This window comes from Strix aluco, chromosome 21, assembly GCF_031877795.1.
Source record: "Strix aluco isolate bStrAlu1 chromosome 21, bStrAlu1.hap1, whole genome shotgun sequence".
NCBI lineage: Eukaryota > Metazoa > Chordata > Aves > Strigiformes > Strigidae > Strix > Strix aluco.
In genome coordinates this window covers 12,108,786-12,212,633 of record NC_133951.1, presented here as the reverse complement: position 1 = coordinate 12,212,633, position 103,848 = coordinate 12,108,786, and the positions used below count along the sequence as shown (strand labels likewise).

The following is a 103,848-nucleotide window of genomic DNA, read 5'->3' as shown; positions in this document are numbered from 1 at the left end:
TTTTTTAATTATTTTTCTCCCTAAACTGCTGCGGAAGGTGTCCCTGCCTGCGCCTCTGTCCGGTGGCTGCTGGATGGCCTCCTGTTACCGGGTGCGGGGGCAATCACAGAATGATTTGGATCGGAAGGGACCTTAAAGATCATCTAGTCCCAACCCCCTCCCACGGGCAGGGACACCTTCCACTAGCCCAGGTTGCCCAAAGCCCCGTCCAACCTGGCCTTGAACCCTGCCAGGGAGGGGGCAGCCACAGCTTCTCTGGGCAACCTGTGCCAGGGCCTCCCCACCCTCACAGGGAAGAATTTCTTCCTTAGATCTGATCTAAATCTCCCCTCTGTCAGTTTAAAACCATTACCCCTTGTCCTATCCCTACACCCCCTGATCAAGAGTCCCTCCCACCTTTCCTGTAGCCCCTTTCAGTCCTGGGAGGCCGCTCTAAGGTCTCCCCGCAGCCTTCTCTTCTCCAGCTGAACCCCAACTCCCTCAGCCTGTACTCACAGGGGGGTGCTCCAGCCCCCCGAGCATCTTCGTGGCACCCACCCAACGCAGCCACTTCCCCGGTGAGATCCTGCAGCTCCCTGGGGACCAGAAAAAGGCTCCAGGTCTCGGGGCACCGCTGGGTGTGAACGTGGTGGGATGGCCGCGTGCGGGGCAGCGCCGGAGCGTTGCCCACGGGGGTCTTCACGGGGTCAGCCCTGTCGCTCCCTTGGGCAGAGCCTCTACCGCCGGTCACCCCGCACCGGGCGTGGGGAAGCCCATCGGGGCGTGCTGGTGCACCACAGTGAAAGCGAGAGCAAGCGGGGTGGAAAAATACAGTGGGAAGAGGAAAAAAGACACGGTCTGTTTTGTCTCTGTTGGTTGTAGATTTTAAGGATCCGTTGGAGAGGAACCTCTCGCCTTTGTGCTCATGCGATGCCGGGGGCATTACACATTCTGCATAGCACGGTGGTGCCCTGGCTTAACCACGGCTCTTAGTCACTTTATATAACATTAGCAGTTTCTTAATCTTTTTTTTTTTTTTTTTTTCACCCTCTCAGGCAGATCAGATGAAGCGAGTTTATCCCAGGTCTGACACGGAGTGTTTTCCGAGGTGGTCAGCTCGGTCCCTGCGGGCTCAGGGAGGTTTCCCATGGGAAGAGCCGGTGGCGTTGATGCGGTGATGTCCCAGTGAGATGGGGACGCTGTCCAGATCAGAAACCCGGCGGTAGACTGGGGGGTGATAGGTGGGTACCCCCTTCTGTACGTAAGAGCCCCGCCTTGGGAAAAGCCCCTAAAAAAAAGACAAGATAGGCCTTCCTAAAGCAGCGCTTTACATTAAGTATATGTTTCATTATAGAAACACTGGAAGAATTAAAAAAAAACAAAATAACTGAGCGCTCAGAAACATGCACTTTAAAAACATTCGCAGCTAAATTAGTGCCAAGGATGTTGGTTTACACCCCAGTGAAATATTGATGACAAAGGTATAAAATCCAGTGACAAGACTGCATGGAGAGCACATCCGGGATCGTCAGCAGCGCTGCCGCTTCTAGAGTCCTTTTTCCTTGGGCTGGAAAATGTGTCTTGTAGCTGATTTTGATCCCGCGCCCTCGTGCCGCTCCGTGTCCTGGCCAGCCCCATGCAGCTGAGCTCGCACTAGGCTGGTGTTGCTCAGGATTTTGCCATTTTTAGCTGCGAGGGCCAAAGTCTGAAGGAGGCTGCAACCCTCAATTAGGGATCTGTTTGTGTAGCTTTCTAATGTTCGCAGTGATTGTTTGGGGTGAGGGAAATGTGCTGCTGTACGTGGTCCTTCCTGCCAAACTTGCAGCTAGAACAAATCCTTATAGCCAAGCAATAAATCCCCAAAATGAAAGGTTTGCTATGGAAATGCTGACAAACCCTTAACTAACACGTTACAAATGGCAACGTTAAAATTCAGTAGCTATAAGCTAAATCAGCAGCGGCGCAGGCAGCCTTCGAGGATTGCAACAACGAGCCAGCCACGGCCCAGAGGCCTTGTCTGGATAAAGATGTGCAGCGGGGCTCTGGCTTTTACTTTGCTTTTAGTGTTTCTAACAAAACTTTTGTTGGTCTAACTTGCATGCAGGTGCAAAATGAGGGTTTGGTTTTTCGTGAAATTTTTGGATGGCCGCTGGAATACTATCCATCAGGTGAGAACAAGAGCCCGGTTGTTTTAAGGCATTTTTTTTCCAGTAGAGGATGGAGTCCTTGTTCTGGGCAGTTTCCTGGAGCGCTGGCCATGTCCCTTGCTGTGTCCCAAGTGCCATCGGGTGCTCTGGGATGTCCCCGTCACATGCACGAGCTGGGACAGCCCAGCAAAACCCGTGCCTCACTGCTGGCACCCAGCAAACAGCACAATGTCCATTTTAATTGTTTTTTGATGTTTTCCCTATTCCCCCTCCCCAAAGGGTTGCAGGGATCTGGGATCCCGCTGCAGCGCTGCTTTCCTCAGAATCAGGGCCCCCTCGAACAGCGCCCTGCTAACGCCGAGGGAAATTTTCTCCCGGCTTTAATGGGTTTAGGCTGAGCCTGGGACCTGCAGAGGCTTGTCCGTCTGTCATGTGCTGCGCAGCGGCTCGTGTGCGTAGGGTTGGAGGGTGTGTGAAGTTCAGCCGGCGGGCGAGTCTCGGCAGGCCTGGGGAGGCCGGGGGGAGCGGCAGCGCTGTCCCCGGGCCGGGGGGCTGCCCTGGGGGTGAGGGCTGCAGCCTTGGCCAGGCCCTGGGGGATGCCCCGGAGCCGAGGGGGGATGTCGGTGGGCGACCCGATGGAAGTATGGCTGGACTTGTTTCACTTCCCCGGACAGCGCATCATGGTGCCGTGTCCTGGTTGTCATCAGCTTTGAGTCAAGTGGTACCAAAACACTTTATTATCTTTATTGTTCACGATTGGGTTGTGTTCAAGGCCGGGTTGGACGGGGCTTTGGGCAACCTGAGCTAGCAGAAGGTGTCCCTGCCCATGGCAGGGGGTTGGAACTAGATGGTCTTCAAGGTCCCTTCCAACACAAACCATTCTATGACAGGATTCTGTGATTGCTCCAGCACAGTGCCCAACCTTTAAGTGTGGTGTTTAGTTTCCCCTTGCCAGATTTTTTTATTTTTAAAGCCTAAATTCTGCAGACAACGTGACCAGATCTCCTTTGCCCTTGGTAGAATTCACCCTCCTCCTGTCCAGTAACAGGCTCAGGTCCCCACCTCTGCTGTTCAGATTGTCAGCAGCGCTTCCAAGCTGCGGAAAAGGCCATTTGTCTTCTGAGGACTCGTTAAGTAATTTTTTAAACATGAGTTGCTGGTTTTGTTTACAGTAAAACACTTTGATTTGCTGTGCAGCAATTAGTTCATGCGAGCAGACGCTGAAGCAGAACAGAAAAACCTCTTCTTGAATGGTTACGTGCCTAAAGGCTGCGGGGCAATGCCCAGGAACCAGCGAGGTGCCTTATGTGAGCCTGTGTCTCCCAATGCACATAAATAAATTCTCTAGGAATGTTGTTTTAATCATCCTGTGTCAATAAGTAGTGCCATGCCGTGTGCATCCCTGTGCAATGACTGTTTAGGAACTAAATAATCGAGTTGTGTGTGGCTGTGAAGTACAGCAGTCCTGCAAAGTGCCTGGGGAGAGGGAGTTACTGCTGGGGGAATCCTAGGGCTGAACGAAGAGGTCTGTTTTCTACATCTGGGTCTGGCTGTAACTTTTTCTCTAGTACTTTCTGTATATAGTCATTTAAATTTTATACATCTTACGGTTTGTTTATTCCTCCTTCCAGCTTGCCCCTTCATTGCTAAGAAACAAATTTGCTGCAGAGAAATCGGACAAATATGCTGCGGTTTCAGGGCACTACTGAAAAATCTCCTCTCTGCATTTGTAAACAGGAGGTTTGTGCTGAAATATGTATTTGTTTTAGACACGACTTCGTTTCCAGAGTTCGCTTTGATCGGGGCGCTTGGAAGGCAAGCCGTGTCATGCGGCGGGTTTGTCCAGTAAAAATACAATTAGAGGCTTCGGTTTCAGTGTTTGCGCGAACGATCGCTTGTGGATGATCGACGGGCCAAAAATTAATCCCAGAGCTCTGTCCACAAACAACGGCGAGCTCGAGGGGTGCAGCTTCTCAAAGTCATTCTGCTTCACTCTTGCAAGGCCATTGTCAGAGTTTATATATTTCAATTTCTTACATCTGGGTAGGGAGGGATATGTTTTCCCCTGGTTCATATCCCTTCACTAAGAATTGTTTGGAAAATTCCAGTGCTGGTCATGTGTGGTTTATAACTGCTCTAAGCATAGATGGTGCAAAACAGAAGCAAAACTGGTGTCCAAAACACCTCTGGTACCTCCGTGTACATGCTTGAACGCTAAGACCAGGTTTTTAGGTTCAAATCACGGTTTTCCCAGCGTGTCACACGGTGTGAAGGTGCCGTAGCTATTGCTCTGAAGCTGTTGTGTATTTTGGATGACAACCCTGTGCAGGGACAGACAGAAGTCACGATGCCTGGGAAGTGGGATCTTCCAAAAACAATACGCTTTGCAAATGAATAAATCGAGCAGAACAGAGGAGCTTGGTCCGCCAGCTTCCATGGAGCAGGAGATGGGATGGGCTCCAGCAGGACCTCTGCAGAAGGACCCAGTGGCTATTTTGGTTTCCTTTGGTTCCAGTTTGTGTTTTTGTTGGATTCTGCTGCTTCCAGCCATGCCCCCCCTTCATGGGAATGGGAGCTGTGGAGGAGGAAGGAAATTGTGGGGCAAGCGTAGCGAGGGTTTGGCTTGGTCTGTCCTGTGAGAGAGTGTAACGATGACTTCAGGAGACAACAGGCAAAACAATTATATTTTCAAGTGTGATCCCATCCCCTGGACAGTATCCTGTGAAATTCCCCATCATTTCTTAGCTGAGGTAGTGGTCAGCCCCCATAGAGAAGCAGAGCTGATTGCATGTGGGCAGGCGAATGCCAGCCATTTCCCTAATGCTCCCGAGGCACAGTGGCCTCACACTGCCAAGCTGAAAATAAAAAATAGTGGGAATAAGCACACCAAAGGCTCTGCCTGCTAGGAGCAGGCAGATAAGACAGGGGTCTTTGCTAGAGAAGATGAAGAAACTGTAGGAAGTTCTCTAAGACAAGAGGGACCAGCTGGAAAAAGGGATGCCCCTGAGGGGATGTCTGGGGAAGGAGCTTGAAGAAAAGCCAAAGCAAACTGTGGGTGCAGATGCTGGGGAGGAGAATACAGCTTGATGAGAGAGGAGGTGAGAAACAATGAGCCATCCTGAGCACGAGCCACTTATGGGAGCAGAGACCATCTGCTCTTCACCGGCCTGAATGGTGCCGAGCGATATCCTGCATTCCTTTGTTCCCCGGTTTAAAGGGAATTGCAGGCTGTGAGCATTCTGAAAGCCAAACACAGTTCCTGAGAGTTCAGCCACGTCTTACCTTTTGTCTGAGTTTCCTCCGTCTTCTTCTTCTCAAGTGCTTTCTCTTGCAGCCGTTAGTTCATAGCACATTCTTCCACCTCGGACCTTGAGTAGGTGGATGAAAAGCCCAGGAGGACGTTGCAGTTAGCAGAAGTTAAACAAACTGTGCTGCCCCGGTGCACACAGGGTGGGATAGTTGGTAAAATCTCTCTTTGTGGCTTTAGCCAGATAGCTGGAGAATTCAGAGAGGATAAAATGACCCAAGAAGTACATGCAGCTCATAAAAGTGGCAGACACCAATAAATAAAAACTACTTTCAACTTAGTAACCTAAGTAATAATAGGGTCTTAAAGCCATAAATCTGACTAGATAATAATAATAATAATAATGGGTTGAGCATGCTTTTCCAGGAGGGGCGAGGGTGATGCTAGAGTCTGTTAACCTAAAGAAGAGGGACAGGCATGGAGGTGGGAGAGTCAGCCAGATAGGATTTTTAAAATTAAAAAAAAAAAAAAAAAAAAAAAAAAAGAGCTTAACGCACAGATGAACTAAAGCAGCCTCATACCCCTGGAAATCATTTACTGAGGGTCTGGAGGAAGAGGTGTTTTTCTATGGCATATCTTACATTGCATATCCCTCCTTCTGAGACTTGCAGTCGTGCACTTGGTGATGTTTTTGTCTCATGTAAAAAAGCCTGAAATTTCACCGGATACATTTTATGTGGTCACCTTTGTGCTGTGTTGCTGTACAGAGATGTCCACGCTCGAGACGTGCCCTGCATGCCGAAAGCCCTCATCAGAGGTCCCATCCCTCCCATCCCTCTGTCACACACGTTAGGCTTGGCTTGGTAGAGGCAGAGCTAAGTGTTGTGGCTGCTTCTTCCTTGGCTGCTGGTGTGGGTTTTAATGCTGAAAATATTGCTTGGATTTTCTTACTGTTTGGATTTCCTCCTATCTATACTCCATGCATATATATATGTATATAATAGGTTCTCTGTTTACTCTGGTGAAATAATGGACCAAAATGCATCCTTCAGGCATCTCAGGAGCACTTAGTTCAGCCTTCAGTCCCAGCCCTTTTGTGCTTTGCTGGATTCATGGTGCTGGCTCTGGGTCCTTTCCCCCGTGCACGTCCCCAGCCTGACGCCGTGCCGCAGGCTCTGTGTTCGTGGCCCTGCAGCTGCTCAGCTCTGCCGGGGGGCGGTGGATTGTTAAATATCTTTTAGGGTCATATCCATCACCTTTAGTCTCCGTGGTGGTGAGATTTGCAGGTCGCTCACCAGGCATTGTTTGGATACCTGGTGGCTTCAGTCCAAAGACGGGAGTTATAAAGCAAATTCAGACTTTTCTCTGTTCTGCCCAGCCGTTGATATCCAAGCCCTTTCATAAGGCTGAGTAAAGCACCACGTGCGCTGCACCGAGAGCGTTTAAAGTGACTCCTTCAAGGTTCCTCTAAAATCAAGGCACCTTTAAGCTGCATTAAGTAAACGCCAGCCAGCTAGGCTCTGTCTGGGGAGGGATTCTCCCTCCTGCCCAGGCAGGCAGAGGTGGGGACAGGACCATGAGGAGCCCACTGCTTGGTGACACTCTTGGGTTGCTGTTGGCCGGGTGTAGATGTAGGTACAACCTTTGGCCCAGCGGATGGCAGTCCCTGCAAGTCACCTGCCCACATCCCTCACTCCCAGGCTCAGGTAGGCATTTAGCCTTTGGTTTTTTTCTCACCTTGTGGCACCGCTCTGTACTTTGGACTTTGTTTCTCCCTGTTTTTCCCCGACTCCTTCATTCCGCCGATTTTTTTCGCAGCAGAATGAGTTGCAGGCTCATTCAAACAACACAATTAGGGGTTCAACCGTAAACATCTCGTTGCTGTGGATTCCCACTGGATGCAGCCCCGTGCCTGCACACGCTCCTGCACAGCTCCTGCCCTGCGCGGGGGCTGAGCATCGGTGGGGGTCTGAGAGCTTCCCGCAGGCAGGCTCCTCGCTGCCAGACTAGAGCTGCCTGTAATCTCTCCAGGGTAGGGATGGTCTTTATCTCAGTGTGTACAACCACCACCACGTGAGTGTTTTTGTCGAGGTGGTTTATTAAACCTTTATTATATTTATGTAGCTCCCAGGGTAATATGATCTGCAGTTAATTACTGGAGCTGGTTTTCTTTGTGAATACATCTAAAGATTTTGACAAAAGCCTGCGGTAGTCTTTTGCGTTCCTGTTTAACGTGATACAAATTTGGATGGCTCAGGGTAAGTGTCGACATCGGGGGGGCTTGGACACGGAAGGTAAAGGCAGCTGGGAGCCCCATGTTGCTTTGTGGGGGCTTTGCCTCTGCACGGCAGCTCTGTCAGCAAAAGCCCTGCCTTGGATGTGGGGGCCTGATGATTTTTTGGGTATGGATGGAATGCTACACGGTGTCCTGACCAGCCTGGGATTTCGTGGGAGACCACGTGGAAAGTCCTGGTATGGAGGGTGCAAGGCAAGGAGAAACCCAAATATTCAGGGCTAGAAGCTGATGCCTCACCAGCAGCCAGGGAGAGGAAGGAGGAGGAGGAATCCACTGCAACAATGTTCTCGTACACGGTTGAAAGAGGTTGAGCAGCTCCAAAAGTGAGATTCTGAGAAAAGCAGTGCTAAATAAGGACGGGTAGTGGCCTCTGTCTGAAGGGATATTTTTATTGGGCCAGCAGCAGGAGGCATAATTTTCTTTAAATGACATGTATATCTAGAGTATGCTGTAATACAGAGTCAGCCAGTGCGGCGCTTTTTAAAACGGGAAATTATATTTCACAATCCATACAGCAAAATTCACCGGGAAGGGAACGCAGCTGGTGGCGGGCAAGTGTTTGACGGCCGCTGGATCGGGGATGCTGCCCCGCGCGACGGCGGTGCTGATGAAAAATACCTGTTCCCTGCCACATCCCCATCAGCGATGGGGCACATTTGCCCCCTTTGAACTGTGCTGATTTAAAAGAGGCGTTTTGGTCCTTTTTTCTACAAACATGAGGTATCATTCATGGCCAGAATGAATATATGTTTGTACTGATGTGGCTGTAATTACAGTATTCTATACGCATTGCATACAACATATATATTATTTTTGTACCCCTGGCACTGCTGTTGTTCAGAGTCTGTTGATGTTTCAGTTAGAAAACTTGTTTTTTCCAGAGGTTTCTAACTTCCCATAAAAGTCTATTCTGGGCTGAAACTCTCTGTGCCAAGTCTTAGGCCAAGATTGAAATTTCTTTCATGAAATTTTATTTTAAGCCAGTTTGAATGTTGTTATAGAAGGCGGATAAGGGCACAGAGTAAAATTTGTGTCTTGCATGCTATGAGCAAATCTGACTCCTAAAGAACTTGCATTCTGCACAACCATTTATAGAGAACAATGCTGCCATTCTCAACAGGGTTTTAACCCCTTTTCTTTAGACACAGGTATAAGTTGCTACTGGTATTGGCCTCTACTTGATAACCATGCCCTGCTGCTGAATACTGGGGGAGTTTTTGGTGGCAAAGAGCTCGTGGCTTTGGCACCCTTCTCAGCTGGGTGCAGCTGCAGACTTTGAGCAGTGAATGCTGAGGGAAGTTGGGTTCTGCACACTTTATTTTAGTCTCCTTCTAGCTCACAGGAGGCAGCCCTCTAAATCAGGTGCTCTGAATTACTGCTGAAGGGCTTCCCTGGCAGAGAATCTGGGCTCTAGAGTTAGATGATGCAAGTGCATCATCCTTGTGCTTATATACAGGTTTATTGATGCAAACACATCATTTCCAGTCAATATGGAGTATAGCTCCTCTTTAAAGCCTATTCTGTCTTCCTGTAAGCCATTTTCTTTGCTCTGGAGGGTGGAATATTGCTTACAGACAAAGCTACCTGATTTCTGACAATGAGTTTAACTGTTGGTGGCAACTTGTCTGATTAAGTAAGCTTAAAAAAATTCCGGACAACCTGCTTTTTGAACAGCTTTATTTTGTTTCAGTCTGGATGAAACCACAGCAGGTGAAGCGAGCTGGGAGGCAGCAGCGGTTCCTGCTTGGTCTGTGCTACACCAGGCACCCCTGATGCCCCTAATGACGGGCCATGCCGCACGCTGCCTCGCAGCCGAAAAAACTCACCGTAATGAAAAAAGGCACAAGCACATTACTGTGGTTTTGTTCTCCCCGCCTGGGCTCTGCTGAAGTGCTGGGCACTCGGGAAATGCTGTCTCCAAATAGAAGCAGGACACAATGGGGAACTTATTTTTTCACCTGTAATTTGGTTCTGCCCTGCGCCGTCTCTAATAACGATCCCTTGAAGAAAGCAAAGAGCAGTTCTTCAATGCAGACCCTCAGCAGCGAGAAGGCAGGCTGCTGGCATGAGGCAGAAAACCTGGTGCTCGGCTTGAAGAGAATCATGACCTCGGAGGATTTGCAGCCGCCGGTTTGGATGCAGGAGGAGCCCTGAGAACATCTGTGCCCTCTGACTGCGTGCCGAGAACATCTATGATTTACAGTATAAAGGCGGTTTCTTTTTTTATTTCTGCTTTCTGGAAAGCAAAGGTGCTCTTAGATGCAGAAGGAAGAGCGTGCCAAGGACTCGCAGCGTAAGTAGCCCTTCGGCGTGGTCGCTCGGTCTCCCCTGCGACAGCGACGTGCCCGAGGTCAGGAGAGCATCTGCAGCAGAGAAAAGGCACAGCCAGTGCCTGAGCATGCTGTTTGCATGAGAAAAATGGATCTAAACAGCAACAAGAAATGGGCCAGAAGCGGGACTCAAGTCAGTTAATAAGCACTTGGTAAATCTAAAGGAAAATGTAAAATAATTTGGTTTTATCTGTATTTGAATCTGAGTGATTAGCGTGGCGGGCCTCCCGTTCTTAAAGGACTCTGCAAAGCTTTGATAAAAAGAGAAACGGTGAAAGAGCAGCTGCTTAGCTGAAGCTTCTGCATCGCTGGACAAAATCATTTCAGTATTCCTGGGCGTTTTGCAATCTCTCTGGTAATGGGAAGAGCAATCAGAGCAGGCGCACTCTTACCAGCTGCAACATAAAAGCCATAGGGGATAGAAGGGCCACATCCACCAAGCTGAAATTCAAGAAAAATGTTCCAGCTTTGGCCGTTTATTTGCTAGTCTGATACTGAACTGGTTCTCCCCTCTCAACCCAGCACAAGAAAGAACAGGCAGAACCTCCCATCTTTGAAATAGAGCCTGCTCTGACGTAGGCATCTCCCTCGTGCTCTGTTGCACGTCCAGGTGTAGCAGGTTTTGCACAGCCCTTTCACCAGCAGGATGAGCAGGGATGCTACCGAAGAATTTGGAAAATGGTCCTTTGTGATTTTAATGCTTGCTTTTTTTTTTTTTACTTTTTTTTTTTTCTTTTCACTTTTGAAAGGCTGAGTCACTACTTAAAGAAAGGAAATTCAGTTAATCATGTTTCCTTTCTGAAACTCCATGGATTACTGCGTTACAACTGCAGTGCCTTGAACTGTGCTTCCGTAATACCCTGTTCACTGAATTCCTTAGGCGAGCGCCTGCGCACAACTTTCTTTTTCAAAGAAATACTTCTGTAAGGAGATCCATTAAAAAGAAAGTGGAAGAAATGGCTGTCCGCAGTCTGGCAGGGAAGTGGTGCCATTCTGCACATGCCCCTGTGGCTTCAGCGCTCCCGACACGCCGCAGAGAGTCCATCGGCCCAGAGTGATAAGAACTGGAAAAAATTCCCACTGCTTCGGCATGAGCTGTCAGTCATTTGGGTACAGAAAACAAAGCGGAGACTTACTGGTATAAACACCGGCAAAATACAGAGTTCACATATTCAAGTTTTCTTTAAAGTTTTGAATTTTAGTCCAAGCTCGAGCTCTGCTTCCTTACAGGTGCAGAGCAGAAAGAGCATCCCCAGAACCCAAAGCCCGACGACCCACAGGCGCAGAGACGCGATGGGGGGCTGCCCCGCAGCTGGAGGAGAACTTCTGCCGTCTGGTGTGGAAGTGCCCAGCCCGTATCACCAGCAGCCGCTCGGGGTTCGTTGGACCGGGACTGTCACATCACCCCGCTGATCTCCAGACATCCCCTCATTAATGTTACTAAAACAGTTACTTTTCCTGAACGCTTTGTTATTTTACCTTTTGTTGTCAAACTCTCACGATTTGTTTAAGCAACAATTCTTTCAACTACGGCGTGTTTACAGGGAACTCCTGAGCAGCGGGAAGAAACATCCTAAGCTTGCAAATCAATGTGTAAAGGTTACAGCCCGCTCCCTGTGCTGTTTTGCTGGGTGCTGGGTTGGTTTGTTACGGGCTCGATGCTGATGGCGAGACCCCGCTGCAGGAGTGGAAGCCTCCCCGCTGTAAGTAGAAACCCGTTTCCAGAAAGAAAATCAGACCGTCTGTACCTACCAAACCTTTGTGCCGCCGCTCACGCAGCTTTGTTTCATTTGGTGCCACTACCTGGGTGTTGCTGCTTAGATCTTTATTCCAGTTAAAGAGATGAAATTGCTTTGTCTTTCAAGTTTTTTTGCTCAGAAGTGTAAGTTGGACGGGTTTCTGGTGCCCGCTGCCCACAACAAGCAGTCCCCATCCCCACCTCAGATGCAGACTCCTTTTGGCCTTGAACAAATTACATCACCCTCGGCTTTTTGTATCTATAAACGGAGTTTATGTTTAAGGCACCTGAGCATACAGGACTGTTGTAAAAATTAATTAGGTAGTGGTTTTAATGTACTTTGAAGATGAAAAGCATTGCAGTACTTTAGCTGATAATTAATCTCCGGAGGCTGTCTCCCCATTGTGCGGGTTGGTTTTGACTCTCTCACACTGATGTTACTGTGTGTGTGCTGTCTGACAGTAAAATGTGTTTTATGTCCATATGTCATAGCCCGATGTTTTGGAGCACCCACACGTGAAATCAGTCCCGTGCTTCGTGCAGACCATTCGCTTTTCCTTGCTGTGAACTGTGCCGCGGCGGGTCATTGCTGTAGACCCTGAGCTCTGAGCTCTTCTCTGGAAGGACGAGGCTTGAGGTGAGCAGAGGTGTGAACCCATTAAGGAGGGGTTGTTGTGCTAAAATACCCTAAACTCCAAGGAGTTCCAAACTTTGCAGGTAGAACATGAATACCAGTAGCTAAAACTTTTTAAGTATAAACAGAGACCACAACAAACATCAAAGTGACCAGAAGAATTCAGCCCCAGACGGGCTTCTGTTTTATTTAATGCGAGATGGATGAAGATAAGAAGTTTTGGGTTTTTTTAATTGAAGCTCAAGTTATGCCATTGTATTTACTCAGTATTCATTAAGCTAAAACTAAACTATTATTTAATTAGAGTACTTTAATACTCTTTTTTAAGGTGGAAACTAATGAAAAAAATAAAATTTCCAGTTAAAGAAAGCTTTTCTGATGCCTTTTTTTTTTTTCCTAAAGGAAGTGCTAGCATAAAGATGGGGTGGGAATTGATCATTTTCTCTACGTGAGGAATCTGAAGAAGCCTGGACCTACCCCTGCTGGGCCGCACCGCTCTCGGGGGGCACCTGGTGGAAGCAGCCTCCTCCCCAAAACCTCTGCCCTGAAACCTCCTCCCCAAAACCTCTGCCCTGAAACCTCCTCCCCAAAACCTCTGCCCTGAAACCTCCTCCTCAAACCTCTGCCCTGAAACCTCTCCAAAACCTCCCCCAAAACCTCTGCCCTGAAACCTCCCCAAAACCTCCCCCAAAACCTCTGCCTTGAAACCTCCCCAAAACCTCCTCCCCAAAAACTCCCCCACAAAACCTCCCCACAAAACCTCTCCAATACCTCTTCCCCAAAATCTCCCACCATGAACCCCCCCCCCCAACCCTCCCCAAAACCTCCTGCCAGGAAAGGGCCTGTGGGGTTCCTGCTGCTTGGGGCGGGGGCTGCAGCACAGGGGGGGGCTGTGCCTGAGGAGGGCCCTGGGACCAGCGCTGGCACTCCAGTCCTCGCTGTGTCCCACATCGCCATCGGTGGAGGTGTGAACGCGACGGCTCCTGCGCGGCCGCGCTACCCACGCGTGTAAACCCCGCTCTGCGCCTCGGACTGCGCTTTGAGACCCTTTCCTTCTGTCCGGATGAGGACACAGTCTCCCCATCTCAGTTTTCCACAGAAAAACGTTGAGTCCACGCTGTCGTTGCGGAGCCGCGCGATGCTCCTGCAGCCCCTCAGGTGCACAAAACCGACTCGGACAAGGAATTTCTAATGTTATTCCACCCCCCCGCCGCGCTCCTCGCACGGCCAGCCCTCGGCGGAGCACGAGGAGCCTCGGTTTCTGCCCCAGAACCGACGCAGCATCTCTGCTGCAGGGCTCCGGGTGCTCAGCGACGCTTCTGGGTTGCGTGTTCAGCTCGAGCCTTTCCCAGCAACTCGCGGGAGGCGTTTAGAGAAAACAAGCACGTCCGATTGCGCTCGCAGCGATGGGAGCGGGATGATGAAGATCTTGGGGGGGTTTTGGTCACATCCTGCTCATCAGCAAAAGGCGACGGGGCCTGGCCGGAGGGTGACGGGAGCACTGGCTGGAGAGGGAAGAACTCGGTGGGAAACATCACGCGCCGGCAGCCACCGAGGTGAGGAACCAACACGTCGATGACGGGAATTCAGCGTTTGTATTCAGGGCAGGATTTTCAACGCTTTAATGGTATTTTGGGCAACGCAATAACATCCTGGCGACCTCCTGGCTGCAGGTGGAAGCCCGCAACGCTGGGGGTACCGGGGTGGCTCCCACCCCCCGCAAATCTCCGGGTTCCCGGAGCAGATTTCCAACCTTTTTTCCTTCTCTCCGTGGCAAGGCCGTGCTGGGAGGGGAGGGGGGGGGGGGGTGTCCCCGGGAGGTGCCCACGGGAGGGGGGGGGGTGTTCCCAGAGCGGAGTCCCCCGGGGGGGGGGAGGGGTGGGGAGTGTTCCCAGGGGGGCGGGGTGTGACCCCGGTGGGGTCCCCGGGAGCGGGGGTGGTCCCGGAGGGGGGGGGGGGGCGGGGACGCGGCCCCGCCCGGGTACCACGGGGATGGGCGGGGGGGCGGAGGGCGGCCCCGCTCCGCCCCGGGGCGGTGATAGCGGCGGTGCGGGCCGGCCCCTCGCCCTGCGCCGGGGGGGGCGAGGGGAGGGGGGGGGCAGCGCTGCGTCCCCCGCTGCTGCGGAGCGGAGCGGAACGGGGCCGGTGAGTGCCGGGGGTGGAGCGGGGGGGTCTCGGCTCTCCCGGCCGCCCCCCCGCTGCGGAGGGATGCGGGGATTGGGGGGGCTGCTGGGCAGGGGGGAACGGCCCCCCCCGAGGTGTCTAAAACGGGAAGGGGAAGAAAAGGAGAGGAAGAGGAGGAGTTTTGCTGTACCTGGCGGTGCGCGTCGTTACTCTGGAGTGGATGCTGGGGGTTGTTTATTTAGGTATTTAATTAAGGTTTTGTGGCTGGGCGAAAAAGGGTGAGGAACTGACATTTGAAGGGGTTTGGGGGGGGGGGGGATAGGGATGGAAACCCGGAGGGGTGTCACCCCCCTCCCCGCGCCTGCAGTGAGCGACCGGGGGGTCCCCGGGGGGGGGGGGACGAGCCCGGCCTGGCCGTGGGGGCGCTCGGGGGGGTCCCGGTCCCGTTATCCCGCCGTGAAATCCCGCGGGGTCCGTCAGCCCGAGCCGGGGCTGGGTCCCTGCGGGTTCGGGTACGGGAGGAAATTCGGCCCCTTTTTAAAAATGCATAAATAAAGCATTTAGCTGAAGTAATTTGAGACCAGTAAAGAGCACTTCAGAGTTTCTCTTGAGTGTCATTTCGGCTATTGTCTCCTTGCAGCAAGATCAATAATCTGATTTTCCTATCTTTCTGCAGGTATTGTTCACTGATAAATTGGTTTATTTTCCTCAAGCCACAGCTCATTTAGCTGAGGCTCACCCCCTCCCACCCCGTTTTTATTACTGTTTTGGGTTTATTTTAGCTTAAAAACCAAGGAAAACGTGATATGGAGTATTAAATTGCATAAACTGACCCTTAAAGACCATTGTTTTAGGATTTCTTAACTATCATCCGATCATTATTTCCCCCCCATAAGAAGCACTAGCACCTCCTGTGTGGAATTAAAGCCCAAACCCAGTAATTTCCTTGAGATTGCTTTGGTTGAGATGCCCACAAGTAGCTGTGTTTCAGTCACTTCTGGCAGTACAAGATCATAAGGAAGTGGCTACATTTTTGGGGACTTTTGCAGGTTAAGAGTGTTTTCATTTTCTCCAGTATTATTCAAACAAATGTCTTGGCAGCTTCTTTTTCTGTTCAGCCTATGTGTTCATTCTCCTCAGCTGGAGTTTCTAGGAGGGTTTGGGGTTTTTTTGCCCAGATACAATTTTTCACCATTCAAGTGCTAATTCTTCAGTCATCCTAGTTGTGTGTGATGCGCCTTCGTTAGCTTACGTGGAGATGGCAGGTGTAATACCAAGAAATTAATCAATGTTCTTAAAACGACCTTTCCTCCAGCCTAGGTGATGTATATCAAAGCATAGAAGTGTTCCGGTGAAGATGTGGAAGCATTACTGGTTTGGTTTTTTATAACTGGATACAAAATAATTAAACAAACAGTAACTGGAGTTAGTGATTGAATCGGATTAAGTCAGCTTTGCCAGTTTTTTAGATTTAATTAAAATGCAGGGAAGGGGTTGCCGCTTTAATGCGGTTGTGCAGCGTTGAGCAAGGACCTCGGTGGAGCTTCTCCTCTTGTCAGTGCTCCTGAAAGCAAACAGTGGAAGTCCAGGCATTAACAGGGCATGCTGTGAGCAGAGGGGGAAAGCATGTTACTTTTTATGACCTGTAAGCAATAGCTGCTGCTCTTGATTATTTTTAAAACGCTCTGCTGTCATTTTGAAGCATTTCTTGCTGGAAAATATCCAATGGAGTTATACGCATTTTTCTTGCAATAATTAGTTATTAGCATAGGTTGATGTTTAAGCATTTTGTGTGGGGTTTTTTTTAATCAAAAGAATTTTTTAATTTTTTGTTTTTCCATTTTTGAAGTAGATTCTGTGGGACGTTACCAGAAGCGCTCCAGGCTCTAGGCGGGATCCCTTCCCAAGGTTTTGCTTCCAGTGACGTGCAGCCGTGTCCCACGCAGGTCCCTGTGCTGCGTGTGTCTGCCGGGGGTCACTGCCTGTGGAGGACCCCGACACCCACCAAAGAAGCCGGGAGCAGCGAGCTCAGCTGCTTGCAGACGCCTTCTCCCTCCTCTCCTCCCTCCTACGCTCAGAGCAATGCAGGCTCTGATAGAGCCGTCTCTCTGGGAGCAGTTTGTGTGTTTGAAGTTCTTCGAGCTCAGCTCACAGCAGCAGTGCTGACATCTGAGCAACCTCATGTGTTTCTTTAGTTAGACGATGTCTGTACTCCAAAAATAGATTTCCATGTTAAAACACAGCTGGGGAAGGAAGCTTGAGCCATGTGTTGTCTAACAGATAACAGAGAAACCGGGCCCTGCTGCAGAGCTGCTCTGAATATGCAGTCACCAAAAACATCAGTCCGCTTTTTGAATAAGTGTTGGGAGCTGTAAAATCTGGAATATGGATAAATTCTTGAAATCTGTGCTGTGTTTTGGCTGAAATCTGTGGCATGTAGGTGTTGCTGCAGGTGGGACTGACGGCCAGAGCAGTCGGGGAGCTGGAAGGATGCTGGCGTGCAGACCTGCGTTGGTTCTTGTGCTGTCTCTGCGGAGCAGCTCACAATTATATTTCAACTTCACAGGTGAGGAAATGGAGAGAGACGGAGATTGACCGGTGACTCCAAACCTCGGAGAGCAAGGTGGTGGCAAAACTAGGGATAAAAACCTGGTGGTTCCCCAGCCTTCCATCCCTCACCAGGTATGTCCCAGTGGAACAGGATGCTGTCTCCTGGAAGAGCGTTTTCAATTTTATTTTAATTTTTTTTTCCCCAAAGATTATCTTCAGTGCTACTGTGCTGTGCAGCTGGCATAATGAAAAGGTAAAAACTAATGAAAAGGAAAATAAGTAGTGTTGGATCTGCTCCAGACTGAAAAGAGGTTACTTACGGTAAATTGAACAGTTTGCCTGGGGTAAGATGGCTCTTGGTTTTGGATACATCAGTCTGGCTGGCTGCCCTGAGCTCATGTGATGGAACCTGGAATTGTGCTTTGAGATAAATACTTCAGTTTGTAATTTATATGTAGCAAAATGAAAATAAACCCAGGTTAGCTCGAGTCTTGTGAGCTTGCATAGAGCTGATCCTGCCCTTGGGTGGAGAATCGCTCAGATGGCATCCCGAGGCCTCTCCCAGCCAGTTTCCCCAGCTCTCTCATTGCAATTGAATAATAACAGTTTCTTCATGTAGCTGGCATCCAGCGTATATATTGGAAGGCATTAAAAATATAAAAAATTGAAAATGAAAAATTTGTGTGAAAATATAAAATATGAGATACCGAATGCTGTAACTGCCTGGCTTTTGCTTTTTCAATTGTCGTTTCATCTGGATTTGATTTTGTGGGTTTTTTTCTTAAACTAGTCTTGAAAAATGGCACCAGCCACTCCAAGAGGAGCAGGAGTGTGGAGACAAACCAGAGCTCTCTTATTCAAGAACTGTCTTATAAAGTGTAGGACTAAGAAAAGCAGTGTTCAGGTGAGTGCGGTGCTTGTTCACTGCTGCCTTCCATCTGCAGTTGTTCTGCCTTTAAGTGGCTCCTGAGTCAGAGGCAAATGCTCGGTTTTATTACAATGTTTCTGAAGCTTCAAGGTCTGCTCTGAATTTGGGGTTGAAATGGGCTCTTTCAGAAGATATTTTGTGATTCTTTGGTTGAAAATGTGTCCTAATGTGTAAGGCATTTTCCAGAAAATATCCTTGAATTAATACTGCAATCTTAGTGCATTTTTTAAAGATTCGCACCCGTAACTGAGCAGTGTAGTGGGATTAGACCTCTCCAAAAGATTTTTATCTTTTCTAACAGCCCTGCGTGTAGGTGACGGGTATGATACTTTAAGATGAATTTTGAGGTAAAGAAGAGACAGTACCATGCTTGGCTAGACTTGTTTAATGCTTCATGGTTTGTGTTTTGCAGCTTTCCAAATAGCGGAAGTTTGCTGATATTTAAAGCAAGTAGAATTATCCATTTGCACCTTAAAATGGCTTCTTAGGTTGCTGATGCATGCGATTAAAATCCTGCTTCAGTGCCACAGAAGGATTTGGCATTAAAATTACTGTTGCATTGGAAACACGCAGGGAACTTTACAGTCAAGTGATGAGACACACGGTCCCTCCTTTAAGCTTTGTGTAACTAAGATAAACTTCTGGAAATTTTTATTTCTACGACCGCTCTTTGAAGTTTTCATGCTCTTTCTTTGTGCAGGAGGTCCTTTTCCCACTCTTTTTCTTGTTTTGGCTAATTCTGATGAGCATGATGCACCCGCACAGGAAGTACAGCGAGGCCGCCAACACCAACCTCGGCACGCTGGATACCTCCATGCTGGTGAATTTTGTCATCGGATACACACCGCCGACCCGGGTGGCACGAGAAATCATGAAGAAAGTGTCTTCCGATAACTTCGAAGATGGTATTCAGAACCTAAGCATTTTATTTTTCTCAGTATATCTCATGCCGTGGCTTGTGTTTGAAGAGGGAGCTCGCTGTTGCTGCTGCTGATAGAAAAAAGCTTTTCTTTTCCATTGCAGATAGAGAACAGACTGTGAAGGTGTTTTTTTTTTTTTTTTTTTCTCGGTTGGCAAATGTTCTGGCACTGCCATCTCGAAGTGGTTCCCATTCTCCTGCTGCAGCCAACAAGTGTTATGTGGCTGCAGGAAAGGTTTTGGGAGGACCTAAATTCTAAGTACAAAAAGCCCCTGAACAGCTGTAGAGCTAATTAATACTTGTCCTGTGACATCCTGGGGCAAATTCGGGAGATGATGCTGTCCTGCAGATATTTTAGGTTGTGTTTTCTATCCTGTTGTTACTATCAAAGCAACGTTTTAAATCTTTAAGTGCTGATTCCCATTAACACTGTGTCACCTCTTCTTTTGAAAGTGATATTTTTTTTTTTTCTTCCTTTTTTAAAGTGCTTTGCCTACACAGCTTACACATCTAGCAGGAACTTATCTCTCCAAAACCACTCTGATGTATTTTTAGTTTGGTATCTTTGATTTTCTTCTTGTGGTATGCATGCTTCAAAGGTACCGTGGAGAAACAACCCGACATCTGCATTTTTCTTATGGGTGCCCTCAGCTGCGTTTAGCAAAGTGTTACGCTTTCTGCCTTTGCAGCCCATCTTCCTCCCGTCCTCTGCTGAAGTCAGTGACAAAATACCATGTTTTCATATATTTAGCTCTCTGCACCAGTTAATCTGCCCTTCTTGCAAAGTGCTGGTGCTGGAGAATAAACTTGGGTAGCCAGCAGAGGATTGGGGCACAGAAGCTGTTGGAACAACAAAAACGGGGGGAAAAAGGGGAAGGCGTGGGGGTAAATTTGAATTACCCACCCTGCTACTGAGCAACACTCCTACGGGTTTCTGTTCAGAAGAATACTTCCTTTGCTAGGACAAAAATATAACCCTGTGTATATATATTTGTATATCTATATCTGTGTATATCTCCAAAACCAAGTAAGTCATTAATGATTAACATGATGCTTCTTTAAAACTGTTGCACAGTTTTTCTTCCTGCTGTGCTATCAGCATGATAATTTCTTCTATCTCACAGGCATCATCACAGAGGAGTATTTAAGCGAAGAGGAGCTGCAAGAGGCTAGTGCTTTTAAACCCTCAAACTTTGTGGGGGTAGTGTTCAACGATGCCATGTCCTACCAGCTGAGGTTTCCCGATTCCGTTGCTATGTCTTCCATTTATATGGAATCAAGAGGTAAATGTGCACGGTCTTACGTGTATTCTGTAAGGGGATAAACTGAAAAATCATTCCCTCTTTTTCTTTTTTTTGGCCTGATGTTGCATATATTGGTTTATGGGAGTCGTTTCCATCATTTATAAGGGATGGCCTCAAGCTGCACCGTCTTTAAGTGGGGAGTAGGACAGCTGTAACTCTGGCTTTCTGCATTTTAAAATGCCCTGCTTTATTCTGCAGCCAGTTGCTCCAACCTGCGGAAAGGATGCGAATCGGTAACATACTGGAGCTCGGGATTTACAGCTCTGCAAGCTTGCATCGATGCTGCAATTATACAGGTACATCTGAAAAAATAACCTAATAAAACCAAGGAGGTTCAAATCCACGGACTGCCTTGGCTCTGACTTCTTTTGTGATGTTCTCTATTAATTGTGTAAAATGCCAGATCAAAAATTAGCTTGAATCCGATGAGCAGGCAGAATATTTCATGTGTGTTTGCCATATTTTGTACAGAAGTTTTCTTCAAAAATTAGCTTGAATCCGATGAGCAGGCAGAATATTTCATGTGTGTTTGCCATATTTTGTACAGAAGTTTTCTTGTCTGGTTGAATAATGCCAATAATTTGTGTCCAGATGAGCCTGAGTCATGAAAATGCGAAGGCTTGACAGTGCTCACCCCAAAATACTATTTAAGATGCTGTACCAAAAGGAATTTGCCTTACTACTTTATTGTCAGTATTTGTCAGCAATGCCTTTTTCCCTGTTTCTCTCCCGTCATGCCACTTGCGGTGAGAGCAAGTCTCATCTTTTTAGGTGATAGGGATTGCAAAATTGTTAATTTTATCTCCAGGTGTTCGGATGTTCTCCAATTTCTGTGCTTTCAGACTGGGATTTGGGGAGAGTGAGGTTTGGGGGCCTCCAGATCTCTCCCTGTCAGCGGGGATGGGGACGGGCTGAGCACGGTGCTGGCTCGTGGGGGCTGCGCCGGGGTCGCTGCCGCTGCATGGGACGGGGCTGTAAACTCGGGAGTGATGCAGAAATAACTTTTCCTTCTTTTCCTTTTAGCTGAAGACCAATCAGTCGGTTTGGGAACAACTTGAATTGACGAGAGCAATGGTCATGGGAGAGGCTGCAGTGGTAGAAATAGATAATTTTCCTCGTGCGATCATTTTGATTTACCTAGTGATCGCTTTCTCACCGTTTGGGTATTATTTGGCAATTCATATTGTGGCAGAAAAGGAGAGGAAGTTGAAGGAATTCTTAAAAATATTGGGACTTCATGACACTGCCTTTTGGTATGTGAGTGTTTGGTATAACCTGTTCTTTATAAAAGAAATATAAAGCCTATAAAGAAATATAAAATGAATAACACTTTCTAGGAAAACTGCTCTATCCCATCCTCCAGTTTTTACATTGTTTTCAGTCTGATGAACTGAAAACAGCATAGAAGTGAGATACTTTGTAAAATCTAACATAGAGATACTTGGCAGTATCATGAAAACCAGAATATTTTAATATTCTGATTTATTTTCATATTTATTTGTAAATACCAGAGTAATAGTGTTGCACTTATGCATGTATAGTTACGCCAGACTTAGAGGGATTGAATGAGATGATCTGTGAGATTTTTATGTAGTTTGTTTTTTATTGTTTATAAATATTTTTGGCTCAGTACCTCCTTTTCTGGAGACACAACAGGTAACCTGCAGTCTCTCTTCAGAGCTTAGCAGTGGTTTCCCCGACTCATAATTAAATGAATCTAACTCTGTAATTTTAACATGACAGAGCAGTCTAAGCAACAGGTTTTAATTTGTTTCCTTACCGTGATAGAAATTGTCTTACGCAGTATAATGTGGGTTTTTTTCCCCAGTGAGAGGATGTACTCACTTGAAATCATTGGTAGTTGCAGAGATAAAAATGGGTTTAGCTTTGCCCTTCGCTGCAGCAGCCGACAGCATTTTAGCATCTTCCGCTGCTCCTCTGTAACAGCCAGCTGGGGCTGTCTGGGTTCTATTTTTCCTGTTTGCTTTTGTTTTATTTCTGCACCCAAGCTCTCTTCTCGCGGCTTGTTTGCGGTACGTCCTTGGTGACAAATTTAATTGAGTTGAGTCCTTCACCCGCAGCGTTAGTCCACTGTCCCCACTCGCCCCTCGCGCATCAGCGTTGAGCATCTCTGGTCTGGAGAAAATAATTCTATTTGCAAAGGCACGCTGGTAATGCAGCTTTGATTGACCACTGAATATAACTCAGAAACTTGCTTTTGAGGAAGATGTGTTGTTTTTTACTATCTGTACACAAACCGCCCTTGTTTCCTGAAGTCAGAATTGCTCACAGGCTTGCAGCTCTGTTTTTTAAAAAGAAAAGGATTTTATTACCATGCTCAGCTACTGGAATGACTAGTGTATTAAATTTTAAATAGAATTTCTTTAATTATTGAAGCCTACTACTCAGTTACTCTCTTTTGGTTATACCAGGGAATTAATTATGCAAGTTTAAAAAAAAAAAAAATCATGAATCATCTAATTGTGTATCTTTTTGATGCCATGGGTATTGATGTGTGCTCTAATGCCTAGAACATTTACAGGGATGTTTACAAGAGCTCTTTTTATTTGGGGGCTCTTGTTTTGTTGCAGGCTTGTCCTTTGGTGCAGCTGTCTGGAATATTAAAGAATGGTAGTTTTAGCTCTTTTTATGTGTGAATAATTCAGGCTGGGAAATCATTGACTGGTTTCTGTGCTTTTTTTCCCCCCTCTTTTGCTCCTAGGCTTTCTTGGGTGCTGCTCTACATGAGCCTGATTTTTGTCATGTCCATTCTTATGGCAGTGATTGCGACAGCCTCTTCCCTCTTTCCCCAGAGCAGTGCCTTTGTGATATTTCTCCTTTTTTTCCTGTATGGAATCTCTTCAGTAAGTATTCCTGGTCTCATTGAATTTGGCCATCCCACCCCTCTCTTTTTTTTTTTTTTTTTTTTTTTTCCCCCCCTTCCCATCTGATCTTGTTCTTGCTACTAAAGCATGTGGGACAAATGTAGCTTCTGTAGGACCAAATGGTGGAGGGGATCTTACCTGTCCCCATCCCCTGCCCTGGGTCCGCTCTAGTTTGGGATGTTGTACAGGTCTTGACCGTCACTATGAGAAATATCTTTCCTTGTTGAAATACCTGAATTTCTAATCATCTGTCTTTGAACTGAAAACACTGTCTGCACAGCACCGTTTTGAAGTCCAAAACCATGCCCTCTTCTAAACATTTGCTGTTACTATATAGCTAATGTTAAAACCCTAATTAAAGGTCATAAAATTTATTAATACAGCAAATTGCTTGTTTGAGTTCGTAACCAACCAGTGCAGAAGTAGTTATTTGTTTACTGTCTGTCATTTACAGAAGGTGTACTAACCAGGGGGAATATGCATGCTCAGCCGTATGGCTCCTTGTTTTTATTCTGTAATTTTTTTTTTTTTTCTGTGCTCTGTCACTTGGCATCTTTGGGAAATCTGTCCCTCCTGGTGATCTGTTTGTAAGGGAAGTGTGGGATGTGGGTGAATGCTGTAGTGATTACACCAGGAAAATGATATGATTATCAGAGGCAAAACTGAGGCTGTGGTCTTTTTAGTTTAGTTTTTCTATACCCTGTATAATTGGTTTTTTTAAATATAGCACCTTATCTTTTTATAATCTGTCCTTAGGTTTTCTTTGCACTTATGCTGACACCTCTATTTAAAAAGTCAAAGCACGTGGGGATAGTGGAGTTCTTGGCGACGCTGGCATTTGGGTTTGTGGGCCTTAATATTGTCCTGGTGGAAGATTTCCCCAAGTCTTTCGTGTGGATCCTCAGCCCCTTGTGTCAATGCAGCTTCTTGATCGGTGTCGCGCAGGTAAATAACCTTCTGCTCCTCAGATCACGCTTATTTATCTTGCTTCATTTTCAAATAGGTCTTGATGCAGATACTAAATATTTTCTTTTTTTTTTTTTTAATAAACTGATGATGGTGGGGAAAAATGCCTATTTTAATAGCTTCCCATGGCAAGTTAATATCGAGTAGAATACAGTGCACCATCAGGCAGCTCTTACTCTTTGTGTTCGTTGCTCTGATCTCACTTTTCATTAATTTTCTTTTTTTCTGTTGCTAAGATTTGCACCGTGCTGTCGTGTCTTCCCAGGCTGGTACAGTGCTGGTGTGTAACATCTCCCTCTGTCCGTGTTTGTTGGCAGGTCATGCATCTAGAAGATTACGAAGATGGTGCAACATTTTCAAATCTAAACAATGGTCCTTACCCACTCTGTATCTCTCTTATTTTATTGGTGCTGGATAGCATATTTTATCTGCTTGTAGCTGTCTACCTTGATCAGGTTATCCCAGGTATGTTCATGAGAAAAACTGAACTGAACTGTGCTAGCATCACCAATTCCTGAAGTCCTGAGCCCCTCAGGTTGACACGGCTGGTGGAGCTGGGTGGCATTTCTGACTTAATTTCAGCTGTGGAGAAAGGAGATGGTGCTGTTTACAAATATATTTTGTGAAATAATTTATATTCTATTAAAACTGAGATGTGAGGAGGGATATTAGCATGTTTGGAATTGATGGCCCTTAGGTATGCCAGCTAAACTTTGCCCTCTTTCTAAACGAAGAGCTTTCTTACTGGGTTAACTCGTGCCTCAGCCTTTGCAATTTGCTCTTACAGGGTTGAAAATTAGAAACTACTCTTCCTGTGCCAGACCTTTCCCTTTGACGGCTGTAGGTTAACACGAAACACAGAGTAAAGTTGTTAATCTTGCGACTAATGCCTGGTTAAGCCCTCCAGCTCCTCTTGCCTCTCATCTCTCTGGTTTTATATTGCCTGTGTTTAAGTCACCGTTCTTTCAGCACTGGGGATTTCTCTTGCACAGAAAGAGATTTGCACAGACACTTAAATACTTAGCAAAACTGGAGCTTGCTAGCAGTGTTGATGGGAACCGTGGCTTAAATGCAGATAATGTAAACTCGGCTGATGAAATCCCTCCAGAATGGGAGTGCAGGCTGGCTCCTAAACCTTTAGCAGGATAGCTCATGGATTTTACAGCTAAAACCCAAAAGCTGAGGAATATCTGCGGTTACTGTTATGAAGTTGTCTTTTTTCCCTTTACGGTCCAGGGGAGTTTGGACTACGCCGCACGCCATTTTTCTTTATGAAGCCCTCGTTTTGGTCAAAGCGCAGAAAAAATTATAAGGAGTTGTACGAGAGCAGCATCAATGGCAGTTTAAGTTTCAGTGAGATAGTCGAGCCTGTGCCTTCCGAATTTCAGGGGAAAGAAGCCATCAGGTACGATTCCTGCCCTGCCCCACGTGCAGATTAGCAGATAACCTGGGTCCCTGACATTTTAGGGTGTACTTTGAAAATCACTCGTTTCTCTAGTCGTTGGATTCAAATAGCATATGGTATGCATTGCAGAGTCCTCCACACACACGCAGCACGGCTAGTTTCCATTTTCAATGAAGCCCCATCATCAACGACATGGATGCTCTCCAAGGATAAATCACCGGGCTTAAAGAAAGGGTTTGTTTGTGGATTGTATTCCTTCAGTTGGAGTCCTCTCAAAACCGGCCAGTTTTCCATTCCCTCAGTTTCACTGAGGCCACGAGAGGCGTAAGCGGTTGCAGATGTTGAAACGCCCACTCTTCTGGGAGGGTTTAGTTTCTGGTAACACGCATTTGAGGAGAAAAAGCTGAATTCTAGGTTTGTGTGAAGGCTGTTGTGTTCTCCGTAGACCAGAGGAGAACTTTGGTGGTGGTTTTACCCAGCTGCCATATCTAAGATGGTAAAAGAAAACTGAAAAATAGATGTCCACGCTCTCATCTTTCACATTGCGTTTTGTGTCACCTGTTGTCTGGCATCTGGACTGTCACATATTTTTAGTGTGTCTCATTATTTTCCTTATCTTCCTTTTAGCCCTTGTTACCACCATTTTCCAATGGCATAGCCTGATGTGAGTTGGGGAACTCTGTGTCTTCCCTCCTCCTGGTTGACTCCACCAGTCTCAAATAAATATTTGAGCTTAGCGACCGGAACAAGTCTTGTGTTGTCCGTGCTATCCGTGTCTCTTTGGGCATCTCCCATAGGTTGAAGGGTCCAGTTTTAATCCTGATGTTCACGTGAGAACATCGTGGCTATTTTTGCATTACTCATCCATGCTGGACTCTTTCTATAGCATCCCTCCACTGGCTCTCCATCATTTTCGCACTGTCTTGTCATCTTTACATGCACAGGTTTTGTTTCCTTTCGTACCCAGTTCTCCTCCCTGCTATTCACACCTGTAACCCACTCCCCCTCCTCATTTTCAGGGTGGCCAGGCTTCCAAACCCATCCTTCACATGGTGCCTTCAGATAAACTGCTTGGTTTTTTTTTTTTTTCATTTTGCAAAACAGTGGGTCTGGAAGGGAAGGTTTTTGCCTTTCTTGAAGAGAAAGATACCTGCTTTCTTTTGCCTAATTTTGATGAAGAGCTGTCAGTAATCACATCTTTGGAGTCTGTTCTACTAACACCTCTTTTCCATATCGTGTCTGTTGAGTCTTCTGTTGTATTGTGAAATTCCTGGGGAGTAGCCGTTCCCTCTTCTAGCTTGGGAAACCTCTAGTGCATTGTTCTACCATGTGAAAGAAACAGATTTGAAATAATTCAGTTTGTCATCATAGGAAATATCTTAGAAGGTGACCAGAAAAAGCTTTCTGGTACCAGGGTGGAGATGGACTAAGTTCTGTAACAAGATGCCCCGACTCTTGACTTGCCTCTATGCGTTTTTAACGTGTCTAGTGCCACTTTAGTGTGGTCATCTTGTTGTGAGTGTTGCTGAGTGTTGATCATTCAAAATGAAATATAAAGATCCTAAAATAGCTTATAAAATGACATGTCTTCTTTCAGAATCAGCTGTGTTCAGAAAACATTCAGAAAAAAGGGGGAAACTGTGGAGGCTCTCAGAAGTAAGAACATTTTAGCTTTTTAGCTGCTTATCAGATACAGAGGAGCAATAGCTGAATTGTTGAGTGATCTTTTGTGTGTGTTTGGGCTTTTTGGATTCTTTTAGTGGGGTGGGACCTTGGAGCATGAATGCCAGCAGTGATTGTGTGTCTTCTCTCACCGCATTGGGAGTAATCTTGTTTAGAATGGTATCCCAAAAAGAGGAGCCCTTCCATCACTAAAGAAATCCTGCTGACATCATCCCTGTTACTCCTCCTGTGCCCGTGCCATTAGTGATACGATCCTCCCTGCCCCATCTCCCTGATCTTTTCATCTCATTTCCCTACGTGGCTTTTAAACGCGGCCACCCCACAGCCAGAGCAGGGACTGTCCCAGCCCCAGGGGTCCCGTGCCGTGCTGGGGTGTGGAGGTAAGGCGTCCCTCCGAGCAGAGAGATAAATGCATACCCCATATGTCAGTATTTGAATTTACCTCTGCAGTAGGAGCCAGCTCCGCGTGCCACGAGCACGTCGCTAACGTCTCCTCTTTCTCTCACGCCTGCCTCGGGGACCAGATTTATCCTTTGACATCTATGAAGGTCAGATCACGGCTCTGCTCGGGCACAGCGGGACCGGGAAGACGACGCTGATGAACATCCTTTGTGGGCTGTGTCCACCGACGGACGGTGAGCTTCTCCATGTTGGGGGATTCTGAGCACCTGCTTTTGAAAACCAAAGCTGTTCACCTTTAGGGTTATTTTGGGGTGCATCAGATTTTTCTCTAGATAATGTCTGAACAAGTCCACTTTAGATTCATGTCCATGTTAACCTGCTCTCTGGCTGTAAAAAACCTCTCAATTGGTTGCTCCTGGCTTCTCTTTTTTTTTTTTTTTGTAGGGTTCGTCTCTGTTTATGGGCACAAAGTCTCCGAAATCGATGAAATGCTTGAAGTGCGACAAATAACGGGGGTGTGCCCTCAGTCCGACATACACTTTGATATATTAACAGTGGAGGAGAATCTCTCCATATTTGCTGCAATTAAGGGAATACCTCAGAATGATTTGATACAAGAGGTAAGACACCTGGGCACAGATATTGTCTTGTATGTTCATTTTTAACCTGTAGGGTAAAATACACTTACATTGCACAGAAATTTCCTTAAGTTTGCAGGGAGAAAGTACTTCACAGGACAATAGACAAAGAGGTACAGACAGGTATTTTTACAAAGATAAACTGTTAATTTTTGCTAGGAAACTAAAATGCTGATGAAACATTTTAAATCCTAGCAGTTGTGTTCAAGCATAGGCACCTTTGAACTTCTTCAGGTCTGCTGGATTTTAAGAGCCTGCTCTGGATGTACAGGTTTCTTAGCAGGGGCTGCAGTTCAGGTGCAGAATACACTGAATTAGGAACAGTTAATTGCATTAATCGTTAATAATCTGGTTAAAAAAACAATTTATAGCTGTTTTTTGTTAACAGTGAATGTGTTTCTTATGTTTTAAAGGTGCAGAAGGTGTTACTGGATTTGGATATGCAGCCCATCAGAGACAATCAAGCTAAAAAATTAAGCGGGGGGCAGAAAAGGCGGCTGTCGGTGGGAGTTGCTGTTCTCGGGAACCCAAAGGTGAGTGGGATGGAGGCGTTCCCAGATTGGTGTCACTAATACCCTCGGGGTTGATGTGTCTTGTCAAAACTGACTAATGCATATAATAATATTCAAGATGAAGGAATTGTTACTTTGAAGATCTGTCGCCCTTTTTTTTCTTCATTTATGGTTTAAACAATTGAAATCACTTCAATAACTCAACCTTTATGCTTGAGAATGTTAATGGCTTAGATAATGGCTGTAGCTCTGGATTTGATCTTTGTGAAATAAATAGTGTGACAGGCTTTACGTCATTTCTGGCAGGTAACATTTATCCCCCAACAGTGAAACTGTTGGAGACTTCGCTTGCAAAGCCATCCACTTGAAGCAGGGACGGAGCCAGAGAGCTCTTTTGTGTTACAGATCTATTATTGCTGGCCTGTAAGAATGGGGACTGCTCTTAGATCTGTATTCAAAAATGTGATGTGTGACAGTTCACTGGGATTTTAAAAGCATGTGTGTCTATTTAACCATCTCTTGGTAGAAGGAGTGAATCCATAGCTAAACGTGATTGTGTTGGAAGCAGAATAAAACAGACTGTGGCATTAACTTACTACATGGTTTTCTGTTTGTCACAACAGAAGATTAATTTATTCAAAGTATAGTGAAGATAGCTGCCTTGCTTACTCTAGAATGTTTCCTGTATGTTTTAGAGGACTAATTAGCAGGCTTCAATCAAAAAGCCCACTATCTGTTACCTAGGTAGGATTTCCTGAGCTCAATACCCTGTACATGGATATGGCTTTGCAAACGCCTCTTGGTTTTGCACAAAGGTTTTACTGCTGGATGAGCCAACTGCGGGTATGGATCCGTGTTCACGGCACATCGTCTGGAACCTCCTGAAAAACAGAAAAGCAAATTGTGTGACTGTTTTCAGTACCCACTTCATGGACGAGGCGGATATCCTCGCTGGTGAGTCCTGCCGTGACCCCCTTGGTACCGCCCCGGGGTACCCAGTTCATGAGTGATAGTCACCTTATAGAGCAAAAAGTGATGCTTCTCTAACCATGGCATGCATGAAATAGATAGTTGTTTTTTGGAGCAAATTGACAATTTTCTGATTCAAAGGGCCTTCTTGATTTTTGTTTCTAGATCGTAAAGCTGTGATTTCTCAAGGGATGTTAAAATGCCTTGGATCTTCTCTCTTTCTCAAAAGCAAATGGGGAATTGGCTACCGCTTGAGGTATTTTTTTTTGTGTGCTGTTATGTGACATCGTGTATATTTTTTTATTTTTTCTGTCAAAATCTATAAGGTAGCACCCCTGCCGCCCCCCCCCCCCCCCCCCCTTTATCATCTTCATACTGAATGTTTGGCGCTCTGCTGGCTGATCGTTCTGATGTGGGTATAAGGAGAAAAACAAGCTTTTAAAACCCAATTTCTCGTCGTATTGTTTTCTTAGTATGCACATCGATGCCTATTGCAACACGGAAGCTACAACCTCGCTGATAAGACAGCACATACCTGCAGCCAGCCTGATCCAGGAGAACGACGAGCAGCTCGTCTACACGCTGCCGCTCAGGGACATGGACAAGTTTGCAGGTATTGATGGTTTTGTTGTGCTGTAGGGTTGAGTGGCTGTAGAAGAGAAATCCATCAAGCATGGCTGTAGCCTGCAATTCCTGTTAAATCATCACGTCTGCATCGATGTGGTTTTATGTGTATTTCTTGTTTGGCTATGATTTAGCTGATGGGTCAGTCAGTGAGGTGTTTCTCAAGCGAGTGAGGACCTTGGTGCCTCCTCCAAGGGGCTGCGGTAGATCATGAGGGATGTGGGGACCCAGCAGCAAGTGCTGAGGAGGTGCCTTTAGCAGAAGGGTGAAGAGATCCTTTTGTCTGAGAATCCCTTGTCCTGTAGAAGCATCATCTTATTTCAGAGTGTTTTAATGAGCAGGGCTGGCCTCCAGCAGGAAGCCAAAAAGCCCCAAGTGCTAGAAAAATCAATCCCCCTTGTTGGGAGCCGCGAAGAGCGTTGTGTCACTGCCTTAAAATTCACTGGTGAGAGGGAGCGTGGAACAAATGTGTTGATTTCACTAGATGGCAGCAATTATCTGATACAGTCCTACACGGGGCTCCTTGTTCACCTCCCAGGAGAAGATGGAAGAAACAGTGTGTTCTCTGTGCTATGTGGAAAGCTGAGGGAGAATCAATACTGATGTGAATGTGCGCCTCATATTTCATAAATGTTTTTTTCCCCATTGCATTTAACTAGTTAATAATTTATTAGCTTTACCTTTAGCAGCCACCACGTGTACTTTTGAAAAACAGGCATCTTTATGCAAGATTGAATCAATTCCCGTGAAGTATTTTAAGGAGAAGCTGAGGTTAGGAATATGCCTCAGCTACTGGGGCAGAAGAAATTGCGGAGTATCCAGCTGCTCTTCCCATTTTACACATTTGCGTTTCTCTTCAGTGTGACCTTGGCTTTGAAGCTCCTCATTTTGTCAAGTCCTTCATTTCATGGGACTGGCAAGAGCCCAATAGTGGTTTTTTTGTCCCAAGGTGCTACTAAGTGCTCTTAGTCTGAACATCATTTTGGTCTTCACGCTATGCATGCTGTCCAGGATCTCCTGCCCAGTTAAGCTGGCTTTACAGATCTGGGTGTTTATTTTTGTATATATATACAAACTTATAAAGTCACTCAGTGGTTTTATTTGTAAAATCTCTTGGTGCCTGGGCTGGGATCTAGGTAGGACGAGCTGTCCTGCAGTCCCTGTGTGTGATGTTCCTGGGAGAGGGGCTCTCACAGCTAGGCAGGAGGCAGCTCTCAGCCCAGGAGCTTTAGGATGCTGAGGTGGTTTTCATAAACACTACAGCTTGTGGAAAACATGCCACATTTCCTACACTTGACCACAGAGGTTGAGGTTTGATGCTAAAAGGAGCTTATCCCAACCATGGTTCTCAAGCCATGACCCGTGTCTTCGTAATTAAGCAACCATATTTACCCATTACCTGCTCTCGAGAGTACCATGCGGAAGGCTTTGGGGATGCCTCTGCTGGGCTTGAAGATCTCTTGGGAGATGATGTCATCCTGTTTCAGAGCCACCAACACTTCTCACTTGTGTCTGTAGGCTTGTTTTCTGACCTCGACACTCATTCCCATTTGGGCGTTATCACCTACGGCGTTTCCATGACGACGCTGGAGGACGTCTATCTGAAGCTGGAAGTTGAGGCAGAGATCGATCAAGCAGGTGGGATGGACCGTGGCTGTTTTCCTGTTTTCCCTCATATTTCATTTAGTCTTAGTTAGTGTAGAATTGCCATGCCATATCACTGCCAGAAAGAGTTTTATCATGGAGGTAAAAATAAAAAAATCCTCTCCGAGTGCTACATCCGGCAGCACGGGGCACATTCAGTCTCACAGCATTCCAGGCTTTTGAAATATTTAACATGAAAAACACACAAAAGCAGAGAGTTGGGTGGGAAGTGATTCTGGGAGGATTCAGGGAAAAAGCTTTTTACTGGCTGTTTCTGCAGTAATTAATTTTTCATCCAGTGTACTTACACCTAACTTCTTTGCTTTACAGTTGCACTTTCTGTGGCTAGCTTTTTAAACTGTTCTTTATTTTCCTAATGGAGCTTACTTTCAAGAAATTGTAAATGCACAGTATAAAATCTATTTCCAACGTTCTGCATGAACAGTAATATTAGTAGTCTGCACTTTGAAATAGCTGAACTTATCTTTCTTCCTCTCCTTTAAATTAACTTTCAATTCACATGAAAAGTTTGGACCGCTTAATATTACTCCAGAATTAATCAATTCTTTTGATGTCAACTTTGAACAGTTTAAGCTCTCTTAATCCTTTCAGAGCTTTCTTTGTGATACAGACTAGTAAACTATCCTGCTCTGCAAAGCTTTTTCATGGTGTAAGAGAGCTTAACAGCTGAATATGCTGATACGGAACAATACAGGTGCATGCACAGGCTAATGGTATGAAATTGGGGCGAGTTCCACCTTTCGAGTGGCAGAAATTTGCATCATCTGCCTTCAGTGTCTGCTGGGTGTGTGCTTCAGAGCTTTGGGGTACATCAGTGTCATTGAGCTTGGGGCTGAGTTGAGGCTGGGCTGAGATAAGATGGATAGATGGCTTCTGCAATAGCAAGGGGAGGGAATTGATGGCCACCCAGTTTTCTCCAGCCCCAACATTTCAAACCACATAGCTCGCTCAGAGCATCACATCTGTAGAGTTCTGCTCTCTTCTTTTTCAGATTATAGTGTGTTCAATTCCCAGCAAACGCAGGATGAAATGGATACAAAATCCCTTGATGATATGGAGCAGAGCCTCCTGATGCTCTCCGAGACGAAGGCGTCGGCAATGAGCAATACAGCCCTCTGGAAGAAGCAGGTTTCCACCATAGCAAAAGTTCATTTCCTTAGTCTCAAGCGGGAAAATAAATGTGTGAGAGTTATGTAAGTACTGGGGCTTTCTCATTTGTATACAAAATTCTCAAAACCTGTTGGAATGACACCAGAGAAAGGGCAGGATGCGATTAATTTTTTTTTCCCCCATAGTTACATTTAAAAAATCGTAAGTGTGAAGCTATCCATTACTGTTGAATACGTGCTTTTTGGGGGGCAAGGGAGATGTTTTAAAGCACGCACACAAACTGGATTGGCTTTTACTGAATTTTAATAAAACTAAAACTCTTATTTCTTTCAGGTTGTTGCTTTTTCTGATTTTTCTTGTAGTTCAGATTTTATTGTTTTTCATACACCACATCATCAAAAATTCTGTAGCTGCTATCAAACTTTCCCCAGATTTGTACTTGCTGAAGCCTGGAGAGGACTATCACAAGTACAGGAGTCGTCTCCTGCTGCAGAACTCCACAGGTAGGAGGGCAGAGATGCCCCACAGGGGTAGCTCCTGTCTCCACCTCTCTTTAGCGTAACATTTCATGCAGTGGGGAGGGATGGTGTGTGCTACTTCTGGGGTTGGGGACAAACTTTTTCTTTGAAATTGAGCCAAATGAAGAGTTTCCAAGTACCCAGAGATGGTAGAGAGTGATTATCCTTTGTGCTGTAGAGTTTGGTTCAGAGACCTTCCTCCTCCTCCCATGGCTGGTAGCCTTGCGCTCACTAGGTCTCGAAACAGAAAGATGACTCATGTGAAGGAGCTTTAGATACATCAACATTAAAATCCTGCTACAAAGCATTTTGGAAAATTCCTTTTTGTTTCAATTTAGGATGTTTTAAAAGTGCATAGTAGCCATCTGGGCAATAGAAACGAGCATCTGTTTGAGCTGTTGGGAATTTGTGCTTAATACAACTCCATTTCTCCAGACACTGTATCAAAGTGCTGCTGGTTTCCTGCTCTCTTAGCTAATTCTCTGTTCAACTGAAACTTCGGGTATCCTGGTAATGCTCGTTGGCAGCTCTGCTTCCTCACTGCTGCGTTTGACTCGCACAAATTAATTGGAGAATATAACCAGAAAATTTTCTTGAATCCTTTGGAGGCTGTTGAATGGGAGGCCAAAATAAAATCATTCATGATCAGAATAGCAGAGGACTCTCTTTGCTGGGCACGTGTAAGGAAACAGTGACATTTCATCATAGGCTTGTATCAGTGAGAAAATGCATCAGTAATTTTGTGTAAAATACTCTAAGCTGGTGATGAGTAATTATATTTTCTCTGTCTGACACCAGAATCAGATATCGATGACATTGTCCGTTCTCTTGGGAGCATGAACATACTCTTGGAGATGTTCAATGACAGTGATTACGTCTCAGCTGCACCTCACAGTGCAGCTTTAAATGTGTTTGACCTTGAATCCAGACAGGTAAGACAGACTGACCAGCTTGGTCGTATCCCAGAGAGCAGGTAAGCAGCTGGTTAGGGGCTGGGTTTGTTGTGTTCTTGCCTGAAAGGTACGTATTGAGTCATATAATCAAATAATATCATATAATATTGCTTATGCAAGAAGCCTGGAAAAAAGACTTCTATTAGCAGAATGGGAGTGTTATTGAAATGAATGTTCTTCCATAGTGATAATAATGGTAGGCTAATAAAACTTCCATCCCCTTTTCTTCCCCACAAGGATACAAAAAGCCAAGAGAAATATTTTACTTCACAAGAGACCTGGCATAGGAATTTAATTTTTTTCCTTTTACTGGCTGAATTATACAATTTGACAGAAGTATAATTCCATGGTGCTCTCATGTGTAAAGAAGAATGAGTTTCTTGGGTTGTAAGTATTCATTTCAGTATGGTCACTGAAGGAGTGGCAGAAAGATTTGAACATTGGGGTCATATTTAATCTCCAGCAAAGGAACTGCTTTGCAATATGCCAGCTCTGTCTCTTGTTCCCATTTTTATTCATTACAAACTGTTAATAGTAGTGTGACAGTGCAGCCCTTAGCTAATGTAAATTTTTGCCTGTCTGGTTTTTAAATGCATTAGAGAGAACGTGCGAGTCATGTGTTTTGTTTTTCAGACTGTAATTGTCATAGCATCACAGTTGCATAAAAAATTGGGGGAATTTATTTCAAATAATTTGTTCTCTGTGAGCGTAACTATTTTCTTGAATTAGGTTTCGTGCTATAAGCACCCTGAGCAGCCCAGAGCTCCCTGCAAAGCATACTCTATTATGCAAAGATTTTTCTCAATGTTCAGGTTTAATTAAGCCCATAGGAGAGCTCTCGCAGGGTCTTACCCTTCGTGCAGAAGAATTAATACAGCGCACGCTTTCCTTTCCAGAACTATGTTTTCACGATCATATTCAACAGTACCATGGTGCATTCCCTGCCAGTTTTGATGAATATTGTCAGCAATCTACTCCTGCGCAATTTAAACGTGACGGAGAGCATCCAAATCTGGAGCAACCCCTTCATTCAGGTGAGCAGCAGCCGTGGCCGCAGCGGGGGCTGCGTGGCAAAAATCACCCTTAAACATGGAGCGGATGGCAAAGCATCCCCGGGGTGAGAGGAGGGAGCAAAAACACGTCCTAAATGAAGAGAGAAGCTGGTTGGGGCTGTCTGCAGCACCAAGGGCTGTGCACAGTGCTGTTGGGAAGGATTGGGCCCTGGTAGTCAAAGCCCGTGGAGTAAGTCCTTGGTGGTACAGACCTTTGCAGAATTGAAGAGGACTTGAGAAGTGCTGGGGTTTTGTTGTGCAGCTTGTGGAAGAGGAGGAACGGGGGTTTGAAAAGAGGATGTCCTGTGGGGAATTTGTTGAGGGTTTGTTACAGGTTCCCTGCGTTTCTCGGAGGCTGAATGCGGGGCTGCGGGGGGTCTGCTGCCTCTGTGCAGAGCTGGGGTGGCCTCTGGGAGAGGAGAGGACCTTCTGCAGGAGATAAATGCTCTAGGAATTTCATTAGGCATCCTTATAAATACTCCAAAAGCTTCCGTAAGTATTTTTCTCCATACTGATCTCGAGATACACAGAATATATGTTTTAGCATTTACAGTCATGTTACAATTCTAAATGCATGATGGTTTTTTTTGGTCACGCACGTTCTGGTGTTGAAGAAACCTGATTTATATTTCAGAATCTTCCAGACACAATTTTCAGACTGGAGATCTATTTTGAAGCTGTGTTACTGGGAATCATTATTACTGGAATGCCACCCTATTTTGCCATGGACAATGCAGAAAACCATAAGGTAAACTCCCAGATTCAGAGACTGCACAAGAACTTAAAAATCTTGGGATTGGGGAAAATCTTAAGAGGCGTTTTAAATAGTGTCTTTTGCCATGAGAGAGAGTATGGATATAACTGCTGTTTCCTGCCTGGCGTGGAGCAGGTTGGGGAAAAGGCTTTTTGCTTTCTACGGAAATGCTTTTGGCAGCTAAAATCAGCAATAACCAGGTCGCACGCTGATGCCACACCAGTCTAAAAGCAGTGTATTAGAGGGCGAAACGAGATCCTGGTCACGCACCGAGGCAGATTAACATAGTGTTCATTTTAATTGACATTTAATTAACATTGTGTTTTCTTTTCCTGGTGCAGATCAAAGCGTACACGCAGCTGAAGATAGCGGGGCTTTATCCTTCTGCTTACTGGACTGGGCAAGCTGTTGTCGACCTCCCGCTGTTCTTCTCCATCCTTGTCCTGATGATAGGCAGCCTCTTCGCCTTTCACTACGGCGTTTATTTCTACGTGGGCAAGTTCCTTGCTGTGGTGAGTGCGGTGGGGATGTGAGAGCATGGTTATGTTGTTTTCCACAAGTGTTTAGTTTCATTAGATGGTTCAGCAGACTTTTTCCAACCGATGTACAGGGAAAATGTCTAATTAAGGCTGCTGAAGCAGAAACACCAGTCAGGCTGCACCAGAGGCAAAACAGTACTACTTTTTGTGGGGGAAAATATTCAAATTTTGGAGTTTCATTCAGAACTGGAATAAAATGGAGCTTTAAAATACCAGGATCTTCCAAGGAAATATTCCATCCTTTTTTGCTCTGCTTGCTTAGTCTGCTTTGTGCTCTTTGCTGCCGATTGATAATTGCTCCATTTGCATCAGCCTGCTGCTAATGACAAGGTTACAGTGACTTTGAACACAGACCAGCTCCGCAATGAATTGCAGCATGTGATTAAATTGAAGAGTCTACAAGTCTTCGTGTCTTTTATATTCAGAGCGGTCTTCCCTGAGATATTGGCTGTAATTGAGAAGAATCAGATTTTCCTAGTTGCTTTCCCAGAAGCTCTGAGTTAATCAGGTTTGGGATGTGACCGTTGCGCTGTGGGGCTTTTTTTCTACCAGTGCATCTACTCTTCTTTTAATTTCTGTGAAAATGCTAAGGCTGAAGGTGGAATTCCTAATATTTGTCAAAATCTTCAGGTCAGCATTTATGGGAGCCTGTGTTATTAAAGGAAAAAAAAAAGGGAAATAGTTTAAAAGAAATGGAATTAGTGAGGTTCCTGCCTATCCACATACTCTTCTATTTGTGTCTTTAATGGTATATGCAGTATGTACCAAGGTGGCAAAATATATCAAATTAAGTGACAAAGATGAATCCAGAGTTATGTAGCGCACTAAAGTAATTCTAGTTGATACGTATACAAAAATTTCACCCCTGGGTTCTTGCTGTACATTTCCTGAGGAAACCTTTCCTGTCTTTGCAGATTTTTTGCCTGATTGGTTATGTCCCATCAGTCGTGCTCTTCACTTATGTGGTCTCCTTCACCTTTAGAAAAGTCCAGAATACAAAAGAATTTTGGTCATTTATATTTTCAGTGGTGAGTAACTTTACCTTGATTTTGGTTAGCTAGGCAGACTGGTTATCGCCAAAGCCACAACAGGCTTCCCAGTTATTGTGTTTAAGTGTGTGTCCTTAATGCGCAAGAAATGTGAAGCATTTACCAGTGTCTTCGTATTACTGCCATTTCCTAAATGATAAAAGCTTTAAAAAATGTGCCTCAAATTAGATAACTTATGCATAGAGAGTCTGTACTGAATGCAGATGGACTTTTTTTTCCTTTTCTTTTGTACAGACAGCCTTGCTCTGTACGGTTGTCACTGAAGTGGCCTTTTTTCTGGACTATTACCTGGTAACCACCATCCTGCATTATGTCTTCTCCATCTTCATTCCTATTTATCCTCTTATTGGCTGTCTGATTTGTTTTATAAAGGTAAGGGGACACAGGAGGTGCTCTCCAGAGCACTTGTAGATGGCTGGGATTGGGTGGGTGTCTTTAATGATAAGGGGGCAGGAGTTACCTACCTAGTGGTGTAGTGTCATCCGTAGACATTTAACACGTGAAGAATAGCAACTGCTGGTGAAAAGTCACCTTTTTCCTGTAAGTCCAAGTGCTGCAGTTTTAAAATGAGGAAAGAAGCAAGTTTTTCATTAATTATCTAAAGGAAAACCGTGCGTTTCTCAGCCTGTGGACTGAGTGAAGCCAGTGATGGGAGGGGGGTTAATTGGGAGTTGGTGGCTTTAAACTGGGAGCAGCCCCAGGGACTTTGGAAGTTTACTGGTGTCAGATTTGTGCAAGCAGGGTCTCTGCAGAGCTCAGAAAGTGCTCGAGCAACATAAATGACTGATTTGAGATTGAAGTGCGATGTAGAATATTCTGGGAGGTGAGTATTTGCTCGAACGTGGTTTCTTTGCACTGTCAGGTCTCATGGAAAGGCAAGCGGAAGAACGGAGGATACTACGACCCGTGGGACCGGCTCCTGGTAGCAGTTATAGCTGTAAGCGTGGTTATTTGATTATCTGCCATATTTGCTGTAGAGAATTGCTAACTCCTGCTGGGAGGCCCCTTCTGTTCAGGCATCTTTATTAATAAAGATTTAATCTAATGCTCAGCATCACCGGAGCCTGCAGCTTTGCAACCTGTTGCAGAACAAACAGTAAAAGTAAAAGCTGCTGTGCCTGCCAGCTCAACATCTGCTCCTTCAGTAGTCTTATTGATGGTGACAGTATTAATCCTGATGATTATGGGAGTCCATGCTGATGGAGCAAAAACTCCAGAGCAGGGGACAGTCCCTTCTCACTCCAAAACCCACAAATAATTGTCATTAAATCTAAGCAGACTCTGGCTGTGCATCCTCAGTTGTGACCCACTGAGCAGAATCTAATAATATATTTCATCTTCTCAGAAACATCAGCATTTCTGTGGTGGTGAAGAGCTGGAGCTTCTTGTCACTCATCACACTGGTGGGATCACCTATAGGGTCACCTATAGGCTCACCAGCCTTGGAGGGCTGGCAGAGCTCTGAGTAACCAGAACTGTATTTGTCTGTTTTAGCCCTATTTGCAGTGTGTCATGTGGCTCTTCCTGCTGCGATGTTTTGAGCTGAAAAATGGAGGGAGGACAGTTAGAGAGGATCCATTTTTCAGGTGTGTGTCTGTTGAATAGACTTTTTAAAAAGTAGTAGTCCAAAGAAGCCGTTGTAAAAAGTGATGCTGGTGATGAAACTGGAGTATGCAATGTATAGCTGTGGGGGATACTGCCCAAAATAAAATGCCTTTGGTTATATTCCATCCCAATTGTCCAAAGAACTTGTTCTCCTATGTTTAAGTGTCTGAAATTCAGTCACTAAAGTGCGGAAATAGGGGGTTTTACTTCCTTTTAAGTTATATCAGTGCAAAATTGGGAATTTTATAAAGACTTCCCCTATATAAAAAGAGGGGAACTTCCTTTCCCATTGCATGGCTGGAGATGCCATACGCCAACAAAGAGCTCGGCATAAAGATGACAGTTACAGTCATTGTCAGCTCTTTCTGTTCTTTTGGGGCTTCTCAGATGCGCTGCAGAAATGTGTCACTCCTGACTTCAGCAAGCACAAATTGCTTTCTGCATCAAAGCAGTGAGCAAATCTCAACTGAATGCCGAGCCGAGGCATCACCTTGTCTTCTTCCCCGTAGAAAATGTTTTACAAAAGCCAAAACCTGGAAGTTCCCAGATGTCTCGCGTGATGAGAACGAAGATGAAGACGTGAAGGCGGAGAGGCTGCGAGTACAAGAAATACTGAGTGGCCCCAAAAGTGAGGAGGTAATGCTGTGCACCCACGGGCACTACCTGAAACCCCATTTTGGAGGTTTCCCAGAGCCGCTGGGATCTGCAGCCGCTTCTCTCTTCTCTGCTAGGTGCCAGCAATCCTGGTCAGCAGCTTGCACAAAGAGTTTGATGAAAGAAAGGAATTTCTTCTGGGGAGAAAAATAAAGAAAGTGGCAACAAAACATGTTTCTCTCTGTGTAAAAAAAGGTTGGAGTTCAATTACTTGCTGTTGAGCTGTCTTATTTACAAAAACAACTCTTGAATCCATTTGGGTAATATTTTCTGTCGTCCTTTCTTTAGGAGAAATACTGGGTTTGTTAGGACCCAACGGAGCTGGGAAAAGCACGTTAATTAATATGCTCGTTGGAGAGATTGAGCCAACCAGTGGGCAAGTATGTTACATGCTACTAACTAAATAGGAAATTAATCTATATTTAAATTTTTTTATTATTATTGCAAGCATTCCCAAGTGTTTTTTGCTAAAATTTTACAGAAACAGTTCAGAAACTTACAATATTATTGAGTAAGGTCTGTACATTTTCCTTGCAGGTTCTGATGGGAGATGGTTCTTTTGGCCTGAACAGCGAAGATGACTCAGTGAAATTTGTGGGATACTGTCCTCAAACGAATCCGCTCTGGCCAGATATTACCTTGCAGGAGCACTTTGAAATTTATGGCGCTATCAAAGGAATGAGTCAGTCTGATGTTAAGGAAGTCATAAAACGGTAAGTAGTTTATTATAGAAGTGCTTCAGGTTTAGCTATATTTTTCTTCGTGGTTTGGTTTTTTTTCACTTTTCCTAATGTAATCTTTTTTTCATTTTAAGTTTGATTGGATCTTTTCAGCAAATTCAGCAAGTGTGAATTTGTGGGTTAGGAGATACAGCTTCAGCCACACAAAGTTCAGCTGGTTTTTGGTTGGTTTGTTTTGGTTTTTTTTTTAAGTTACAAAGGGTTAACAGTGACCTTTGCAGAGGTGGCAAGGACGGGGAGTCCAGGGCTTGGAGCTTTCTGGGTTGTCACTGCAGTCTCCTCTGGGACAGGTGTTTTAGTATGGAAGCACCCAGCTCTGATTCTGCTTATGACTTTGCTTTTTTTATACTTATATACAAGTATTTGTAACTGAACTCTTCAAATGAGATGCTTTGCATATACATGTGTGATGAGGGGGAAGCCATACCATCACCCTCTCAGGCTTTTCACATGCAGTTCTCCCCCTTCCACAGCATTGCGAGTGCCCTGGATTTAAAAGACCACCTGCAGAAGACCACGAAGAAGCTGGGCGTTGGGCTGAAACGCAAGGTACGGGGGAGCTTCTCGAGCTGCCGTGTTGGGTGTCTCCAGCAGCCATTGTGTCCTTACCCATCCTCTCTGCCTTCCTCCCAGCTGTGCTTTGCCCTGAGTATGCTGGGCAACCCCCGGGTCACGCTGTTGGATGAACCATCAACCGGGATGGATCCAAAAGCCAAGCAGCACATGTGGTGAGTGCCACCAGGGCCACGCTGGCCACAGGCTTGTTTCTCTTTGGGAATTTGTCTGATTTTATGTATTATCCCTGTTAACACTAGGGAGAGCCATAGACTGGGAGTCAACCCAACCTTAGTGCCAGGTACACGTCCTCTCCCGGAATAGCTTGGAGGTTAAAAGCTTGAAAGTCGAAAGAAATATTTAAAATAATATAAGGAGTATGAGATTCGAGTCATCTTTGTGAAAAACTCAGGTGTTAATTGTTGCTGTGGGAGTAATATTGGTCCATATAGTAGTATAGGCCTATAAAATAAAGGGTTTGTGTTTGACCATCATGGTCCTCTTTTTCCTGCTAAGCCAGGATTTACGTGCCAAGGGATTTTTTTGGTTATATTTTGCAGGCGGGCAATTCGAGCAGCATTTAAAAATAAGGAGAGAGCAGCTATCCTGACCACTCACTACATGGAAGAGGCAGATGCTGTCTGTGACCGTGTGGCCATCCTGGTGTCCGGGCAGCTCAGGTACCGCCAGAACCCTCCCCTGTGGGCAGGTGTTGTAGTGGGGAGGATAGGACAGCTGTCAAGTAAAATATGTTTCTTTGAAAATATAGGTAGACAATTTTTTTTTTGCACCTTAAACTTGGAGTGAAATTAAACTGCAAAAAGGGTCTGTTAGAAGTTAGGCTGCTTTTTGAGTGTGGTGTAACGTGTCCAACTCTTATTTTCTCTCTGCAATTGGTAGATGTATAGGTACCGTCCAACACCTGAAGAGTAAGTTTGGCAGAGGATACTTCTTGGAAATGAAATTAAAAGAAACAGCAGATGTACAGCAGGTTGAGTATCTGCAGAGCCAGATTTTGCACATCTTCCCAAACGCAAATCGTCAGGAAAGGTGAAGTTTAACAAATACGCAGAAAACGTTGATATTAATACAAACTCCTCATTTCTCAGCAGCTCTTGGCACCGAGGAGGGAATGCCGTGATACTAAAATTTACAAGAAATATTTACACATAGCTTAAAAAAATAAAAAAGAGGAAGGGTTTTGCAGGCCAGCAAAAGCTGCCAGGGTGGTGGCTGTGCGCCCTGCGTGCAGATGTTCGGCACGGAGGAAGCAAAACTCAATTTCTGCATAGCTGTTGCCTGACGGCTTCCTCCGCGGCCAGGGCCTCTGGGAAATGGGTAAAATCTGAGTCACTGAGTCCTTATCTAGAAATGCTTGAATGTTTTCTAAGAGTATCTCAAAGTTTGAGGTACAGCTATTGAGATATTGAGGGTGAGTTGGTTGGTTTTCCCCCAACGGCTTTGAATTTCTGCCATATGAACTCGAGGGTCTGGCTTGGTGACGGCTGATGAGATGCTCCAAAAAGGGCCCTGCAGGCATCGTTTGAGGAGCATTCCTCAAATGTGGGAGATTGGGAGGAGAGTTCCTTTTTCAGAAGCAAATGTGTGGGGTAGAGCAGCTCCCTGTTCTGGAGTCTGGCTTGTGGGAGCTGCTGCATGATGCAAAGTCCCAAGAGATCCTGCGACCTCTGTCTTGAGTTCACTTGCAAGGCAAAACCTCCTAACTTTGGAAGTTCTGGGCAGCGATTTTTCTTTCATGAGTTTATAGGCAGAATATAAATGGTTGAATCTTAAATTATGGAGTGGTCTCAGGGGGATCTCAGCTGATGCACCTGGGCCTGGATCTCTGAGATGGGTTATAAACCAGCTGGTGTCCTGCAGCTGCATCATTCCTGTTGTCTGTATGATGATGATTAGTCAAAATGCCTGGAGTAACCTTCAGAAAATGAGTTTAAATCCATGTACTTGGATATTAATATTTCTGCTTTGAGTAATTTTACCTGAAGCTAAACTTGCTTTGTTTCTTTGTTCCAGTTTTGCTTCTATTTTGGCATATAAAATTCCTAAAGAAGACGTACAGTCCCTTTCACATTCTTTTTCCAAGCTGGAAGAAGGTAATTAAGCACTTGCCACGCATCACATACAGAAATCATTTTGTCTTTCATAACTGACATATTTGCCATGTGGTGGCACTTCCGCATTTCTCTTCCAAATTAATTTGATTTATTTTTATTGGTGTCCCCAACTCTGTTTCTTACAAAATGAAGAGGAAGCGCTTGTACCAGCTTAAAATGCTTTAAATCCAGTTGTGCCAGACAGTGAAGTATTCCTAAATACACACTCTCATTAATTCTTTTAACAGTAAAACACGCCTTCAACATTGAGGAGTACAGCTTTTCTCAGGCAACACTGGAACAGGTATGTTGAAGTAAATTATATTTTGTGGAAGTAAACCCTGGCAGGCGAAGGTGTTGCGGGTTTTTTTGATGGGGTTTTTGCAGGTATCTGGGGTGGATTCACTTTGCCCCTGCCATGCAGGAGCCGTGTGTCCACTCTGGGCAAGTTGCAGTGGACAGAGGGGCTGCTGATGCATGTTTGGGCGTTTTTGGGGAACTGAAGTTCCCTTTTCCAAGGGACTGGACCGGACTGCCAGTTCCCCTGCTCCTCTTTATTCCCATTTTCTTCTTTAAGATGCCAACTGCAGTGACGGGAGCAAAATAAATTTGTGGTGTTAGTGGAAATGCTGCTCTGATTTATTCAAAAGATGGGCATTGCTGTTCATTTCTGAAAGGAGGGTAAAGCTGAGGCTTATTATTGCTTATTCTGGATTAGTTATTGCTGACAGTAAATGTCCTTCAGTGTGTATTTGGTTCAACTTCCTTTTCATTGTGCTTTTGAAGAAATGAGGTGGGAGGGTAGGAACAAGGAGAAAAAAACCCCAAATACCAAAAACTTCCTACTCAGAGATGAAGCAATACATTCAATACTCATGAGATTTTTAGCATTAATTCTATTTTTGGCCAAGAAAGTTCCTACAAGGAGCATGGCGCATTCACATCCTTTCTGTCTGTTCCAGGTTTTTGTGGAGCTTGCTAAAGAGCAGGAGGAGGACGACAGCAGCTTCGGCACCCTGAACAGCACGCTGTGGTGGGAGAGGACGCAGGAAGACCGAGTTGTTTTCTGAGCTCCTTCACAGTCCAGATCTGCTCAGCAGCTCGTGGTTTGTGCCAGCGATGATCCTCTGCGCCCACGTTGGGGCGTGTGCGTGGAAAACATCAGAGCTGGGACGGACAAGGAAAACCGTATTTGGAAGCACTGAGCGTGTTCCACCATCCTGGCCTTAGGAAATAACGCCGCGATGGCGGTGAGCATCCCCACTGTTACTCTGGCTGATCTGAAATTCCTTCTCCCCTCGCTGTTTCCCGGTTTGCGTTGAGCGAGAGGACACTGCCGCGACAGTCGGTCGCCTCCTGGTGTTGGTGGCTTGTGCAGGAACACCTGCCTGCCCTCCTCCCTCGGCATCGGGGCCGGCTGCCTGCGGTGGGGCTGTTCTTACTGCAAACTGCGCGTGTGAGCAAAACCAGTTGCCACTGGAGCATCCCGCCCCGCGGGAGCTGCCCGCGGGTTCTCAGGGCATTGCCGTGCCCCGTGCCCTCGCCTGGGCGTTGCTGCCTGACGAGGTGCCCTGCAGACACGTGTCCCTGCGAGGTGCTGCTGCCCTGCCGGCTGCTCCGACCCTGCTTACGCTTAGAAGATGCACCTGCTTAGAGGAGAGGGGAAAAACCACTCCAAAGGAATTGTACTCGCTGCAGAGAGGGTCCTGAATTCCACTGCGAGCTTAGCTTGGTATCCAGCCCCTGTGAAAACGTTCATTCACAGATATAATATGGCTCTCGTTGACACTTGTAATCCTTTCTACTGTGAGGGGGCAGATGTGCTGTTCTGGGTGGCACTGGTGTTCGTAATGCATGCACTGTAGGGTCAGAGGGGGTGTGCAGAAGTGGATGCTTTGTTTCCCCGGCTTGGTAAAAGTACAAAGACATAACTGTAGTTATGGGATTTGCAGAGATGTGAGTATTTCTTGTCTTCATTAAAAACAGTCTGATTCTTTTGTTGGGTGTAACAACATGTATCCTGCCAGCTGCTTTTAGAGACAGTCCCTTTTAGATGTTTTCATTTTTCTTGTCAGTGAATTCATAAGTACACCCAGTAGTATTTCCTAATCCGTCTTTGTTGTGATAGCAGTAAGTAATGCAGTAGTGTGCTCAGCACAGGAACGTTTGCTTTGTCCTGGCCTGGCAATTTTTCATTCACCTTTTGTTAATCCCAAAAGATCCAAATTTACAACCTCATCAGTAGGAGTGGTGCCTTTTGTTTGCATAGAAACAGTAAGAAAAGCAGAATATTTGATCCTTTATCCTAAGATATGACAGATGTATGTTGAAAATATATTATTTTTTTGTTTTTACTACACAAAGCTATTGTCACTTTTTTTTTAGTTTTATAAGGTGAAATTAAAGTTTGCTAACAGTTCGTTGTGTTTTGCAATGAACAAATATAGAGGTGCATTTATATTGAGACATTGGCTTCATAAGTCATATCAATTATGTATCTTCACATTAAAGTTAGAAAAGACCTTTGTTTTTCTTGCAAAAACAGAAAAAACTATGGGTCAAGGTGGAGTTGTGTGTCCCAACTGTTTGCAATTATCAGGCAATAATGTATGTAATATGTCTGATAATGGTTTATCACATCACGTTGAGCTAAACCCTGTTTTCATTACTTTCTTACTGTACTACGGGGAGATGTGAACTCTTTATGTAGAACTTTTGCTTCCTCTTTTGTAGATTGCATATAAACGTAGAGATTTTGTAGATAAAAATTGAGCCCAAGAACTGCAGAAACACCTGAATGTCCCGTTGCTTCCCCAGGGTGCATCTGCCCGTTTTGATGAGCCCTGGGCCGTGGTACTTGCCTATGCCCTGATCTCCTGTGCTGGAAACAAAACAGAGGTAAAGAATGGGATTGAAGTACCAGCCTCTAAACTGCAGCCCCAGTAGCAGTCTTTCCAGGGCTGAAGCTTCTCCGTAAAAAACCAAAAATGACCCAAATTCAGCTCTTTTGTTTATGCAGCCTTTTATTTAGCCCCTGGGAACCCCCAACCCCTTGCTCCCAGCTGCATCCCTATTGCTGGCCAGTATCTGAACATTTTCCTTTATTTGGAGCAAAGGTGGGACCCAGAAATGTGTCTCATGATACTTTCCCATGTGTGTACGTACAAGTTAAGCGCGTCTTCTCCAAAGCCCACACTTCTTACTTCCATCTCTCTTTGTAAATGGTGTTTCAGCTGAGTGTCATCTGCATGTATGTCCAGCAATGTACAGCACACTCTTTTCACCTGAACTTATGAAGGTACAGTTGTGACCTTGATGTCTTCTTTTAATTTTATTCTTTAACTTAGAGTTAATAGTCTGTAAAATAGTTCTGTACTGTCCAGATGGCATCACCCTATTTCAAATAACTTCTTATTTTCTAACTTTTCAAGTGGATCGTATGAAAACTTTCATTAGAAGTTAATTTGCTCAGTTTGGTACTGTTCTTGTTTACCCTGGAGTAATCCAGTTGATGGTGGCACTGTATTTATGCAGCTACACGTACAAAGAATTTGGCTGGTTCACTGAGTATTTGGGTGGGATCTCTTTGGTGTGGTGACATTGCGTGTCAATGTGGCGTAAGATGCCACCCCGGAACATCACTAATCATAGTGTATTGTATCAGAAGTCTTTCACAGTGTCATACGATGTCTGTAATTGCCAGAATAGGGAAAAACACATGCAAAATTAAACCAGAGAATCCCCTAGAAACTGAGAGCTTTATTCCTGCAATTTTAAGTCCCTTTGTTCAGCTGTTATCAGTGACATGCCACATCCCAGCCATACAATACACACACCCGGTTTGTGCTCTAGGAGGTAAAATGGAGATGAGGCAGCTGGATTCAGGCTGACTGTGGGACTTGAGGCAAATCAGTTCAGTTTGTGCCACCGTTCCCAGGTATAATGGTTTTGGTTACCTTGCAGGGTGGTTGTGAGAAGTGTTTAGCTAGTATATCCAAAACTTGGAAGATGCATTTACTTTGTGGTGTTATTATAAGGTTGTATTTTTCTATGGAGGAATTTAATGTGTCTGGTTTTGTTTACATTATCAAGAAAAGCCCTTATTTAAAAATATATGTGTAGCGAGTGAAGTCTGTTGTGTAGCCGACATCCAGTACTCTGGCAGCAGAAACAGAAGGTATTGGGGTCTAAAGGTGGCACGTTTGTAACACTTCTCCTGATGTTGCCATCAGGCACTTTGAATCATTTGTGGTTTATTTTATACACCTGTCTTTCTTTTATGACTTTGCTGTATTTGTAAAGTCGAGGTTTTTCCTTTTCCAGCAGAACATACTACCAAAATAAAGATGGATTGGATTGTTAAATGCTTGTGTTTCTATCGTGTGTGTGTTTTGCTGTGATAGAAATAGAATTGTTTTCAAAAGCCTTTGCTGTTCCCTGGGTGCACTGAGGCTCGGGCAGAGCATGGGGGGGCCTGGCTCTTGGCATGGCAGGGGGTGTCAGGCTGCAGTAATTTCACATTTTTAATTGAATTCAGAGAATTGAAGTGTTTCAACACTCGGGATTTAACTGCCCACAGTTGTGTCATGTTTCCAGCCAGATTAATTCAGCCCAACTTTGGGCTAGAAGTGACCCTGTGGCAGCTGCGCGCTCCTGGCATACCACGTCGTGCATCTGCAGGGATGAATCACATTCATCCACTTGAAAATTAACCCCACCGTGAAAAAAATTTCATTTTTCTGGTTGGATTCGTGTCCAAGATGAACTCGCTGGGTGGCTGGATGGGTGCACTCTCTGGTGTGAGGGGTGGTGAAATGCTGCTGCTGAGAGGTTTCCTGAGGCTGGAAAGCGAAGCCCTGCTCTACAGGGATGAAGCGAGCTGCCAGCTCCCAGCCTGACCCACTGCTGAGGAGGAGGAGATCCACCTCCAGCCCTGTAGGTCAGTTAAGGACCTAGTAAAACAAAAGGGGTTTGTGCTCCCTGGACCCCTCAGTGGGGGGGAAAATAGCTCCAAAGAAACTTGGTGAAAGTTCCCAGGTTTTCATACTAGTTTTTCTTCCATGGTGTGTTAAAGGCAGCAGGGCAGCATACTTTTTTTTTTAAGCTGTAAAATTACTTAATTCCCTTGTAATGCTTCAAGAGATCTTCAGAAAAGCCCTAATTTAGCATGCTGAATTTCTCTTTGATAAGAGTTTCTTGGAGCTTTCAGTTCTCCTTTTTCCTCAAACGCGTTGCTTGGAGTGTCCCCCTCGGAGGGTGCTGGCTCCATCCCCAGCCCCTCTCCTCCTCCTGGTAGATACACGGGCTGATGCAAGGCTGGTCCTCAGTCCCCATCTCACAAATCCTATGGAGCAACTGCTTGGGGGTTTAATTAATGATATTTTGAGATGCTATGTGCTCTCTAGCTCCTTTTTAGTGACGCTCCAAAGCCTTGGACTGGGGTCCCACAGAGCAGCAGAGCCAGGAGCAGCACCCAATACACAGCATGGGGAACCCCAAGGAGCACTTGGAGCAAGTGTCATTTTTATGTTAAAATGCATTTTCTGTAGGTAATGTGCAGGCATGCCAGGGCTCCACATACACCAGGTACTGCCAGAACACTATGGCACAGGGCATGCATCAGAAACGTAGTATTTTTTTAGTGAAGTGCATCTCAGATGTGCTTTTTGCAGTTATGAGTAGCCTTCCCCATTTCTCCCTTGTTGCCCAATGGGAAGTGATGCAGGAAAACGCTCTGCTCCTCTCCTAAATGAGCACATTCCTTGAAAATGAGTAAATCGGCAGCTGCAGAAGAGCTGCGGCCTTTTGTTAAGCAACAGCCAGGCAGCTTTTGTGTTTTCAGTCAGCTCTGCAAATCAGATGCAGGGTCCTCAAGCTGCTGAAGTTCCAGGACAGTCAAATTCCTGTAACAAGTTGAATTATCATGTGGCAGTACACCTTTCCAACTCATTTGGATTTTCTGGCTTATCTGATTCTTCTCATCTCCCTGTTTTGAATGCAGATCCATTGCAAAGCTGTTTTTAAAAAAAAAAAACAACAAACTTCATCCTGATTCCAGCTGTGTGGCAGCTGCTGGAAAAGCAATTAAAAGGAGTGGAAACTGAACAAAAAAAAATGATTAAAAACAAAGGGGAAATGAGAAACAAGAAATAAAAATCCCGTTGGTCCTTGGCTGCGGGATTCACCTCTGCAGAGGAAGGAGTGCTTGCTGACTCAGGCTCTGAGCAAGATGAGGAGAAGACGGTGAAGTTTTCCCTCCAGAGACACTCGGGCAGGGACGAGGTCGCTTTGCCTCCGATCAGGAGATCACGTTTGCCCCATCCCAGGGCACGCAGCTGTCCTGCTGCTGCTCTCCCCGGGACTTGCAAGCCTGGCAGAAATATGCTGTTCTATTGCACACAATGCACATGTTCTATTAAATACTGCAAAATGTAGTGTTAATATCTGCAAGCTCTAGGCCAGCTGGTTGTAGGTATTGCTCCCCAGTTGTGTCATCACTGCAGAAGCGTTGAGAGTGTTTGCGCGGCCGGGCCGGGAATCTGACGTCAGGCTGGAGAGGGGCATGGCCATCGGGCTGGGCTACAGCATTTGAACCCTCTCCAGGACTGCAAGGAGATGAAGAGCCCAGACATCTCAGAGCTGCAGGATACATCTTTCTAATGGAAAACACATCACCAGGTAAGGAGTTTCGTATTTCTCTTTTGTTAAGTGAAAAATTATACCTAGGGTGTTTTCATGCAGGGGTTGGGTTTGATGATAAATTTTTTCCTTATTTTTTTAATACAGTGTTATGCTGAATGTATAAGAGCAGTATCTTCCAGCTCTGCTCTCTGACAAACGTTGAGCTTTGCATCAAAATATTTAAGAGGCAAAGGAGCAAAAATATTCTGCTTTTCTGGGTGTGTGTGTGGATTTTGATTCTTGCTGCTGATGTACTTTGGTTTTAGGCAAAGAGCCACAGATTGAGTGCTGGGTCCTCCCAGCTAATTGATCCCTCCCTTCGCTCCCCTTCCTCCAGCCTTGCTATCACCAATAAAGGCTTCTAAAAACACTGACCCCCAAATTTCACTTCTCTGTATGAATTAAAGTGTTGAACTCTGATACAGGGCAGGATTAGAGCTGTTTTTCTCAAGAGCAGGAAAAAAAAACCTGTTTCAAAACCTGTGTGTTTTAGAGTAGAAGCAGTACAAATCTGTCTCGTATATATCAGGAATTAAAGACAGGGCTGCACAGGGGCAAGATGCAGTTTTTATATTTGCAGTAACTGGCAAAACGGGGAGGGCACGCTCACCTCTGTGCTCCCCACGCACAGGGATAAATCATTGGCTCTCGGAATGCCGGCAGCTCCTCTGGGAAGCACGAGATGCAGCTCACATTGTTCTCTCCACAGCCAGCATCGAGAGGGTCCAGCCACTGCTCCCGAAGAGCAACTTGCCTTTAGGAATCTGTCACAATATGCTCCATTAAGTTTTTGTTAGAGGGGGAAAAAAAAAATCTGAGGAGGTGCCAAGTGGGAAATCACTGAGACAGTAAATAAATGAAGTGGTTATAAGGGACACGCCTTCCTGGGACAACCTTTGGTATAGCAGAGCTAGACCCAGGATCCCAGTAAAAGTTACCACTGGGATAACAGATATCACGAGGATAGATATCACGAGGAACACACTCCTGAGTGTTCCTGGAGAGCAAGAAGTTTGGGTGCATGTACTGAGCCCTCAGGAGGGAAACGCTTCCAGAGACACCCAGTTTGACAAGTGATGCTCGTAACTGGATTAAATCTTTTCAAACTCTGTTGCCTCCAAATAAACCTCTGATGTTTGATTTTGTCTTCTGAATCTGAGGTTTTGAAACTCAGGTCTTGTAGAGGCATCTCTCCTACTTACATTTTGTGTCTTTCGGTGTCTAACTGAAAAGTTCTCCCTGATGAAGTTCGTGCAGCATTTGTAGGCAGCATCACTTGTTTGAATTTCTGGCTTCGTGTTTCAGCTTCAAGTGGTATTTGCTTCTTGCTCCACAGGCAAAAATAACATTAAAACTGGTAGAAATTTAGCTGGAATTTTCCAAAAAGTTTTAGATTTGCTCCATTATTTTTTAATGAAGTGTTTGTTACGTCTGTAGATATTCAGAGCAGTTTTTACAAGACCATCATCATGTTTTCCATGTTGTCCAAACACTCCAGTGTGAACCTTTGTTTACTGCCTCAACACCCCGGGCTGGGCTGCTGCTTTCAGTTCACAGTGGCTGAAATCCAGACCTGGGCAAAAAAGTAGCACTTCCTAGAAATCCCTTCCTAAATTGCTTTTAACCTTCATTGTAGTCTGCGGTGGGGAAGCATGGGAGAAAGCTCCAGGCAGGGAAAGCAGAGCACTGGGGAGATAAGCCTGTGCTAACAGTTGGAGGGTAAACAAGGATTCTGGATCCATCGCCCCTGGAGTACGCAAATATTTAATTCTTCCAAAAACAAACAATGAAGGGAACAGAGTAGTAGAAACGTTTATTAACTCCAGCTGCCCAATCCGCGAAATCAGGAAATAATGTCCAAGGGGAAAAGAGTACTATGCGTTTGAGGTTGCTTTGATTTTTGGTTTCAGCCATTTTAAAGGATTAAAATACAAAAACATGTTCTGAGGTTCCCTCCCCTGCCCTCCTTTTGAGAAGGTCATGAAACCAGTCACCCTGAAATTGCTGTTGTTCTTGCACGGGATATTTGCTGCTTGGCCACGTGATCCAAGTTGGAGCTGAAATAAATATTGCCCATAAAAATATCCCAAATAAATACTCCCTGCTCAGTATTTAGGAGGCTATAAAGAAACACATCGGTGTTTTAATGCTGCTCTGCTCTAGCTATACTAGAGTCATAATTCATTATATTAGCATTTGGGTGAAAACAGAACAAATTGATCTCTCACCAGCCTGCTTACGGGAGAAGGTGGCAGCATCTATTTTAGGCTACTTCTAGCATCTAACCAGTGTTTCTAACTTGGCCTCCTGGGTTGCAGCTGCCTTCCCCCTGTAGAAGATGTGGGGAGAAGGGATGTATGTAATGGGGATGTTTTAGGGTCTAGTTACAACATCTAGAGCAGATGAGCAGTGGCTTTGCCAACAAACCACATGTCTAAGGCAAGACATAAATTCACTGTAAGAACTGCAGCATCTGAGGCTCAGCTCAGATGTACAGCATAAACCAGAGCTACTGCACTTACGAGCTGGACTTGATGCCATTGCTGCCAATCATGGAGATCATGTATGTTTTAAGTATTTTGAATAACTGCATAAAAAGAGAAAATTAGAATTTATATCTCCTTTCCTCTACATGCCATTCAATCTTCTCACATTTTTAGTACAGGACAGACTGGCTTTTCTGTTGTTAATTTTATGTAGATGAAGAATCAAACTGTAGCCATTTGAATGCCTCATTCTACAGAGCCTCTTTGGGATGAAGAAGGATGAATCTGTGCATGTGGAAGAGGCAGCTGAGTCCAATGATGCTCTCTGTTCCCTTGCATGATCTTGGGCTATTTCATCTGAACTTCTCCTTGATTGTCCAAACTGTAAAACAGGGAGGAGTTCTTAACCTTTGGCATGTTATTGGCTTCATCTGAAGTGGTGTTTACCCAAGTAAACGTATTAACTTCCAGACATCTGTTTTATTCTCAATTATATTATTTTCTTTCTCATCCTAGGTGGGAAAATGCAGGGGATGTTCAAGAGAGCCTCAAAAATATTTCAGCAAACCCGTGCTCTACTATGGAAAAATATTCTTCTGATGTGGAGGATGAAGACAGAAAGTTTTCAGGCAAGTATCAGTTCTTCCCAAGGGAAGTTAGGATTTCCACTACAAAGTATTTTTACGTTGCATTGTTTTTATGCTAGGTGATATATGAGAAGCCTCAGCTGGTAATGCGGTTCTCTGGAAAATGTCAGCAGTTTCACTTCTTCCTGTGACACTACAATATCACAGCATAGTAAGGGCTTGTTACAAAGCTGGCTTGTTGCTTTTGGTTGTTGATCCCATTTCTGCACTGTCCAGAGGAACACAATGTCCAATTCATGATTACGGGTGTAAAATTATCAGCAGACCTTGTTGGCTCCGGTACTAAGAAAACATGTTTTTCACTTGGAACATTCCTCGTATTTTAAAATTATTACACCTGTGAAACAGCTCTTCTTCATTTACAGAAAGAAGGCATTCACGGCTGGAGGAGCTGGGCTGTGGAGCCCGATCAGGGCTGGATGAGAAGGTCCTAGAGGACACTTACCACCCAACCTCCAAGTCACTGGGCTACCACTCACCTTTGCATTTCCTTCCTTTCATTTAGGAATGGATTACATTGGCGATCTTTCTCTTAATAATACAAACATCATCAACTATGATATTCCACTACCCACGGCAAGAAATTCCTTATTACTTCCTTGGCCGATTAGATGACCCAGCCTTTAACGCTACGGGAGTTACACTCGCGTACACACCTGTAACAAACACCACCAGGCGAATAATGAGCAAAGTGGCTTCGGATTCTGCAGTGACGGGTAATGCTGCTCTTAAGTCCTTGTTACAGCTGCATTGTCTGAACTGACCCTGATACAGTCCTCTCTCATTGTGGTGGGGGGAGAAAAGCGTTTGGACAACCCAATTTCACAATTTTTGAGGATACAAATTGTGGCTGATGCCCATTTTCCTCTTCTTGCAGGACTAATCAAAGTTTCAACTGTGGTGTTTTGTTTGGTTTTTTTTTTTTTTAATGACAGGTATAATAATAGAAGAGGTGGAAGATGAGAAAAAACTGGAAACAATAGGAATTGTGGAGGAAGACATTATTGGTGTTGTTTTTAAGGATGACTTCTCCTACCATCTCAGATTTCAAAGCTACAGTGTGCTGTCTTCAAATGATGCCTTTGAACACATCGGTAACAAAATAAATGAAACAAGAGAACTTGATTTTACATTAAAAGATGCTTAGATGGATCTCTGCTGCCATGTCACTTGGAAGGGATCGAGGGTGTATGTGCTAAATGCTTCAAGAAAGACATTCATTAGAATTTGAGGGTTTGTTCACTTAGAAGGAAACAAATGCCAGAGAAAAAAAGTTTTTAAGACCACATACGCATTATCCACAGTCCTTTTTGTCCGTCTACCTTCTATGTCTTACCACGTCAAATCACGCCTGGAAAATGAGCATTGTGTGTGCACTAATCTACTTCTAACCTATAGTCCACGGACATATATTTTATACATTAACAAGTAAACCTACACACACGTTTGTCCACATTACTACTACTTTGACCAAAGGCACCCCTATTTACTGACTAAAAGTAGTGAACAAATCAAAAAGTAAGCTGCTTATCAGATAAAAATCAAGTGAGTTCATCAGTTGAGGGGGGGCGGGGGGGGGGGGGGGGGAAGTATTTTGTTAAGAACTGGTCTTGGAAAATGGAAATGGTGGAGAGGCTATTTACTGTCTGCACAAGTCAGTAGCTCTTTGCAAATGTGACGCCAGCTCCAGGATGCTCTGGATTTCTTAGAGGTGCTCCTCTCCTGCCCTCAGCGATGGGCATGTTTACGGTGTTGAGCCTGGGCCTCTGCCAAAACAGGCGAGCTGAGCGTGGCTGGCTCTTCTGCACCACGAAGACAGAGTTGATGCCACATCAGGTGGCCCATGGAGCCAAAGTCACCAATTCCCAATACCACATTATTCTTGGAGAAAAATGGCTGCTTCGGGAAAAAGACTGAGTAAAACTAAATCCTGAGTTCCTGACTCTTAGGTCAAATACATTTTCAACCCCACAATTACATATAAGTATATATGGAAATATATAGATAAAATTCTTCATTTTTTTTCTTTTCCACAGATACCTGCTTCAATTTTTCATCGAGTTACTGCAAAGTTCCATCGTACTGGTATGCGGGTTTCCTATCAGTGCAGTCCAGCATTGATGCAGCAGTCATAGAAGTAAGTATGATCATGATAGAAAATATGCTTTCTGTTCTTTCTAGTTATCTGTAAACTTAAAAGAAATAACCGAACAAAAAAACCCACCAGCAGGTGCGTTAAGTAATCATTAACTTTTTAAATACATAATGTAATTGAAAAGTTAAAAGACTGATAGATCGTTCTCATGGCTCAGGGCGGTGTTAGTGTTTATAACAAGGCAACACAAAAAAATACTAAATATTTTTTAAGTGGTAAATAACCACTTATAAATGTAACATTGTTATTGACAAACTAATAATTTTAATGCTTATGAAAACCTGTTTGTTCTGATGTCAGCTGTTTCATTACAGAAAATCAAATTAATGGCTAATTTCTCTAGGTGAAAACAAACCATTCCGTCTGGGAAGAGATGAAGTCAATTAGTGGCATTCGTCTGAAATCACCTTTGATCAAACCTGTGTATAAACTGGATTATATTTGGTTCATTATTTACATTATATTGTGCTTCTCCCCATATATGTACTTTTTATCAGTGAAAGTTATAAGAGAGAAAAAGAAGCTCAAGGTATTAATGAGAGCAATGGGTTTGCAAGACATCGCATTCTGGTAAGTCTCATAGAAATAAACTGTGTAACTACAGGAATTATATTATTGTATGTGTATAAGATGTATACTAGCTTGCAGGATGGATGTGGGTCTGGTACCACCGCTCGGGTGAGGAGCAGCAATTCCCCAGACCCCAGCAGCAGGCATTTGCAAACACCTAACCAGCCGTCTGGGCTCTTTGAAGCCAAGTTTTGCACATTGCTGGAGCAAAACATTTGCTGCTTTTCTCTGTGACGTACCGTTTGCTGGAGGACCTCAGTTTCCAAGCTCTCACACAGGATTTTTTTGTTGCTGTTTGTTATACTTAGCTCTGCTCTCCTTCCCCATAAAGAGAAAGAGCACTCTTCATGTAGCAGAGATGCTTGTAGCAAGGTTCTTGGGGGTGAGGTGTTGCTTGCCTCCAGGAAATGGGTGGATACACGCAGAGAACACAAAAAGCAAAGAAACAAAAAAATTTTGGAGAAAATTGTAAATGATGAAGCACGGGAGGGACGTAGGGTCTACCAAAACAGGCTTTCAAAGCCTCTGAGCGTGAAGTATTTCACATGATGAGGAAAAGCATAAGTGATTCTGGCTGCAGAGCCTCTGCTAAGATGCCCTGTGGCTCTTTGCTGGCATCGTTACATCTGCAGAAGTTTGGGTAGGTGCAAGACTTGGAATTTGCACCTTTCTGGACTGGAAACTAAATGGAAGTGTACTTGGAATTAGGAAGTATTTGAATTAAAAAGAGTGTATCTTATATTGGCTATGTCATGGCAAGTGCTGTCATGTACAGAGGCAAAAATAACTGTGCCTTCATTTGTAGGTTATCCTGGAGCTTGCTGTACACCGTTTACATTTCCATAACTGCAAGTCTGCTGACACTGATCACAATTACAGAAGTCACCCATGATCACAACTTTTTTGAAATATATTTTTTTTATTTCTTTTATGGCATAGCATCTGTAAGTCTGCTTTTGTGTTCTTAAATGATGCACAAATTTTCCGTTTCCTAATTAAAACATCTGCGACTCAAAGACTACAGAGTCCTCTAGGGCTGAGCATTATATGAGAAACTAACAAAAACTTCACTACTGGGATTTATTGATATAATTCATACGCTAATATATCACTGCTATCACATTTTGGGAGATTCAGACTTGAAATCAGAGTAAAGAGAGGTGCTAACACCAGCGTTAATGGGAAGGCTGGGGCTGCCTCCTTGCATCCAGCCTCCTCGAGAGGCCAAGAGAGATCTGATCTGTCTGCCCCTATAGACCTGCCCTAAATATCAGAGCTGTCTGCTAAATGATGCAAGCCTTGTGCTGTGCCATGTGCATCTGTAGGGGACAACTGAAACTCAACTGGGTTTCTGATTTTGCTTGTTGGATGTTCATGCTGGGTTTTTTAATCACCAGCAGAAATGCATCCTGCTAACTAGTGGTTTTCTCTGTTGCAGATTCACTTCTGTTTCATGCTCAGTTCGTTGTTAAAGCAGCCAAATATTGCCAGTTTCGTGGGATTTGTCCTTCACATCATCTTTGGTTTGCTGGGCTTTTTGACATTGTTTGAAAAGCTACCACAGTCTTTGGAATGGATTTTAAATCTCTTCAGTCCTTTTGCCTTTGCAGCTGGCTTCTCAAAGGTATGTTCAAATTAAAGCCAGCACATCATAAAAGTTGAGCCCACAGTGCTGCCAGATAACAGTAGCTGCCATATGTAATTCTCATTGCCATAATGACCCAATCGCACCCCTCAGCCCTAGATGCTTTGTAAAAAGAAATCTTGACTCCAAAAAGTACATGCTAATTCATAACAAATACAGTTGGACTGTCATGTGCATCCCAAATTTGACCAGCTCTGTATATACAATAAATTCTGATCTCTGGAAAATTATCACAGCAGTGGGGTGTGTCTGGTGGGTACCAAGATCTGCAAGAACCGTGAGGTCTTGAAGTGCTGCCTTAGCAAATACCATGTGCAACACTCTTCTCGTGTAGTAACTTCTGCACAATTTTGAATTCAGCTTACTGAAGCACTTCTGATACTTGTGGTCATAATAAAACGTTGCCTTGTTTAGAAACAGCACCGTGATCATGAGTGGGTGTGGGTTTCTGGCAAAAACAGTCATGATGACACAGCAGTGACTCGCACGTAGTGTATCTGGCTAAAGGAAGTGTTACATCTGACTTGTGCTTTTTTTTTTCCTCCTAGATAGTAAAATTGGAAAAATATGGACCAGCCTTTTCACCAGAATTGTACCCTTTCTTTAATCTGTACATCATACTGAGCCTTGACAGTGTCTTGTATTTGCTGTTGGCCATCTACTTTGATAAGGTTTTGCCTGGTAAGTAGAAATGTGAGAGAAAGAATACAAATTTCTTTGCATTTTTCTCTATAATCCTATCCCCTCATAGGGAGAAAGTTGCCAAAGGGGCCGTGGGATAGAGCTGAGAAGACTGTAATCTACATGGAACAACAAAAAAGCAAGCTGGTCAGGTTGTGGAAGGGCATCTTAACAGTAATGAGCCTTGCCACGTTACATCAGGGGGTGAAAACTAGATTTTCTGTATTGCTCAGAAAAAGAATGGTTGGGAAGAATCTTGTTTTCCCAGAAGCTGGGTGCATGTCGCTACCTCATTTGGTCCTGCCTCAAAATCAAGCTCCAAAAGGAACGTTAAACCCTGCAGCGAGTCACTGAGATCCTACTCCAACAGCCCTAACCACTGGGTTTAAAGGGATGTTGTAGGGCTTGACCTGATTTTCCTGTATGCTTTGGGCCAATGTCAACGAGTTTGTCAGTGAGGTCTTTGCTGTGATTTACAGACGTGGACGAGTGGACAACTTATATTGCAGAACTTACCAGTCCTTCTACACTGCTGAAAGCCTGTATTCTGCAGCTAAAGAGGAAGAGATGGCTGGACATGGCGTTTGTCAAAGTTGAATTGACAGATAGCAGGTTTTCGTTGATGATTCACCTTCTCTGTTTCTGAATTAGGCAAGTACGGAGTACCACATCCCCCTTCATTCTTCCTGAGACCGTCATACTGGTTCAAGCCCAGGAGTGGGTACGTGGGGCTGCGAGCTGGCAGCGAGAGCAGCCACGATCCCATCTCCAGTAATAACACCGAGCCGATGCCTCCAGGCTTCGATGGGAAGGAAGCAATTAGGTAAAGACTCCTGTAGGCATGAAAAATATAACGCTGCACATTGTAATTGACTCTAGAGAGCATAGCTGTATTGCACTGGTAAAAGTTAGACTCGGCCATCTAACATGCACAGATAAGCTGAATGGCAAATATGTGAAAGGGAGGGTTTGTTCAGTGTTTCATTCCCCTCCAGAGCTGGATTTGAACATTTCTTGGATGTGGTGCATCCTCTGTGCCAGGGACCAACTCGCTGCCCCGCGCTTTCCTCTTTGCAGAGTAGCAGCAGTGAGTCTGTTCCCCTTCGCTGTCACCTTTAAGAACACTGTGGATAGACTGTGCTGCATAAGATACTGTTATTTACATCCTTACCGGGCTAGTATGGCCCATTGCGATTGCTGCCCATTGCTTATTACTAGAAAGCAAATATAAATACGCTAAAATAATAGCTAGGTCGTTCTTTTAATTATATAACCACGTGTTATCTCATTCCCTAGGGCTTCCTGCTTCATTCACTAAATGTTTATTGAGTTTGACTTTGAAACTTTTTAAACATCTTTTAGAAAAGTAATTAGCTAATTCTGCTGGATCAGTTTGAGGAGAAAGTTGAGAAATATTCTTCCAATAGTTTTTCAAAGGTTATTTTGAGGCAGAGGAAACATGCCAAAATTGTGAGATTCAATAGTAACAGCTTGCTTACTTTCCTTTAGACTAAACAATATTAAAAAAATATACAAGAAGAAGGGCAAGACAACTGAAGCTTTAAGGGGTAAGAAAAGTTTTGTAATTCTTTTAATGTCATTTTTCACTAGATATGAACCCAAACTGTTTTGAAACGTACTGGATGTACTTAATTCTGCCTCCAGCACTGTTAAAATACATTATGCAATGGTTATTTCTGCTGGAGTAAATTACTGGCAAATTTCTACCAGGTTGTTATCTTCCTGTTCACTCCAGGAAAATTACTATTTATTATTTTTGCAACAGCAGAAGTGTCCTTAAAAGCTGTGGTTTTGCAGCTATGACCCACTCTAAAAATCCCTTTTTAAACCTCCCTTTCAAAATGTAAACTATTTTGGGCAAACAAAACTTGGTATTTTGGTTCCTGGCTACAGCCAATTCTGCTGTCACTGGCTGAGCCGTGTTCTCCAAGCACTTGCACGTCTGCCAACTGCAAGTATGCAAGTAGTTGGGATAATCAAAACATAGTAGTGGGATATTTGTTGAATGCCTTTATGTAACAAGAACTCCAAGTGACAGTGAAAGTATTGATATGGTCTCAAAGGTTTATATTGAGTAAACCCAACAACCCACAAAAACAAAAAATAAGTATTTTTTTAAAAGAAGAAAATGAGGTAGCTAAGTCTGGCTGCTTTGAAATAACTCTTCAAATTGCACACGCTGGAAAGGCTCTGGGCCTCTTCTCTTTCTGTGGATCTCTCTTGAGCCACGCTAAAATGAAAGATTATGAACCTTGCAGAAAACAGAAGTCAAAATTTTTTTAAATATCGAAATTAATAAACTTGTTCCCTCAGTTCAATCAAGACACGACTGCAAGTTCCTTACTAAGTTTAGTCCTAACTGCTGAAGATGCAACCCATGTTTTTGGATCTGTGTTTTTGCCTCTCAGCTTCAAAAGGAATGTCACTCCTCTGCCGTACTTGGCAGTAAGCCACAGGTACAAGTCTCTTTCTCACAAAGCATCCTAATGTTATCCTATTTCTATTCTAGGTTTGTCCTTAAATATATACGAAGGCCAGATCACTGCATTACTTGGTCATAGTGGATCTGGAAAAACTGCTCTCTTAAATGTGCTCAGTGGATTTTCCAAGCCTTCAGCGGGTAAGATGATGGATCTGAAGGCTGAAGAGGAGAAACTGTTTGTTTTTTTCAAGTGTAAGGGGGTAAAGATGCAAAAACCAAGTTTTCCCTCAGTCATTCAGTCTGGTTTGTTGTCAGGGCAGATTGCTTCTTCAACGTGAGCTTCAGGGCTAATGCATCCCCTGTGGATACGCTCATGTGTGCGAGCATACACAGCCGGTTAGTTCTCCATCTGGATGGCCTGATGTTTTCCATGAGCTGCATACCTATAGGAAAAATGTTTTAGTTCTTAAGGGAGAAGTTTGATGGTCTGAAATATTTTTGAGTGGTATCAAAGCTTTGGACAACACAGAGTTATTTTGCTTTTTTTAAAAAAAAGCACTTGAGAAACATCCCCAATGATGGAATTAATGTCAAAGGTATGAACACAAAGCAGTTTGCTTTCCCCTTGGGACTGGGAAATACTGTGTAAAATTTGATTCATTCATTCCTGTGTACAGGTTCTGCAATGATATACAACTACAAAGTTTCTGAACTATGGGATATGGAAGAAATTCAGGCAATGGTTGGGATTTGCCCCCAGTTTAATTTGCATTTTGAAGCCTTAACGGTGAAGGAAAACTTGAGAACTTTTGCTCATATCAAGGGGGTTCAGCCGAAGGAAGTAGAGCAAGAGGTTGGTGTGTGTTTGTCAGTCACTCTGTTTTATGGCATCTTGGACAGTCTGAGCTTTCTTTATCAAATATTATTGCAGCATCTTGTTCTATGGAAATTACAACAACCCTAATTTATGGGAGAAGTGTTTTATCAGTTCTTTCCTATCCTCATGCTATAAGAGTTAGAATTCAGATTTGCAGTATTTATCTCTAAGCAAAGCCATTTAAAATAAATAAGTTTTACATCTTGAAGTTATACTCTCTTGTACTGTGTGTAGCCATTTAGGAATTAAAATGTGACCAGTGCTTTGGAAATCTTGTCTTTGCATATTGCCAAGGTGCAGAAAGTTCTCGCGATGTTGGATCTCACCAACCTTCAGGACGTTCACGCCGATACTTTGAGTGGGGGACAAAAAAGAAAATTGTCTCTTGGAATTGCAATTTTAGGGAATCCCCAGGTAGGACCGATCGTATTTACACAAAACATGTACTGTTTTAGCACATAGATTTGCATTTTGACTTGGCACACAGACGTTTGTACTTTTCCTCTGGCACTCCAAGTCTGCTGACCTACTCATTCACTTGGCTGCCAGAATGCTTGAGGAATCTAGGAATAATATTGTAACAGAAGAAAGAGCAATAAAAATGGCTGATATTTGAGGATGAATTTTATTCTTAGAGTGAGATCATCAAAAGCATGAAATGAAATGATGTAAATGCGGAATTGCCAGGTTGGACACGTGGAGATCTGATCTTGTTCGCCTTTGTAGGTGTTGCTTTTAGACGAGCCGATGGCTGGGTTGGATCCCTGCTCCAGGCACCACGTGTGGAGCCTTCTGAAGGAGCGCCAGGCTGGACGTGTGACGCTCTTCACGACCCAGTCCATGGAGGAGGCCGATGCTCATGCTGGTGAGCCCAGATTTTCACACTGTGGTTGGCAACGGTTTGCAAACAAGCCCACGGTCTGTGCTCGCTGGACACGTTTTGTCTGATAGTGACCACCCAACCTAGGCTGAGCAAAGGCTAAAACTGGACTGACATGCCCCTCCAAGCCCTTGCCTGTGCTCTGCTTCAGGATGAAGCAGTTGCATATTATCTGGATATACCACTAGCAGCACCCACACAAATTAGTGATATTGTTTGAATTAATATCTCTCCTGTTTCCTTATTACTCCTGGGCTGCATGGGAAATTTTCCACAAGCTTGTAAAAATGCATCATTAAAAGATTAACCTTGATGCTTGGGAGAAAGGCAGCGGTTTAAAAAGAAAAGAATCTTCAGCACTGGCCTGGTTTTAGTCCTCTCGACTTCATTATGAAAATATCTGTTGAGTTCAGAAGGAGCAGTGTGAGGTCAGTTTACTGCGCTATTGTAAATCCCCCCTAAATCCTTTGTATTCCTACCTCCTTAGATCGGAAAGCTTTCCTCTCAAATGGGACATTACAGTGTGTTGGCTCATCTCTGTACTTGAAGAGAAAATGGGGAATTGGCTATCACTTAAGGTAAATCCTCTTCTTTTTGGTCATCACTCTTTTTATGAAAAGTTTCTAGTTGATGTATTTTCATGTAGAGTCTGTGTCTCTATAGAATTTCTATATAAAGTAATAGAAATCTTGACCATTCATTTTAGAAGGCTTCTGAGGTTGCCAAAAATATCTTGCTTTGGATAGCAAGCTGTTTTTCTTTGGAACCCAATCCTGAAAGCTCTGAGCATGTAGCTAAAATGACTTTGCAACCTCCTTCACAGCCAAAGGGGGACTAGAGCAAGATGAATTCCTATTTCCACATACTCTGTGGTGCCAGAGTGATGTACAACAGCTTTAACGTGAAGTTGATTTTCTCTGGATTTTAATGTCTGTGTTCTTGGTTTAGCAGCACTGGCCAGGATGATTATTGTTAACCTCAACTATTTCTTGCACGCATGGCAAAACCAGGGGCACTGCAGATGTCTATAAAAATTCCCATTGAAATGCTGCCCAGGTTTGGAGGTTTCCCTATGGCTTGAGGAACGACTGCTGGCTTTGTATTTTAAATGGACGGTGCGTGCATTTTTTTTTCTCATTTAATATTATAGCAATTGCTTTTTAATACAAACAGAATACGCATAAATGACCTGTGTGACCCTGAGCTCACATCATCCCTGGTCAGACAGTACATCCCCGATGCTGTGCTCAAAGGACAGAAGCAGGGCGAGCTGTGTTATACGCTTCCTCTGGAAAACACCGATAGCTTCCCAGGTAAGAAAAGCCTGTTGTTGTGCCAGGGTTGTAAAGGGAAACCAAGTGGTGGGAAAAGCAGAAAGCAAAGTTGCTGTGAAGGGAATAACTATATTCCCTGATCCATACTGCAATTAGGAAGCCCAGAGCTGCATAAACATCAGCCTTAAAGAAAGCCTCTAATGGACATGCTAATATTAATAATGCAGATAAACAAAAGAAAATCCAACTAATCTACAAACTAAAATCCACTGAGTCTCCTCTGGTTTCAGGATAACATTTCTCCCACCAGAAAGGTCCATGGTAATCAAAGTCTGCATTTTCCACTACTTATCTCTGAAGAGCACGATAATTTTGCCATGGTTTTTAAGTTATGGAGTTTAATAATGTGAATGCTAGAACATAGTGTTAATCATGTTAGCCTGAGTTTCTGCTCAACGCTAGCTTTGGTTGCTGGGCTGAGTCTGGTTGTTTCTATCCTGCAGATCTGTTCAGCCATCTCGAGAGCAGTCTGTTGCAGGGGGTTGTTAATTATGAGGTTAGCAGGACAACCCTGGAAGATGTTTTCCTGAAGCTGGAGGGCGAGGAAGCCATCAATCAAGAAGGTAAAACATTGACTCCAATTTGTGAGTGTGGTATGGTTAAGGTTCCACATATACATATGTTTTAATTAAATATCTAATGAGTTTCTGTTAAATGTGAATTTTGGTAGTTTTGGGTAGGTCAAGAGTTGCAGTTGTATTCAACTTTCCTTTAGTGAAGAATGTCATCTTGGAGACGTCAAGATGATTCAGTCTTGACTTTCCACAAGCTTTTAAGCACAAGAATTGAAGACTGATGTTGGAAAGGTGTTTGTCTTTGAAGGCTATACTTCCCAGACCAGGAGGTGGGACGGGATAAACTAGACAAAAGGCATTTCAGAAGGCCAGTGAAGATATTGGATATGTTGCCATATGAGCCAGGGTTCAGCCAGTCTGAATTCACCATTGTAAATTATGTTCTGGATAAATGATGGCCCCTTTTCTCTGCCCTTGTTTCTTTTCTGGGTAAAAAATAAAAGCGTTTCTCTATTCAGAACAGAATATCCTTGTTGATTGTTTGCAATTAAAACGCGTCCTTCGAATGCTCTTTGTGGATAACAGTATTTCTCATGATGAACATACAGAAGACAGAGACCTGGAGGAGTGGGACCAAAGCCACCTGGCATTTTCCGAGCAGGAGAGGGTGGCAGTGAGTGGGATGGCGCTCTGGAGGCAGCAAGTGTGTGCCGTGATGAGAATTCGCTTCTTAAAACTAAAGCATGATGGAAAGTTTCTCCGGTCCATGTAAGTATGAGAGCGCTTGCCCACTCTGCAGCCCTCGTGCTTGGCTTGGTGCTTTGCAAAGGATTTGATCATTCCCTTGAGTGACTGAGGGAAGGCTTAAATACTGATGGAAATGTTCAGAAGCAGAGAATTAGGTCGAAAATGATTAAAAACTGCAGTAATAAGGAGAGTTGGAACTTACTGGTAGAGCTCTGAATTGCTTAAGTTTTAAATTTCCCCTTGTCTTTCTCAACATAAACCACACAATTAAAGGTGGAGTTCCCCCGGACCCGCTTATGGTCTGTTTTTCCATCTAGATTGCTGTTCTTTGGAATATTTATCCTTCCAATAATGACACTTTTCATTGGATTTCAACTGTGGGACAGCTCCAGTAACTGGGAAATCACGGCTAGCTTGTATTTCCTTCCCACTGAAGCGAAAATTCAAGATAAGTCGACAAATCTTCTCATCTTCAATGATACAGGTGAAGAAGAACGTGTGATGTTGATTCACTTTCTGCACCACTCTGAGTCCTCTTAGAGTTGATAGATCAACCTTGCCTTACTATTTCTGTACGTTCCTTTATATATTTGTGGCTTTGGGAGGTATTTTCTTTTGAGCAAAAGCAAAACCAGTTTTAGTAATGATAACTGCGTAGGTGATACTTAAAAGAGTAATGAACCAGGCAAATTAAAAAAAAAAAAAAAGAAAGCAGTAAACAAGTGAAGTAAGGAAACATATATTGTGTTTAACCAGTTTGATTAAAATAGAAAAAGATAGAGAAAATATAAGTTTGCTTAGATTCTGTATGGTATGGGGTTTTTAAACATACCTCTGCTTTGCAAGTGGGAACTTGTCTATATGAAACTGTTTATATTTAAAGGAAAAAACTCTAATTACTCTAATTTCTGTTCCTGACCTGATTTCAGGATCAGAAATTGAGGATTTCATTGCTGCTTTGAAGACTCAAAACATAACCCCAGAAATAACTCATGAGAAAAACGTCACAAGCATTCCACTACACAATGGAGCTATAAAAATATCCCTGGAAGGCAAGGTGAGGGGTATTTTTTTCTTCTTTCATCCTGTATGTCAACATGATTTTCTGAAATGTGTTTAAATGAGGCGCAGTGAAATACACACACCAGCAAAAGGGAGAATATTTGTTGGACATATTAAATAATATCAGTCATCCTGTTTGTGGGAAGCCAAGATTATATTTGGTTCTTTCCACTGTATGCTTCTTTAGTGATCTTTAGAGAAAAGCATTAACGCAAGTCCTTTGCCGTTTTCTCCAGAAATTGTTGTCTTCATCAATCATTTTGCTCATGGTTCCACCAATAAAGCTGCCTGATTGCCTTTGTCATTGCTTTTCTCTAAACCCCTCACTGCAGTCAGCTGCTCCTCACACCTCTCGCGGGCATGAAGGTAACGTCTTTTGCTTTTCCATCTTCAGAGCTACCGATTCACGGTCATGTGTAGTGCAGAGCCCATCAACTGCTTCCCCGTGCTCGTAAATATCCTCAGCAACACCTTCCTAAGGCTCTTCAATTCCACTGCACGTATCCGTGTCTGGACGGAGCCCTTTTACAGTGTGAGTGTCCTGTCTGCCTTGGTGAAGATGAAATGAAATAGCCAAGCTGAAGTGATAAGGACTAGAGGGGTTGGAAATCTGGTTGGATGAGCAACCGCCAAGGGGTTGGGGTCAGTGGTCCAACTGCTGGCCAGTTCCTGGGGGCATTGCTCAGCGGTCAATACCGGTGCTTATTTAATGACAATTTCTTCTGCAGTGTATAAGAGCTCTATAGGATTTCAGTGCCATAAGATATTTAATCTTGCGCTATGTGGCAATGTGGTAGGAATACAACAGTGATACTTGCAAACCCCACCTTCCTTCAGCATTTGGCAAGAATCAGCATCAAAAAGATGGTCTCTCTCCTCAATAATTTACAGTAATTCCAATATTTTTTGCAAATTCTAAGATGCTAAATGCTTGCTTTATGGCCTTGTTTTGTGTTCTTAAACACAAATGTCTCACTATTAGTCTTATTGCTCACTCGTGTGTTTAACCATTCTACGAGCGTCAAACTAGCCAGATTTTCCCTGAGCAGCTGTTGATTATTGATGACTCTGAATTTCTCTTCCACAGACACAAAATCCAGAATTAAAGAATGATATTTTCTTCATCTCTCTCAGCTACATGCTGATTTTGGCTGCTGGTTTGTCCCCTCACTTTGCAGTGAGCAGCATGGAAGATTACAAGGTAAAAAGCACGTGCTGACGGTGATCTTACACAAGAAGTGAATGCAAACGCAATGTCTCTGGAGCACAGTTCATGTACCGGTGGGCTGGCTGGCATTTCTAGGTAGGATGCTATTAAAAAATACAGCCACATGAACACAGTGTTGTGCCAAAGCACATTACCCTGCATCCTGGGGAATCGGCTGGGGCTCAGAATGGTTTGGATGTTAATAAAGATTTTGGGGTCAGGAGGAATTTTGATTTTTTTTTTTTTTTTCCTTTTAAGAATGATGTGGTTTTAAACAACCGTAGAACTAAGAAAGAATTGAAAGTGCTTGGAAAGCTCAGCCAGGGAAGGGAGGAGGGGGGGGAGTAATGGAGAAGGGAGAGGAATGATGTTTTAGGCTCTTCTAAATCAGCTCTTTTTTCCCATTTGCTTTTGCAGCTCCAGGCTCGCACCCAGCTGTGTCTTGCAGGGCTCTTCCCCTCGGCATACTGGTGCGGGCAGGCGCTGGTGGACGTCCCGCTCTTCTGGACCCTGCTGTGCCTCATGTTTGGGTTCACGGTGCTCTTCAACCGCACGTGCCCCTTGCAGGCCAGCACCGTGCTGCCCCTGGTGAGTTCTGTGCCTACGGGAAAACGGGCAGACACAAATCCCCCTCCCTTGCTTTGTAGTGAGTTTTTGCTTTAAATATTTTAATCAAAACAAACCGCTCCAGGGAGGTTTTCATATATCCACACCCATCTCCTTGTCGTTGACATCAGTCTCTCTCTCTCCAGATAATTTGCGTCACTGGTTATGGAGTATCTCTTGTCCTCCTTGTCTATTTAATTGCCTTTAAATTTCGCATGGGACGAAGTAATCGTTACATTTGGTCTTCCATCTTCATTCTGGTAAGTGAAGTGAATCTTCGCTCTGAAGTGTCTGATTTACACATTTTGCCACTTGAGGTTTCATTTCAAATATACTGATATTCAGCAGAATAACCCAAATCAGTGACAAATAGCTTATTTTTTAGCAACAATACATTAATATTGGAAATACTTTTCCTACTTTATTCCAGGTGAATTTCATTCTCTATATGTTCAGTGACCTACACGAAGCATTTTACTTCATCTTCTCTACTTTGATTCCTGTGTTTCCACCGCTGGGCTGGTTGATGTTCTCTACACCAGTGAGTAAACATGTCCTACTAAATTCAGTAATGGTCCTAATAGTGCAAACGGGAAAAGCAAGAAGCACTTTCCAAATTCCCTGTCTCAAAGTGCCAACTGTCACAAAGAGAGAGCGAGAAAAGATAACAGGAGAAGAAAAGGTCCAGGCTGGTGAGTGAGAGAAGAGACCAAGATTTGACTTGCTAATCCTTTGACTTGGATATTTCTAGTTTATTTACAAAAAGCTGTTACGATGACTGTATTTTGGCAGCTGGGGTAGCATGGGAGGGGAAGGCGGTGGAGTGGGAAGAGCTGAAGGGATGCAGTGAGCAGACAGAAGGAGGTGAAAGTACTGAGAAGAGAGAAGCAATGATGGAAAATGTCAATCTAACCTGCCTGCTTTGACCTCTGAATTAGCCGTAGCCAAGGAAGCCACAGCTCTTTGAGGCAGTATGAACCCCCAAAAATAATTACACATCAAAGGCCCTTTATTCCATTCTGAAGAAAAGCTAAGCATCCCTACATCCCACACTTATTCTGACCCTGCACCGAGGCACACCATGCTAAAGAATTTTTCTGACTGACTGATATTTTTTTTTCTTATAGCGTTTCTCGTTGTTTCACAGTAGCCATCTTGAGTCATGGAATAACATCTTCGTAGCTGTCTTTGCAGTAAGGAGCAATTTGATGATGGGTGTTTTGGAAAGGGCGACTGTTCTAATGTGATGGACTTGCACTGGGCTTGTATAACTCTCCCCATAAATAAAGCATGGGTTTATGTGGTCCAGGTTTCACGTTAAATGTTGGCAGGGGAGGGACATCCAGGTAATCATGGGCTTGTGTCTCATGTGACCCCTGGATGCTGAATCATATGTGCAGTAATGGTGGGGGAATTAAGTGGTGCTCATGTAGAAGGCAGTGATATTATTAATTAAACAATCAGTCTAATGCTGCTTCTACAGAAGAAACATGTGATCTCTGATCCTGTCTGTTGGAGTGCAGATTATCTGAGCTAAAACTGCAGTATGAAATCAAGGCTTTTGCAAATGATCTGCATATGAGATAGAAATGTGTGTGAAACACCAATTTACCTTCTTCCCCTTTTGGACCTTTTCAATAGCTGAAGCAAATGAGAGAGGTCCCTGGATCCCCTTATAATTAAAATTGATTGTGTTGTTATCTTGTCTCCATACAAACCTAACTCATTTTTGCTTTTTAGCCTTACATCCATTGTGTGATTTTTGCTTTCCTCCTGCGCTGTTTGGAGATGAGAGGTGGAGAAGCAGTTATGAGACTTGATCCCATCTTCAGGTGTGTCCCGGGCAGCCGGCGTGCCTTGCGAGTCACCGTTATCCCAGCCTGCGGGGTGGGCTCGGTGCTGCACGGCCAGGCAGGACCCTCCTGACTCACCCCTGAGAGCAGGAGGAAGGGAGGAGTAAACTTAAAAACATTTTGCAATGTGTGGATAAACCCCATATTTTTAGTTTTAACCAGTTTATCTGGAGGGGAGGAAACCAAGAACAAAGGGAGGATTCCTCTGGGTCATTAGCTTCCAACTTTACTTACGGGAGTTTCCCTGAGTGTGTCTGGAGGCAAATTCCCACCCAGTGTGTTGCAATAGAAGGTCAGTTGAACTACTGTATCCTAGAGAGAATAATAAATGTGATTTAAGCTTTTCTTTATTAAGCTTCATAGCTGAGGTTTCAGGACATTTCACTACAGCTGGCTAAATTAATAGTCATGAATTGAAATCCAACATTTTAACTCCTTTTTAAATATGTCAGTTTGCTTTCTGCAGGACAGAGACTTTCCCTAAATCTTCATCAGGCTGGGATCGTCTGCTATCTGCTCTCTGCTTATCTGTCGCCAACAGCATGCGACTGACCACCTAAGTCATGTGGGAGAAGATTTGTAAAAAATACTAAATTGTCAAATATTAACAAATGTGACCCAGCAGGGATTAGATGCCCAAATAGCTTTGAAAACCTGCCCCATGTATTTTAATTCTCCTTGAACAGATTATTGGCATGTGTCGAGCAGGGGACCACCAGTCAATACTTACTGATGAAGGAAAAGCTAAAGCAGACCTTTATTTTCTCATGCATGCCAGTGGGATTTTTTTTTTTCTCCCCCCATGAATAAATATTTGAGCTGTGGAACAGCTCCCTGAATTCAAATAAATTTTGTGGGGCACTGCACTGGTGCTGCCCTGGGAACAAATTTGTAAACCCAAGCCTTTTTGGAAGTGATTCCTGGTGACACCATCTCTCCTCCTCCTCGTAGGATCCAGCGGAGGAGAGCGGTCACCCGCCAGAACAGGGACCACCCTGGGGAGGAGTCCCCAGAAGTCCAGGCAGAGAGGGAAAGGGTGAGGAGCGTGATGGCCTCTCTGCATCAGGAGGAGGTGAAAGCAGCCTTCTGGCTTGTTTTCTTTTTCATTCTCCATCTTCAGGTCTGTCTCTGCTTGCTTAGCTCATACATTTATTACTTACCAATCTGATGTCCAAGTGCACATCTCACCATCCAGACCACAGTCTCCCTGGCACCAGAAGGAGTTTAGCTGGCACTATATTTTTATTCCCATTCTGCTTCTTTCCTTTTTTTCTGTTGCTCTTTGATTTTTAATTTAGAAATGTTCTCTTTAAAGATTCATGCTTAATGGCAAGAACAGATGAGTTGTCTCATGGGATAGGAGCAGAGTTTTTATTTCCCACTTCATCTCTTCACAGGAGTCGGTTATTGTTGTCAACAGTTTGCGCAAGGAATATGAAGACAAGAAAGCCAGTTCCATCTTTAAGAAAAAGAAGAAAGTTGCTGTCAAAAACCTCTCTTTTAGTGTCAAAAAAGGTTCAAGTATTTTGCTGCACTCCCTATAAATGGCTAAAATCTGTGAAGGTCACATTTGGAGGCCATATTTTTGTTAGAATTTTCTTGTGTGCAACCAGACCCAACACACCCAGGCTCCTGCGTTCACAGTTTTAATTTATAGGGATAAGATAATGAACAACCCTTTTTCATACTGTACTTTCAGATATGGCCTAGAACACAGGGAAGAAAGTCTTACTAACAAAAATTATTATTAACAGTTCTTACTTATTTGTTCCAGGAGAAGTATTAGGTCTGATAGGACCCAACGGAGCTGGAAAAAGCACAACTATAAACATGATTTCTGGAGACATAATAGTGACTGCTGGGGAGGTAGGTGATTCCTTTGGAGCAGCTGAGAGGAAGACCTTGATGCTTTTATAAATTGAGGATGTGGTAAGGCAAGCTGGCAACACAGCCCTTAAGGAATTTATGTACATGCAACCCTGAATATTTACAGAAGTAAGAAGAAAGTGTTGATTTACTAGAAGCACATTGTAATTTTCATCAAAATCAGTGTTACAGACTTAAGGGTTTGAGCTACACAAAATCTTTGGTGTGCATTTGAAACCCATCGTGAAATTTCACAAGCACTGTAAGAAATGTTGACATCTTAAAAAAAAAAAAAACCCAAACCCAACACGCTTCATAAACAGCCTTGCAAAACCAGGAAATTGAAAACGAATGTGAACAGGGTTGGGCCAGCAACAATCCATCGCTTAATTATGTGTTGATTAATGACATGTGCTGGGGGAGGGGAAATACCATTGCTGTTACAGATTTGGGACTGAATGTTTGAAATAGAAAAATATTACTAGGAAAAGATAGTGTCATGTTGGTACTGTTACCCAGTTTTATGGTAGTATATACTGTTTGGTTCTGTGGAAACTCTGTCCTGGATTCAGGTGAGCAGAAGCCACGGGAGAGGGGGATGATCGCTCCAAGGATGCTGGCCCTCCTTTCCCAAGTGCTAATAGTTCCTTATAACACAGTTCCTTATAACACAGGAGAAATCATTTCCACGTTTGCAGGGGGTTCATTGTTTCACCCCAGAATTACAGACTACAGCTACAGGGACGCGTGTGTTTGTGCAGGTGCTGCTCCAGGGCCGCGGTGCCGTTGCCTCCTCTCCCGGGCAGCACAACCCGGGGTGCCTGGGCTGCTGCCCGCAGCGGGACCCGCTCTGGCCAGACCTGACGGTGCACCAGCATCTGGAGGCGTATACTGCTGTGAGAGGGATGAGCAAAGAAGATGCTGCTGTGAGCATCAGCCGGTATGAAGCTAAATGATTTTAGCTTTTGGTTCTTCCTCTCTTCAGAGATGCAGGACAGGGAAAGGTTTTCCTGCAAACAAACCTGGCTAGTGTGATTAAGAGACAACACCTACGAGGCCTCTTTACGTTGGAGAAATGGGATCTCCTTCTGATGAGATCTTCTACTTTATACTGTTCTCAATCCCTTGTTAATGAAGCCCTAGTTTATCTAGAAAACTTCAGAAAAAAAATTAAACTTGCTCCAGTTCATGGCCAGTTACATGAGTAACTCACTTCTCCCATTAGCTGTGCTTACTGTCTTGAGTTTCTACAAAAATTCCTAAATTTACTGTCTGAGCTAGGAGTAAAATCAGCAAGTATCTCAAGGTGATGCATATCAGCTGAAACAAATATGTTAGTCTCTGGTTCCTCAGTACCCCCGACCACAGCATTATCAAACAGAAATGGTCATTTCAGTATTTTTCCATTCCTCACAGCATAGAAAAGGCCTTGGATCTCCAGAAGCATTTAAAAACCCCAGCTAGGAGGTTATCTGCTGGAGAAGCCAGAAAGGTACGTGTTAGATTTGTGTTACTTGAGCAAATCCTGCTCTTTCTTCCTTGAATGTGGTGCACAGGAAAACTTTGGCAGTGTGGGTTCCTCACATTAGGAACCTGCAGGATCCCCCCTCTCCTCTTTCCCCACTCTCTTGCATTGTGTTTTTAATAAATGCTAACCACAAATTGGATTTACAAGGTAATCACCTGTCCATGCCCTACCACATGCATCTGTCAGTAAATAGGATGGAAAACCACTTTTAGGTCTTTGGCAGGCTTTGGATTTTGGGGGAAAGCTGATTTGGGGAGATAAAAGTGATAACTAAGATCACCCGAGATGGGTTTGTTTGAATCCCCGTTCCTTCTGCATTTTGGAATCCAGAGCTTCATCTTGTAAAAGATTCCCAGGGATTAAGATGTAGCAGGACAACCCACCAGTTTTGCAGGAAAAGTAAAAGCAGACCTGACCTGACCTTGTTGTCTTTCCCATTTCAGCTGTGTTTTGCACTGAGCGTCCTGGGAGATCCGACGGTGATGCTTTGGGATGAGCCATCGGTGGGCATGGACCTGAAAGGGCAGCGCCGTATGTGGTGAGCAGCCCTGTTTTAGCAGAACTGAGATGTAACAGATTTAACAGGATGGGTCTTACCCTCCCTATTGTAGCAGCCATTGGCCAGGCAAAGAAGTTCATCCTCGGTGGCAGAGTACATCTATATTTCTGTTTTTCCTAATGCACAGGGGATGGGGTACCACTCCCTAAACTCCTTACTCAGTGGGCAGCAAGCCCTTGCTAACCATCAGATGTAATCTTAATGGTAGTGCACCCAAAAAAATCTGAGTAGACACCAGCTGAACTCATGCATTTGGTACAAAAGACAAAAATCCTGTTTTCTTCAGAGCAAGAGAAAAATTTATAGGTAGTTCTTCCTTTTCATCATTCCCCCCAGCGCTTGCTCTAGCTTTTCATCAACAGTTTGCACTGAAAGTGAAAAATTTGGAGGGATGCTGACATGACAAATTGCAGCATAGCATTGGCATCCATAACTCATCTTTAAGCAAGATGACTGAAGTCTTTTAAACAGTCACCCACTTTTTTATAATTTTATCATTTCGGTTGGTTTTTGGAAGGGACATAAACCAGGAGATATTCTTTGGCTGTTCTTGGGAAGTAACTGTGATCCCTGTGTTCCCAGGAAGGTTATTCAGACTGCTATGAAAAGCAAGGAGCGGGCAGCCATCCTCAGCACGCAGTACCTGGAGGAGGTGGCGGCGATGTGTGACCGGGTGGCCATCCTGGGCTCGGGGCAGCTACGGTGGGTACCAGGGTCAAACTGGGATCACCAGGATGCCACCTCACTTTTAGTCTGGGGTTTTTTGGGGTTTGGTTTGGTTTGTTTTATTTTCTTGTGAATCTAACAGAAAATGTTGGTTTGGATTGTCCCAAGTGTGTAACAACTGTGAGGAGGCAAGTTGTTTTAGCAGCACAGTATAAACACCTGGTGAATAAGACGACGTACATCTGCTGCTCATATCCAGTGATCGCTTTATTTGCTGCTTATGATGGTTTGAGTGCTGTTTTCACTCCTCTGCAGGTACATCGGTTCGCTTGAGGATCTGAAAAGTAAGTTTGGCACAAGTTACCACCTAGAAGTCAAAATGATGGACACGGGGCAAAGCGATGCTCTCCACGCCGAAATTCTGCACCTCTTCCCCTGCGCGGCTCGGCAAGAAAGGTCACTGCCCCGTGGGCTGCACACCCAGCCTGGACTCATGCTGGGATGCTCTGTTGCTCCTACTGACCTTGCTCAATAATTTACCTGGGAGTACAGTAATCCTACAAGCACCCCTAAACCTTGGTGCTGAGTCACGAAATGATAAATTCATGGGTTTTTATTACTTTTTCAGGACTTCTTCTTTGCTCGTCTACAAGATACCAATGGAAGATGCACTACCTCTGTCGCAGTCTTTCTCCAAGCTAGAAACAGGTAAAAGGAAACAATCAATTAAGTAATAAGATTGCTTTCAAATTGTTCATATGGATTTGTTTTTTAAGGATGCCTTCTCCATCCCTCCACAGCTAAACGGAATTTCAGGCTTGAGGAATACAGCTTGTCATTGCACACTCTGCAACAGGTATGCTGATGTAGAAGTCACAGGTTGAAAAGTACCTGTATAAAAAGAAATAACCCGTGACCAATGTAAACACTGTCAGTCCTTGGCAATAATGGGGTTGTTTCCACTGTGGCACATTGCAGGCATTTATAGACCTCACCAGGGACCTGGAGGAGCATGACCTGGATACAGCATCAGATGGGGTTGTGGAGCAAAGACCACTTCACCCCTGAGCCCTTGGAGCCACGAAGGAAAATACTCAGCGTATTTCATCAGTGTTACTGATACATGTGATGGGATGCAGCCCTAGGACTTGGTTACCCATGTCACAACACATACCACTCTGCAGGTTTTGTGCCTCACAAAGAAAAAAAGAATTATTATTTTAATAAATAAAGCCTTTATCCTTTGACAAATTAGTGCCTGCCATTCATCTGTACCCCTGCTCAGACTGAAGATTTGCTGTGCTGCGGAATAATACTGCCAGGATGAATTGCTGGTCCGAAGGCAGCGAGGTGGGCACTGAGGCCATGCATGGGGGCTCGGTCGTTGGAGAGAATCATGTGCAAGCTCAAAGGAGGTTCTGAAACTCTCATTCATCTGTGGCGGGAGGACACCAGGGCTTTGGCTTGCTCAGTCCCGAGAGCATCCTTCTGGCTGGTGTAATGTGGCCAACGGAAGTGATGTTTTCTGGTGGAGGGGTGTGGGGTTGTGATTTGACCCAAAAAGATGGTGTTGCTGTCTGTTCCAGCTCAGGTTACCTTGGCCCACCTCTGCTCCCCACCACTGGGGACACGGAGAGAGGAAAGGACTCAGCCGTCCCTGGAGAAGTGTAATGCAAACTGGCAGCTCTTAGACCACCATCTTTTAAAAAGCAATTATCATCTGGAGTCAAAATAAGATGTGCTTTGACCCACAGTAAAGCTGGAGCAGAACAGTAGGCTGAACAGGTCTTCCGGCCACAGCACGGGTGTCTGACTTGCTATGGTGATCAGGAAGACAGGGTGGGCTCCTCACTAGCACCCACCCTCTGTGGGGGCACTGGTGGGGAGAGGGGAGCAAGCACCAGCAGTCTGACCTCGTCTGAACAGATCAGCATCTCTTGTCACTCATCTGCCTGACAGGGTTAGCTTTAAACAATAAATATAAAAAGCTAAATAAAATAGAAACTCCCTACTTTCAGGCAGCTTTGTGTCTCCCCTGGTGCCCCATTGCCCTGTCCCCCAGCACCCCCAGGAAATGCTGGGCTAGGGACCTGCTGGAGGACAGGGGCAGCACCACCCCATGGGATGGACACAGCAGCGAGACCCTCACCCACGCCACGAGCCCCCCTGGTTCCTGTGGATGACACTGGTGAGGCAGGTGCAGATGATGCAGGCACGGGCAATGCAGGCAAGGAGGATGCGAGTGGATTGTGTGGTCCCAGATGCGTGTCTAGGCAATGCAGGCAGGGATGCGGGCAAGCAGGTGGCTACCATGGCTCAGTGATGGGCTGCTCCTGCCAGAAACCCAAAGCATTCACCCCACACACCCAGAGAGCTGCTCTCCGTATGGATCTCCGAACGTCAGTGCCTCTGTCGAGGAGGCGGGCAGGGACATTGCTTGAGATTCACTGACTGGGGCCTGGCATATCCACTTCTTCGCCTAAGGTGTTTTTTTTTCCCTTTGCGAGGAGGGGCTGAAAGGGGAGGAGAAGGTCTGTACACCTGAAGATGTACTGGGGACAGGTCTTAACTTCATTCTGTGTCCTGACTTATTACGCTTCTGGAGTCTGCCTGGCTCTGAAACATCTGAATGTTTTTTAAATCCTGGGAGTGTTTTTTTTTCCCGCTAGGCAGAGCAAAGGGAAGCAGATCCAACTCCTCCATGGTTACAAGCCCAGCCTCTGTCCCGGCTGGCCACCGCTCCCTCCCACCACCGGTCCCTCAGCCATGCTGCGGTGGGCAACGGAGGGGCAGGCGTGCTCTCAGCCTGGGGATGAAATCAAAGCCATTCCCTTTAGAAGCACACGGTTAGTCAAGAGATGTTTATTTTAATGTTTACAATATGTGTTTTAATCCGAAGAGCTGTTGCTATCCAGGAGGCAGAGCTTCACTGCTCTTCCTACACCGGGGCTGGTGGCACTGAAACAGCTTGCAAAAACAACCTCTGCCCTTCGGAGATAAGCGAGGGTCACTCTTTGCTCCTCCACCCACAGCAGTGTGCTGTCATATTGCTGTTGACTTCAGCCTCTCTTGCTGTACTGAGAAACATAACGGAGTTTGCCAGAGAAAGGATTTTTGTGTGGTTTGTTGTTGGGCTCATTTTTCTTCTCTTGGCCAAGACTCAAGAATTTCCTGAGTAACTTTTCAGAGAATCCGCTCCAGCAACTCAACAGCAATATGCTCTGTTTGCTTTTTATATCATAAATAATTCTGAAGATCTGCCAAGGAGGAAGGGGGGAGGAAGCCAGGGAAAAGCGAAGTGATGGTGTGAGGAATGCCTTTTGGCAGAAGTGCCTGAGTGAAAAAACGAGTGCGTGGACAAAGGAGCCCTGAGAGCTGCTGGGACAACCGGCAAGTCCATCCCAGGGAGACTCAGCATTTCTGCTTTTACAGGCACGCTGCAGAGGACGAGCTCTGGGCTCCGTTCAAACCTTCCCTTTAAGGTAAGGCTTAAACATTCTTCTTAAAGCAAATAAAAACTGTTATTTAAAAGGTATAAAAACATCCAGTAGTTAATAACACTGCTAGTAAGACTGAATGCGTAGGTGGGACACTGGGCATCTTTCTAACAGGCTGAGTGAGTTAAGCTTGCGATTAAGCTTAGTGACTATTTAAAGGAGATAGTCTTTTTAACCTTACTTTGATGTGAAATAACACACAACTGGAGCTCAGTTTACAGCAGAGGTGTATTTCCAATGTTTCTCAGTGAGAAGAGAATGCAGTAGGTTCAGCTCAGCTCAGTATTTTAAGTAATCCAGCACATATGAAGAGCAGTGTAAGCTAAAGATTAAACTTTAAAAGTCTTCTGTCCATTTTACACTCTTAAAAATTCCTCTTGAAATACTGAAGGAGCAATGAAATTGGTTCTGCCACTTTTCTCCCAGCTGCCCAAACTCTGCAGCAGCGTGGTTGGGGGTCAGGCAACACTGAGGGGTGACGGAGAGGGGGGACATGTTGGGATGTCCACGATGGGTACCTGGTGTGGCTCTTCATCCCACCCAGGAGCCCCAGTGATGCATCAGCTTGTTGAGATTAATCTGTATGACTATTAAAATGAAGGACAAACTGGAAACCTGCTTTAGCTGTGACACAAATCTCTTTTCAGTTGTGGAAATGTAGGTAGGTGACACACACAGTCTTACACCTTGCTTCTGTTAGGTTAAAAGGTGACCAAGCAATTGCAAGTTTAACTTCACAGTTTCCTCAGGGAAGTCTAGAGATCATTAGCACAGGCTAAATTCAATTTTTTATATGCCTGGATTTAGTGAGATCATCTACAAGAGAAAAATCTATTCAGAGTGATGGCAAAACAGCAGATTTCTGCCACTGCTGCGTCCTCCTGCCGTGCCGTGCCGTGCCAGTGCGTGTGTTTGCAGTGTGTACCCAGGGAAGACCATTTGTTGCAGCTGCTTTTCCAGCATTTTGGTGCCTGCTGCCTCCTTGCAGCAGAGACATGCCTCTCCTGCAGACTGAATATAAATATTTGGAAGAAGATAAACTCTGTCTTGCCTGTCAGCACCGTGAGGCATCATCCCCCAAAGGGAAGAGGACAGCATAAATCCTCCTTCCGTATGACATGAAGGTTTGAAAGGATTAGGTCTATAAATGCTCTGGTATTTCTACCTGAGACTTCACTTAAGAGATCAAGATCTTGTTTGAAAGCGTATTTTAGCTACATATGTGACAGCAGAGCAGTTTGGCTACGTGAGTGTAGCCTTTCGTGTTTGGCTACTTAGTCCTTTTGCTCATGATTATTTTACTGATGGTTAATACGGACATATCTCATCTGCAGAACTTACTCTGACAGCCAGCTTTATGCCTACTTCTTTAAATTTCCACCACCAGCATTAATCCAGGCATCAAATCTTTGTTTTGCTTTGATCATGTTTTTTTAAGGACGCTGCCATGGCTTTTGGAGTAACACACCACTGCATGCTCACGGCTATCTGTTTCTCTCTTGTTTTCCATGAATATCCCCGACAACGACAGCTCTTCCGACGCACTTCTGAGAATTTGCTCTCTCGTAGCTCTGAGTTGCCTTCAGTCAACGCTGCTTTCCATATGAGCTCAGCTCACACCGGAGCCAGGAGTTGCTCAACACTTACTGGTGTGAAGCCTATAGCACATTAAAATTACATGCAAAAACATTTTGGTGATTTTAATTGACCATATTGTTGTCATTTCTTGGATATTAAAGCCTCACAAGATAATTAGGTCATGTAGTCTGATCTTCCATTTTTTATCTCCTAAGTAACTCCTCCCAGCCTTACCATGCTACAGCATGGAAGCATGAAATTCTGGTTATAATCAGTGTGTTACTCGTTGAGCTGCAAGGATTGGGAGTATGTTGGTCTCTTGATGCTAGAAGCTGTGCTGCAGGGCTGGCTTGTGCTCAGCACATGAGGTCTGAGTTGCTTCAGCTCTCTCTCTTCAAGTAAAAAGAGAAAATATCACTGTGCACGTGCACAAGGACTGTGCGAATAAAAGCAGTCACTGCTGTTCTAGCTTTCGTTGTATTTGAAAGTAATTTTTTAAAAACCTGATTGTAGGTTCAAAGATGACCCTTCAGAGAAATATGAGTGTATTCCAGCAAACTAAAATTCTCTTGTGGAAGAATGTACTTATCAAGTGGAGGATGAAGATGCAGAGCTTTCAGGTAAGCTAAAAAATAAAAAAATAAAAGAAAAAAAGTGAGTAGCTAACCACTGAGAGTGGCCAATCCCTGCCTGTCCCTATACGCCAATTTCTTTTTGTAAAATTCAAAGTTAAAGTACTTTTAAAAAGCCTGACTGGTAGTGAACACTTTGAGACTTTACTATCTTAAATAATATTTCTGTCTTTTATGTGACATATGAGAGCACAGATGGGCTCTTTGAGCAGAGTAATTTACAGAGGTGCCAGGCACAATGCAAAGACCCTGTTAGTTAGCTGACATCTAAGAAACTGGTGTGACTGTCTCTTGTTTATATTCTAATCCCACAGAGAACATGCTCTTATACTGCTGTATTATTAAATTCTCTTCTCTGCTCTCCCCCTTCCCTAGGAGTGGATGCTGTCTCTGCTCTTTCTGCCGCTGACGTTCATAGTGGGCACGTTCATGATGAACACCCGCTACCCCGAGGTGCCTTACAGCTACCTGGGGCAGTTGGATGATCCCGCCTACAACGCCACTGGGGTCACCATCGCTTTTACACCCATCACTGTGACCACAAGGCAGATAATGAATAAAGTGGCCTTGAACTCTGTAATGACAGGTATGTTTTGCTTTTTAAATATTTAGCTTTGTCACTATTTAACCTATTATATGTGTTTTAGTGGTGTGTCTTTGGTCAGTAGAGAAAATTAATCCCACATTCTCCCCTCTCAAAAATATTTCTTCTCTAGTATTTAAATCACTAGTGAAGCCAGTGTGTGCTTCTGAGCTGTAAAGCTCTGTCTTACCTGACATTCACTATGTAGACTAACACTGTTAAGTCACCTGGGTTCATTCTTTTGAGGTACGCCTCTTAACTGGTAAAGTGTGAAGTATTTAAAGGTGCCACCCTGACCAGTGAGGAGAACTGGAAAGAAAGAGTTGCAGTGCTGAAAAAATAGAATATATACCCAGTGCCTGTGCACGCATTTCCAGACCTACAGAAATTCATTGCAGTATTTTTATTACACACCACAGGTATAAAACTAGAGGCACTGGACAATGAGAAAGCCCTGGAAGAAGCCTGGATTTCAAATGACGATATTATTGGGGTTGTATTTAAGGACAACTTCTCCTATCGCCTCAGGTTTTCTTCTGGGAAAGTGGTTATTCCAAATGACAACTTTGGATATATAGGTAATACAAAATGAGAATTTATGGGTGGGTGGATGGCATGGATAGTTATCACTTTGTTGGAATAATCCATATATGTTAAGTGATGTAATGAACTGCTAATTTTTAAATTATTTTGTCAGTGGGCCACTGTCCATTTGAAGTTTCCCATAGTGCACATGTATGCTCATCATCAGCTTTTGTAGTGAAAACCAATTATATTTCACTGCTCTTTCCTGTGATGCCCTTAATCTTTCACCTCACCCTTGCAGACAACTGTTACAATTTCTCCTCGCACTACTGTCAGAGCCCAAAGTATTGGTACGCAGGCTTCCTGTCCCTGCAGTCCAGCATCGATGCTGCTATTATAGAGGTAAATCGAATTTATGAGCTGATGTAGGTGTCCTTTTATTTTAAACCTGGTCCAGGTAAAACAAATTGTTCTGCGGCAATAGCAAGGGACGGGCTTGTCAGAAAACCAAATATTTTAAAATACTCAGCCACCTGAGTATTATTGACAATGACAGTGAGAACTTGAATGCAGTTGGCAGTTTCTGCAGAAAATGACTGCTTTCTATTTAATTTTGGAGATTTGTACTAACTTTTGTTTCTCTTCAGAACGCTATTTCTCTTAAAGGCTGGGCACTAAGCGTAATACCGTTATTTGATTTAGAGTATTTCTCAGATACCAAGGAAAAGGCAATTCTTGCAGGAGACTGGGGTCTCCGTAGTATGCACAGCTGCTGGATGACTTGGTTTCAAAGTCATGTCTGTCATTTCTTGTCTTTCTTTCCCAAATTGTTCCTCAGAAGTATACCAGGGTAGGGGTCATTCCGCCTGGCTGTGCACCTCCAGCTGCCCAGGCTGTTTTCATACTCGGGGAGAGAAACAGGGCCTTGGGGATTGCTAATCGTTTGTGTGTCTGGATCCTTACTTCTGGATGAGCTGAAGGATTTATCTCTCTCAGTAGACAAGGGAGGGAGTCTAGCTGAGGTGCAGACACACAAGTGAGTCAGATGAGCCTTTTCTACAGGGATTTATTGCATTCCTTGCTGATGTTTTCTCTAAAGCTGCATTTAAAAAAAAAAAATAATCTAGGGCCAATGAACCAGAAGGTTCCTTATATAAATAGACCTCACTGTAGAAAATAATTAAATACTGAGATGCTGACCTTGAATTCTTTTAGGTCGTGTCAAATCATTCTGTTTGGGAAGAAATGAAGTCAATTGCTGGTGTCCGTATGAAGTCCCGGAGTGTCATCTTCTCAATTACATTAGAGTACAGTTATTTCATGATTACTGTCGTGATGTGCTTCTCTCCATTCATGTATTTCTTATCGATGAATGTTGTAAGAGAAAAGAAGAAGCTCAAAGTACTGATGAAAACAATGGGGCTGCAGGATATTGCATTTTGGTGAGTTCTTTTTTAACTAAAGGGTCTGTTTGCCAGAAATCAATATACTCTTGGGCATTTGTGCAATGAACTAAGTGAAAGGAGTTCATAAGTTTTCTCCAGTACTCTAAGGGCAATCCAGAAGGGTTGAGCATGGCAGTGGCATATTCTTCTTCCTTGGGTATTTCCTCCTAAGGTGGGTGATGCTATCTGTTCTGCCCAGAGTATGAATGAGTTGACCCTGGGGAATACTAAATATTTTAATTTAAAATGGTTCTGCCACGCGGATGAAGTCGTAACAGCAGTTCTTAATTAAACGGAAGCGTAATGCCACCTTTCCATCCTCAGGCTCTCCTGGAGTCTGCTGTATGCTGTTTACGTGATGGTCCTCTCCTGCCTGCTGACAGCTCTTGTGCTGCAGGATGTTTTCTACCTCAGCAGCTTCCCTGCGGTCTTACTGCTGTTTTTCCTGTACGGCCTAGCATGTGTAAGTCAGGTTTTAAACCAAATTGTCTCACCACATGATTTATTACTATGTTGATGAGCCTAAACATTACTCCACAGACTTTTTCACAGTGCCCAGGGCTGTATCCTTTGCATGGTCATACTAATTGAAATAGCTGAGTGGATTCTCTGACTCAGCAGCAGCGATTTGAATTGCAGCCTGAAGGTTTGACATTGGCTACAAAAGGCCTGATTTGAAACTCAGATCAACCCACTAAGGACTTTAGTGTATTTTATTACACAGACTCAGCTCACCAGTGATCTGTTTGCCTGGCAAATGGAAGTGCTGCTGTTAAAGATATTTAGTTCCTTCAGTGACTGAAGGAAACTTCTATTCTTACAGATCCACCTGGTTTTCATGCTCTGCTCCCTCTTAAGGAACCCCAAACTTGCCGGCTCCATGGGGTTCCTCATCACCTTTCTCTTCGGATGCGTGAGCCTCGCAGTGCTGATAGAAAATCTTCCCGAACCGTTGAAGTGGTTTCTCGGTCTCTTCTGTCCTTTTGCATTTAATGCTGGCATTGCAAAGGTATGGGGCAGGCATTGCAAAGGTATGGGGCACGAGCTCTGCAGCTGAACCTTCTCAGTAGTTTGCTGTCCGGGGCCCTCTCAGTGGGACAGAGAACTTCTTCTCTCAAACAGTGGCAATAAAAGACCCTGCTGTACTTTGCTGATAGAGAAAGGCATAGGAAGTCATAGTCCTCATTTTAAAAGACCAGATTTTCCACATCTGTAAAATCTTCAGGTGCTTTTCATTCACATCCACGTCCTGTTTTGAAACGTCCATGGGAGCTGAGCTGCTGTTGGGCAGCAAAGAGGGGCTCCAATGCCCCCTTCCCCTATTTAAAAAGCCGATGAATGCAAAGAAAACCACGGCCCTCATCACAAATAATCTGCTGTTGTGCTCTTCCATAACACCCACATGAACCCGAGGAAGTCCCAGCGAGCCCATCACCGCACACAACAGCACCATTATCCACCAGGGCCAGACCCAGGCAGGCGGGAGTTGACTCGGGAACATCAGCTCTTCACTGCCCGGTCATTCCCCTCTCACCGCAGTGACTCTTCCTGGCAACAGAGGCTGTGCAAATACAATTCGAGTTTTCTACTGTGGCCATCCTTACTTCATCCTCACTTTGGATAATTCTGTGCAGTTTCCCATTTTTCTGTCAGTCATATCTCCATAACTCTGAGCGATGCTTTCTAGCTGCAGTTATTTAATATTTGATTTCCAGATGTATAAAAAAATCTGCTTGGTAGAGGAGATTTCTGCACCAGCAGAAAAAGAAACTGAGTTTACTGCTAATTTGATGTATGGTTAAATCAATTACTACATAAAATTATACCATCTTTGTCGTGACCCTGTCACATCAAGGGTGCCAATATCATGTTTCTTGAATGATTTTCTATAAAACTGTGATCTTTGCTGCTGCTTCTGGATTGTTCTGGAAAATTATGAATGAAAACATAAGATCGGTGCATGGAGTAATTTTATTTCCCTTCCTCATTAGAAAGAAAGGAAGAAAAATTGGTCAGTACTGCAGATGATTTCTGGGTTAACAAAGTCAGTTGCATCTACGGTTTGATGGCATGTGCATAGTTTTCCGGCCTGAAAATTATTCTTCTTTGCCCTTTATTCCAGGTTTTCTATTTAGAAAAATATGGAATGGGTTTCTCTTTTTCTAACCTCATGGATGAATCATACTTTTTATTTTCGACTTACATTATGCTGGTCTTTGACTCAGTCTTGTACATGCTCTTAGCTATGTATTTCGACAAAGTTCTGCCAGGTAGGTGTGATTAATGCTTATGATCATTCTTTCTTCTTTTATACTTTTGATTTATACAGAATGCATGTAATAGCGCCTCAAGGAAATGATGGGCTGCTTCATTCTCTGAGTCAACAAAAATAGGTTTTGGACTAAAAAAAATTATTATATCACTGAGTGACTTCTCTGCCCCTGGCACACAGACTCGTAATTCCCAAATCAAAACCAACAAAGTATTTAGTGTTTTTTCTTTCTAATTATACTGCAGTTGAACTGTTTATGAGAAAATAGTGTAATAATGTGTGGGACAATATTTTAATTCATTAAGTAAAATACTGAATTCATTAGATATGGCCCTGAAGCCAACCTTCTTGTCTTGTCTACCCAGCTCCAAACCTCTTTTTAACTGGAGAAAGTACCAATTCTGAGGCAGCCAAGTACTTATTAGAAATGTTTGGTCTAGGACGGAGTCTTGGTTTTGGCTTTGGTTAATGACAGGTCACCTTCTTTGCTTCCCTGTCAGGCAAATACGGCATCCCAGATCCCCCTTTTTTCTGCCTGAAGCCCTCATACTGGGTGCGGAGCAGGAGAGGCTCCACCAGGGAGATGCCCAGAACAACAGTGAGCCCTGAGGAGCTCCTCGGTGATGATGTAGAGCCGGTGCCCTCCGAATTCATGGGGAAGGAGGCCATCAGGTTAAGAGAGAAAGAATTGTTATTCATGCTTTTGAGTTGACTAGCTTGGGTTTAATGCTCTCACAGATCACTGCTTCTGCCATCAGCTTTGTTTTGACTTATCCAGGCAGTTTTTATGTTCATGAGTCTCCCAGAAAACACTTTGTTTCACAGAGAAAAAGTAGAGATAAAATGTAGATGAGATAAATACATAATTCAGGCTGGTCACTAATGGTGAAGTGAAGATAAATTCAGATTAAAAAATAACTGTTTTTTTTGCTGTGGACTTTGTTAAACATCCATTAGCGACAACAAGGAGAATGCAGAGGGCAGCCCGTTGCAAAACATCGATCTGTTGCAATGGGCTTGACCTTGTCTTTGTAAGGCTTGGTGCTCCCGTATTGCGTGCCGGGTAGTGATGTTCCCGCCTGTGTACAGAGCATGCCAAACCCTGCTGAATCTCAGGGTTGCCTCCCAGGACCTATTATTTTCATGCCATTTCTGACATTTTAAATTAAGGGCCATAAGAGTGAAAAAGGGCACCACGGAAATATCTTTACAGGAATCTTGAAATAATACCCTCCTTATCTTCCTTTTAGACTCACCAATATTAAAAAAGCATATAAAAAGAAGGACAAGAAGACAGAAGCTTTAAGAGGTATGAAAGCTGTGATATTGATTCCTGTTAAGATGAGGAAAAGCAGCTGTGCAAACATTTCAGTCAGTCAAAGAAATAAAAGAACCTTGCATTGCTTGAAAAATTATGTAAAATATTAATTGATGTGACTACTATTTTATTCAGTTTTTACTCATTTTCCATCTTTAATAAGACTAAAGAGAAGAAAGATTTTTTTTTTCCTATTGTTTTATTTATGTCTTTTCTGCTAAATACAGAGCAGCTTCTTATGCCTTTAGTTAAAGTTTTGCAGAACTTTGCCCACGTTGCTTAACGCACTTCTGGCTAATTATTGCTGCTTAGTTCTTATACTTCTTGACTTGTGTTGCCTTCGACAATGAATTAGAGGCAAGTCAAACCTCTTTTCTTCCCAAACTTGATGTTGTTTTCATTCTAGGTTTGTCTTTAAATATTTATGAGGGTCAGATCACTGCCTTACTCGGTCACAGTGGGGCTGGAAAGACAACACTGTTAAACGTGCTCAGTGGACTCACTTTGCCTTCTGAAGGTAGGATGGCAAACGGTGGGATGGGGTGGGCTTGATACAAAAGCTATAAAGACCAGTTCATTCCACCTCATCATGTTTATTCCTGTAAACAGGGTCTGCAACAATATACAACTACAAACTGTCTGAAATAGGAGATAGGGAAGAGATTAGAGAGATGATTGGCATTTGCCCACAATTCAACGTACATTTTGAAGTCTTAACGGTGAAAGAAAACTTGAAAACTTTTGCAGAAATCAAAGGCATCAAGTCCAAAGATGTTGAGCAAGAGGTAAGTGTGTGTTCCCCTGAAACGCATCACTGCACAGCAACACGAGGCTGTAGGCAAACCCCACGTTTCAGTAAAGGCCCCTTTTGCACTGGGAAGCTCAAAGGGTCCACCTGGCTGTGTCTTCTGAAAATTGAAGCTGGTGGGCTTGATGCAACCACAGCGATTCCTCTGCTCAACCCGAGGAGACGATGGCATGTAGCAGCCCCTGCAGTGGAGTGCTGGTGGTGGTAGATCTCGGTACACGCTCTTAGAAACTGTGCCTTCAGTGCCAGCCAGATCTCCTTCAGGGCTAATAAAGGGTGGAAGGACAACTGGTGCTGAGATTAGCTATTATTTAAGGCATCCTTGTGCCGTTCTAGGTGCAAAACATTTTGGAACTGCTGGATATCAGTAATATTCAAGACACCCAAGCTGAGAAACTGAGTGGTGGGCAAAAACGGAAGTTATCCATTGGAATAGCCATGCTTGGAAAGCCCCAGGTAAAGCAGCAAGCACAGCTCTGTAATATAGGGAATATTCAGGTTCAACATAACCAAAACCTTATGCATGTACTTGGCTACAAGTTCGTGCATGATTTCAGACCTCTTTAAAGCACTCATAATTATTAAAATTAATAAATCTAATAATTCCATTTCATTAAATTCATAACCCATCTTGCTAGTCTAGTTTTAAAGCAGATAGATAGTTCCCTGACCTCTGCACAGCTCCCAGAAGAGCTGCCTTTGTATAAAAGGTGGCCTGGGTCTCTTGCCTTCAGGACCTGGGGCTTTCAGGGGAACACCAAACCCAAAAGATGTGCAATTGCTTCAGCAATGAGGAATGTCTGATTTCATCCTTTCTGCAGGTTTTGTTCCTGGATGAGCCAACAGCTGGGTTGGATCCCCTTTCCAGGCACCAGGTGTGGAGCCTCCTCAAGGAGCACAGAGCTGGGCGGGTGATCCTGTTCAGTACCCAGTTCATGGACGAGGCCGATATCCTCGCAGGTGAGCACAGGCTCAACCTGTAGCATCTCTGCAGAATAACCTTGGAGCAGAAATCCCATGTGAAGTTCAGTTGCAAAAACAGTTTTGAGTGACTGCTCTACAGTAGAAATTCCTTTGGCTTTTTCTTTCTTTAGACCGCAAGGCTTTTATCTCACATGGGAGGCTGAGGTGTGTCGGTTCTTCTCTGTTCTTGAAGAAAAAATGGGGGATTGGCTATCATTTAAGGTACCTACTTCAGCCCCAACTGCTGTCTGGGAACGTGCATGTACAAGGAGCCACCAGAATGACTGTAAGGGGGGAACTGTAGAGCAGATGTTGTCAAAACAAGAAAATTAACTGAATTAAAGTGCTGAAGCAGCACTTTACTCCAGAGTAAGGAATGGATAAAGTATGCTGGAGTTTTCTTTTTATGCATAGTAGCAAATATAATGGTGGTTGTTGTTTGTTTGGGTTGGTTTTGGTTTTTTTTCAAAACTAAGCATCTGTTTCTTTTCAACTGAACAGGATCCATGTCAGTGAGTCTTGTGACTTAGAGAACGTGACATCTGTGGTTAAACAGTACATCCCCAATGTCATATTCTCAGGACACAGTCAATATGAGCTGAGATATAAACTGCCATTAGAAAACGTGACTAAATTCCCAGGTAACGTATATTAAAATAATAGAGAATTGTCTATCGAGAAAAAATAATCACAGATGTGGGGAAAGAGAAATGAAAAGGGAGATTTTCTACAGGAGCCACATAAGGACTTTAGAACTGTTGCATTTTGTTTTTCTCTCCACAATTTTAACATCCATACATTTAAGATCAAAATGTACAACAAATGCTTTTCTACTGTTTGTAATGAAAAACCTAGCAGGCTGAACTGGGCTACATGTGTTACTGAGAGTTTATTTTCCTTTCTGTTAAAAGAGAAGATAGTGACAAGAGAAAACACCATAAAACCAGTACCACCCCCCACCTGCAGTGGCACCAGGCAGACCCTCACACACCACACATTCAGTGTGACAGTCCCACAGTCCCACCACCTCAGAGGATGCATGGCCTGAAATGCTGGTGCTAAGTAGAAAAGTATCTTCAATGAGCTATGTATGGATCTGGCAGTTTTGTGTTCCTCCAGACCCTTTGTTTCCTGGCAGCTTGCTGCTTTATTGTGTTCCTATCACTGGAGATGCTTCAGTCAGGTTGACTCAGCTGAACCAAAGTCTGGTCTGAAGATACATGTTCATGTTTGAAACCTTGAAGGCACTTGTATTATCTCTGTCCTGCAGATCTGTTCAGTGGCCTTGACAGCTGCTCTGACCAGGGAATTATCAATTACGGAGTGAGCATGACAACCTTGGAGGATGTCTTCCTGAGACTGGAAGAAGCCACAGCGGATCGAGAAGGTACAATCATGGCTCCAAATACACAATCCGCAGCCAAAGAGAACAGCTACTTTGCAATAACCCCTGAACATGCCTCCAACAGTTGATTACTAGGTGGCTCCTGATTTTTCACACATTACAACATAGAAGCTGGTCTTAGACATAAACATGTACATGGAAAACTCTTTGCAGATGAGCACGTCCTTGGGGAGGAGTGGGCAGAAGCAGGACCACGATGTCCCGACGAGATGGAGCCAGGCTCCCTGCTGCTCTCGGACGCCAGGAAGGAGGCAGTCAGTGGCTTGGCTCTCTGGAGGCAGCAGGTCTCTGCCATAGCATGGGTGCACTTCTTAAAGCTTAAGAGTTCGGTGAAAAACCTGCGGTCAATGTAAGTACCAAAGTGATTGTCCCTTTCAGAACTGGAACTGGACACAGTCACAAAGGGGGGACAATTTTCACACCCTTGTTTCAATGAGCTTTTGAATTAATTGATATCAGGTCTTGGCTATGAATGATCTTGGTAATCTGCACTCAGTGGAGAGGAAAGCTTCTTCCTTTCCAGTGCCAGTAATATAAAATCTCCTTTTTGTACATTTTCATTTCTATACAGAGTGATTTATGCAAGGGAAACCAGTTTTCTTTTTGAACAAAAGAATCATTTAGAAACATTTTAATTTCAGATGGAGGAGGAAGTTTTAAAATAAACTAGTGTGTACAGAGAGAGGAGAGAAAAATATTCCTTTCAGACTTTCTCTTTAATTGTTTTTAAACCTCTCTCAGGTTGCCAGTGTTTGAATTCATTTGGTCCCATTGGTCTTCAAACTGGCATTTCCTGGTGGGGCACAAGAAACAGAAGGGAGATGCTGATTTATGAAAAACTTACATCTTAAGGAACTCAGGCTTTTCATGGCCCTAAAAAATTGAGCACTCCAGACCTGAAATCCTCTCCTTGCTAAATTTTGAGGGCTTTTGTGAATGGTCAAGGTTTGAGACTTCTGAAAATAAAACTGCCAAAACTTTTTAACAGGAAAAGCATTGGGTAACCTGAATATAGTACACCATTCCCAATATGCAAATGTGTTCTGCTGAATGTCTGTTTTCAGAGTGTTTATTCATCTCTTTCTTAATGTAGTTTGCTGCTCTATGTGGTTTTTCTGCTTCCTCTGGTTTTGCAACTGGCCCTGGTTGCTGCCTGGCAGAGTGTGAGTGCTTGGGAGCTCTCATCTGCACGGTATTTCTTGCCCCTGGGGAAGACGGCTCACTCGGAGATGACCAGCCTCCTGGTCCACAACAACACGGGTGAGGGGAATGAGCCATTCCTCATCTTTTTCTATTCTGGGGGTTCTTGCTGTTGCAAAGGAAAACAAGTGAAAGAGCAGATGGTTGTGGGATATAAGGGTTCTAAGGGGTCATGAGGGTTTTCGTGACAGAAGACCGTAAGTATCGTCATTTTTAAAGGGTTGTGAATGAAGCCCACTTTGGCTTCAGCAGCTGGTGAGATCCTGATGCAATGATGTGAAAAGGGATATCGTAGCAGATGAGATTGGAAAGCATGCAGTTCTTTCCCTGCTCCGAATCCAGACCTCTATCCAAACAATTTCAGAGTGTGGGATTCTCAAACCAGGCACCACACTCCTGTAAGGGCTCACTAATGCTGAGTCAAATTAATGGTCTACTTCGAGTTTTACCTTCAACATTCCTACATTCCACTTGAGTGGATTCTACTTTGTTATTTGGCCACAGTATGATGCTGTTGGCTTCATCAGACCATCACAAAGGAGAATACATTTTGTAGCAACTCAGCAAAGGAGGAAAAAATGACAGTGAAAATTCAGTTAATGAGACTGAAATCCGTTCAACTTCACAAAAATGAATGTGCAATGATCCACCACATATGTGCTGTCTGATGTCCACGGTTATTAGACTTTCTCTGTTTTTGTTCAGTTGTCATGGATTTTTTTAAAAAAACAAACCATCAAAGACTCTCTTGCTGTTCAGTATTACAATTCCTCTGTGTTTGCCTTTCACATCAGGCACAGGCATTGAAGACTTCATCCACCTGCTTGAGAGCCAGGATCTCACAGTGGAAATAATAAGCGAGGAAAATATCACAGAGGAGCTAAAACACAATGGGGCTATAAAAGTGTCTCGCAAAGGTCAGGTGAGGATTTTTGTTCTCCTCTTCCTGTTTCTTCCCAACAACTGAATAAGTGAAACGTCTCCATCAGCTCTAGCTGTGGGATGGTCCTATTGAATAAGGCCTCCAGGTACAAAGATCTGGAAGTGTTTTAATCAGTAAACTGCATGCTAGAGGAGAACTTACCTCCCTCATCCTCCACCTCAAACTTTACATTTTTGTTTCACAGCTATACAGTCTTCCAATACTCACAATTTGTTTTTTAGCAGACAAGGCATAAGAAAAATTATTTCAGACCTGGATTCTCCTAGTATGATTCTCTTCTACTGCTTCCCTGCAGATGAGGAAAGCCAAGATTTTTCATCTTGTTTTCTTGCTCTTTGAAGAGCTACAGGTTTACCGTGTTATGCCACATGGAGGCCATCAACTGCTTCCCGGTGCTTGTGAATGTCATCAGCAACGCTCTGCTGAGAGCCCTCAATTCCACCGTGCACATTCGGATCTGGAGTCATCCATTTTTCTCTGTAAGTGTCAGAGCCTGGCAGACAGAAGGTGTCAGAAAATAGTTCTTAAATCTTCTTAAAGTCTCAGTAAGCCATCAGATTTTAAGGGGAAGCCATGTGGGGCTGTCTGTACCTATAAACCCACCTTCCTCAGTGGTGGCTCTGGAACTATCATGTTTGACTTCAGGAAAACAGAAGTTATTTTTTTCCTTGTGGGTCTCGAGGGCTCCTGAACCTCTGTTGGTGGCTGGAAGGGTTTCTTCAGGAGTTTTCTTATTCTCTACATCATGTTATTCAAGCTGTGGCCCATCAATTGACAGAGAGATGAAAGCTCACCACAAGCCTGAGATGGAGTGGGACCTGCACCACCCATCTCTCCTCAGCACTGGCAAGCACTTTGCAGGGCTATGGTTTGGGAAAAACCTTCCTCCTGACAATATTTGGTTTCAAATCTCACTTTGTGTTCATACTGCCCGGTACTTCAGGAGAAATGCGGTAAGATGAATTGTGGCATCTAACCATTACATTGCAGATGTTTTCTACAAACGCTTTGTTCTTCTGTTTTCAGATAAATGATCCACGATTCTGGGATTATTTTGTTGCTTTTTACCTCATTTATATGCTATTGTTATTCCCTGGTTTTCCTCCTCACTTTGCAATGGGCTACATGAAGGATTATAAGGTAAATTCCTTGAAATGGAGCAGATTTGGGGTGGGCAGAAGGGGTTACAACTGCATTGCCACAAGGACATTTGAATATGATGGGCAGCTTGAGGCATTTTTCTCTGTATTGCCATGAGCAGCTTTGCAGCCAGCACAAAATGCTAAAAGACAAAAAGAGGTGGAGTTTTACCCCAGTATTGCAATGGTAACAGCTTTTTGTTAGCTTTTTATTTCCTGGAGCCGTTTCTTTGGGTGCAGTTGGCCAACCAGGCACCAGCCATAAACTGCCCTTTGCATTGTGCCTTCCCAGGTAGGAGCTCGTGACCAGCTACGGGTCTCAGGGCTATTTCCCTCAGCGTACTGGTGCGGCCAGGCAGTGGTGGACATCCCGCTGTGCTGGTTCCTTCTCTTCTCGATGTTCGGGCTTCAGTTTGCAATGAGCAACAAAGTTTCTGGAAGCATCAACTTCTTCTTTCTGGTACATCTCATTCTGGCTGTTGCTGGTTCACTAGGGAGGGATTGGGGTAATATTTTGAGCATGTGTAGGGGTAACTGAGACACCATGGGTGCAGACCTCTGGGTCCCCAGATGCTTACTGGCCTTCTCCTTGTTTCATCTCTTATCATTTGGGTTTCCCCAGCTGGAAATAAAAGGCAACAAATCTTGCCTTAATATACTCCTTCACACTTAGCAGTAAAATTGTGGCAATTTCTGAATGCCCTGATCTTAATGCATGGTCATTTACACCAAACCACATTGCTATATATAGATTTCCGGTTGTTAGATCACTCCATTTTCTCCAATGAAAGCCCTTTATTTCTGTAGATCATGGGTACTTTTGGCTATGGAATTTCTATTGTTCTCTTCATCTACTTGATCTCCTTCATCTTTCGCAAAGGATGGAACTGTGATTTTTGGTCTTTTATCCTGATAGTGGTAAGTATATGGCTAAATAATGTGCTGCAGGGTTTACAGAAATGTATTTTGAGATCTTAAGGATGAACTAGAGGTCAAAGCACCAAGTATAGATGCAGAACATAAATACGGGCATATGTTTTTTCTATATTAAATTCATGTCACTGTGTTCTGTTCCCACAATCCTGCCGTGGCACGGGGAAATGCTTGGATCCTACCCTGAGCTAGTGCAGGAATGGAGGCAAAAAAGTTATTTATCACTCTGTTCGACACCTCGCATCCAAGAGATGTAAGGTGTTTAGACATCAGGTTAGACACAGATAGCCCGAGCCTGATGTGGAAGGAGATGGGTTATTTGGCATGAACCAGGATGGGAAAGAACAGGACAGGATCTCATGCTTTGTTCTTCTGCCTGAAGCAGCCCTGTGTCTGGGAAGAAATTTCCCCAGCTGGCCCAAACCTGCAGCCTACCCTCAGGCAAAGATGGCTGAGGACCTCTTGAATCCTCACTGTTTCTCATCTTTATATTTCTTGTCCATTTTTAGAAATTCAACAGGGAATTGAAAAGGTAGACCCACACAATTTTTAAGATCAGTGAGGAGCATAACCCTTCCCATCAGCTAAGTTACTCTCTTGTTTTATTTTTAGGTATGCTTTGCTTCTTTTATCATCAGCAGAGTCATGGATTTCTTAATCGACACTAGCGTCTCCCTCTATGTTTTGTCTCTCTTGATTCCTGTGTACCCACTGCTGGGTGTAATGATCTACTGCCAGCAGGTAAGCAAGTGGTGGCACTGGGCAAGGAGCAGCACCCCACCATAAAACACAACCATGTGTCCTTGGGAGCAAAGTCTGGTGGTAACCACATGCTGCATTCTGGGAATGTTCATTAGTTTCCTCTTACGGGTGGGATTTTCCAAATGGCCAGAGCACACCATTTCAGATCAGATCTAATTTTTCCAGCTGCTCACTATGGCTAGGGGCTACTTCTCATGCAGTTGAGCTGTGACTGTAGATTAGGTAAGCACTCTCATTTCTTTCCATGCAGAGTCAAGCAACTTGGCTTGAACAATCATAAGAGAAAATTTGAAGTTACACATCTGACTTTGCATGGAAACTGGGTGAGAATTAAGAATGCTCACAAGGTGCTTTACTCTGTCAGCTGAGAGTGGTCATGAAAAATCAGCTAAGAATTTAACAAAACCCTCCAGCTACGTGCAAGCCATAAATGACTTAGGAGTGAAGTCCAAATAGAAGAGACGACTCCTCCGTCCTGTGCCACTCACCTCCCTCTCCTCTGCTGGGACATCAAAGCAGAGGAGACCGGATATTTTCCTGTGATAGGCCCTCACCCCCAGAAGGAGAGTCTGATACAGGTACTGAGTGCCGTGACATTTTCTGATATAGAACTGGAACACCCAAAGTCAAACATCTGTATTTGTTCATCTGTATGGTGAATATTTTGGGTGAATCAGAAGATTTTGTACATTTTCAAAGCATTTGTTGTTCACTTTTAACCCTTCCAAAATTAGCCATCATTACAGGTCTTCATTATGTTTTGTTTTCTTATTCTTACAGATTTTTATAGAAGATGCTGAGGTATTTGGTGTAACTCCAAAGAATGATGTGCTAATAGCTGTCTTTGCAGTAAGAAAACATCTAAGATTATTTTTGTTTAGCAATGTGTGTCTCCTAAACCCCATCCTCAGTTATGAGGAAGCAGGCAAGAACCCTGAGCTCATTTCATGCAGAAGGAGGATCTTGGTGGGTCTGGAAGACAGATTGCCCCTCTGTGCAAAAATAACCTCGCTCCTTTGAAACGGGGAAGGGAAAATGAAATAAGCCCAGATCACTTAATGCTGTCTTGTTATTTTATTAATTGTGTTTTTCTTCCACCATTGGTATGTTGTGCAATATTGGTAAGTGGTAGTAGAGTTCACAGCCTCCAGGATTACCCTGAGTTTAGATGTTAGTGGACTATTTTCACATACTGTGTTTTTCCCTCACATATTTTATACCACTGCCACCACCTTCTCAGTTTCAGCTGTAGTAGGATAGAAGGCAAGGCTGTTAATGTGGCAACCTCTTTTTTTCAGCCTTATATCCATTCTGTGGGTTTCATTTTGCTTCTTCGATATTTGGAGATAAAATATGGAAGAGCAGTTCTGAGAAAGGACCCAATATTTAGGTTTGTATAAACATACATGCACCACAGGCCCATGCGAGACCTAAACTCCTACCGTGCTGCTTTTCCTTGAAGACAACATTTTGATCAGATATCATTGCCTTTGTGTCCCTATTTTTAAATATTTTTTTTTTAATACTGGTGATTTTTTTTATAATTAGAATAGCCCCGTAAATACTACAATGCTATGATAATATAAATCAGCCCTCAAGATTGTTAGTACCTCCACACAGTGTTGCCTGTGCTGTGTGGATGTGCCAGCTTGGTTCGTTGTACAACACAGAAAGATTATAAATATATCATAAAAACCCAAACCCAAACCAAAACAAAAAAACCCACAAGGAACATTGAACCAGAGGGACATTCACTCTTGGTCTATCCAAAATGCATTGTTGGAGAACAAGGGTGAAGAACTAAATGCTCAGATGGATCTGGTGGGTTTGTAGGATTTCCCCAAGAAGAGAAAGCAGCCACCAGCACCCCGAGGAGCTTGAAGAGGAAGATGAAGATGTTAAAGCTGAAAGAGCAGCAGTGAGAAATGCCATAGCAGCTCTGAGTCAGGAGGAGGTACAAGTAAGTGTTGTCCTTCTCGTTTTATTTTATACCAGTATTAAAATACCACTGGTAGTAAAACACCACTGGTAAAAAACAAACCACCAAGTATCAATAAGTGCAGGCCAGTGCTCTGGCTGTATTATTCTCACTGGGAAATTCGGACTCCCAAGCGTACCGTGTGGGTCCCATCAGGATAGAGAAGAAAGCTGTTAAGAGGAACGTGGACAATCAAGTGTCCTGTTACACCTCATATTCTCAGTGAACGTATAAAATAAATTCAAAGATCTTTAGATTTTCTGCCTTTTTTAATGGAAAAATATTACTGAAGGATTAACGCTATCCAATATAATAGACTAATCTTTCTCTGTCCTCCTCGCTTTCAGAAATCTGTCATTATTGTCAGCAATCTCTGCAAGGAATATAAAATAAAGCAAGCTGGTTCAGTTTTTAAGAAGAAGAAGAAAATGGCCACTAAAAATATTTCCTTCTGTGTTAAAAAAGGTGAAAACTGGAACTGTTCTTCTAGACCTATTTTGGACCCTCAATCATACCCAAAGAGTTAATTTTCTGCAGATTCTCAGTTATCTGAGCAAGGACATAAAGATCAAATCTATTTGCTCTCTGGTTAAGGCATGCTCGGTCTGTGGTTGATGTGTTAATGAACAACGTGATGTAGATGCATCCTATTAGTTACCTTTGACTCTCCGTTATCTAAAATAATGTAGCCCCCTCTCTCCAGGATCCACTTCAGCAGTGGCTTCTGAGACACCTGGGAGCAATATTCAGACTTGCAGCATCAGTTAGAGTTGAAACATTATGGGCTCTCAGAGCAGATATTTATACTGTTTACTTTTATATGATCTTTGATATTAGCATGCTCTCTTTTACATTTTTTTCCTTTGTGGGACTGTGCTTGATCTATTTGTTGAATGGGAAATATTACTAAGAAATTGTATGTATTGATTCCAGGAGAAGTATTGGGACTTCTGGGGCCCAATGGAGCTGGTAAAAGCACAGCTATCAAAATGATTACTGGAGAGACAACACTGACTGCTGGGCAGGTAGGAGGCATCTGGAGAAAAGGGATAGATCCATGATAAAAGTGTAAGTGCAAACCTTGCACCTAGGCTAAGCTAAGATTTTTTATTTTTTTTTTTCAAAGCACTATTAGCTATCAAGGTTTTATCTGAATTGATTGTGCTATTAAATTAAATAATGTATTAACAAAAAAATATTGTGAGTTACTTCTAAGTTTGACAAGCAGTTGCATCTGCCCTAACTGGCCATGTAAATGAGGGTTTCTACCACCTCTCCCTTGCTCTTTGCGTTTCCTCACCTAAAACCCAGTGAAACCCATAGTCTTCCTCTGAACCGTACCCTTGTTTCTGGGCAAGGCTATGTGAGAGCAAAATGATCAGGCTGGTTGTGCAGGTGCTGATGAAGAGTGGAGATGGAGCAACCTCCCACCTCCAGGACCACGAGCCCGCCTTCCTGGGCTACTGCCCGCAGGAGGACCCGCTCTGGCCGAACCTCACCGTGCATGAGCACCTTCGGGTTTACGCGGCCGTGAAAGGGGTGTGCAAGGAGGATACAGCTGCTGCTGTCAACCAGTAAGGATGGAGGGTGTTCCCAGGGGTTGGTCAATGTTTTATCCCTGAGTCCTAGGGCATGGGGAGGGGACTAGAAAGTCAAAATTCACTGTGAGTCAGAGGTAATCTTGAAAAAAACTCAGGAAATGGAGCTGCAAAAGTGATTTTGTGCTAAATGCTGTGATTGAGTGAGTGGGTTAAGAAAATCTCCAATTTGCCTAAGTGCATTTAGTGGGGATAAATTTGCCACTAATGTCCTTTTAAGTATGTTATCTTGGGAAGCATTTCTAAAATCTCTGATGTTATAGTTTGGCACTACAAGAAAGGGTGCTTAAGTACTGCCTGCTCAGCTGACACTGGCAAGGCGGAATGGATTTATAATGCTGTTGACACTAATGATGGGTTTAGAAAAGAGCTTGTGGCTTATTCAGTACACTTTGCTTCAAATATTCACTTACATTTTAATAACACAATAAATGTTTAATGAAAACAAGCAGGAGTCAAGAGCAAGGGGAAGAAAGTTTCTTTTTCTTATCATTTTGGGAATCCTTGATGAGGGTGTTGAGTTGGGAATAACAAAAATGTTGTTTTTTCACTTGTTCCCTTTCCCCACAGAATAGTGAATGCTCTGCAGCTTCAAGACTATTTAAAAAAAAAACCCAGAAAATTATCTGCTGGAATAACCAGAAAGGTATGGGGTTTTTTTACCTGTAATGAGCACTGCAATGCTCATAACACAAATCAAGAATCCCCTTTGTGAGCAGAGGGGACCTACCAGTGCCCTGAGTTACCCAGGAGAGCATCGTGTTGTCTCCCATGGTGGCGTGCTGGAAACTAGCTTTTTCCAAAACCACATTTCCTATAAATCAGAACCTTGATTCCCATAAATGAAGTGAGGCTGTCCGCAGCTCTTTGTAGGCAAAGTGTTAGGGACTGCAAGAGATTTGACTCGAACCCCTTTCCCTGTCATAGCTGTGCTTCGCCATGTGCATGCTGGGCAACCCCGCGGTCCTGCTCCTGGATGAGCCGTCGACTGGCATGGACCCCAACGGGCAGCGCTGTGTCTGGTGAGTAGGACCTCAGGCACTGTGCCACCACGGTGGTAAAGGGGTTGGAAGCCAAGAGTAGATGCCTAAGGTTAGATAGAGAGTGTTTTACCCCATCTGCTGTTAGTGCTGCTCATCATGTGCCAATGGTTTTACTGGCAGCTCCATTTTCCTGGTTCTCTCTAGCTAAAGCAGGAGCAAGGAGAAAGAAAACCTATTTTACCTTCACCCTTGTTGCAAACTTGAGGACAGTCATGTGTGCGATTTGGAAGAATTCATGAAGGGACCTTTTTTTTTGTTATTTCAAAGTATTACCATGTGCACATCAGTTTAAAGTTGCTGTATGTAAAAGCTTTCCACTTGTTTTTAGCGGAGAGGCATTTGGAGGGACAAAAGTATAAGAAAAAGTGTCTGATATTCCTAGGGATTGTTAACTTTTCCTTATTCCCCCCCCTCTGGTCCTCAGGAAAATGATTCGTGCTGCCCTGAAAACCAAGGAGACAGGAGCCCTCCTGACGACGCACTACATGGAGGAGGCGGAGGCGGTGTGCGACCGCGTGGCCATCATGGTGTCCGGGCAGCTACGGTGGGTGGCAGCGTGGCCAGCACATGGCTGAGCTGGGAAACAAGGGCTTCTCCTCCAGCCTCACCCACCTGAGCCCACCACCAGGGGCTTTAGGAAGGGCTCCCCATGATTTCCCCAGCAGTACAATTTGGGAAGGAGCAGACGGTGGGGCACAAATGGTTTTACACTGACATCTTTTCTCTTTTTTCCTCCCTCCCCTGCAGATGCATTGGCTCCATTCAGTACCTGAAGAACAAGTTTGGCAAAGGCTATCTACTGGAAATTAAGGTCAAGGATCCAGAGCACACTGATCTTCTCCATGCTGAGATTTTGAGGATTTTCCCAAGTGCAGCCCGTCAGGAGCGGTAACTATAAAATATGGGATGAACAGTGTTTTCAACACTACCTCATCCCTAAAAATGTACCAGATGGACAGACACAGGATCTCAGCTGGAGAGGGATGAACAGCTCAGAGTCCCTGCTTGGGGACCTGATTTGATCATTTCCCCACATCCAACCCTGTTGTGATCCCTACAGCAAAACGTCCATACATCCAGCTCATAGTATGACATAAAGTTTTGATTGCAGAACCTCAATACAGAACAAGAAGCAGTTTTTCTTCTTTTTCTTCAAGGTTTCCCTCTTTGTTAGTCTACAAGGTCCCAATGGAAGATGCACTGCCCCTGTCTCAGTCTTTCTCCAAGCTAGAGGAAGGTAAGAACAAAACAAGTTGGCCTTTTGAAAAGGTGGAACAGGCTGCTAATTTTTGGCTCTTTCTATTTCTCCACAGCCAAACGAAACTTCAACCTCGAGGAGTACAGCTTCTCCTTGAATACTTTGGCTCAGGTGATTTTAAGGCTAGACATGCTGTAGAGGCTTGAGCAGGAACAAAAGCCGCAGCGAGACCTGGGCCAGTGCAGTGGCAGAAGGCTGCTCCACCAAAAAACTGCCTGGGGGTGGTGGGTGAGGGCTCCTCTACTGGGAAAGTGGTGAAAAATGGTTTGGTTTTTTTCACTGCTGGGATTTAGCATGGTGGGAACAAGCCTAGGCAAAGTGTTGCTGCCTGACTCCACTCACCTGTGACAAGCCTACAGCACCGCCAAGGGATGGATGCCCTTGGTAAGGTGCCCATGGCCAGTCTCTATGGTTGCTCCTGAAGCAGCAGGTTATTGCTGCTTGGACAAGGCTGGTGGCAAAGATGAGGCACACTTATGGCAATCCATTGGTGGGTAAAACCTACTCTACAGATACACCTATGGGCAGCCAGTGCCTCTCAGCAGGTTGTACCAGGGAGTACAGGAGTCTCAGCTACTGTATATGTGCTCCCCACATAAAGCTGCTGCACAGGCCTCTCAGGGAGGCTGCAGAGCTGTACCTCCTGTAAAGGAGCATCACAGTGTCTAGGGAAAGTCAGAGAAATAATCAGAGTTTTACCTTGCCCATTTCAGGTGTTTTTGGAACTCTCCCGAGAGCAGGAAAAGGGTGATTTTGATCTCACCTTGGATGGGACTTTTGAATGGAAACAACTTCAGCAGGAGGACTGTTAAAGATCTAAGATGCTCATTTACACATTACTCAGTATTAAGCTAACTGATGTGATACTGCACGTATTTACTGCCATTATCAGCGTACCACGAAGTGGAGGAGCAGGCTCTGCCTTTCCAGCGAGCATTGGCTGAGGGCTCCTCTCCCATGCAGAAGACATTTCACCTGGACTCTGCAGGTGTCTACACTGAACCCTACCCCAAGTTGCATTTCCAAGGCCTGGTTGATGAAATAGTGCCTGCACTGGCGGCAGCTCTTGTCAAGCAGAGCAGCATGCAGCAGAGGGACAGAAAGGTTTGTAGAAAGAAAGGTCATAACCCATCTCTGGGGATCGAGGCTATACTTTGCTCGGTGGATCTGGGTGCATCGGGGAATCTGCCAAACTTCTGGGCTCCTCTCCGACCACTGTGTGGAACTATTTGCCTACAATGTGTTTGAATACACCTTATTGAAATTTGCGCTCTATTTTTATACCCTTCCAATAAATGTCTCTATAGAAACTGCGGTTACACCCTCATATGTCATTATTGCTGTGGACCATCAGGAACAGCTGAGCAGCTCAAAGTCCTGCCCTGGGGATGGAGGTGGCTGCAGAGGGTGCAGGGCTGCTGGCCAGGCAGTTGTAGTCCCTCATGTTTGCTATCTCTGGCAGCCTGGCTCGGCGAGCATGCTCATCCCTGCCCTCCACCCATGCTGGGGTGAGTGGTTGTCACTCCTTCCTCTGGAAACCAGCCTGGGGTGCTCATCCTGGAGAATAGAAAGCTCTGAGGAGGCCTTATTGCAGCCTTCAGTACTTAAAGGGGGCCTATAAGAAAGATGGGGACAAACTTTTTAGCAGGGTCTGTTGCGATAGGACAAGGGGTAATGATTTTAAACTAAAAGACCGTAGATTTAGCTGAGATATAAGGAATACATTTTTTATTATGAGGGTGGTGAAACACTGGCACAGGTGGCCCAGAGAGGTGGTAGATGTCCCATCCCTGGAAACAGTCAAGGTCAGGTTGGACAGGGCTCTGAGCAACCTGATCTACTTGGAGAGGTCCCTGCTCGTTGCAGGGGGGTTGGACTAGATGACCTTTAATAGTCCCTCCAAACCTAAACTATTCTATGATTTTCCTCCTGATGACTCAAGCACACGTTATCCCTGTGCCCAGCTCACTTGCAAAGGTTAAAACTCTCACGGAAAATACCAAGTCCAATTCTCTTTATATAATCTGCAGCGGTGGCTGTGTTGCAATCGCTGCTTGTGTACATTCCCCACTCAGCTTCAAAACATATTTTGGCAGTCGGAGGACGCATATTTAGAGAGATCATGATTATTTCCCTCCTGGTTGCACAACAGTTCCGTTTCTACTCTCCACCCCTGGGAAATGCGTAAGTGAAATCACTGAACACTTTGGTCACCTGTTCATACACTCAGCTCTGGGAAATGGGAACTCAGTGAAAGGGAAGAGTTTTATTCAGTGCCCGGGGGATAGCGGTGGTGGAGAACTCGAGCCGTGAGCTTCCTGATAGAATGAGAGTTTATATAATCCATTTCTGTTGGGGGGTTTTTCATCACCATGTTTTGGTTTGTGCCTCTGGAGATGCTGCTGGTGAGAAGGGTCCCTCTGTTGTGGTGGCTGCTGATTTGAGGGGACTTGTAAAATACCTCTCCTCTGCTGTTCGTATCTCTGCTCTTACACGCAGACCCTCACTTCTTTAACTGGGAAATCTCTTTTCTATCACACAGCGTGAGGGATCCAGGTCCCTTTGGAGGTCTTTGAACGATGTAAAGACACAAACAGTAATAAAAAGCCCCAGCAAACACGTCCTGTCCCAGAGAGAGCATCTCTGGGAGTTGGAGAGGGGAAGAGGAGTGCACTGGGATACAGGGAAGAGAAGAAAGCCGAAAGCAGGACTGAGGTGTGAAATCTTGCATTTCCTTCTCTGGGGTGAAGAGCATCTCCTGCCTTGGCTATTCCTTCCAATGCTACTTGCAGAGTTGTTTCTTCTAAGTGATTACCACCAACCCCCTTCACCCTCCGCTACCACAGGTTTGATTATTCTCCGTGTTATTTGGGGCTTTTCATTGCAGGGGAAGATGAAGAAAGCAGAGCTGCCTCCCTCGTCTCTTGCACAAGGAGGAGAAGGAAAAAGACCCACGGATAGTCCCTCAAAGGCGACCTCGTTGGAGTTGGGGCTTTGCTTCAGCCTGGAGGAGAGAGGGACAAGGCTCATGGCATTGCCAGCACACAGTCAAGATTTCCAGGTCCTGGCCTGTGGCCAGTGCTTGGAGAAAGGGGTTCTGTCACCAGCACAAAGCGGAGCTTAGCTGGCAAGAGGGAATGAATAAAAGTTCTTAAAAAGTTCATGAGGACTTAGCTTTTCCGTTGGGGGGGAAAAAAAAAAAAAATAAAACGAGAGAGAGATTTCCTGGAAATGAACCGGCTTCTTAAATATTCCCTTCAGAAGTCGCCTCCGCCTCTCTCCTTTCCCCTGCCCTGAGCAGAAGGGCTGCAGGGGAAAACCATCCCCCAGCAGCTGCAATCGCTCTACCTGCTCTTTGAGTGCGGGGGCTGA

The 103,848-nt window shown here is 44.3% G+C and overlaps 3 protein-coding genes across 16 annotated transcripts; all 3 read left to right on the top strand.

Annotated features, from left to right (window-relative positions):
* The first annotated feature begins 13,759 nt into the window (after positions 1 to 13,759).
* Positions 13,760 to 47,952, top strand: ABCA5 (ATP binding cassette subfamily A member 5). Of its 7 annotated transcripts, none has more exons than XM_074846800.1 (40): positions 13,760 to 13,927; positions 17,062 to 17,177; positions 17,836 to 17,949; positions 18,674 to 18,878; positions 20,017 to 20,175; positions 20,395 to 20,492; positions 21,220 to 21,449; positions 22,919 to 23,060; positions 23,838 to 24,026; positions 24,365 to 24,512; positions 25,284 to 25,452; positions 27,050 to 27,108; positions 27,660 to 27,770; positions 27,982 to 28,157; positions 28,589 to 28,708; positions 29,503 to 29,641; positions 29,822 to 29,912; positions 30,130 to 30,269; positions 31,799 to 31,918; positions 32,937 to 33,138; positions 33,389 to 33,558; positions 34,372 to 34,505; positions 35,423 to 35,560; positions 36,213 to 36,326; positions 36,674 to 36,844; positions 37,786 to 37,899; positions 38,155 to 38,292; positions 38,783 to 38,857; positions 39,415 to 39,506; positions 40,035 to 40,161; positions 40,257 to 40,374; positions 40,468 to 40,559; positions 40,717 to 40,892; positions 41,393 to 41,468; positions 41,553 to 41,647; positions 42,035 to 42,154; positions 42,375 to 42,524; positions 43,509 to 43,588; positions 43,837 to 43,892; positions 44,551 to 47,952. In XM_074846800.1, the coding sequence occupies exons 3-40, from the start codon at positions 17,845 to 17,847 to the stop codon at positions 44,656 to 44,658; spliced, it is 4,947 nt and encodes a 1,648-aa protein (XP_074702901.1). In that variant the 5' UTR covers positions 13,760 to 13,927; positions 17,062 to 17,177; positions 17,836 to 17,844; the 3' UTR covers positions 44,659 to 47,952. The 7 variants fall into 7 exon arrangements, 6 of the variants coding, with proteins under 6 accessions (XP_074702901.1, XP_074702902.1, XP_074702903.1 ...); XM_074846801.1 differs by lacking the exon at positions 13,760 to 13,927 and adding an exon at positions 14,450 to 14,516 and having other exon boundaries at positions 16,348 to 17,177; XM_074846802.1 differs by lacking the exon at positions 13,760 to 13,927 and adding an exon at positions 14,483 to 14,516.
* Positions 47,953 to 50,176: 2,224 nt separating this feature from the next.
* On the top strand, positions 50,177 to 75,847 carry LOC141933035 (ATP-binding cassette sub-family A member 9-like). 2 transcript variants are annotated; one of them, XM_074847309.1, is made up of 39 exons: positions 50,177 to 50,266; positions 53,272 to 53,384; positions 53,908 to 54,118; positions 54,338 to 54,496; positions 55,439 to 55,539; positions 55,901 to 56,127; positions 56,933 to 57,071; positions 57,566 to 57,751; positions 58,321 to 58,453; positions 59,105 to 59,276; positions 59,963 to 60,021; positions 60,984 to 61,094; positions 61,574 to 61,749; positions 62,068 to 62,187; positions 62,500 to 62,638; positions 63,141 to 63,231; positions 63,827 to 63,966; positions 64,431 to 64,550; positions 65,111 to 65,270; positions 65,567 to 65,733; positions 66,179 to 66,306; positions 66,706 to 66,843; positions 67,399 to 67,512; positions 67,936 to 68,106; positions 68,271 to 68,384; positions 68,555 to 68,665; positions 69,252 to 69,317; positions 69,865 to 69,956; positions 70,929 to 71,049; positions 71,375 to 71,492; positions 71,752 to 71,843; positions 72,605 to 72,783; positions 73,260 to 73,335; positions 73,815 to 73,909; positions 74,513 to 74,632; positions 74,912 to 75,052; positions 75,225 to 75,304; positions 75,397 to 75,452; positions 75,575 to 75,847. In XM_074847309.1, exons 1-39 carry the CDS (start codon positions 50,248 to 50,250, stop codon positions 75,662 to 75,664), a joined length of 4,845 nt encoding a protein of 1,614 aa, XP_074703410.1. In that variant the 5' UTR covers positions 50,177 to 50,247; the 3' UTR covers positions 75,665 to 75,847. The 2 variants fall into 2 exon arrangements, with proteins under 2 accessions (XP_074703410.1, XP_074703411.1); XM_074847310.1 differs by lacking the exons at positions 50,177 to 50,266; positions 53,272 to 53,384; positions 53,908 to 54,118; positions 54,338 to 54,496 and having other exon boundaries at positions 55,438 to 55,539; positions 56,055 to 56,127.
* A 1,794-nt stretch (positions 75,848 to 77,641) lies between these two features.
* LOC141932891 (ATP-binding cassette sub-family A member 10-like) lies at positions 77,642 to 103,637 on the top strand. Of its 7 annotated transcripts, XR_012625953.1 has the most exons (42): positions 77,642 to 78,078; positions 80,185 to 80,291; positions 80,679 to 80,889; positions 81,306 to 81,464; positions 81,713 to 81,813; positions 82,627 to 82,853; positions 83,181 to 83,319; positions 83,680 to 83,865; positions 84,979 to 85,126; positions 85,629 to 85,800; positions 86,379 to 86,437; positions 86,853 to 86,963; positions 87,056 to 87,231; positions 87,591 to 87,710; positions 88,076 to 88,214; positions 88,349 to 88,439; positions 88,719 to 88,858; positions 89,488 to 89,604; positions 89,776 to 89,971; positions 90,716 to 90,882; positions 91,617 to 91,744; positions 92,107 to 92,244; positions 92,792 to 92,905; positions 93,197 to 93,364; positions 93,712 to 93,822; positions 94,450 to 94,578; positions 95,380 to 95,448; positions 95,898 to 95,989; positions 96,433 to 96,559; positions 96,925 to 97,042; positions 97,511 to 97,602; positions 97,973 to 98,151; positions 98,746 to 98,821; positions 99,103 to 99,197; positions 99,643 to 99,762; positions 99,966 to 100,106; positions 100,376 to 100,455; positions 100,532 to 100,587; positions 101,190 to 101,580; positions 101,784 to 101,984; positions 103,019 to 103,191; positions 103,364 to 103,637. XR_012625953.1 is itself a non-coding variant. In XM_074847106.1 (39 exons), exons 2-39 carry the CDS (start codon positions 80,193 to 80,195, stop codon positions 101,286 to 101,288), a joined length of 4,833 nt encoding a protein of 1,610 aa, XP_074703207.1. In that variant the 5' UTR covers positions 77,642 to 78,078; positions 80,185 to 80,192; the 3' UTR covers positions 101,289 to 101,777. The 7 variants fall into 7 exon arrangements, 5 of the variants coding, with proteins under 5 accessions (XP_074703207.1, XP_074703206.1, XP_074703208.1 ...); XR_012625952.1 differs by lacking the exon at positions 101,784 to 101,984; XM_074847106.1 differs by lacking the exons at positions 101,784 to 101,984; positions 103,019 to 103,191; positions 103,364 to 103,637 and having other exon boundaries at positions 88,349 to 88,382; positions 101,190 to 101,777.
* Positions 103,638 to 103,848: the final 211 nt, after the last annotated feature.

Bases quoted from the DNA above. Each gene is read 5' to 3' on its own strand.
- ABCA5 (XM_074846800.1), top strand. From the start codon at position 17,845: ATGGCACCAGCCACTCCAAGAGGAGCAGGAGTGTGGAGACAAACCAGA. The intron at 34,506-35,422 runs GTAAGACAGACT...TTTCCTTTCCAG, and splicing joins TTGACCTTGAATCCAGACAG to AACTATGTTTTCACGATCAT. The intron at 40,560-40,716 runs GTATGTTACATG...TTTTCCTTGCAG, and splicing joins TTGAGCCAACCAGTGGGCAA to GTTCTGATGGGAGATGGTTC.
- LOC141933035 (XM_074847309.1), top strand. The intron at 63,232-63,826 runs GTAAATCCTCTT...TAATACAAACAG, and splicing joins GGAATTGGCTATCACTTAAG to AATACGCATAAATGACCTGT. The intron at 75,305-75,396 runs GTAAAAGGAAAC...ATCCCTCCACAG, and splicing joins TTTCTCCAAGCTAGAAACAG to CTAAACGGAATTTCAGGCTT.
- LOC141932891 (XM_074847105.1), top strand. From the start codon at position 80,193: ATGACCCTTCAGAGAAATATGAGTGTATTCCAGCAAACTAAAATTCTC. The intron at 85,127-85,628 runs GTAGGTGTGATT...CTTCCCTGTCAG, and splicing joins TTTCGACAAAGTTCTGCCAG to GCAAATACGGCATCCCAGAT. The intron at 95,990-96,432 runs GTTTGTATAAAC...GTGGGTTTGTAG, and splicing joins AGAAAGGACCCAATATTTAG to GATTTCCCCAAGAAGAGAAA.